The sequence below is a fragment of the Phodopus roborovskii genome, unplaced genomic scaffold (genome assembly GCF_943737965.1).
Source record: "Phodopus roborovskii unplaced genomic scaffold, PHOROB, whole genome shotgun sequence".
Taxonomy (NCBI): Eukaryota; Metazoa; Chordata; class Mammalia; order Rodentia; family Cricetidae; genus Phodopus; species Phodopus roborovskii.
Genome location: NW_026126418.1, coordinates 21,090,705 through 21,234,883, shown reverse-complemented (window position 1 = coordinate 21,234,883; position 144,179 = coordinate 21,090,705). Strand labels below are relative to the sequence as shown.

At 36.2% G+C, this 144,179-nt stretch overlaps 1 protein-coding gene, 1 non-coding gene and 2 pseudogenes across 3 annotated transcripts; 2 read left to right on the top strand and 2 right to left on the bottom strand.

The window, feature by feature from the left end:
- Positions 1–15,355: 15,355 nt before the first annotated feature.
- LOC127222350 (glyceraldehyde-3-phosphate dehydrogenase-like) lies at positions 15,356–16,213 on the top strand (annotated as a pseudogene).
- A 21,528-nt stretch (positions 16,214–37,741) lies between these two features.
- LOC127222351 (60S acidic ribosomal protein P1-like) lies at positions 37,742–38,038 on the top strand (annotated as a pseudogene).
- Positions 38,039–50,462: 12,424 nt separating this feature from the next.
- Positions 50,463–140,784, bottom strand: Calcrl (calcitonin receptor like receptor). Of its 2 annotated transcripts, XM_051184369.1 has the most exons (15): positions 140,618–140,783; positions 119,444–119,507; positions 92,957–93,047; positions 90,525–90,610; positions 88,465–88,600; positions 87,007–87,117; positions 86,474–86,586; positions 84,785–84,876; positions 68,400–68,526; positions 65,681–65,834; positions 64,378–64,438; positions 64,228–64,294; positions 57,985–58,203; positions 57,233–57,274; positions 50,463–50,852 (listed from the first exon to the last, which is right to left on the bottom strand). In XM_051184369.1, exons 4-15 carry the CDS (start codon positions 90,576–90,578, stop codon positions 50,628–50,630), a joined length of 1,401 nt encoding a protein of 466 aa, XP_051040326.1. In that variant the 5' UTR covers positions 90,579–90,610; positions 92,957–93,047; positions 119,444–119,507; positions 140,618–140,783; the 3' UTR covers positions 50,463–50,627. The 2 variants fall into 2 exon arrangements, with proteins under 2 accessions (XP_051040326.1, XP_051040325.1); XM_051184368.1 differs by lacking the exon at positions 119,444–119,507 and having other exon boundaries at positions 140,618–140,784.
- On the bottom strand, positions 106,019–106,220 carry LOC127222907 (small nucleolar RNA SNORA73 family). The gene has a single exon (XR_007834587.1). It is a non-coding gene; the product is annotated as a small nucleolar RNA SNORA73 family (small nucleolar RNA).
- Positions 140,785–144,179: the final 3,395 nt, after the last annotated feature.

Here is a 144,179-nt window from a genome sequence, read left to right as displayed (position 1 = left end):
TAAAATACAAATGAAAATAATTTTTAAAATATTTTTCTTTCTTTAGGAAAAAACAAGCTTAGAAAGAGTAGTAATGACAACACCTGAGATAACAACTTCCATTTTGAGGCCAGGAATGTAGCTCTGTAATATGGCACTCCTCTAAGCATTCAAGAAACTCCAGGTTTGATTCCTAGCATTGGAAAACAAACAGCCCCCAATGTATTTCACCTTAAATACCATGCAAGTAGTAGTAAGCTGCAATATTTTGCAGCATTTTATTAATATGTAGGCATTCATTTCATATTGACTACATATAATATATACTATTAATTAAAAGAGAATTAATTGGACTTTATATATATGTCTAGTTCAAGAATTGAGGATATTCAATGTTAATCACATTGATAACTGACATGTTCACTAAGAGCTAGACCATCTATCTCAGACCTTTCATAGTGTAAGTGATTTCATTGCTTCTATAAATTCAGAAACCTTGTCTTGATTAGCATGCATTTCTACAGGACCATACTCCTTAGTATATAGTAACTGAGATATGGCAGTGATGACCCATATACTTTTATCTGTTCTGTGGAAATTATGGTTTCTTCTAGTTAAGTGGGGCATATTCTGAAGTGACAGTGCTATTGAATGTATATCACAATATAAATGATAGGTATACAATCTCACGGTATACTTAGGCAGTCACTAATACAGGATACAGGTTTTGGTTAAAATTAGGAAAAATAAAAGTAACAGAAAGGAGTAAAATATAGAGGAGACAATAATGAGTTTTCAAGAAATTCTGGGCCAGCGGAAAATAAATCCAGAGATGTATTGTGGGGCAAAACAAAACAAAACAACAACAAAAAAAACAACAAGTTAGAGAATATTACCTTGGAAATCAAGGGGCTGGGAGTTCCAAATTAAGACATGGAGAGCAGTGAATAGACAGAAGGGATCAAACATGGACATAGTCATTTGAAGCATGGTAGTCATGGGTGATTTGTGTAAAAGTGATTTTTTTTTATAGGTAAAGATCAGACAGAAATGCATGAACATATAAGTAAGTACAAGGAAGGCTAGGCTATGAAGGCATTTTATTTCATTCACATTGATGCAATTCATGCAAGGTGATTAAAAAAACAGCAGCTCAAAGAGAAGTGGAAACTTTTGCAGCAGATGATTTCTGGAGGGTCTGAGATGATGTAGGAGGGGATATTTGAGCATGTACTGGAGAAGACAACAGGTGCCTTGTATACACTTGGCTGAATATGGGTTGAAAACAAATATTTTTAACAGAGGAAACCTCTCCAGCTCTTATGCATGCTGTGTGTCATAGTGTGAATGTTCAAGGGAAACTGTTTCTGGGATTTATTTCATTTTGGGTAACACTTTTCTGCAAGGTATAGTCTGAAAAGTGGTGTTCATAATGCTGGTTAACACTGAAGAGGGGGCAATGATGTTAAGAGACCATAAAGTTATCCATAACGTTGCTTCTGTTTTATATTTACTCTACAAATTTGGAAACCTTGATGGCCTCTAATTTGATTAATCACCTCTCAAGAGCTATGCCTGCTTCCTCCTAATAAGTATGTTTACTTAAGTGTTAGTCTGTTGCTTGGACTATTTTGCTTCTTCCTCCTTCTTCCCATTGAATTTTCTTATCTTTTTGACACATTTGTTTCCTTGTGATAGGGCAGGGCTGTTCCTCTCCGTGCTGCCACTAATGGGCTACATTGCACTTTTCTCACTGAAGCCATTCTTTTCTCTCTTAATGTGGGGGCATATTAGAGAAAAAGAAGGGTCATCCCTAACAACGGCACATGTGAATCCTGTCACTGGTCTTCTATGTCTCTGTGATTTCTTTCCCGAGGTTCAGTGATAATATTTCTAATAACAGTTGTAACACTTTAGTAGTCTTGTTGTTCCTGACTTTGAATATGTACTTTGGTAAAGAAATGGTTCAAATCTGCTATAAACTCAAGAAGTCAAATGCAAGGAAGCAATTTTCTCCTCAACCCTTAGAATATATGAGAGTTTAAACTCAATGCCAGACAAATGTTTGTTCCGTGAACTAGACACAAGCTGGTATGTGATATTTAAAATCAAACAAACAAAAATAAAAGTCATACAATAGGCTGAGAATGGGGCTCAGATAATAGAGTGTTTGCCTAGTGTACACAAAACTCTTGCTTCAGTCCCTAGCGGTGCATAAAACAAGACATGCTGTCACACACCAAAAACTCAGACCTTGGGAGACAGAGACAGGAGGATCAGAAATTCTCAGCTAAGTAGTGAATTCAAGGCCACATTGTAATAAACACTAGCCTGTCTCAAAAGCAAAACAAAACAAAATTATACAGACATGACTTCATAATAATATAAGCATTGTAAAAGAGATACTACAAAATCTTATCTTAATGAAGTCCATCCCAGAAAAAAATGTCATTGATAAATTTAATAAGAAAAAGAAAGGGAAAAAGGACATTAAAATGTTTTTTAATTGCTCTTATTAACCAAGAAAGAAATAAATTCATATGTTTCTTAGAGGAAATGTAACTAAAGTTAAAGCTAAAAGCAAATTTAAAATTTCATTCAACCTGGTTTAGGATATTGGAAATAGTAAGAAACATATAGGACATGGCAAATATGTTAACAATGCTTCAAATAAATTATATAAGAGACAAAGAAGTAAATATGACCTTATATTGAAGGGGGGGAAAATCACACTTACTATAGAGCAGTTGTCTAGAAGCCTTCTCTATTACATGGTTAGGACTCTAGACTCGCCAAACAGTAAGTAGCTCCTGTCCCTCCTGCCTCAGACCCTACTGACCAACATTTATCTTTGCTCTGTGAATGTGAATACTCTGGAAACTTTGTAACAGTGAAAGCGTGCAGAATCTGTGTTGTGATGGACTCCTGACTTCCACCCCAGAAAACCAGATGATTAAAATTAAGTTATAAGTTATGATGGAATAACCAGACCCAATTGTACATCTACAAAAGAATCCTACATCTAACATTGAAGGAACATAATGAAAGACAGGGCAGAAAGACTGTTGTAGCAAGAGTTCCAGAAATCCTGGTGGGACACAGTGTTTTCTAGACCTGAACGACAATATGACATTCATGAAATCTTGACAATATAACTACCTGAGCAAAGCCTCATAATGACTACACAATTTCATGTGCCAGTGTGAATAGGGGAATTTCACAAGTCCTCACACCTAGATGAGAGCTACAAGAAGTCAATGACTGCTGAAGAGGGGGTGAATCACTTTTCTCCAAGGTCAAAGCCTCTGCTAGATCAATTAATACAGAACAGTCTGGAGTTGGTGTTTTCTTTGGGCTGCCAACCAGCTTCCAAATAAAGACATGAAGACTTATTATTAATTATGAATGCTTAGCCTTAGCTTAAGCTTGGCCCACTATCTCTTTTAACTTAATTGAACCTGTTTCTATTCATCTACGTCTTTGCCTCAGGGCTTTTTACCTTTCTTTCATTCTGTATGCCCTACTTTCCTGCTTCCTCCATATCTGGCTATCTGGCCCTGTCATTTCCCTGTTGTCTGCTCCTCTTTATCCCTGAGCATAAAATCCTCCTCCTACTTACTCTTCCTGCCCAGAAGTCCCTCCAATACCTACCTTCTCACTCACTATCATCCATTCACCTTTTTTTTAGAGCTATCAGGTGCCTTATGCAGCCAAGGTAAAACATCAACACATCTTTACATAATTAAACAAGTGCAGCACATCTTTATATATTTAAACAAATGTCCCATAAATGCAACACATCCTTACAAAGATCTATGCATAGTTAAATAAATATTCTACAACAGCAGTCAACCCTTGGAAAATATAAGTAGTGGGAACACTAAATGTACACAATAGATAGCATATGTAAATAACAGTAATAGTTATAAAAGAGATCATGAGTTTGAGAAGGAATGGGGAGACACAGGAAGAGTTGGAAGGAGGAAAGAGGGAGTAGAAATGTTGTAAATAAAATACTCATGTATAAATTCTCAAAAAAATTAAACACACAAAAAACAAGAATCATTCTACTACAAGATATGCATGTACAGCAGTACTAAAATGTCACTTTGTACTGTTGAAATTAATATAATAACTTGTAACATGAATAATGAATGATCCAGAGACAGATATTGGGATTCAAGCTTCAAGCTGAAGATCAGAGAAGCAAAGCAGCCAGCCACTAGCTCTTACCTCTACCTCAGGATGAAATGACTGTCCTGTCCTCAGAGTGTCTGGAGAATAAATCTCTGATACTGACTACTAAATGTCCTATTCCTATCTTATATACCTCTCAATAGCTAGGGTTGAAGACATGTGATCCCAAATGTTCGGATCTTCTTTATGTGAGCTGTTTCTCTTTTAGACTGATTCACTCTAATGTAACCCTGGGTGACCTTGAACTCGCAAAGACCTACTGCCTTTTCTCCTGAGTCCTGGGATAAAAGGTGTCTACCATTACCACCTGGCCTCTATGGTTAGCTAGTGTGGCTGCTGGGATTAAAGGTGTGTATCACCACTGCCTGGATCTATGGCTATGGCTAGCTTTGCATTTTGATCCCCAGTGGCTTTTTTAAATCATAAATACTATCTCACCACAATAACTAACATTTGTCATTACATAATATTAATAAAATAGATTGATTGTTTCCTTTAAAAAAACAAAATAATGTAAAGTAGAACACTGTAAGACTTTAGTTACACAGGACACTAGTTCAGTAGTTTCAATTTATAAATTACACACACCTCTAGACATACAAAAGAACAAACACATATTTTAATGAGCTCAACTGGAAGAACAGGTAAGTATGTTTAGTCTTTTTATTATCACCATTAAAATTGAATCAGAGGCTGAAACTAGAGTAGAGTTCAATTATCACTTTTATTGTTTGAGGATTACATACACATAGGATGTCTTTTGTTCGTGTCAATTCTCCACTCTCTCCCATTCAGTTCCAATTCCTCTCTCTGCACCTCAACAGTTTTTGCTACCAATTCCACATGTTCCTCCAAGAATCAAAATGCCTTTGAGGTTCTTAACCTTCAAAAAAGCCATGTTATCTTTTAGCCATGCTAGAAAACACCATTGTGTGTAAATAACTCATCTTACTGAAATCTATTAATATATTGTCTACAATTAATTGTGCTTCCTACCATCTCACAGCTTACATACCATTTGATTTCAGCTTGTATTGCTTTCTACCATCTCACAACTAATATACCTCTTGATTTTGACTTTAATTACCACTTTTCTACTGAAAGCAATTTTTGAATGTTTAGTGCTTCTTCTTTAATTTTTACCCTCTTTGAGCTCTTAGGATCCATTATCCTTAGCTTTGGGATGTCAGCATGAAATATTTGCTGGGCTAGACTAGGCCCTTGTTATGCCTGACTCCTTTGCAATTCTATTCATCCCTAACATCACTTTTCTAAAGGAGGAAAGACCAAAGAATAATAGAGAACCTGAAATGATAATTATCTACATAGATAATTTCCGAATAAGGAGATTCCAGTGAATAATGGCAAATGTGAAAGTATAAACATAGAAATAAATTTAGGGTAATCTATTACAAAACAATAACATCAGTATATAAGCACTGATAGGAACAGAAAGTTTTCTTCCCTAGCCCCCAGATTTTACCATTCTAAAATAAAGAGCAAAGGTGAAAAAACTACAATATCACTGATTATTGTTTTTCGAAACAAAATTACTTTTCTCTGGATAGCATAAGATGGCACAGTAACTGAGTTCCATGCTCTCTTCTCCTTACCATCTTGCTGTGCTCAACTAAATAAATTTCACACAGATGTCTGGGTGGTCTGATTTTTTTTCAACAGTTTCAAACTGACCTACTTCTACAGGAATGGGTGTGACTATTTAAACACACCCAAATTTGACTCATTCAGTCCTCTTTCTTATGTCTTCCACTGTTTCCAAAATATTGATTAACTGAGTTAATGAACAAAACTACATATCTTATCAATTTAGGAAAGGATGACTGTTAACTAGAAATACATCTAAATTCAATTTCCATTTTAAACATAAAATAATAGAACCAGAATTCAATAAATGTGTTATTATCTTTTCTTGTTTTGTTAGATAAAGAGCAAGTTACAAGTTGAAATTACTTGAGATGAACAAGATACATAATGAATAGGAAGAAGAAAAAATCAGAAAGCTTTCTGTTCATTGGCTATATTAGTAAGTATATGCTATCTAAAAGTCATGACTTACAAATTTCAACCAAATTTAGAATTTTCTTTTAAAAACTTGATATCTTGTGTAAGCTCAAGATTTTATGCCACTTTGATAAGATATTACAAGCCTTGGAACAAAGAGAAATAAATGGAAAAACATTACCTCTTTTTAAAACCTTATTTCTTGCTTTTATTGTGGAGAGATGATACTCATGGGTTCATTTGTGTGACTATGGTGTACTTACCTGTATGCGTGTGTATATGTATAGAGACCACAGGTTGATTTTGAGTGTCTTCCTTCTTTGACATAGGGCCTCTCACTGAACATAGAACTTGCAATTTTGGCTAGACTGGTTGACCATCAAGACTCACGTCCCACCCCCAGCACTAGGGTTACAGATGTGCAGTCACACCAGACTTCTTATCTGAGTTTTGTTTGCAAGGAGTTGAGGATACATTCTTTCTCACTCCAGTTACAAGTAAAGGTACCTAATTACCTTATATAGAAAAAATAGCATTCCTCTAGACATATCTAAAGAAAAAAAAAAAGCATGTGACCATGTAAAGAAAACCAATGTTGGAGCAACCAACCTAGAGACTCCTATAAATTCATGGACATCACTTTGATATATTAGAAACAATGTTATGGCATTATTCTTTCTTTGTGAGCCTGGCACTCTCTTGCCTCTCTTGTATATCCTAGCCCATTACAATCACTGGGACCAAACAACATCCCTAGCTTACTCTTATGTCATACTAGTATGTGATTGATATTGGTTATAAATTGGAAGGAGGCAACAAGAACTACTTCATTTCAACTTTCACTATGGTGTCTGGAGGTTATGGAAGCATAAGAAGATGACTGAGAGTCTGAGGCCTTGGCACATAGGCAAATCTTTCCCAGTTTTCCCAGCATCAGTGAGAGTGGAGGCCAGATGTCTAGCTGAGAGTCATTAATTTGTTTAGAAGATGAAGACTGCTAATAGTTCTCTGAGAGAAGCACAGGAATCACAGCTCTCCAGCAACTCAGCTCTTACTTGGTAGGATCTTTTTATTTCTTAAATGGAAGCTATTTTCCGCTTTTGCTTTCCTGGTATAACATACCATTTGGATGCACTGACAGAAGGAAAGCTTGGTCTCTGGAAACAACGAACATCTACGTAGATTGCCACCTTGGATTTGTAATGTGACATAATTAAATTTAGATGTTATGAATTGGTGCATTGCTAGTAGAAAGCTGGAGATTGATAATCACACTTACACAGTGGACATGACAAGCATTCATTCAAGATACGTTGTATAATTAGTTGCCTAGTATGAAATGTGAAACAAACAAACCAGAAAACAAGAGGCCTGTTTCACTTAATCATAAGTGATTATAACACGGGTGAGTAGAAAGTTATGATGACTGCTTAGATATGAGAGATATTATTAAATAAAACATCCAAATAAGAACATTATGTTATTTTAATGATTGTCAGACAGTGCTATAGATGGAAAGTCATGAATCACATTCCTAGGACTGCCACTTTTATATGAAAGGTGAGTGGTAAAATGGCACCAGTTTCTGCAATAAAAGAATTCTTTGGCTTTTACTGGAATAAATATTGGAGATATTTGTGAGAATTTTTCTAAGGATATTAGACCAAAAAAGTAAAGCACAATGCTGGCATCAAATTTAACAAGTTCTAATAATTTCAAAATTGTTACTTTTTATATATTACATGTATACATAAAAGAAAGTACCTAACACCTTAGAAAGAGAGTGTTCAGGTGAATATGTCATTTTGGTAACACATTAAAAGATATTGAACGTTTTTGATAAATTTCTTTATAAAATTTGATTATAAAAGTCCTAGTTTAGATTGCCCAGACCTTGTAACTGAGACCCATGTTCAGGGGATCTGAGTCAGTCCAATGCTGGTTTCCCAACTATCTAAGGGACTTCCAACAGTAGAACCAGGATGTATCCCTGGTGCACAAAAGGACGTTGGGAGCACAGTCCCCATGGAGGGATACTCCCTTAACCTAGAGGCAGGAGGGAGAGCCTAGTTTCTACTCCAAATGACTTGACAGACTTTGTTGATCCCTCCTGGAAAGCATCAACCTCCCTGTGGAGTAACGGAGGGAGGGAAGGAGAGAGGGAGGGAGGGAGAAAGGGAGGAAGAGGGAACTTAAATATATATATATATATATATATATATATATATATATATTTAAAATAAGAAAAAAATAATTTAAAAAATCATGAAATAAAAGTCCTAGTTCAAAAATTATGGCTGTTGGTAGACATTGTGGTAGACACGATAAAGACTAAATGGTAGAAATGCTCTTCCTGGATAGTGAGATCAACAACTAACTTATCCATGGAGCCCTCATCTAAGGCCTGTTGGAAACAGGAGCAAACACCCATAACTAAACACTGAGTCAAAGTAGAACCCAGATGCAGAGGGAGAGGACAAGACCAGGCAGCAGAAACACATAGAGACAGCTTACCTGAACAAGGTGGAGCTAATGGGCGCCCCCCAGACTGATGGGACTGACTCAGGCCCCCCTGAATATGGGTCTCAGCCAGAAGGACTAAGCAGTCTAAGGGACCTCAGACAGTGGAACCAGGATGTATTCCTGGTGCACAAAAGGACCTTGCTAACACATCCCCCATGGAGGGATAACTGCTTTAACCTAGAGACAGGAGAGAAGCCCTAGCTCTTACTTCACATGACCTGTCAGATCTACATGACTCCAACTGGATGGCATTCCTCTTCATATGGAATTGGGCTGGGGGGATGGGAGGGGAGGGTGTTTAGAGTGCATGAGAGAGGGTAAAAGGGAGGGAGGGAGAGGGAACTGGGATTGACATGTAAAATAATAAGTTAAATTTAAAAAATGCTTTGACTCCAAAATTTAAGTTCAAGGACAAGTTACTGGGGAAAAGGATTTCTATTTTTGTTTCCACAGAAAATGAAAAGCTATGGATTCCTTCCAGACTAATGAGGTTTGATCAAGCCAGACCACCTGAAACAGAGTACAAGGTGATCCTACATTCAAAACAGCTGGACAAAGCAGCCTTGCAGACTACAGCCAGGATTTCTGCATCTTCTTAGAATCCCCCATGACAACGCCCCTTACCAGCAGGAAGTAGTTTGGAAAGAACGACACTCAACTTCCCAAATATTGTCTATAAATGTTTGTTTTCATTTAAATGGACTTGGTTATATAAAATAATAAAAAAACTAAAAAAAAAAAGACTAAATGCTAGTACTTAAGGTAGCACTTAAGTACTTTGTTCTGTTATGAAACAGTTGAGAATGACTGCTACAAGCACAGAAAAACTATTTTTTTCCCAGAGCATTGACTAATTGTTTGCTTTCTAGTATTAAAATACATGGTGGATAAACTGAAGTATTACTGATTTTTAAAATCTCATATCTAGACAGGATATGAGTTGAGTCATTAACTTAGATACAGTCTCTTACTCAATTTTAAGAACATAGCCATTTTATATTCATGTGTCCATTCAGAGACAAGATGCAAGTCAGCCTGGTCATCTTGAGATGAGTCCTGAGGCACAAGTAAGTTATATTCATATTCAATGGCCTTTTCTCAAAGAAAACAATGGTTAGATTTTAGAACTGCTGTGTGTTAGACCAGAGGTTCTCAACCTGTGGGTTGAGAGCCCTTTGGGGATCAAATGACCCCTTCAAGGTAGTCACCTAAGCCTATTGGAAAACATAGATGTTTACATTATTATTCATAACAGTAACAAATTACAGTTGTGAAGTAGCAACAAAAATAATCTTATGGTTGGGGGCCACCACAACATGAGGAATTGTATTAAAGTATCACAACATTAGGAAGGTTGAGAACAACTGACTTAGACCTTTACAGGGTTGACAGAATAATGGTTTTGACCTTTGTTGTTGGGGATCTAAACCATTATGGAGCTCAGTCAGAGAGAGTAGTGGTTAGTAACATGAGGGAAGTACTTGATTTGAGCTGGTTGGTATATGGCTGTGATGTGATATTTCCCCTTTGGAAATTGGCTATTGGGAGACACATAGCATCTGACACAATACCCACAGGACTACCTGATCATTGAGTGCAAGCTACTGTAGCTCAAGTAAAAAACAAACAGCAAAATAATTATCCTTGAGTGAAGAACAAATCAAAGATTACATGTTTTCCCTGATAGCAGTTCAGAAATCATGACCATCCCTAAGAACTTGAAAGATTATGTTGTTTCATGATCACTCAATTTGGCTTGTGGAAAAGGTGGGGGAGTCTTGAAATGAATTATTTATCACAAATAAAATGAAATTGTAAGTGATATTCTAAATACAGTGTCACTACTAGAGCAAATCCAATCCAGTTGATAAATGAACATTTTTCTTTTCTCATGATTCTGTCTCCTACCTTCCTGAATATCACTAGGAAGGAATTTAGTTTGATAAGCCATCTGTTTATAGTCTAGCGAAAGCTTGTCTGTTTCTTCACTTTTCAGCTTAATTATGATTGACTTCCTCAAATTTGAATGTTTTAGTACTCACAAAGTGTTTTCTCACATAGTCTTTAAAACTTATTTTGATGTAGAAACTTTCATACACACACACACAAACACACACACACGATTTCCTGTTTTGGCTTTTGTATTACATTCATATAATCCTCAGTGAATGACTATATGTAATTCTTAGTTGTTTTTCCATTTAACTACTTTCCCAAGGAGAAATGTCCATTTAACAGGAAAAGAGACTGTGTGCCAAATTTCTCAAGTGAATCCCAGGCCTTGTGTGTGTTCACTAAGGAAAGGTCAAAGAGCAAGTGGGAGTGTACTAAAGCATGTACACTGTTTTCAACAAAAACCATGTCTCTGTGGAATAGTGAACTATCAAGAACCAGATGACTTGATGACTCGGCCCACTCCTGTTATAGACAAAGGGACTGTTATGAACAGCCTGAAGCCATTACAAACTTACAGTGTAGGGGAAATAGTATTTGTCTGCTATAGTTAATAAAATACTTCCTATGACTTGGTTGGTATATGACTTGCCCTAATACAACCTTAGTATTTTTAAATAGCGTGTCATTTGAAGTGCTATTCCCTTAATGCCAGCCATTATTCCTACTTATACTGTATTGGATGACATTTTAACAATTTGCAAATAAAAGCATGTGAGTGGCACAAAAATAAAGCAATTCCAAGTGATTATTGTAGCTCGGTGCATTGGGTTGTTGATAACTCAAACACCCTTCCCTCTTAAACATCAAGTGTAATAGTTTAAAGCAAAAGAAAAAAAAGAATTTCAATGCTGTATAAAGTTAAAATAGATGGTGCTTATTAATTAGCAGGAGTCACTGGTCATATTAAAGTCAGTGTGGAGCTCTGGGTGGAGACATTTCTTTTCTTCTTTCCAGATGGCTTCTGTAGCTTAGCCAGCATTAAAAACCAATGATGGAAAATGCATGTGTGCATTGAATGATGAACTTGCCAAAGATCTTACAAAAGAAGAAGATGCTTCCTATGTTAGGGATAAAGTGCAAGGGGAATCTTGGAGGAGTCTATGGCAGGCAAGGGTGACCGAGGCAGGGTAATAAACATGCCAGGCAAGCAGATCTTAATTAAGAAGTTTTTTTGTTTGTTGTTTTGAGAGAGAGGACAGAAGAGAAGAGGGAGGCAGGAAAAGTCCTGTCTGCCCCAGGGGAACAGAAAGAAAGAGAGGGAGAAAGAGAGCCTAAGTGGGCAGGGATCTTCCTTTTAAAGGGGTCCTTTTTCACTTGCTTGCGGATTAGGAAATCATGGAACTCTGAGCTGACCAGGGTACTGCCTGAGTGCATTCTGCCAGGTGACAGGGTCAGGCCAGCATAATGCCTAAATCCTTATACCCTAACTCCTAGGCCCAATATGTTCTTCATCTCAAGAGCATTTACTGTCTTTTGGAAGAACATCATTGTGGTTATTTGAAATAAAATGGTCCCCAAAGAGAGTGGCACTCTTTGGAGTTGGTATGGCCTTGTTGGAGGAAGTGTGTCACTGTGGAGATGGGCTTTGAGGTCTCATATATGCTCAAGACATGCTCAGTGTGACATTCAAACCACTTCCTGTTGCCTGCAAGATATGGGACTCTCAGCTACTTCTCCTGTCTGCCTGCATGCTGCCGGGCTTCCCATCATGATGATAATGGACTGACTTCTGAACTATAAGCCGGACCCAATCAAATGTTTTCCTTTATAAGAGTTGCTGCGGTCATGGTGTCTCTTCACAGCAACAAAAAAGCTAACTAAAACAGTCATCACTAGCTCTCAAACACTTAGCTCCTATATAATCCAGTCTGTAAGATAGTGGCAATGGCAAGTAATTTAAATATTTTAAAGCCAAACATGCAAACCCATAGAAATAAGGCATATAAAAAATTTATCCAAGAATATAACATGCTATTAAATTACATGGCAAGTGATTTCCCCCACAAACTTCTGCTTAATAAACACTGCAGGCACATACTCACTGGATCCATACAGATAAGAATTTTCTGAACATTTCAAATCTCTAATGATTCCTGCTTCCAGAGATAACAAAATCACTAGCTGAATTGACATTGCACCATCCATAATATAAAATCTGGAAAAGGTACAACAACAGTTTTGACATTATTTTCAACAAAAAAAAAATTATTAAATGAAGAAACTATGCTATCTAAAATAAGTGAATGGTATATAGCCCAGAACCATGGCACTTTCTACATACAAACTTGAAAGATGGAGCCCAGCAAAACTGTGGATATCTTAGTGTTATATTGCTATGATGATACAACATTTACAAGAAATCATTTGACTGGAGGATTGCTTACAGTTTCAGAGGGTTAGTGCACAATACTCATGGCAGAAAGCAGACAGCAGACAGGCATAGCATTGAAGTAGTAAAGCTGAAAGTTTTCCTTTTTTTCCATTGAGTTTGAATGTGTTTTTTTTTGGGGGGGGGGGGTTGGTTGTTTTTTGTTTGTTTGTTTGTTTTGTTTTTGTTTTCATGCAGGCTGCAGTCTCCCCTTACTATTCTCCTTCCAGTCTTTCTACCCAACCCCCTGTCTCTTTTCCCATACCCAATATACTCCCCCCTCCATTTCTGTATTAAAAAAAAAAAAAGATAGGTCATGTCATATCAAGTTGCAGTAAGACTAAGCACCTCCCCATTTATTAAGACTGGGTAAGGCAACCCAGTAAGAGGAGTAGGGTCCAAAAATCCAGTAAAAGTCTGAGACACCCCAGTTCCTACCAGAGGGTCATGCTACACAACTGTAACACATATGCAAAGTGCCTAGGTCAGTTCCATGTAGGCTTTCTGGTTATCAGTTCAGTCTCTATGAGCCCCTGGGAGCCAAGATTAGTTAGTTGATTCTGTGAGGTTTGTTTGCTTGTTTGTTTGTTTTGTGTGCGGTATCCTTGACACCTCTGGCTCCTACATTCCTTTCCCTGCCCCTTTTGCAGGGCTCCCCAAGCTCTGCATAATGTTGACTGTGGGCCTGCATCTGTTTCCATCAGTTGCTGGATGATGAGTCTCTCTGATGACAACTGGGTGAGTCATCAGTCTGGTGCCAGGAGATGTCCAGTTCAGGCTGCAAATCTGCTATTGCTAAGAGTCTTAACTGGGGTCCTCCTTGTCGATTCCTGTGAGACTCCCTTGGGCCAGTTTTTTACCTGACCATGAAATGTTCCCCCTTTCCAGTAGTCTTTTTCAGTATTCTCCCATCCTGTCCCCCAAACGTGATGGCTCAGTTCCCATCCTCACCTGCCTTCAATCCACTCACGAAATCTCTTCTATTTCCCCTTTGCAGAGAGATCCAGGCATCCCCCACCCCCATGAATCCTCCTTGTTACCTCCTTGTTACTCTCCATATCTGTGGATTTGTAGTATAGTTACCCTTTATAGCTAATATTCACTTTTGACTGAGTACATACCATGTTTGTCTTTCTCACTCTGGGGTAATTTTTTCCTAGTTCCATTCATTTGTCTTCAAACTTTCTGAGACAGAACACATACTGACACTGCTCCAGTGGCTAAGAATTAGAAACCAGATAGGCCAGGCACCTTGGGGAAAACAAAAGCTGTACTGATGGGAGATGTCATTCTGTAAATATGTTTCTCATACTGGTTAATGAATAAAGCACTGTTGGACAATAGGAAAGCAAGATAGGAGGGACTAGGAGACAAGGAGGAAAGAGGAAGTAGTAGGGAGGAGTCAGCATGTAGAGATGGGAGAGAGAAGAATGCCGGCCCTACTCTCTGGTAAGATGAGACCACGTGGAAATACTTAGATTAATAGAAATGGGTTAATAATTAAGACAGAGCTAGCCAATAAGAAACAAGTAACTTGTTTTATATCAAATACAGAGTCTCTGTGTGTTAGTTGGGGCTGGTGCCACGATGGTTCCCGGCCGGCAGGAAAAAAAACCTTACTCATACACTGAATAATACTCCATTGTGTAAATGTACAACATTTTCTTTATCCATTCCTTGGTTGAGGAAGATCTAGGTTATTTCCAGGTTCTGGAGAACTTTACATTCTAATCTGCAGGCATGGCTACTAAAGTGTCTGGACTTGGTGGGATAACAGAGTAAAGAAACATTTTGTAAGAAAAACAAAACAAACAAAAAACCTGAAGCCCTGAAAGTAAGAAGTCCTACTGTCCTTTCTTTCACTGTCTCTGAATTCACAGCAAAAGAAAATTGATTTGAACATTCTTTTCTATGTAGGCATCATTATAATATTTCCAAAAGGAGGGATGGGGAATAGTTCATCAGTTCTTGATTCTTTTTAGGGGGCCCTATTCAGTTCCTAGCACCTACATAAGGAGCCTCCAGTTCAGGAAAATCCAATACCATCTTCTGGCCTCTGCAGGCACCTGACACATGTGGTATACATGCATGCAATCCAAAACACTCACATGAAAATTAACATGTAAATCTTTAAAATACGACTCTCTACTCCTCCCTGTTCTAGAGACAGCTTCATTTTTTCATGCAGTGCCAGCCTCATTTCTGAGACACAGTGGTAAAGGTTGGAGTGAACGGATTTGGCCTTATTGGACGCCTGGTTACCAGGGCTGCCATCAATTCTGGCAAAGTGAAAATTGTTGCCATCAATGACCCCTTCATTGACCTCAATGGTCTATATGTTGCAGTATGACTCTACCCACGGCAAGTTCAAGGGCACAGTCAAGGCTGAGAATGGGAAGCTTGTCATCAACGGGAAGGCTATCACCATCTTCCAGGAGCAAGATCCCGTGCTGGCGCCGAGTATGTTCTGGAGTCTACTAGCGTCTTCACCACCATGGAGAAGGCTGGGGCCCAAATGAAGGAAGGGGCCAAGAGGGTCATCCTCTCTGCCCCTTCTGCTGATGCCCCCATGTTTGTGATGGGTGTGAAACATGAGAAATATGACAACTCCCACAAGATTGTCAGCAACGCTTCCTGCACTACCACCTGCTTAGCCCCCCTGGCCAAGGTCATCCATGACAACTTTGGCATTGTGGAAGGACTCATGACCACAGACCACAGAAGACTGTGGATGGCTCCTCCGGGAAGCTGTGGTGTGATGGGCGTGGGGCTGCCCAGAACATCATCCCTGCATCCATTGGTGCTGCCAAGGCTGTGGGCAAGGTCATCCCAGAGCTGAACGGGAAGCTCACTGGCTTGGCTTTCCGTATTCCTAACCCCAATGTGTCTGTCGTGGATCTGACATGCCGCCTGGAGAAAGCTGCCAAGTATGATGACATCAAGAAGGGCCCACTGAAGGGCATCCTGGGCTACACCGAGGACCAGGTTGTCTCCTGCGACTTCAACAGTGACTCTCACTCTTCCACCTCTGACGCTGAGGCTGGCATTGCTCTCAATGACAACCTCGTAAAACTCATTTCCTGGTATGACAATGAATTTGGATACAGCAACAGAGTGGTGGATCTCATGGTCTACATGGCCTCCAAGGACTAAGAGCCCATCCTGGACCATCCACCCCCAGCAAGGACATGAACAAGAGAAAGGCCCTGGCTGCTGAGCAGTCCCTGTCCAACAACCCCCAACACTAATCTCCCTCATTTTCCATCACAGACCCCCAGAATTAAGGGGCTTAGGGAGCTCTGCTCTCTTGAGTATCATCAATAAAGTTCACTGCACCTGTAAAAAAAATCTTTCAAATACTTCAGAAAATATAGTCTTATGGATTTACAGAATATAAACATCACATTCTTCATTTGTATCTTTTCTTTGGGGGGGGAAGCAAACTACAAGGCATTGTAAAAACAGATGCACAGAATGAAAAATCCTGGAGTTGTTCAGGACCAAAAGATGACAATATAAATATTCAGTACCAGAACTCAAACATTTATGACAGTTACAAAGGAAGAAAAAAGAAAAAAAATTTCTTAGAAACACATCAAAGACATAGATAGTTATATATGTCTTATGTAAGTAGTTGTGAACCATTTGTTAAGCAGTGTTGAAGGAATGTCATTAAAATGTCCATTACCAAACTTTTGTAGAATGTATTCTCAAATCAACACTACTTTCTAAAGCTTCTATACTAAATAAATAAATAAATAAATAAATAATATTGAGCTTATCTGACATTTACATTCTGAGTCTCGGATTTTGTGTTTAAAAAAAAAAAAACTGCTTCTATTTTGTGAAACAGTTTGAGGAGTATTAGTGTTAGTTCTTCCTTGAATGTCTAGTAGAATTCTGCACTGAATCCATCTGGCCCTGGACTTTTTTTGGTTGGAAGGCTTTTGATGACTGCTTCTATTTAATTGCGGGTCTATTTGAGTTGTTTGTCTGTTCTTGATTTAATTTTGGTAAGTGATAGTTATCCAGAAATTTGTCCATTTTCTTTAAATTTTCAATTTTTGTGGAATACAGGTTTTCATAGTATGACCTGAAAATTATCTGGATTTCCTCTGTGTCCGTTGTTATGTTACCTTTTCATTTCTGATTTTTGTTAATTTGCATGTTCTCTCTCTGCTTTTTCATTAGTTTGAGTAAAGGTTTGTCTGTCTTGTTGATTTTCTCAAAAAAACAACTCTTTGTTGCATTGATTTTTTTTTTGTATTGTTGTCCTGGTTTCTATTTTGTTGATTTCAGCCCTCAAGTTGATTATTTCCTGGCATCTACTCCTATGGGGTGAGTTTGCTTCTCTCTGTTCTAAGGCTTTTAGTTGTGCTGTTAATTCTCTTATGTGACTGTCCTCTGTTTTCTTCATATGGGCACTTAGTGCAATGAACTTCCCCTTTAGCACTGCTTTCAACATGTCCCATAAGTTCGGGTATGTTGTGTCCTCATTCTCGTTGAATATTAGAAAATCCTTAATGTCTTTCTTTATTTCTTCTTTGACCCAGGAGTGGTACAATTGCACATTGTTCAGTTTCCACGAGTTTGCAGGTTTTCTGCTATTTGTGTTGTTGTTGAATTCCAATTTTAAAGCATGGTGGTCCAATAAGATACAGGGGACTATTCCTATTCTCTTGTATCTGTTGAGGTTTGTTATGTCACCTAGTATGTGGTCGATTTTAGACAAGGTTCCATGTGGAGAAGGAGGTATATTCTTTGTGTTTGGATGGAATATTCTATAGATGTCTGTTAACCCCAGTTGAGACATAACTTCTGTTATTCTTTTGTTTCTTTGTTGAGTTTCTGATTTGTGGTCCTGTCTAGTGGTGAGAGTGGTGTGTTGAAGTCTCCCACTATAAGTGTGTGAGGTTTTATATGAGCTTTGAGTTTTAGTAGCGTTTCTTTTACAAATGTGGGTGCCTTTGTATTAGGGGCATAGATGTTCAGAACTGAGATTTTGTGTTAATTGTGTTAATTTTGTTAATTTTGGTTGAGCACAGGAGAAGTGGGGGGCAGTGAATGGAGAGAGAAGTAAGAGAAAGTGAGGGGGAGGAAAGGAAAACACATGCAACTAGGGAGATTGAGTCCGGGTAGGAATAGAAGACAGGAGAAAGGGAGAGAACATAAAAGAGAGAGCCAATATTGGTTTGAAGAGAAAATTGAAACCAAAGAAAGGTCTAGAGAACTACAAGATTGCCGCCCACTAACAGTTTGAGCTTCCGTGGAAAGGCTACCATAAATGCCCTTCCCGGATAGTGAGATGAACAACTAACTTATCCATGGAGCCCTCATCTAATGCCTGTTGGAAACAGGAGCAAACACCCATAACTAAACAATGAGTCAAACTAGAACCCAGATGCAGATGGAGAGGACAAGACCAGGCAGCAGAAACACACACAGACAGCTTACCTGAACAAGGAGGAGCTAACGGGCCACCAGACTGATAGCTGGGAAGCCAGCAAGAGACTGACTCAGGCCCCCCTGAATATGGGTCTCAGCCAGAAGTACTGAGCAGTCCAAGGGACCTCAGACAGTGGAGCCAGGATGTATCCCTGGAGTACAAAAGGACTTTGCGGACACATCCCCCATGGAGGAATACCTGCCTTAATATAGAGACAGGAGAGAAGCCCTAGTCCCTACTTCACAGGACCTGTCAGATCTACATGACCCCAACTGGATGGCATTCCCCTACATATGGAATTGGGGTGGAGAGATGGGAGGGGAGGGTGGTTAGGGTGCATGTGAGAAGGCAGAGAGTGTAAAAGTGAGGGAGGGAGGAAAGAAGGGAGGGAGGAAGGAAGGCAGGAAAGGGGAGAGGAAGAAGGAACTGGGATCGACATATAAAATAATAATTTAAATAAAAAGAAACTGATAATCCAAAAAATAAAAAATAAAACTGCTACAAGCACTCAGAAAGGTAAAAGAAAAACAGAAATGAATTAATTAATGCAATGATTAAGAACAAGGCCTTGGGGACAAGAATGCTAGTGTGACTTGCAAGCCAATCAAACTTTGTTTGAAGCAGAGTCATTTGCCTTGAAACAGGCTATGTAGTGCAGGTTAGACTCAAATTACGGTTTCAGCCTCTAGAATGCTAAGATTTTAGTTATGACCTTCTATGCCTAGAGCATTTGCTAGGAAATTTAGGGTAACTTATTTTCCTACCAGTGTTTGTTATAAAAAGCAAAAAAGACTAATTGTTATTTTCCTCAAGAATATTAGAGTGATAGAAAAATATTTAAATGATATATGTGGTTTCCATAACAAGGTAATAAATTATGCTGCATAATATTTAGTGTTTTGAAGTATTTATGTTTACTGCTATTTACTTTCAAATATTGTTTACAATTTATTAAAGCTTGCCTGAGGATTCAAAAACCAAAGCTAACCCCAAGCTATAGAGATTGGGCAGTGGTAATACACACCATTAATCCCAGCAGCTGTAGAGCTAGGCAGTGATGGTACACACCTTTAATTCCAGGACTCGGGATTAAGAGGTAGACAGATCTCTATTAGTTCAAGGCCATGCTGACTACACAAAATTGATTTAGCCCTAAAAGAAACAGCTCACACAAAGGTGCTCTCAGCACTTGGGATCACATGCCTTTAAGCCTTTAATCCCAGCACTAGGGAGGTGGAGACAGGAGGATATGGCTGGGCAGAGAAAGGAATGTAAGGAGGAAGAGACAGGAATTAAGAGCCTTTTGCTTCTGAAGACTTGTGGAGACAGGATTGCATTTCAGCTGAGTAGAGGTAAAATTCACTGGCTTGGCTGCTTTGCTTCTCTGATCTTCATGTTACAAATTTGTGTCTAATTTTTAAGTGTTAAAGACAAATCTCTATCTCTTAATTTGTTTTTCTTTGTCCATTCCCATAGGTAATAAACAAATTTTGGATTTTCATTAATCACATGACTATTTTGACTGTTAATATTCATGAACTATAATTAATGTATGTGGTCACTAAAATCTCCATACTTGTTACTTATGTTTTATTTATTAGAATGCAAAAATTTCAAGCTAAATGTAATTTATTTATTCGGTGCTGGATGAACCCAGGCTTTTGTGCATACTAAGTTAATGCTCTGTCTCAGAAAGGCATTTGTAATACCTCAAACTGTGTGTTACTTAAATTCCTTTAATCACAAAAGAAGCACACAACTGCATTGGTTAGATTTTTGTAAACTCAACGCAAACTGGAGTTATCTGAGAAGAGGAAACCTTAACTGAGAAAATGCCTTCATGAAATTGGCCTGTAGGCAAGCCTGTGGGCATTATCTTGACTGACGACTGATTGATGTGGAAGTGGCCATCCCACTGTGAGCAGGGCATCTCTGGGATGATTGTCCTAGGATATAAAAGGCAGCAACCTGAACAGATCCTGAGATGTGACTCAGTAAGCAGCATCTCCCATGACTTCTGCATCAGTTCCTGCCTCTCAGATCATGACCCAACTGACTTCCCTTCCTGATATACTACAATTGTAACCTGAAATGAACCCTTTCCTCCCCAAGTGGGTTCTGGCCATGGTCTTTATCAGAGCAATAAAACTCTAACTAAGACAATGATCATGCTGAGTAAAAGTGCCAGAACTTGGGGCTGGACGTAACATAACAGATTAAATAAATTGGGCTGGAGGAATTCGCTCAAACAGAGTCATGCTTAGCAGACTCAAACCCTAGGTTCACTCCCAGCACCACACACACTGACAACACACAAAAAAGAGAAAATAGCTTTCTTTATTTTGCAGAAGTTATTGTGTCTTTTATCTGTTAAAACGTGTACCATAATTGTAAATCTATAAACAAAAAGATGATATCTTTTTTTTCTGGCTCTAAAAACAGAACCCAGAGCCTTGATCTTGCTAGATAAGTGTTCACCCTCTGAGCTAAATCCCTAACCCAAGCAAAATGGTACTGTGTAACACTCTAGTGACTAAAACTATCAAACATTTGCAAACTTCTTAAAATTGTGATGCTTTTGTAAGTCTTTACACCAACACAGTCAATTTCCACCCAGATGAAAAGGGGGCTTGACAAAACAAAACACAACAAAAATAAAGTATATAATACCCTTAAATATAATATATAATACCCTTAAATATAAGAGGAGAGTGGAGAAGAAAAGGCCATGGCTTCAGGTGGACTATGCAGAGACACGCCTTAGTACATGGAGCTTCTGTCTCTCGCACCACTCAAGGATGCTAGAGTGAGTATCACAGGAAGGAAAACATCAGCTGGATGGCACAACAATCCAACCTGATGGACCCCTAGGGCTTTCTCATTCCCTCGTGAGAATGTGCTTCTGTGTTCATTCATCAAAGGAGGTGTAATGGCATTTCACCAGGGCAGAAACATTGCAGTCTCAAATCGAGCTCTCATTGAATCTGTTATGAATAGTTGTTTTCATAAGGCACACATGATTTATGTTTCTGCTTCCAAGGTGATCTTACGTAACTCACATGAATTCCATTCTCTCTACTAAGGCAGCCAGATAAAATATGGATTCATATACACCAGACAATAGTTAGCTAATGAGGTCTTAGGAATAGAGAACAGAGCTTCCCTGCCAGCCAGCCAATAAAGGTGTATCTTTCTTAATCAAACCCTTTGTGCTATTTTGTAGAATTACAGAGTAACTTTGCCTCCTCCCATTTTTCTCTCTTCACTTTCTCATTTTGTTGTTGTTCTTGAGAACTATTTTGCACAGGAACATGCTATGAATTTCAAGGGGATAAAAAAAAATCAAAACACAGCAGGTCCTTTGATCCATGTCTTTGTATTATTAGTCTGAAGACAAAGGATTTGGGAAAGAAGAAAATGAATTATATGCACTGCTTATGGAAAAACAGCAAATACAGGCATAACTGGAGTTAAAGTAAAAGGTGAAATAGCTTACAAACTTCAATTATTGGAGACTTAAGAGGAAAAGTGGGACTATATGCTGATTTTAAGAGGAAATCAAACCACTTTGTCTGACATAGGCGATGTCAAGGACAACAAGAGAGTGACTTAGGAGGAAAGGAAGCCTGGGATCCCCAACCCTGCATCTTGGCAGGCAAAGGACAGTGAGGCTTTGAGACACTTGACAGTCATATTGTGTAGGTTTCAAATTTTTATTTGAATTTTTTAATATTCAAAAAGCTTTGATTTGAAAGAAAATTTGTGTGTTTCTTGGGAACATGGAAAATGTGGGTGTGTTTGAATGGGAGATATTTCCAAGAGATTTGAGTTGTTGGTTTGATATTTTGTTTTTACCTAATTGTGTTATGTTGTAGTCAAAATGTAGCCTTTCTTTCTTGTCTTTATATTGTTTTAACATTTTCTGTTTCTTTTTAAGTCTCTCAGTTCCTCTCCCTCTGTACTGCTCTCTCAGTTGCCATTGGCACATCCCTACTTCCGTTCATCAGTCCAGCAGGACTTGGAAAATTAAATGCAAAGTGTGCTTTTGAACACGATCTTACTCTACTGAAAATGACTTAGTGACTGCTGCCCATCAAGAGTGTTGCTCGTAGGTTTCCATACAAGACTGTCACCAAGAATGCCAATACCTTCATTATCTGTTTCATACTTTTTAACCTACTTCCCACCCTTGTCATTGTTTTTCCTGTGAAATAATCATGGAACTTGTTTCTATAATGTGTCCTCATGCATTTCAGCATACCATTCATTACCTCTCTTAAATGGTTGCTTCTATCTTTTTATTTATTTATTTCTATCCTCTACTCTTCTTTGCTGATGCATAACAAACTTAGGAAGTTTTTCTTATTCTGCCTCGCATGGGTGCATCCTCTAACATGTTTATATATACTCTTCTATCACTGAGTTTTGAAGTGCATATACCTGAGGGCACATGTATCTTCCACCAAACCATAAATTTGATGATTTGGCGCCTGCCCTAACCCAGTTAGGTATAGTAATCCATAAACATAAATAAATATGGATTATCCATTCTATTACTTATTAGAAGGTACTAATACACTAGACAAATGCTTTCTGAACTAATATATAAATATAATTGTAGTGTTCCAGATTTTGTGAACACATCAAAATAATAAATATAAGCATTTTTACAATTAGTATAATCATCTATTCTTTTATTCTGGATCTCCTTCTCTTGTGTGTGTGTGTGTGTATGTGTGTGTGTGTGTGTGTGTGTGTGTGTCCATATATATATATATATATATATATATATATATATATATGGATCTCTATCACATTTTGACTGAGCAAAACCTGATATATGAGTATAGAAGAATGTTATTGGGAGTCATTTTATGGTTATGATCCTTTAACAGAGCAGTAAGCATTTGTTTTCCCCTAGGTCCCTGGCCTACCTGGTTTCTAATTCTTGGACACTGAAACAGTGTCAGTATGTGTTCTGTCTCAGGGAGTAGGCTGAAATTCAATCATATATTAGTTGGTTACTCCCACAAGCTTTGTGCCACCATTGCAGTAGCACACCTTACATGCAGGTCATCACAATATAAAGAGTTTGTAGCTAGATTGGTGTTTACCATTCTCTGGTGGTAAAATACAAAGTACCTTCCAGTACTATGAACACTAGTCAAGAGAGGTGAAGGCTCTATCTAGGTAGGCACCAGCTCAACTTCTCCATGTTCAATATAACTCTACCTTCTTAAACATCACAAAATAACAATTATTATTTATAGGTAGGAATATAGATGATAGAAATAATAGAAAACCAAGAAGAGTTAATTCCATAGATATCCTGCAAATTGATTGGTTCATGCCAGATTAAAACCATAATAAAATAAATGTTAACATTTTTAAGGGCCATCTCTATGGCTCAGCCAGTAAAAATGCTTGCCACAAAAGCTAACATCTGGAGTCCTATCCTTGGGATTCACGTAGAGAGTATTGATGCACATAAGCTGTCCTCTGATTTCTACATTCAAGCACACACATGCACAAACACACTCAATAAATTTAATAAACCAAACCATAAGAGCTGTGGGTCAGAAGAGGGCAGCAAAGTGTAGCTCAGGCTGGAGAACTGGACTAAAAATGGCCTGCGAGGAGCGTGTCAGATAGACAGAGCCCTGCAGGGTGGGTGCAACACTTCATGATTGAGAGATGTAGGAGCTGGAAGATGCTCATCCATTTTCTTTGCACCTATGACAATAGTCAATATGTCAGATAAGAGAATATATAAATGCCGTTGTGTTCTCATTGTCTCATAACTAAATTCCACCTGAGGAGAATATCTATCCAAAGTCTATCCAAAGACTTACTAGGGAAAAAAAAAAACAGAGCTAAGATTTCTCTTAGATATCCTGGCCAAGAAAAACACAAGGAACTCAGATTGACAAGAGGCCAAGCCAAAGACTGCATCCTAGAAAATAAAGGCCAAGGACAAATCCAAGGTAGAAGAAGAACAGCAGGGGCCAGAACTAAATGACATATTGAGTCTAAATGTACCACAACTTTGAGGAGGGATTGTGAGATTAATTCTGATACATCCATACTCTTTCTCCTGGTTAGAGGTTAGAGGTGGCGGTGGGTGTTCCCATGAATGTGAGACCTCATGTGGCTAAAGAAATCTCTTGTTGGGAAACAACTTGTGACACCTCTCTACTGCTCAAGGTCATAAGTGTGGTTTTCTGTGATCTCTAGCCCTCATCTTTCTCCCCACTGGTGTGTTTCATTCTAAAATATACCCTTCTTTGTCTTCTTCAGAGTTTGCATTATACTTTTAGTTCATGTCTTCCCTTAACATACTTGAGCCACTTGAGTGTAAGTTTAGGACAGTCCAATAGGCTCTTGAGAAGTGTTTGTTGACTGCATCGTGAACTCTTACCCCACGTAGCTGCAGTGTGTGTTAGGTTCCACCATAAATAACAACTCTGCTATCAAATTGTGCTTCTGTCTACTGTAACCAAAGTGGTCATTATAGACAAATGAATACAAATCTTTCTCTCTTGAAGTGATAGAAGGTTTTTCTGAGCTGAGGCCTTATTTGTAGAGGAAGTAGGTGCTGAAGAGAGGTTTGGTCTATCCCCTGGCCTGTCAGAAAAACTAGCAGTGAATAGAACTAAACAGCACTGCTACCCACAAATATCTGTGTAAAGCCACAATATCTCAAGTCTTTCCCTCCCTCCCCTCTTAACTCCCTTATCCCTCCCTTCTTTTATTGTGATGCCCTATACATGGAAAACTTCTGCCAAGTGATTTTTTTTCTCTTTTACTTGTAAAAAATATTTCCCTCCCCTTAACCCACAAACTAATTATATTTCCCCAGGCCTGCAAACAAATTGGCTATTTACCTTATTAATTATCTGAGTCATAATCTATGTTGTCTAATTAAATGTTTATATTTTCCTGTCTTAAATTTTAACTGCTGTATATTATACCATAAAAAAACAACATGTCAACAACTTACTGGTACAAAGACAGAAAGTTAATATGGCTCAATTAGGATAATTAATTACTGAAGATAGGCTGTATGCAATCCTTGGTTCAATTGACTTGATCTAATAGAATTCATATGCGATGTCACAGTTGAAAGGCTTGTGAAATACTGTGTTAACTAATTAACTACCTAATGCAGACTTTCAAAATCAGTTGTCTGAATTCAGATCTATATTGCAAAAGTGAGTCTTAAAACAGGATGATACATCAGGTTCCTATGGAAATTCTGTCTTTTAGTGGGTGGGGAAGCTTTTATAAAAATAAGTTCTGTATACCAAATTTTGTGTCTGATATTTTCATTTTAAACAAATCTCTAGTCTGTTTATAAATTATCTCAAAAATGATCATGTACTTAAAGTTTTTGAACCAAAACAAAACTTTTCGTTTACTTCAGAGATTTTCAAATTTAATAAGAATTCACTTTTAAATTTCTACAATTTAATTAATAAATTAAGGGTATGTATGGATATGTGTGCATTAATGTATGCATGTCCCTATGCATATGTATACATGCCAATTCTATACAACATTTACAATTTCTAATTCAAGTAGCTAAACATTGAAAACAATGTAACTATGATGAAAATGTTTTAAACTTAATTCCTATGCTTTTCCACAACAAAAACATATTTTTAAATTGAAGACATATGTTTATCACTTCCAAATACATTTAAATGGAAGTAAATACATTAGTCCAGAGGAAAGCAAAATGTTCTTCCCATGAAACATATTCATAGTCCTTTTTAATTGTTTTTGTTAGCAACAAAGAGAAGAGAAAATCCTACAGACATTTAAAACAAACAAGTCATAAACTACAATCAGTACAATTTTCGAAGCTTTGATTTGGCAAAACTTCTTCATGTTTTTTTAAAGGGCAGTCCTTCAGAATATGCATCTGGACATCGCCACCCCACATAGAGAAAATACAAACAAATGGGGATCTCACTGTGTGTGCTCACTTCTGGGGCGAACTCAAACACAGCAGGGGTTTCCATCTGCCTGCAAGCTGCCCTGGACAATTTGATTCACAAAGTTGTTTTCCTTCTGTAAAGGCACACTTAGCTAACCTCTGAAGAGAAATTTCTATGGTGATCAGAAGAAAGAGTAACAATACTATAACCAATGTACTAATTCTCAAATTGGTAATATGATTTAATTTTGAGAAAAAATACAAACATGAATAGATTATTGAGCAAAGAACCCAGAAAAAGCAAATAAAAGTTAATAATTTTTAAATGTTTGAAAACAATTTAAAACTTAATTTAATAGGAAAGCAAAATATTCATGTGATAAAGCAAACAACAAACATTTAGTAAACTCACACAATCCTTGAGAGCTTTGTAGACAAATACTCAGTACACTGCAGCACACACACACACACACACACACACACACACACACACTTCCTGTTCACAGTGGAAATATCACCCTTGTATTGAGTACCCAGTTTTATCCCATTGTTTTTGAAGACCAGGATGTGATTCACTGTAAAAATAGCTCTGTCCAGTATAAAGTGTCTGAACAAAAATAGTTTGTTGTTGTAGTATTCAGGAAAGTCTAAAATGTGTGTGTGTGTGTGTGTGTGTGCATGTGTGTGTGTGTGTGCATGTGTGTGTGTGTGTGTGCATGCGCGCACGCTCTCTGCAGCCACATAGAGTCTAAACAACCACTGTATATGTGTGTACTTTGCTTTGAAGAAATGTGTTAAGAACATAAAAGAAAATATTGCTTCTTGGCTATAATGGCTTTCCAAATTAAACAATAATCATTTCTATTCATAGTTAAACATGTTTTCTCATGTATATAATCATTTCAGTATTAATAGTATGCTTATATTTTTAGTAAACCTAAAATTTCATGTTTCTTCTTTTACTATGTATTACATTTTGTGTATTTTAGGTGAAGCTACATTCTAAACAGAATTATTTAAATAAAATAAAATATAATAAGATCATAAAAAAAACTAACACATTGGGGTTTTACAAAACAGATAAACAGAAGGAAAAGAGCCCAAAAATCAGAGACCCTTTTGTTTGCACACTCAGCCATCCCATAAAATCATTAAACTGAAAATCCTAATATATATGCGAGATCAAGGACAGTCTTTCTGCCTCCTCTTCCACAAGGCTGGCTCCATGAGCCCTGGGGAGAGGGCTTGATGGAGACTTCCCATTTAGGAACAACTGTTCCACTGCCTAGAGAGAACTTTTTAAAAGGAAAACAAATAAGTTAAATGGCAAAAAAAGACAAAGAAACAAAATGCTTATGAGCACCTGATTTGGGTGGTTGTTTTCCTTATTTGCTTTGCTTTATATGACACTATGCCTAGTTTGAAATGACAGGAACAGTTTTTATTAAAAGCTTTTTCTTTTACTTTTTTTTTTTTCTGAATCCAACAATAGAGGCAACGGTAAGTTGCCTTCGCATCTCATACCAGTAGTCATAAATTACCAGAAGTAAATCCTCAGCAGAGCCAACAACAACATAATCATGGAGGTATTGAAAAAGAAACATCCCATTTCAAGAAGTGGATTGTGTGTCGACTATGGCAAAATTCCCTGGGTGAGAGGCACGGGTGTAAAGTTTTTATGTTAAATACTTAACTCCTTCAATAAGATAATCCTGGGCTCCTCCAATCCTGCTTGCCTCCACACACCCCCAGCCTCTTCCCTCCACCCCACTTTGCAGGGAATTTTTCTCTTTAGTTCCCTACTGATGTATCAAAGTCTAAAAACAAGAAAGCAGCTATTGGAAGTGGGACAGACACTGCTATTTATTAGAACTGAGAGTTTCCCTTGCCATCGTATCTTTTCAAATGGTGATGAATATTCATTAAGCTAGAAAATAACTGGCCAGCTGCAAATCTTTGCAAGGTGTCTTAGATCCGTAAACCCAAAGGAAACAAAATCAATCCTGTTTATGGGCATCATGAAGAATGAAGGAAGAAGCTAACAAACACATTCCCAGGAAGGAATGCTCTACAAGTTTTAAAGGAACACATGCATTTAAATATACCTAAGTTTTTCTGACTTTTTTTTTTCTTTTCTTTCTTTTTTTTTTTTTTTTTTTTTTTTTGTTTTTACAAAAACCTACCTTGGAGTGTCGAAAAAGAGAAGTATCTATTTATCATACTAATCTTTAATTTGATCTCCCTTTATTTGTAGATAGGAATCTAGATAAATGCTAAAAAAAAAAAAAAAAAAAAAAAAATGGGAAGGAACAGTAGTGTTTGAAAGGTAGACCTGAGGCATGATGTGTTTGGTTTATGGTGAATTAGTCAGTAAACTGTATGTAGGGAAATCCTCCATTTTTCCTGAGACATCTGAAAGCTTCCCCAGAGAAAAGCTGCTGTATCCTGGAAACGTTCCTCTCCTTCAGGGCCCTTCTCTCCATTTCTCCATTTCCTGAACCCTGGGCTTGCTCTCCTGACTCTGCTTCCCAGTCCTATTACCACATATGCAACAACAAACAAGCAAACAAAACACCAAACCAAAAGTCAAGATTTGGGGCATTTATTTTCCCAAAAATGTCAGTCTAAGACTGAGAAATCATGACATAAAATAAATGTAGTAAATATTTAAACACTCCACCTCACACATTTAAAGGAATATGTGCACTTAGAAATTCCTGATTTCAATTTGTCTAATGTTGTCTTAGAATGGTAAAAGGTGGAAATATGGAATTATCACACTAAGCCTTAATTTCATTTGCCTTCTGCCAACTATAAAGCTCTAGACAAAGGCTAAAAGATGGAGGGAACAGAGTTTGTAAAAGTGACATTTGTTCTTGGTCATGAAGACTTGGTTAATTAAATGAATTGCCTATAGGAAAATCTTAGATTTTTTTTTCTCCCATGATACTAAAGAAAATTATTAACCACTTAAATGATATGTCTTAGTAAATTATCAGTTTATCTCACAGACTATGAAATTTTTCACATAGGACCCTTGTAGCTACAAACTGTAAGTTTGCCGGAAAATGGGGGAAAGAAGTGTGCACACACCATACACACACACACACACACACACACACACACACACACACACACACAAATGGAGTTCATTCTGTGTTGGCCAACTGTTCTTGGAAAGGCCTTGAAGTTCAGCTGATGTATCCTGTGACATTCCATTAGAGGAAACTGACCACTTGCCATTTTCAGTGATGGATTCTCTCTGGTCTTATTGGTGTTTGTTTGTTTGTTTTGATTTTCATTTTTTCTTTGTTTTGTTTTTCACAGAAAGAGAGGGGAAACCTACTGAAGGAGGAGGACAGGATCTGGGAAGGGTTGGGAGAAAAGCAAAACATGATCAAAATATATTGAATGAGAAACAATTTGAATATTATTGTCCATAGAGAAATACTTTCCCTTAAGGTTCAGATGATAAAAATAACAACTCTGTACCTTCTGCCATTTAGGTTATGTGTTATGTGTCAAGGCTAGAATATGAAAAATTACTGTGTAAATTTTATTTGTTTTGCATTTTATGTGTATGGGTATTTTACCTGTGTGCCACCTGCATTCCTGGTGCCTCTGGATCCAGACAAGATCATCAATGGAATGGAAGTGCAGGTGGCTGTGAACAACCCTGTGGGTGCTGGGAATGGAATTTAGATCCTCTGGAAGAGCAGCCAGTGCTCTTAACCATTGAGCCATCTCTCCTGACCTAGCAGAACACTTCAGTGCACTTTAGTAACTGAAAAAAAATGGAAGAACTTTCATTTTGAGTCTATGAAGTAATGATAGGAACAGAACTTGCCAATAACACTGAACTTGGGAAAGTTGAACAGATTCTCATGTTGTGTTTTGTCTAATACTTATTTGTACTCTATTAACTATGGGGCAAAAATCCAAATTCTGTCTGTCATGATTTTATTCTACCAGTATCCATTTATGCAAGCAACTTTGTAAGAATTGCAAATTTTCTCTTTTTTTTTATTTATTTTAGAAACAACCATATTTACATATCAATCCCAGTTCTCTTTCCCTCCCATCATTCCATAACCCCCACTGGTTCCCCCCATGCCATACCCCATACAACCCCCAAGGAGGATGATGCCTTCCATAAGGGATCATCAAAGTCTGTCACATCATCTAGGGGAGGGCCTAGGCCCTCCTCTATGTATCCACAGCTAAGCACTGAGCCCTATTCCTGGAATCCAGTTGTAGAGAGGGAGGAATGATGAGCAAAGGGGTCAAGACCCTACTGGAGAAACCCACAGAAATAGCAGACCTGACCAAGTGAGAGCATATAAACCCTAGTCATAAAAGTGGGAACCAGCAAAATTTCTTAATGTGGTTACTTATGCATCCATAAAGTGATAAATTCAAAATTTTTAAGTTATTATAAGGAATAAACATCAATGAACTAAAACTTATAAAAACTGATTATAATGAAGTATAAACCACATATCTCATCACCTTTAGAATATTTTTAAAAATTCAAGAATGATTCATTTTATTCTAATTTTCTTGACATGATAACAGGGAAGTGAAGGTTGCCTTCTCTTCCTTTTGTATTTGTATGATATTCATACTTAGGTTGGGTCACACTTCAAATATCTAAAATTAGACATTCTTTCAGTTTTATAGGATTTCAGTGCTGGATGATAAAATATCCCTGGCTGTAATGGAATGTGTCTATATATAGTTCTACCTAGATAAGAATTCAGACTAGAGGATCTATTGAACTTGAAATTCTAGATCAACCTAAGCAACATGGCAGGCTGTCTTAGAAAAATAAAAGCATAATAAAACGACTCAAATCAAACTAAAAATCTAGAAAATATTGTTGTCTGTGTGTTTAATACAACTGCTCATTGTTTTCTAATGCCCTTACTTTCCTCTATTCCCCCAAAAATCATAAATTGTAAATATAATACTACAGTCACATTCAATCTAAGTATATAAATGCATGTCAAGTTTTGTAAAGTAAATGTGGCTTCTTATTTTTTTATAATTTCTGATTTGTTTTACATGTTGAACATTTTTCTAGCCTACATCTAGGTAAGCTACTAAAACCATGATGGGAGCAATAGGTCAAATTTTTAATTGCTCAATATCAGAAGGTCTAATTGCACAGGTTCCAGAGATGCAATACTGTCCTGTTGCATTCTGTATCATTTTTCTTAATGCAAACAACTTTGACAGCTGCCTAACTACACTATCTTAACTACTGATAAAATAATCATAATATCACACTCTTTTCATGATGTCATTGTGATTATGAGTAGAGTTAAAAAATACAAAGTACCTACATGGTCCTGGTATATAGATGTACCACTCATAATAGCAGCTATTATAATTATCATATTATTATATCTGAAAAGAAGATATATATGGAACTTGTATCTGACTCCAAATTCTGAAATTCTAGCAAATATAAACACAAGGCCTATAATGAATATATTCTCCGAGAAGCCACAATAAACTTGTTTAGGGAAGTACATGGTAGCTGTACACTAAACATTATCATTTTATTTATAGAATTTACTAATTGATTGTTTTCATAAATAATAATAAACTTATTTTAATTTTAACCCAGCATAGTACTAAGATATGAGTTGCCAAGAAATTCCAGTGTTTAGAATGTACTTAGAAACTGCCAGCCTTGTAAAGTAGTAGTAGTAAGTTCTTTTCTAAGACCCATGGCTTCACCAGCCCTGGGTAGTTGACTAGTACCAGGAATTATTTCACTACTGTTGAGTAGGATTTATATTAAATTAAACAATTTTGGGGCATCACCAGTGTGAGTACCACTATTGCATATTTTGGGGTATCTTGCCATGCTGGTGGCCATTGTGCGGTTCATAGGCATAACAGCTTTACAGAACTAATGACTGTTTTCCTCCCTTGGCAGCTTTGTCTACATCTTCTAGTACTATGGAAGCAAGAGCAAAAGAAGGAGACTATCTTGCTAAATACAGCTTGAATCTCCTGAGTCCTACATCCAAAGTGTGCAATGTCTTAAGCAATAGGAACTTACTTTCAACCTCTGAAAGGCAACCAAAGGCATCAGCAATTACCTATATTGTTTTGGGAGTCTATCATAATGGTAGTTTTTCATGCCAGCTACTGGGATTTTTGTTAAATAGTTTATAGATCTTTGGGGGAGAATTGTCAGCCCAAATGACATCACACACACACACACACACACACACACACACACACACACACACACGCACACGGGCTTGACATTAAATTTGAAGAAAAAGAGGCCATCAATTTGAAAGAAAGTGAGAGTATATGAGATGAGTTGGAAGGAGAGAAGGGCAGGATAAAGTGATGGAATATGATTTTAATTAAGATTATTTTAAGTGTAAATTAAAAATTCTAATTTTACCACTAGAGCAGAGCAGTCCATCAGCTTTTATTGAAGAGAGCATCTTAATGGCTCTACTGGGTCCCATCTGAGACAAGCACTAACTCTGCTTTTTCCTAGTGTCATGAACTTGGGTAAGTCGCAAAAGTTCTGTGAATCTCAGTTTTCTAATATGCAAGATGGAAGCATTATACTTATCTAAAACTGTGTTATGAAGAGCAGAAAATACACTTTTAGAACTTAATATTCTATTTAGACTATAAGTAACACTAATGGGGGCATTAAGATATCCATCTGTTTCTAACTGTTAAATAATATATTTGATATTGTTTTGACTTCATTTTCTCTTCTTGCTCTTAAATGGTCACTTCTTTTCCAAGTCAACTCAGATGCAGACATGTGATCATAGAAACATCGATGACACAGGTTCACTGTATATATATATATATATATATATATATATATATATATACATACATGTATTACTTTAAAGGAAGATTAATAAATCCTCTTTTGTGACTGTTATCGATATTCAAACTTCAACCATCTGTTTTCCTTTAAATGTTCTCTGACTGTCCCTTTCTTTGTATGACTTCAACCATCTTCTTTCCAGGCCCTTGGGCATGAAACTCTATTCTTTCTCATTGCCTCCCTTTCTCAGTCTTTTCATAATCAAAGTCTTGCAAAATATCTTCATGAAGGGAAATTGATTTCATTTGTCTTCTCTTATCTGTCCTATTGTAGCCGAGTCCCTAGTGAGAGCATTAGTCACATTATCCAAGTGGCTTTTTTTCCCACCCATCAACTGAAACAAAAACCTGCTCCACTCAATCTCCAGATTCTCTTGTATTTGAAATTTGAAATTTGTTGTTGAGAGTCTCAGATTTCTCAGCTTCTCCCTCATCTTTTTCTGCATCACTGCATTCCCCCTTTTGATGACAATCCTTATAAATTCAATAATTTGAAGAATTATTTAAATTGTTAGCCATTTGCACCAGCAATATCATATAATGTAGTTTAATTTATATACTTGAATTAATATTTTTTGAAGTAAGGTGACAAAAAAATAAATTTTATTTTTTTGGAAAATTCTAATTCAAAGCACAAAGCCATTATCACATTATTTAAACTTGTCTCAGAAACTGCTAAACTATCTTGTGTATGTAGATTTATAATGATACAAACATCATAGTGTTCACACACAACATCACACTATTTTAGTACACAAGAAATACCACATGTACACAAGGAAAGATATTTTCTAGCTACAGATGTGTTTGTTTAACTTGTTGGACAAACAGTGGCTGGGAAAGTGCAATTCATTCTGTGATTTCTTTAAAGTTTGGAAGAATTCCAATTTGATGAAACAAGAAACTAAGGGAGGGAAGGCGTAGGAAAATGTATTTGCTCTTGGCTCCATCTTCAATGCCGATCTTAATTTTTAATCTAACAAAACTACAAACTTGTGACGTTTAAAGTTGGACAAAGTTCACACACTTAGTAAAAGGTAATTATAACTGTTGTCACCAAGCCAATATAACAACATGCCAATTGTGACTAGCCAAGAAGCCTGGAAGTCAAAAACTGCCTTATATTTATTTATTCTTTCGTGTTGGCTGTTTATCAGGAAGTGACTTCAGTAGAAAGGAGCTGCAAATAATTTATTAAATAAACTCACAAAACCCTGGTACATGAGCTCCATTAAGAAGCTTCACCTTCAAAATATTTGCATGTAAGTGTTTATTGTATTTGATTTGACTATTAGTGTTTCCAGTGATTTGTGAAAATGAGACCATGACAAGGGCGAATTTGATCCATAATTTCTTCATGTTTTTGAAACACAATATTTCTCTCTGTCTAGTATCCTACAGGAAGTGATGAATATGTGAATGTGTTTATGTGTATGTGTGTTTGTGAATGTGTATCCATATATACATATTGTATAATTTTAAGTTTAATTTTCTTCCAGTAGTAATTGCAACATATAAACAGAACGCAAATTACAATTTTAGGCTATACCAAATTCATGTATACCAAAGATCATGTAAATAAAAAGTAGCCTGATTGAGATATGTTTGGTCAATGGGTCTAAGGTTGAAGCTAGCAAAAGTAATAAGGTCTGGTATTTTACTACCACACAGTAAGCGAAAATGCATTGTATATACCAAAACAGCTAGAAGAAAACATGTTGAATGTACTCACCAGAAAGAAATAAAGATTAAACTGATAATGTACTAATTGGTCTTAATTGATCATTGCCCAAGTTATATGTATGAATCAGAACCTATTGAATCAGAAAGTGTTTACAACTACCTTTCTCTACTGCCCATTCTGTATTTCCTCCACCTCAGCAAGAGTCTTGACTCTTTCCTGGAGGAGAGACCCATACTTTCATTCCTGACAGGCCCATGCCCTTTGTCATCCTGCTGGATTAGGTTTTAGTTTCCCATTGACTTTAATTGCAGGACATGGCAGCACCAAGAGATGCCCTAAAGGATCTTCTGCACTCTAGACATGACCTTCCTCGCCCCTATTATGGAGAAGCAATTCAGTTTCCCATCAGTAATCTGGATCAATCACCGCTCATAACACTGTTATTCCTTCCTTAGCCTGTTGATTTAATGTTATCAAAAGCCCATTAGCCAGGGGAATGTCTGAGTTGCAGTTCAATGGAATGGTTGCTGTGTCTCCTAGCTTGAGCTCCCACACCACCACCATCTCTGGAACCAAAACTTCTAGGCCAGCAGAACTTAAGGTCAAGGGAACAGGAAGCAAATTTTTTTTCCTAATGGATGTCTAGGGTTTATAATGAGTGGAACTATTCAATTTTCTACTCCTTAATTGCTGGACTCATGAATCCTGGCTATGGAAGAAACTACCATACACTGGATGCTGATTCAAAGCTTATACCACCTTCTGGAGAACCCTGCCCCAGCCCACCAGGCTGCTGCCACCTAATTGATACTGCAACTGTGCCAAAAGGCCATTCCATCTTTCTATCATATAGCTGCTTCAGCATGGTGAGAAACATGGTAAGACCAGTGGATTCCATAATCATGGACCCATTGTCGCACCTCTCTGGCTATGAAGTGAGTTCCTTGATCAGAAGCAATACTGTGTGGACTACCATGTCTATGGATAGGACACTCCGTAAGTCCATATATGGTGTTTTTGGCTGAAACATTACATACAAGAACAGCAAATCTATAACAGAATAAGTATCCACTCTAATAAGGACAAAGTGTTGTCCTTTCTGCAAGGGAAAGTCAACCTGCCACCAGGTCGCTAGCTGGTCACCCCAGGGAATGGTACCATATCTGAGGTTCAGTTTTGATCTCTGCTGTTGGCAGATCTGGCACTCAGCAGCAACTGTAGCCAAGTCATCCTTAGTGAGTGTAAATCCATGTTGTCAAACCCAAGAAAAGCCCCATCTTTGTCACCATGGCAACATTGTTCATGGAACCATTGTTCAATGACAAGAATGGCTGGAGAAAGAAGTTGACTGTGCACCGAGTGGGTCACTTTATGTACTTGATTATTAACTCCTTCTCAGCTGAAGTCACTTCATGAAAATTTGTGTGAGACACAGGTATCTTCACATCTTTACCCACCAGGAGAGGCCTATCCACATCCTTCTTCCACAGATGTCTCTCTCACCAATTTTCTAATCGTGTTCTTTCCAAGTCCCTGAACATCCAGGCAATCCATTGACGACAGTCTGTGAATCAATGAACAACTGCACTTCTGGCCATTTCTTCTTCCAAACAAAATGTACAATAATACCCAAAGTTCTGCCCACTTTGAATATTTCCCTTCACCTGTGTCTTTCAGCATTGTACCATAAAAGAATTGTAATGTTGCATCTTTCCACTTCCAGGTGGAACCTTCAAAATGTGCAGAAACCAGGTTATGATCTTATTTCTCAGTCAACTGATCATAGGGAATACCCCATGAGGCTATGGGTACATGCTTGGCAGTAGAGGGCATTGTAACACGAGTAGAACTCATAGGCATTTGGGAGACTTTTTCATGTAACTGGCTTGTGACTTCGGAACCTGCCCTGCCCTAATCATGTATACACCACTTCCATTTGATAATGAATTGATGCTGTGTGCATCCTACTTTATGACTTGGAGGGTCAGGGTTAGTGGTTAGCTCATGATGGGCAGCTCATGTCTCATGGTATGTTGGTGACCCATTTTCAAACATGCAGTTTCCATTAAGGCCCAGTAACAGGCCAAGAGTTATTTTTCAAAGAGAGAATAGTTGTCTGCAGATGATGATAGAGCCTTGCTCCAACATCCCAAAGTTTTTTTTTCTGTGATTCACCTATAAGGGTCTGCCAAAGGCTCTAAGAGGCATCCCCATCTGTCACTGACACCTCAAGTGTCACCAGAGACACCTGTTGGGTCTGTTGAATCATTTAAACCAAAAGGTAGAGCAGCCTGCAGAACAGCCTCCACCTGTTGAAGAGCCTTCTCCTCTTCCAGGCCCCACACAAAGTTATCAGCTTTCTAAGTCACTTGGTGTCTTACCTTGAGACAAAACTGAAAAGATATAATGCTAGTGTTGTCAAATGAAAACAAATTGATTCTGGTGGTCCTTATGGACATGTACCAAGAAAAAAGGCATTGGATAGACCAAGAGATGCATACCATGTACTAGATATGTTAATCTCCTCAAGTAAGGACACCACACCTGGTACAGCAGATGTAATCCGTGTCACTACTTGATTGAGCTTTTAATAGTGAACTCTCATTCTCCATTATCCACTTGTTAAAAGGAAATGTGGGCCCTTCCTCAGCTGCTGCCAAGGGGCTCAGTCCTTCCGAGGAAGATAAGGCCACAATGACGAAGCCCTCATTTCATCTGGCTAATAGGACCATGCCAGCAGTCCACAACATGGCCTCCATCTATGAGCTCACCTGCATCTGCCCTGTCCTCATCCAGCACAAAGATGAGGTGATCAAGAAGAACAAGATCTATGTTCTCATTAAAGCAGCTGGTGTCAATGTTGACCCTTTCTGGCCTTGTTTGAAAAGGCCCTGGCCAATGTCAACATTGAGATCCAGCAGCTGGAGCTACACCATCAGGGGATCCTACCCCCTCTACCACTGCTGCCCGAGCTGGGGAGAAGAAAGTAGATGCAAAGAAGACTCTGAGGAGTCTGATGACACAAGCTTTGGTCTTTTTGACTAAACCTCTTTTGTTAACTTGTCCAGTAAAAAAAATGACCCTGTTAAATAGTAATAATAATAAAGGAGATGTGGTAGGATTCACCGCCCATGTATCATTCAAGTCCTTGGTGGTGGCACTAATTTCTCCACTTCCTCCAGGGATGTGATACTGTTTTTAGTCACTATTTTCCTTGGTAAAGACAACTTTTGAGAGTTATCACTTAGCTTTTCCAACCATAATAGCCCTCACTACACAAGTCACAAAACTTATGTGAGAATTCTGCACACATATATGTGTGTGTGTGCATATATATTGCAGGATCTACTGTCCATCAGACTTCAGCCAAAACTCCATTAATCATCTGACTTCCATAGGTCCCTACTTTAACTGGAATTTGACAATGTTTCTCCTTCAGAGAAAATTCACTGCAGATTTAGCAGACAACAACAGATGAATTTCTTCAATCAAAAGTAGAAAAGGCAATATTACAAGGGATGGGGTGAATACATCTTCTGAGGGTGTAGAGACTGTTTCTTCAGGTGATATAAATCCCTGATAATCTGAGGTTTCAAAGCTCCAAGCTACAACAGGATCCTCCCACATATCCCCACCCTAAGTTACCAAATTCTACTCTCTACCCATCAGTGCCCTCACTTTAACCACTGATTCCCTCTGACGTTGGGACTTGAATTTTTGCTGTAATTCAGCTGGTCTTATAATGAGGGCTTTGGTTTGATTTTCCTCAGTTGAGCTCTGTAACTGTTGGAGAGAAGATTCTCTTCCAAGGCACACTTAGAAATCTTTAGACTGCCCCTGTACATTTGGAGCCACTCAATTTTATTACTGAGTTCATGTTTGCACAAATTGTCAAAGTTTTATATACAGAGTCACCAAATCCATTGCCCTCACAACTGATCAAAATTGATAGCTCAGGATAATCAAATGCATTTTGATTTTGCAAAATAGGTCACACCAGATTTTCAGTACAATCTGAATTTCCAGGTGAGGCTTCAAAAACTGTAGGTGTTGGCAAATTGGAAAGCCTATTCCAGACACTTAAAAAATCAGCCTCATACTTCTGTTGCTATAGAACCACTTCTGCTCTGGTACCAAAATCTTTATTAATCAGGAATCTCTCTCAAAGAACAAAACAGAGAGAGAGAGAGAGAGAGAGAGAGAGAGAGAGAGAGAGAGAGAGAGAATACACACACTTATAGACTTATAGGCTATGGTCCATCTAGTCCAACAATAGCTGTCTAACAGTGAAGGTACAATAGTTGTTCAGTCCATAAGGTTGGATGTCTCAGCTACTCTCAGTATATGCTGAAATCTTGAAGAACTAGCCTCTAATGTCAGTGAAGGAATGGGCCTGCTAGGGAGAGTGAGAGCAAGCAGGTAAATAGACCTCTTTCTTTCCAAATGGTACTCTCCATTCTGTTCCTCTCCTTTTTCAGTGTTTAGTAGGTATACCATTGATTGCAGTAAGGAAAAAAGTGTGAAAAACAGGGTTCCTAAAATCTGGCCTTAAATAAACCTCTGCTCTCAACTCATGTCTCAGTTTAACCTATCCCCTTTTCCACTGCCTCAGTTGATTCTGTCAAATTCATCATTTGGAACATTGCTTCTCCGTGTCCATGAGCCTGCTCAACGTTCCTACTCACAATCCTGCACAACTGGACACAGTATGATCCAGCCTTCATCTTCTGAAAACATCCATTCACTTCTTGTTGTCCTTTGTATTTTGTATTTCCTGTTGCTACCAGGCACCCAGGTAAGCAATTGATTCCCAAAACTCCTTCAGTATAGGCTTGCTTCCAGAACCCATTACTTTGAACCTGTGGCTTCATGCAGAGGTCTGCACCATGCAAACCTGTGATTCTTCCAGGTTTGTCCATGATTTTTATCAGCTTTGTTAAAACTTGGTATATCTACCACTTCAATGGATGGATGAAGTCTTTTCCCATTCCAGATGCATACGCTGAAATTTCTTTTATCCAAAACTGAAAGGACAGGAAATTGGGAGGAAATATTCGATAACTAAACAAGGCACTACTAATGTTGTTTTCAGAGCTATACTCTCCTTTTCTGGCCTTTCATGTGAAATAGAACAATATCAAAGGAATGAAATGATTATGTGTTATCATTTGCCATTTAGTACCTGATAACCTCCCATGGATTTATGAAAAAAGGTAGTTTCTTTTTTTTTTTTTTTTTTTTTTTTTTTTTTTTTTTTTTGACTGTACTAGAATAAATCTTGGAGTGTCTTTGGAGAGCTTGGATGTTAAAAAGGATTTTGTTTATTTTGACACAAGGAAAACTAAAACATCATTTTACAGTTTAGCATCAGGCCGAGCTGTGCTTCAGTCATTCCCTACTATGCTTTTATTGCCTAAGAAATGCATAAGCAAATCAAATAACGGACTTAACAATGAGATGCCTTAGGCACTATCCTTTGAGAAATCAAAGTGGTTTTATATTCAAGTTTCTCAAATCCTAAATGTCTGTAGTTAAATTTGGCAGAACTTACCATTTTTTCTAAGTCTGTTTTGATTGTTGCTTTTTCTATATATTTAGCAATATAGCTATCCCCTGACCTCTAGCACAGTGGTTCTCAACCTGTGGGTTGCGACCCCTTTGAGGATCAAACAACCTTTTCATAGGGGGGGTCACTTAAGACCATCAGAAAACACGGGTATTTACATTATGGTTAATAACAATAGTAAAATTACAGTTATGAAGTAGCAACAAAAATAATTTTATAATGGGAGGGGTCACCACAGCATGAGGAACAGTATTAAAGGGTTGCAGCATTAGGAAGGTTGAGAACCACTGCTCCAGCAACTGCCCAGTGTCTTGAGAATATTTTGAAGTATTCAAATTTCCTTTCATCTACTATATATTTATGCTTTCTCCTCATAATTTTCTTATTTTAGGGCTCTCTATATTCAGTCAAATATTCCCCTTTTAAGATGTGGTCTTACACTACCTTGATAGTGGACTTATGGACCTCCAGAGTGCTTGGGTTGTAGACCTGCACCACCACACTTGGCTTCTTTATTTATTATGTAGCTAAGCTTAAATGGCAAGGATATAGATATAGATATAGATATAGATATAGATAGATATAGATATATTCACAAGATTCACAAGAATGGAATGATGCTAGAATTCTCAGCAGGATATGAACTTCTAGAACTTAAGTAGAGAATATAATATATACTAATTTCCTATTGCACTAATTATTTTACTTTTATCTTCATATTTTGTTTTTCCTTTTTCCTAGGAAATATTGATAATTTTATAATTTAATCTATTAATATTCAGAACAATAATTCACAAGCTAATAATAATATAAAATCCAGTCACTGGAGAGAAGAAAGACTGTAAGACAAGAGTTTATCACCACATGATATTCTCATACACTTTGGGATGAGAAGAGATAGATATGCCCAAGAGACAAAGAAAAACTAATCTAATTTGAAGCAGAACTAACTGAATTATGAGTGGGAAAACAAACTTAGAATTTAAATTGAGTATAGATGTAAAGATAAGTTCATTGTTCATCAGAGTACACTAATATGTACTTAATGGAATTCAAGGTTTTTCTATCTTAGATTTCTAGTGTCCCAGATAATAACAAGAGGAATAGAATGGATCTCTGATGTCATAATGGATCACCCATCAATCAAGCACAGGTGAGACTTCACATGCACAGTACGCCAGAGACAATGACTGATTTACTCTGGATTGAATCCTTCAATGTGGTATCCTAACTCCTTCTATATCTCTCTCCTGGATTGATGTAAAATGCATTTATTCTTGAAATTTTGCTACTATCTCTATTTATACTGTTGTCAACATGAGAAGAGACCAGCCTTTCAAAGCATAGGCCTCTCTGCAAATATATTACCCTCTTTAGAAAATGTAAGCAATTTTAGCATTCTTGTATAGGTATGATCTCTAAATCTTGCCACATTAACCCTTGTTAACAGGACAATAACAACTAAACCACTCCAGGCCTTGATGGTAAGAATTGCTTATTCTTTTAAGCAATGCTGTTACAATAACATTCAAGATGTACCTGGATCACGTACACTAGCGGCACCTGAGAACTTTCTACTCCAAGATCTCAGGTTCACCTAGACCGACAAAATGAGTAGTTGGTTTCCTGAGGCTCTGCTAGCCATCCATTGCTCTTCTGAACTAGGCTCTTCATTGTTTCATTGTCTTGATCCCTCTTCTTTGGCAGTATGGTGAAGCCCAGGCACTTTCGTCAGGATCATATTTTTATATGACCAAAATAGGAAACAAGTTATATTGAAATATTAATAACAAATGTGTGATAGAGCACCACCCCTGCTCCTTTGTAACACAGTTGCTACGTGAACCACTTTAATGACTGCCATTGTTTTGAAATGTTGATGGTCAAAAGTTTTTCTAGATGGATGTCTGTGATGACTCTGAGAGCACCACATCTGTGATTTGTACAAATGATAAACTAACCAATACTGATACATCTGTAGTTTATTAGTTTGTGACTATATTCAGTGGGAAGAAATCTTACAATTTAACCAGTTAAGGAAAAAAATGGTGTAAATTTTCTTTACATCCAAGTTCGTGAACTATGGTTTCTATCAGTTCCTAAGGGGTAGGGGTACCATACATACATAGTTATCAATCCATGTAAAAGATGCTTCCCTTGCAATCTGGTAAATGTGGTTCGCTATGATGTAACAAAAGAGAAATGATGTCAATCAAGTGTTTCCTGGAAGGTGTGGAATCTTCCACCTACCTCCCTGTGGGGCAGCTACAATAGTTACATCACAGCTGATTAAGCATTTCATTGGAAATCACCAGCAGTCCTTCAGTTTCCTGCTTCTGCATTCAAAGTCTTATTCCCTCTAGTTCCAAATCTCTTTGTACGTGCTTTGCAAATCTTTGCTTGTTGATTTATGCATTCGTCAACACCTTTGAATTCCTTAGAACCTCTCAGAAATGGCATATTTCAGGGCATTCCTTTTTGTTATTGCAACCAACCCCCATTTGAGGAAATGGATAGTTGAAGATGACAAAAACAAGTCAAGGTCAGAGGGCAGTTCAGGGTCATCACTTCCACCCTGGTTCTATGCGCTGGCCTTGCTAGCTATGGCTCCAAAAGGCAAGGAGCCAAGCAGACCCGGCTGCCATGTGTGATAGCTGGATGATGGTATCAAATGAATGAATGGGTCAGAAAAGGGTTTCTTTCAAGTCAGCTACTGTGGACAGACTCTTCCAACAGGAAATAACAGAGTAGAAAGGGATGAACTACTTTCAATGTGAAAACAAAGAGACAATAGACCAAGGAAAAGGATGTGCCTATACTTGTGGCATTGTACAGTAGCAATCCCCCCTCCTCCCCCTTTTGTCAATTCCTTCTTCCAGAAGCTACTTTAAAACTACATTTTTATTCTTCCTGATCTTTTTGTTCTTCAGATACTTTTCCTCACACTCTAGTTATTAAGGGGCAGTAAGAACTCCTTTAGATTGCTTTATTATATTTTCTTCTATCTTGTTTCCTGTCTGTATGCACTGATTAGAACCTAAAGTGGGCACTAGCTAGTCTTAATGATTTGGCGACAGTGTAACATGAACTAAAACCTTCAAAAGCTCACTATTAGTTACCAATTAAGGACTACATTTCCTTTACAGATTTAGATAGAGTTTTGTTAGATGAGAAAAATAAAACAGCTGCGAATTAATGTATCTACCATGTGTGAAGCTCTCATTGCACGGAACAGGCTGTATAAGCCAAGAAAGAAGGTAATACAAGGGGCTGAATGGTGAGCATATGAGAAAAGAGAGCTAGGATTTGAAGATGACACAGCTGTAAAGGAGCCAGAAACCAACCATGATCAGGTGAACAGCAACCAGACTGTGCTTCAGGGGCACCTGTTGAGTTTCTGCAAAATCAGTTCTAGCAGGAATCAACTCTTTGTTTGTGTTGCATGGCATGCTGAGAGCTGCCCATCAGTGTTTGCTACAGGAGGCAGATATATGATGGACAAGTTTGAAACAAACCTAAGTACATCTTTATAGGAGAAAGAAGGAGAGGAATTGAATTTTACATCTGCTTTTGTAAGTTATATGTGATACCCACCTCTGGAGAGTAGGACAAAGGCAGAGAGAAGGTTTTGCCTAGTTACCAAATAGGAGAGTGAAGGATCACTACACTTTGGGTAAGGCAAATCTTCTTCTGGGTAATTAATAAAAGGGGGCAAATAAACTTTGACGTTTAATATAAAGCTTAAGAGTGAAACATGCATTTCCTGTTTTAATGTGAGGAAAGAGTCTGAAATGATCTTTGAAAGAGCAGCGCAGCTAGACTTTAAAATGCAACCATGGAAGAAGCACGTGATTTCTGCATGGACTCTCTTGCAATTTTACTTAACAAGTGACACATAATTAGCTATTTTAGAGACTTTGCTAAGATTCACAGGTGTAATAATTGAACAGTAGAATGATAAAATAGTAAAATAGTAGCTGCTAGGAATTATTATATTTGACCTATTGAAAGCAACATGTGTGAGGTTGATAATATGTAACATATTATTATAATGAATATATATAATGAAATATACATATTAGAGGCCTGAAAGACCTATGGATTAAATAAAAGAATATTTAAATATTTAATGTTCTTTTCAACCTGGGATAAGAAAGAATTAGTAGAACTAAGTATGGGAATAGATATGCTTTGTGAAACCAAGATACTATTAACTAACATATACATTCAGGCTCTTCCTTAGTACAAATATCTCAGGCAAGAGTCTAAATATATGCCTACATATTAGATAGATGTCAAGTATATAAATAAAGCTACTAGGTAATTCAGTAAGTTCATATTTTCCCCTTTGAATATCATTTTAACACCCTATTTGAATTCTTAGAAAGCTCAAAATCCTTGGAGACTTGTATATAATTATGCTAGTTTAGGAATAAGCTACCCTCTAGCCTTTGGAAAGTCTCTTTGTTCATTCTCGGGTCATTCATGAAAACTAAGAAGTCATAGAAGATGTACAACCCACCTCCAGAAAGGAAAATTCAGCTTAAAGTTCACATCGCATCTGTATAAGCAAAGGCCACTGGGTTGGAACATTTGGAGTCTGGTTGTCCAAGCTATGCTCACAAGTTCAGATGTAAGCTCTAAGGAGAACTGTTTCCTTGACTCTGATCACTTCTCATCATGGGAAGAAATACCAAGCCAAAGCAAGCCCAATGTTGAGAGCAGCAAGTGCAAAAACAAAAGCCAAGGTCACTCTCTATTTTTCTTCCCATGCATCTAATGGTAGAACTACAAATGCTGAACCAAGATTGATGCTTGGGCTGAAATGAAACACATATAAATTCTTAAACTAGAATATATTCAGTTCAGCCTGAATTTAGTGAGCATGTGTTAATCATAGAACAGAAACAATTGCAGTCTAAAAATGACCTGGGCATGTAGTCCTGGATCATCAGGAATTATATTGTGTAACAAAAATAAAATAATAACAATAATGATAATAATATGCATATAGAAAAATATGAAGCAAAGCAAAAAAAAAAAAAAGAAGAAGAAGGGAATCCCTAGATTACTGGGATGCAATTAATCCTTTATTCATTGAGCATATCTTCCTTTTGTAGCCTGGATATGTAGTCGGAAGCATGCAGCTTATGACGCTCTTGGCACTCGATAGATGGAGGCTCAGGACTACACAGGTACAAGTTGTGCACATGCTCCCCATAGGACAACACGAGTCACAAGTGGCTATGCCTTTGCTGTTTGTTCTGTTTTCATCCTTTCATGCTGAGAGCTGAGGTAAATGTTTACAAACTTTTGGAAACTAGCATATTAATTTTGATCCAAGGGATGGGTTGTTTCTGGGTCAACTGAGGGATATTTGAAATGGTCTCCAGTTGGAACACAAACTATTTCATTTTGTAATTATGAGAGATAAAACCAGATTTAATTCAACAACTTTTTTTAATTGCTGTAAACTGTGTTGTAAATTTATTCGTGTAGTTTGAATTGGAGTTTTCATAGGTTCAAAACAAAGTAGCATTGTGCAAAGTTTTTCATGTTTACAAGGAACTCTTACTCACTGTCCTGGCAGTGCACACTGTCATAGTAGCATTGTGAAAATCAGTATGGAGGATTCTCAAAACATTAAATGCAGGATGTCCATGTGTGCCAGCTGTACCACTCCTGATGCATGGACAAAAGGCTCTACATCTTATCACAGAGGTACTCATGCATCCACGTTTCTTAAGGTATTTTTAACAGTAAGGAAATGGAACCACCTAGATGTTCACCAACAGATAAATGAATAAAGAAAATATAGTATATGTATACAACTGAATTTTATTCTGTAATAAAGAAAAGCAAAATAATGAAAAGAGATTGATGAACACAGAAATAAGGGAGATTGATGGGACTAGAAAGTATTACATTGAGAGGGTAACCAAAATTCATAGACAAAACCATGTAATCCATTTTATGCACAAATCTCAGCTTTTAATGTCTATATATGTGTGCAAAAATAAGGGTGAGTGTGGATATAACCAAGAAACTAACAAGGAGGTTGGGAGAGGAAAAAAGAAGTATCCAGGAAGGGGGACAATAGCACATTTGTGACATGAAAACAGAAAAGAGGATAGGACACAAGGGTGGGGTGGGGCAGGAATGTATGTAAGAATATTGGGGTGGGTAATTAAAATTTTATTTTAAAATTAAACCTACCACTGTGTAATTAAAAAGTAAGCTGAAACATGTTAGATTGTCAGATAGCATATTATTGGTAAAAAAAAATCTGTCTAGAGGAATTCCATTTCATACTATAATATTCCCACTTCTGGACTAGTATATGCTTAAAACAGTTGGTAGACTTAAATGTGTTTCCTAATGTAATAAGGCAATCTCAGCTGTAACAATGTTAACTTCACTTTGTGTCTGTATTAGCATTTGTTATTTGGCATCACACTCAGAGATTTGTGTGTTACAAATGGTTAACTTCAGAGGTAATAGTTTCAAATTGGGTTGAGCAGTATGTGATCTGCCTAATTGGCTCTGTTATATTTTAACCTTTTGCCACTGAATAGTTCAAAATACAATGAGGAGTATTTTTGCTAAATGTAAGCATTTCTCCCTTATGTAAGCCTTATGTTATTTTTTACTCTATATCAATATTAGTATATTATTTTGATGCCTATATCTTCTAGGTGTGTAGTGTAATTGTATTTACTGTTTTGCTTATTTTTAATCAATAAATACATTGTAATTCACATTCTTAAACATAATATTTTGTATTTCACTTGTAGCTTTACATTCTCAAACATATATAGTATTTTAGACTCTCCTTCATATAATTATGATATATTACTGGTTCCATCATTAGTTATTGAGTTAAACAAAATCTTTGACACATTGAAGTTTTATTGTATGAGGTTATGATCATGTTTTTTTTCTAAAATACTTTTTTATTCTTATTATTTCTAGTATTTAGTACAAACCAACACATTGACATGGGTGCAGAAGGGGAAAAATTCTCTAAAAATGTTCTATATGACAGGAAATTTTCTTACAGTAGGAGAATCTGTGCATGTTATAGTTTTAGCATGGGAACCAAATTCATATCTTTTTAATTAATTTATTAAATTAACTTACCAGTTGATTGAAGTCTTTAAAGAGAGGACTAAAGACATCATTATTTATTTTGCAAAGTATTTCATCACTTGCTGCAAGAATTTTGTGAGTTCAATTACTCTGTACTCCAGTGAAGATAAGCGAAAATCAATGTTAACTTGCAACTTTAATATTCACATGAAAATCCAAATAGAGATTTTTAAGTAGCTATAACATAAGTTCTTTTAAGTAAATGGAACATCTTGAGTATGTTTTACAGATAATGTTTCTGTGAGCAAATTAAAACACAAAGGAAAAGGAAATTAAAATAGATTCACATTAAAATATCTAAGCAGTGAGAACAACACTGCGAGTACTACTAATCTCTACACAGTTTGTTATATTTGAACAACAACTAAACCCCAGAATGGATGATTTATCAATAAAAAAAAATACAAAGTCACTTCTAAAAACGTCCACCATGACTTAGCAAATAATTGTAGAAAAATGATACATCTAACTTTTAAAATGCTAGAAAGTCTCCAAATGAGTTTTTAGGCACCAGGGAAGTTTTCTTTCAAAACTGTCAGATTTTTTTTTCTACAAGCAATACAGAAAGTTTTAATTGGCACATCACTCTTAAAGAAGTCTAGCTTCAAACATATCATTACAAAACTAATACTGACGAATCTCAGACTGGTGTGGCTGAGGATTACACCGCAGTGATGTTAGCAATAAAGATATCTCAACTACACTCAACATGATAAAATAATAATAAATCTGGAAATAATAATACCTTTTAAGCATGGTCTCTGGTAACAGCATTCTCTGCTATCATTTATGATTAATACTTGACAGTTTGGAAGAATGCAGAACTACACGAACACTTTCAGCAAGCATATGAATCTAATAGCTAAAATCTGAGTGTCATAAAAGGAAGTTTTATACAGTTTTGGCAAATGAAAGTTCGGAACAATCAGCATTCCTTTTTAATGATGACTTGCTATAAATCCACAAAATTGAAACTACCTTAGTAACAATTTTGCCTGTATAGACAAATTACAAATATATCTATCAGATCACCTAATACGACCGTTCTTGATCATTTGAATTGTTTTCCTTGACAATTTAAACAACTATTGAAGCATAACACACTATTAGTAATGACTAAATCTTTACTTTCACCCATTGTAACCTGACTGACATACTTCAAAAAGCATATATGACTTTTCCCAAACTGACTTTTACTAATTGAAGGCAATTTTGTTCTGCAAAAAGTCCAAAACAAAGCAATATTAGAAAACCTGAATCCATTAATATGTTGCTTTACTCATGAACGACTTTCTTCTGTCTTAATTTAATTATTACTTAAATGCCTGACAGTTCCTCCTCAAGGCTCTCTCTGGCTTGTATTATCATCTGTGGTAGTCTACTGAAATACTGAAACAGTGCATATCGTATAGATAAAATTCCTCTATGGTTCATTAAAAAAATAACCTGGGTCTTTTTTCAAAACCATTTATCTTCATTTAGTAAAAGTAAGTAAACTTGTATTTTAGTAAATTAAAGTCCACACATGTAGCAGACTAGCTTTCCTTGCTGTAATTGTTAAAAAATTTCTGATTTCAGTAAATCATCATCAAAATCAAAGAAGAAATATGGCAGCACACCAAAGATAATATGTTTGTAAAATTATGGCTTTGAATTTTTAAATAAATATTTCATATCTTATCACTGATACTTCAGGGTTTGTTCTTAGTTCTCAAACTTCTGATGCTGGTATCTGGTTGTCCTTAAAATATTTACCAAATATAGAATTCAAGACTCTACCATAAAATCAGCCCAGATACAGTATCAGATAATAAACTGCAGATGATGCTACATTATCTATTTGCTTTCTAAGTTACCTAGGTTATGTTTTTAATTGAAACAATAAAATAAAATGACAGAGTATTTACAGGGTTTTTTTTGTTTGTTTGTTTGGTTGGTTGGTTGGTTGGTTGTTTTTTTTTTTTTTTTTTTTTTTTTTTTTTGCACCGCAATCCTCTCTCCTTATCTATCTATCTATCTCTGATTTAGAAGATAAAAAGAAATCCTTCATTGATTTCCTTCATGTAAAATGATTGCTCACTTGTCTACACAGTAGAAATGGAAAGGCCAAAGTTTCTATTTACAGATTCAGGAAAACCGATTTCCTCCTGTGCCTGCGGTAAGATTTCTCTTTAACTGGCAGTGTTTGCAGCTTCCACCAATATGTCTCTCTAGTGATTCAGAAAAGGATTTCAAATTGTAGGCTTTGCTCACCAAGTGTCAAAATGGTTACAGGATACAGGATACAACCGTATGTAGCAGCAACTGAGAAACCCATAGGAATTCTGTTCAGCTGCTTTTCTTAAAGAAAAGAACATGAAATTACAGAGATAATGATAATCTAGTCCATTAGAGAAGTTAAAAAAAGTGGGTTGGAGTCTTTTCTGGGCAAACCATTCACTGACACCAAATGACAATAGGACAGAGAGTTGCATAACAAACAAAAACCAAATTTCTTTTCATGTCTGTAAGACTGAGTGAGGTCTCCTCAGGTGAGAATAGCAGAGCTCTGGTCAGTATGGGTGTGAATGTGCACAGTCGTCATCCATTTGTGAGAGCATGCAGGGTTGTGCGGGTTCCAGCGTGTCAGCTTCCAAGAGCTGATTGTGCTTATCTTCTTTCCAGTTCCACATTCAGTGATATCAGGCTGGTAACTTGAAATCAGCTACAGTGGGAGTATTTACTGGCCAACATTATCAGTTGAGGCTTCCCCCCCCCCAACCCCCCGCCATAGAGAGGGTTGTTAAGCATTGAGCATCACACATCTCATTTCATTTGAGGGCTTCCTTCGTGGCATCCAAGAAATCCATTTGCTACTAAATCTTCTGATTATAACATTGTTTGTTCAAGTGGCACAAAACAGGTGAGCTCTCTCTATTTTCACATGACTAGATCATACATTTTCTCTGGCTTTAAGGTGACATTTTCAATATCCTGGATGCTTTTTCCATTTAAGTGTTCAGTGGGACAGTCGTGACTGTACCCTGGGATATCACTGATTGTTGACACTGTGTAGGATGCACTGCGGAGAGCATCAGAGTGGGAAAAGCCATTTCCAAACTGGATTTTATATTGGTTCCAGTTTCTTCTCAGAATTGCTTGAACCTATCAGTCAACAAGAAACAGAAACAGTAAGGACAACCCATTAGTTGAGATTCTACTTGAAGCACAGCAAAAATGTTTTGCAGAAAGGGTTTGTATTTTAAATTGGAAAGGAAGGCCAAGTGGCCCTGGTCTATACTTTTAACTGCTCGTGAAACCGAGGCAGGAAGATTTCAAGGTCAAAGCCCACCTGAATGCTAGTTCTGAATAAGCTCAGGCCAGCCTGAACATCTTACTGATACTTTGTGTCAAGTAAAAAGTAAAGAAGCAAGAGAGATTTAGCTCCTTGGTAAGTTGTTTGCTTAGCATGTGTGATGCCCTAAATTCGGTCCCCGGTACCACACATACACATACAACGCACGAATTTTAAGTAAAACATTTTCATATTAGAGAAATATTGCAATCAATATCTGTACTTTTTATTTAATTAAAACTTTAATTTTTTAAATAATAATCAAAATTTTAATAGTTTATTCTGTCTTCTCTTTAAAGCTGTAATAATCCAAATATAGTATATGTATTCTTGTCAAACACAATTCATCTATACCTTTCATATTCAACATAATATGTATATATGATTTTATATCAATACCTAACTGAAATGAGAGTGTAAGTGTTGAGAGTATATAGGAACTGAGGAAATAAGCAAACAAAAAGAATATAGCGACAGGAGGAATCGTGCTATCATCATCATTAACAGTAGCTTTTATTGAATGATTATTGCATCCTAAAATTGTGCTGCTTTTTGAAAATAATAGTTCACAGACCTTACTTCTGAAAATAATGTAATGCATTAGATTGGACAAAAGTTATTGCAAAAAATGCTAAGGAATATTACTACTCCACTTCTGCATATTTTATCTCTCTTTGCTTTTTAAAGTATTTTCAAGGATTTATTGTTTTTACTTTATGTGCATGATTACTTTGTCTGAATGTTTTTGAGTGCATCATGTGCATGCATGCCTGGTACTGAACAAGGCCAGAAGAGTGTATTAGGTGCCCAGAATTGTAGTCACAATGTTTTGAGCCATCATGTGGATACTGGGACATGAACCTGGTCCTCTGCATGTGCAGCATATTCTCTTAACTCCATCTCCTTCCCCTATATCTTTCTTTCTTAAAACAAACGTGAAGTTTAATGACTTTCTTTCCTGGCTGAAATTTGAGATTATGACTAGTTGTGTCAGATATAAGGACACTGATTCTGATTGAACTTAGAACACTAGAAAGTCTTTTTTATACTGAATCATTAAACACAAATAAAAATATTCAGCTCCATCTCAGAAACTATCACTTTTATACTATCAGGTCTGAAAAGTGTGTGTGGCTAGAGATTGGCCATTTTTAGGTCATGAAATATTTGCCCTATCCCAGTGGCATAATATATGTTTGCCTAAGTGATCATTGTATGATTAGGTTTTACCAAGATGTTATCTAATTTTTGACCAATTTTTATGCCCCTCCATAAGGATCTAAAAATTTCCCAGCTATTCATGTACTCTTAACATCCTTGGATGTTAAGGATATATAGTTAGCTTTCTACTCTCGTATTAAATATTAAATATTATTATTATTAAATATAAAATATTAAATATTTTATAAAGTCTGTCTTGTTTCTTTTCTTCTTCCCTCTCCAAACTCCAAACATTCTGCAACCAGTACTGATTTATAGGAGACTATGGCTTTGTGGGTACAGCTTTGGGGATGCAGCTTTGGCATGCTGGGAAGTGTCTTATATGCTATGACTTAAGAAGAAAATAAATTTTTCCTGTCTTCTTTCATGTTTTAGTATTAAAAGAAGAGGAATGGTCAAATATGTAGCCATCCATCTCTTAAATATAATTCAATATTTACTATTGACATGTCCATTTCTCAGTAATGCAAATTTTATGTAAGTAAAATTCTACATTCTCAGTTAAATGATATATTATTAAGAAATTCAGCAACTTGTGGGCTTTCAGGACCACTCCCTTGTATTTGGTAACAAAAACTAATGTATATTCCTGTAAGTACTGTGGAAATAAAAGAATTATAGGATAATGCATATATTTATCTTGAACTAAATTGCATTTGTTTCTCTTGTGGCTTAGTAATTCTAAATCAACAAAATATTTAAATTAAATAACTTAGTAATATTTATGTATACAATATTTTCAAAAATGTAATCAAGCCGAGCGTTGGTGGCACACATCTTTAATCCCATCACTATAGAGGCAGAAGCAGGTGGATGGCTCTCTGTGAGTTTGAGACCAGCCTGATCTACAAGAGCTAATTCCAGAAAAGCCTCCAAAGCTACATTGAAACCCTGTCTCGAAAACACAAAAAAAAAAAAAGAAAGAAAGAAAGAAAGGAAAGAAAAGAAAGAAAGGAAAAAGAAAAAGAAGACACCCATCTTGAGCCATCTTGAGGTCCTAAGACTGATAGTTCTAAAAGAAAAGCTAACCAAACCCCAGCAGTCAAAATGCATTTGATCTATTAGATGTTTGTCCTTGAAGAATTTATGATAATGATCATCAACTTCTTTCTTCTCAGTGTCTAAATCACCAGGAAAAAAAAACATGAAAAGACAACATCCTGAAATGTGGGTTATGATTTACCAAAGTTTTTAAAAATGAATTTAATAAAGAACCAGGATCTTTGCAAAGTTGTGTGTTAAGAATGTTACATTTTGGAGTGGATGGGGATGGGAGGGGGAAGTAGGTGTGAATGAGGGGGAAATGGTAGGAGAGGAGGGAGGGGAAACTGTAGTCGGTATGTAAAATAAAATTTTACAATGTTAATTAAATAAAATAAAATTTTAAAAAGCATGTTACATTTTTAACTGCTTTCTCTAATACAAGATCGTGCTTATTTAACAGGTGTTAAATTATAGACATTCAGTGCATTTAAATGGGAAGAAATGAAAACTATGTGGCTGGGTGCTATTAAAGATATGGATATGGTTTCAGCAGTTTGTGTATGAGTTTTATATACTTAGCACAGTATATGCTCTATGCAATGAGACAGGTCAATAATACTCCTTAATCAATTTTTAATAATATGGTAGATGTTATAAAGAAAATATCCAGTTTTCTTAACAGATATTAAGACTTCTCAACAATTTTTGTTGTTGTTCAGTTGACAAAAATATATATATAACGCATTGTTGTTTCATATGCCCTTCCGAAGAACATAGTCCCTTGTTTATGTAACCAGGACATATTTTTATTTGAGTGGAATGGTGTTGAAAGTGGCCCGGCCACTTGTCAAACTACACTTAACTAGCAAGAAATGCTAAATGGAAGATAGATGTTTGCTAAAAATCAGCAGTGAGAGTCAAGTACAAGTGCAGATATTAGGCCACTTGACCTAACGTGAAGGGCAACTAAAACCAAGCAACTGATTTTAACAAAAACATGACATACTTGGAACCACACAAACTGAATCTGGCGGCTATTTCTTCATGTAACAAGAGTGGGAAAGAATCAAGAAGAGACAAAAAAAAAAAAGGGAGGGATTGAGGCATTTCTTAAGATGAGGGATGAATCATGCTCCAACAGGCATTGTGTCTCCCAAGCAGAGAGAAAGAAGACAGTTGCTGCAGATGTTGTGATGAACAGAGGGATCTGGCAACAGCCTAGTTCAAAGATTTTCTTATTATTAAAGTTTTCCAATGCCAAATTTTTCTCAATTTAAGGCATGGCAGAAGAACAAGGTACTGTGTCTCTTTTGTTTATACAGATAAAGGACAACAGGAGTACAAGTCATTAACTTCAATATTCCCTGGACACTGTTTCAGAGGGAGAGCGCCAATTCGAAATTTAGATTGCAGCATGACTAATGTTCCCATTTCTACATGGTTTTTCATTGAAACAATGAGTTATTTGACCAACATAGCAATGAAGCTATACTAATCTAAGGATGTGGTGAGGCTGGGCATTGTATGAAAATTTTACATTCCTCAGTTTACATTCACCTTTTCAACACTGGCATAAATAACTTGCTTTTATTTTCATTTAATAAGGACAAATATACTTTCTTGGTTCCAAATCTTTCCTAAAATATAACTGCTAGGAAGAAAGAGGCATCTTCAGAGTTTAAAGGCTACTGCCATGTACATTCTCCATCTCCTCCTACCCTATTCCACTACTGACTTACCTACTTTACAAGTGACTATAAATTAAATATTTTAAACCACACTATTCTGTGTCCATAGATAAAAAGCACATCTTCCATATTTCATACATGCTCTTGGGCATGTGTTCATATAGTGCTTGTGAATATTTAATTGTTATAGCCAACATCAGCAACTTATAGGATTGCCTGAGTCAGTGCATAGCCATAGATATATACATAATAAGGGCTGTATGAGTTTTCCTGTCAAAATGAAAGATTTTTTCAGTCCTTTCTTCTTGCATTCTCTGTCTACAAGTGTCACTGACTAGAGAAAAATGGTCAATCTCATGGATAACATAGAAGAATCACAGAACTAATTACAACTCAATAGCTACATTTGGCAGTTCACTGTTCTATCTCACTGTTATACACGGTGTTATAAATAAATATAATGGCCAGGTGGTGGTGGTTCATGCCTTTAATATCAGAAGGAGGCAGAGGCAGGCAGATCTATGTGAGTTCTAGGCCAGCCTGGTCTACAGAGCTAGTTCCAGGAGAGCCAGGGCTACACAAAGAAACCCTGTCTCATAAAAACGAAAATAAATAAGTAAATAAAATTTAATGGCTATAGGTTCAATTGCATATATGTTAATTGAACAATTTGTTTGATTACATCCAAAGGGAAAAAAGTAACAGTTTGCTTAGACAAGGAAAAAGTACTTTATAGTTTCTCATAAGAAATATGTAATTTCCAATAATTTATTTTATAGGAAATATCCTCATAAATTATGCCAACTAGGCCATGTGTTCCCCATCTGAGGTTTCCTAATGAGTTTCTCAGTTATCCAGCGCCCATTTCTCACAGAGTTGCTGTCTGGATTTCTGTGCTGTGCTCAACTTTGCTAGCATGCTCCAAATGAAAACTGGCCAAGAAGACCAGAAATAAATAAAAAGCAAAGTCAATAATGCTCAAACAACTGAGCTGTAACAGTATCCATATGTATACAAATATGCACCCGGTGTCAATCAGGAAGCCGGCTGTCTGTGGGGCCTCTGACAGTGGAACCAATGTTTATCCCTAGTACGCAAACGGACTTGGGGAGCCCATTCCCTATGAAGGGATACTATTTCAGCCCAGATACATAGAGGATGGCCTAGGCCCTCCCCCAAATGATGTGACAGACTTTGATGATCCCCATGGAAGACCTCACTATCCTTGGGGAGTGGGTGGGAGGTGGGATGGGGGGGTCGGTGGGAGACATGGGAAGATAGGAGGGAGAGGGAATGGGAGAGGGGATTGATACATAAAATAAGATTGCTTCTAAATTAAAAAAAAAAATATGCACCCACCCAATTAAGTTACTGAAGCCTCTCAAGTAGGAAGTCTGATGGGAGATGTCATTCTGTATATGTTTCTCATACAGGTTAATGAATAAGGCACTGTTGGCCAATAGGAAAGGAAGATAGGAGGGACGAGGAGACAAGGAGGAAATAGGAAGTAGGAAGGAGGGGTCAAGATGGAGCGTCTGGAGAAAGCAAAATGCTGGCCGGCTCCCCGGTAAGAGAAATACATAGATCAGCAGAAATGAGTTAATACTTAAGACAGAGCTAGCCGATAAGAAACTAGTACCTGGCCAACAGAATTATATCTAATACAGAGTCTCTATGCATTGTTTGGGGCTGGCGCGGCAGCGGGACCAGACCAGGCAGCAGGCGAAATAACCATACTCCTTACAGAAACCCTATAAATCTGCAATGTTAATTCGCTTTAATCATTTTATATCTATGGGAATAAAACTTTCAAAAGATTACAAAGTTGAGCCTGTTTCTTGGTACAATGTATGCTCTGTGAAGTTAAAGATAGTCCAGCATCCAGACTTAGTACTTTATAACGGAAGATCAAGGGACTGATTAGCTAGTCATTGGAATTTTTCCCTATTTTTCATCTCTAATATTACTTGTGTTTTGAGATGAAAGTTTGTACCTACAAAAAGTAATTTTACATTATTTTTTTCTGTGATAAAATTGTTATTTGAAATAGTAGTTTTGGACTTGGGTGGTGGTGGCACATGCCTTTAATCCCAGCGCCCAGGAGATAAAGACAGGCAGATCTCTGAGTGTGAGACCAGCCTAGTCTACAGAGCAAGTTCAAGGACAGCCAAAGCTACACAGAAAAACCCTGTCTTGAAGGAAAAAAAAATAGTTGTTACAGAACGAGTTCATAATCCCATCTTGTTTTAAAAAAAAAAAAGTATAAATTATAAAAGTAGTAAAATCAATAAGCTTACCTCTCCATTAAAAAAGCAGAAAATTGTAGACACCAAAAGGCCCTGTTTAGGAAAAAAAAAAAAAAGACAGAATTATCTGGTTCTATTTTTTATTATGTTCTTTATTTTTTAAAACAATTTTTACATTTAAAACATTTTGATCATATTCTTCCCCTCTCCCAAAGTCATTCCAGATCCTCTCCCCTTCCCAACTTTAAGTTCTTTCTCAAAAAACAAATGCCCAATACAAAAACAAAACCAAGAAAACAAAATAAAACCACACCCAAAAAGGAAAAACAAGCAAAAAAAAAACAACCACCAAACTGTAACCAAATAAAAGTGCACACACACACACACACACACACACACACACACACATTATATGTTGGTCACCTATTCCTGAACATGAGGCCTGTCCTGGAGTGGTTGATGTAGCCAGCGTCACTCCATGAAAGAAAACTGGTTTTTCCCACTCCCAGCACATAGGTGTGAGTGACAGGTCGATTGTGAATCTTTATCCTCAAGGCTAGGTTTTCACTCATTCATTTATTTATTTGTTTAAAATGTAACAAAACTAAATACAATAAGATAAAACAACACTATCACACCAAAGTTGGGAAGGAAAAGAGCCCAAGAGGAGGCACACAAATCAAATAGGCTTTGTGTATTTATAATCCACTTGGTACATAAGCCACGAAGAGTAAAACCAAACCTACATGCAAACTCAGTACAAAACTTGTCAAGGGCCCTCTTGATTAGCAGAAGCGTCTTACCTGATAGTGCATCAGGATGTGCATGACATAGTCATACACCTCCTCAGCAACCCTTCCTTCAGGCCGCCATGGGAAAAGCACAAACTCAATGCCAAGGAGCGGTACCAAGATGAGGGTAGCTCTCACAGCTTTCATGTAAAGATTGGACTCTGCTTGGTGAGTAACTTTCAGCTTGGTGATCAGAACACGAACAATATTTAATAGGAAAAAGAGATTTACCTAAAAAGAAAATAAAAGGCCAGTTCACGTTTGATACTAAAAAGCCTTATACAAACTCCAGTTTTATAAAGCTTCTACTATTTTATGTACAAGGACGGGGGCACATTTTGTATCGTAATACACATATTAATTAGTATGTATTTATAGAGTGATGCTATTCAGTTTACAGGTACATGAATTTTGGTGAAATTAACTTTTAGAAAAATAAAATTGTGGTAGGATTATTAGGGAGTACATTTATTCAGTAAACATTTGTCATTTTCTTAGTTCATTTTCTATTACTTAGTAAAAGTAATTATTCTTAAGAAATGTTAAGCTTTAAGAATTTACCCATGCGTGTGTGTGTGTGTGTGTGTGTGTGTGTGTGTGTGTGCGTGCACAACGCGCGTGCACCCATGGATGTCAGAGAAAAACATCAGATCCCTGGAGCTGGAAACATAGGCACTTGTGTGCTGCCCAACATGCAGCTGAGAAGTGAACACAGGTCTTCTGGAAGAGCAGCAAGTGTTCTTCACTGCTGAGCCAACTCTCTAGCCTCAACAAATGTTAATTTTTAAAAAATAACCTTTTTTCTCAATGCCCATATTGTAGATTCTTCAAGCATATATTGTTCCATAAATACTGTTCTTATGTATTTGGTTTCTCCTCCTTTTTGTAATCATCTTCACAACATCTTTTTATACAAACATTTCTTACAAAAAGTACCTGATATAGGACTGTAATTTTCTTTATGCTTGTGAAGAGCTAGTCACACAACTGAACTAGCTGATATTCAACTAGATGATATAGTAAGAACTCTTGGCTTTCCACAACTTCCATAAATAACTTTCTATAACTACAATTTTGTACTTATTGTACTGTAGCAACTTTCCCCAAGAGATTACATTGTCTTTGAAGAGATTTATAGAACTCTGAAAATAGAATTTGACTCAGTAATTAAGAATCTGTCTTATGATACAGTAATTTCAATTCATTTCTCATCCCTTTCATCCACTTTCTCCAAACTCTACTTTCTCTCCTTTCATATTGACTGCTTTAGTTCCCTTCCTGTTCTGTGATAAAATACTCTGACAAAGTAGTGTAAGGGTCTATTTTAGCACACAGTTCAAGGGGTAGCCTGTTATAAAGGGAAGTGAACGCAGCAGGAAGCTGAAGCAGTTGGTCACATTCTATACTCAGTCAAGAATCAGGAGCGAGGAATGCACACTAGCGCTCCTCTCACTTGCTCCATTTCATAACGCCCAGGATTACCTGGCTATGAAATGGTCCTGGCCTTGATTAAAATGCATCTTCCCACATCCACTACAAGTAAATCACCTACAAACATGCCAAGAGGACTATAGGTGATTCTAAAGCCTGTCAAGTTGACAGTTAAGACTGACCACTATATTGACCAAAATACAAACTAAATTTTGTTCATTTCCCGTGGACAATTCCTCATGCTTTTAAGGGGATTATGTACAAAAATGTCATATTGGGCAAATTTGTTAATTTCTTTCTTTTTTCTCTCATCTTGACTTCTATGGCATCTGTCCCCTGTTTAGTAACCTAATCATAATATTTTAAATAAACAAATATGTACTTTACATCTATAAACCTTAATAAAGTCAAAGCCAGGAGGTGGTGGCACATTCCTTTAATTCCAGCATTCAGGAAGCTGAGACAATCAGATCTGTGAGTTTGAGGACAGCCTGGTCTACAAAGCAAGTTTCAGGATAGCGAGAGCTATTACTCAGAGAATCCCAATCTCAAAATAAATAAAGATAGGTAGGTAAATAAACAAATAGAAATTCAAGCAATGGTAGCCCATCTCTTGAGGCAAAAAAATGAATAATTTATTAGTTTTCAACATGTGCAGTGAAAATGATTAAGCATAAAATTGTGCCACTGTTACTTTAAAAATATGCAGCTAACCAGACTCCTAATGAGAGTTCATCTGTGAAAAGAACGTGTTTATAGACACTGGAATGCAATGAAGACAAAGAGATTGCCACTTGACAGGTGGGGAATGAAAGACGATACGAGTCAGCATGCCGGCTGTACTTTTACCCCCTCGAAATAGATTTCCCTCTTAAATACATACGGAGATTTTTTTTAAATAAATAAAAAATAACTACCACTTCCTGGGGAAAAGTTGGGTAATAACTTTTTATCCACTTATAAATGAACTTTTATCCATTTATAGTTATAGGTATAAATTATAAAGCAGTTTAAAATCCTAATGTGCATAAAGACATTTAAAAATGGTAGAAATGTGGTAGTTTAGATCTACCCTCAGTGAAAGAATAGTTCGATACAAAGGGATTCTTTAAAGCCATCATGCTTATTTAAAACATGAAACTGGAAATGATGAGGAAGCTAATGTTTATATAAGCTTCTCTATATATAGCAGGGGCAGGGTGAACTGGATGCCATGCTGTATGCAGTTTCCCACATCAGTAAGTATTTTAAGCAAAAGTAGAAGAATTTCAAATTTTAGATGAACTGTATTTGAATTTCATCTAACTCAGGACAGACCTGGTTTAAAGATTCCTGGTGTTTTCATTTATTCATGGTTTTTGAGAATTTTGTACTAGAGTACTTCAATTTCATCATTATCCACACTCCTCTTCCTTCCTGAAACCCCGCTCAGGTACACCCCCATCCCTACACCCTCTCAAATGCAGGGCCTCTTTTCCTTTATTATTCCTGTTGGGGTGTGTGTGTGTGTGTGTGTGTGTGTGTGTGTGTGTGTGTGTGTGTGTGTCTTTAGGCACGAGTATAAATATGTAAGCATATCTGTAAGTGTTGCTTGTGTGAGCTCTTGGTTAGCCGATTATGATGCCCATCCCTGGGGAAGATGAAAAGGTACAAGTATTAATGGCTGCTGAGAAACCTGTTTTTACTAGGACATCCATAATGTTCAATAGCCTGTAGATGCCACAAGATATCTTCATATCACCACAGTGTCCAGGGTCACAGAAGCAAAGTGTATCAGCTGCAGGAATAGTGTGAGAAGACTTTCACACTAGGATGACCACGCATTCCTTACCTACACCCTCAAGTGACCTAAACATCTCCAAGATCTCAAATCTCAGCAGTATATAAAAGTGTTGTAGTTGAACCCATGCCTGTTCATGGTGGAAGAGTGTGAAGGAAGACGTCTGAGTGGGAAAGATGGATGGTGGTTAAATGACTTATTTAATTAAATTGTACAAAAACACATGAACTAGAGCCCCACCCATCCTCCTGGAATTTAAAGGGCCCTGGAGTTAAAAACAAGGACAGAACAACTTAAATCAGTTAAGAAATAGTCTCTTAGTTTTGTCTTAGGTCACTTTGTAAGAGTCAAATGTTTTATGAAGATAAACTACATATTTACTTTCTTTTACTGAGCAGTGTGATGAGCTATCTGTCATTTTTACTGAGGCTGTATCTCTGGTCTTCTCTCCAAAAACTGGTGTAGACAGGCTTTTCTGGAGACTGAGTTCACTGTGGTTACATTTTCCATTTGGTAGGTGCTTTAGCTTCATCAGCATCTCTGGTTTTAAGAATTTCAATCACAAATAGCTCTGCACACTGTGATTATATGCAATAAAATATTGACTTAGGTTTATTTATGGGTGTCCCACACAATGTTAATTTCTTTGAGTTCTGTTCCAACTGAGTCATGGTATCATGCAGAAATTACAAGTAAAGAATTGTTTAAAGAATTCTTTTGAGCATTTTATCATATTCTGGCATTCTGTTAATCACACACCAGGACATGTCATTTACTCCTGAAAAGCCTTTTTGAGGAATTCCTACTATTCCGTTGTTACAGAAGAGAAAACAAAGTCATAAAGAGGTTAAAAGTAAAACAAACTGAAGCTGGAGAGATGGCTCAGCTGTAAAGACCACTGTTTGTTCTTCCAGAGGACTCTAGTTCAATTCTCAGCATCCACATGGCATCTCACAACTGTCTGTAATTCCAGTTCCATGGAACCTGACACCCTCACACTGACTTTTAAGAATAGCTTGACAATGATATTTGTGAACTACATCAACAGTGTTCTAAGGCAACTATATAAACTAAATTGAAGCCAGAATCATGGTATGTTCTTAGACTTATGGTTAGGAATGCCAGAAAGGAACTCTGGGTTCTTTATTGTTGTTATTATTATTATTATTACTATTATCATTAATTGTTTATTTATTATATGGTGGTGTGCCTGCATCCAGAAAAGGGCACCAGATCTTATTATAGATAGTTGTGAGCCACTATGTGGTTGCTAGGAATTGAACTCAGTACCTCTGGAAAAATAGTCAGTGCTCTTAACCTCTGAGCCATTTCTCTATCCCCAAGCTCTGGGTTCCTCTTTCAAAATTAGCAACCCTGCCTCAAGACTATACATGACCATGTGAACCAAAATCCAGTCCAGGCACGAATCCCTTTTAATGAACAGCTTTGGAATTGGAACTCTATATTTTCATGGTGAAATAGTTTGTATCTATTCTTCAATTTCAGCCTGTTTCCTAAATGACTTTAGGAACTCTTTACTTGGGAATATTATAGTAGTCTTGGAAGCCATTGAGGGTGAGTGTTAGGAATCTCTTAAGGCTTATTAAGGAGAGTATCTCCTCCAGGACAGAAGAATTGAGTCTGCCTAGTTTAACAGTTGATCTAGCTGGATCTGTCAATCACCTGGGCATGATACAGCCCCTCAGGAAAACTGATCCATCTAAAGCCATACTAAGGAGGTAGGAGGAATAATTATCCCCTTAATGAGATAATCTACTTGATCTTAAAGAAAGAAAAAAAAAACTTCACAAACACTTGTGGAGTTTCCTCATGTAAGACTTCTGAGAAAGCCTACTTTTCTGAGTTACTCAGAGGAGTGTAAATTTTTCTTGGACTTTCTCTTTTTCTAAAACTTAGTATGCTTTCCCTGAGGCCCTGGGATTGCTCACTCTTTCTCTGACGTCTGACGCTCCCTGTCTTCCGCCTTGTGGCTACTTACAAATGGCATGTCTTTCTCTCTTCCTCCTCAATCTTCCTCCAGTTGGGAAGATTTGTAGCTTGTCTGCTCTGTTGTTTTCCTCTTAAACTGTAATAACATAGTTCTTCAGGTTTTTTGTTTGTTTTGTGTAATAATCCATAAAAAGAAACACAACCACATTCAAAAATGTCCAATTGCTGTCGACATATTAAGTGATGAATATTGTAATTACAGAATAAGTCAAGTGATACTCTTTCTAAATATTTATTTTTGTTTGTTTGGTTGGTTGGTTGGTTGGTTGTTTGGTTTTGGGGTGTGTTTTTGTTTGTTTGTTTGGTTGGTTTTTTTGTTGTTTTTTATTTTGGTTTGGGGGGGTTGTTTGTTTTTTGCTTTGTTGTGTTGTGTTTTGTTTTGAGACAGGGTTTCTCTGTGAAACTGTCCTGGAACTAGCTCATGTAGACCAAGCTGGCCTCAAACTCACAGAGATCTACCTGCTCTGCCTCCCGAGTGCTGGAATTAAAGGTGTACACCACCATCGCCCAGCATAAAGTTGTTTCTTCATTGGCCCATTACTCTTGAATAGGTGTGTTGTAGTTTCTTGTCAGAGTAATTCCCTGTTCTACAACTTGCCTCAGAAGGCAGAACTTAGGTTATCATCAGTCAGGCTCTCTGATGCTCTGACATTTACTATATTTGGCTAGCAAGAGGAACCAAGAAATCAGAGACAGGAAGAGAGTACTTGTTTCTGCTTCTTCTTTCCTGCCTGGCTGTTGTTTCGACACCAGCTGTTTTTCACTAGCCAAAGCCAGAGTGCTTGCTGCATCACTCTTAGCATTTGTCTAGTTACTTGGCAACAGCTTTGACCTCACTTCGAGTTCAGTTGCAAAAGCAACTTGGTTTCTGTTGCTTCTCCATCACTTGCAAATCAGCAATTTACCTTTCCTGCTCATAACATAAATATAACAACTTCATTCAATTAAGCAGTGCATCGACTCTTACTAATAATGTTGGAGAGGAGATTCAAGAAATATGAGCAACAGTGAGAAACAGAATTTCAGTTACATACCAGTAAAGCAGCACAAATTGGACCGTGGATGATGTAGAGGAGATGGGTATCTGAACTGATCCAGCAACTGGGGAATAAAGTGGAGATATTATATAGAAGGTTTTCTTTTCATTCAGCTCTAATAGAAGTCACAAATGGAAGGTATCTTACTTGTCATTGTAATACAAGCTTCTGGCAATGGCATGGATGCAGGCAGGAAGCAGCGGGAACCCTACAAATAAAGCAAAAGCAAATGAATGGGTTGGGTACCTTTCCTTACAGATGAGGCTTCTCAAAGAAGTCATGAATATAAAATTCCAAGACACTTTAGTAACAAAAAATAACTAGCCACCTAGCTGCATATGTATAGCCAAGCAATAATTGTGACAAGCATCAGGTTTGAATATCATTTTGAAATAGTAAGATTCCAGATTTAAAGCCATAATATGCTGCTTAGTCACAATTCTTGAAAGGATTTCTGTATTTACATAACTTCTGTGAAATGAACTTGGCTAACATTTAATAGCAAATGTTGGAAAAATTTGAGACTGATAACTATTTCTTCTGTAAAACAGATTCACAGTAAGCCATGTTGTGCAGCAAAAGAGAAAAATATGTTTCTTATACCAAGATTTGTGCATGTTTTGAAGCTTCTAAATAAGATCTTGAAAAAAATGAAGTAAAGAATTGTTTTATAGAAACAATCAGGATGTACTGACAATTTGATATGGGAACATGCACACTTCTAAATCTACCTCAATATCTACATCTCTAGGTAGATAATTTAAAAACTAAAATGTCTCTTTTATCTCTGGAAACTAGTTTTACTAAATCCATTTCCTATGTATTATGCTCATATACATTATCCCAATGACCTTAAGAAACACAGCAGTATATTTTGCTGTTAGATTTTTGTAACACAATGTCAAGAGATTATGTGAAAGAAGTAGATATTTTGCATACTTTAATTTAATTATTGACACATCTAATTTAAATATAAAGTAACAATTTAAGTAAATATAGGGCTGGATGTGATGAGTGATGACACACATCTTTAATCCCAGCACTCAGAAGGCAGAAGCAGGTGAATCTCTGTGAATCCAAACCCTTCCTGATCTACATAGAAAATTCTAAATAAAAAAGATCCGGTCTCAAAAACAAAGGAAATTCAGAAGAGTGCAGAGACTAGATCTTTAATTCATAATTTTAATTTTATTGTTTTAGTCACTATGTATTCAGCTAGCATAAGTTTGTCATTGGAATATCAAATGTTTAGAAAACGTATCATATTATTAGTCAAAATGAGACAAGAGAAACCATGAGTTTGTGACACTTTGCGTTACATATTTCAATTTACCACAATGAGGAAAACCTCAATTTACATGTTAAGAATGATTGTAGCTAAGCGACATTGCCCAAAAGCTAAAAGCCTCCTTAATCAGATGATTATGAAGGTGATGACAGTGGCACCTACCCCAGCCAAGAAAGTAATACCACATCAAGTGTTGCTTCTCTGCAAACACAGCCACCACGATGAGTGTGTGTAGGTAAATGCCTTCACAGAGCATCCAAAAGTAGTTACAGCCCATCAGGTAAAGATGAATGAACTGAGACACTTTACAGCTCACCTGTGGTGGGGAAAGAGTGCTTTCTTAGTCTATGAAATCCACACATGAAGTGACTGTCCAGTTGATTTCAGAAACCATGGTACGTTTCTTCCCCTCACACAAATGTGCACACTAGGGAATCTTGCTTGTACAATGCTCTTTTGAACACTCATTCCATGATGGTTCTAAAGGTACTAACCATGAAGTCTATCAATTCATAAGAATCATGTGATAGTCCAAACCAATCTTTTGCTTAGAGGTGTCTGTTTTTCTGATGTGTTCTGATTATTGTAAATTATGAATATAAACAGCCCACACATACACAACCGCACATCTGTTTGATTGTGGTGTTGCTTTCAGTTAGAAAAACTTTGATAATCTTATCTGACTTAATTAAACATGTCCAAATACTTGGCAATTTTTGTATCCTTCATTCCACAGGCATAAATAAAACTTACTAAGTCATTCTATAATGAATCTACAAATTATCCAAATATAAAATATGAGATTTTTCATATCAGAATAAAGGTAAAGAACTGTAGTTTAGCTTGCTCTTTTCCTTGGGTTTCCACTTTCTCTTCTCTTAGAGAAGGAAGAAGAGTTTCAGATATCAGATAAATGAAACGCAAAGGAGCTGAGAGATAGAAATCCTTCTCATCAAAGTGAGTGAGTGTGTGGCAATATGTGACAATCTTCAACTTCCAGTCGGAATTCAGTACACACTTAGTGGTTATTATAATTTTTGAAATAAATATTATGTTTGAAACCCAAAGCACTAGGAAATAAGTTTAAAGTTATCATGGGTTAGAACAAATAGCATTTGCCTAAATGTCAACCTAAAGCCTTTGTACAGTTATCATTTTTACATATTTATCAAATTCTTCAATATTTCTGTGAGGCATGCATTGTAACTGGTCACGCACCATACAGGTAAAGAACTAGTAGTAGAAAAGTGAAATTATTTGCAAATATTCATATAATATTAATGGGAGCTGCATCCTAAACAAAAGTCTACAATTTTATTTTCATTATTAGAGGTAATAACACCTTCCTAAAGGATATTTGTAATGTCATTTCTTCATTTAGTATATGTGAAAAATTCATTTACAAAATTTTAAGTAATGCAGATGATCTTAAATATAACAAGATGATATTCAAGTTTCTCAAAGATAAAATAATTTTAACTACATGGTTTGAGTATGTTTATGATGTATTTAACCTTTGATATTTATATAAGTATTACATTCTTTTCTAATTCAATTTAATCTGGCAGGTGGATCTCTGAGTTTGAGACCATCCTGGTCTACAGAGAGAGTTTCAGGACACCCAGAGCTGCACAGAGAGACCTATCTCAAAAAAATTTTAATTAAAAAATTAATATAAATTATTATGAGGGAGATACTTCAGAAAAATATTTCTGTGGAGGCACTGCTAGTGTAACCAGAAAATACTTTTTTTCCAAATAAAATATTCACTGTACATTAACTCATACTTTGTCTGTTAAACATATATCCTTATGCACAAATGTAAGATTCAGAAACTCTTGCTATATTAAAAAATGGACCCTCTCATACCTAGAGAAATTCATTCTGAAATGGCAGAATGCCAGCCAGAGTTTTTATATTGCTAATAATATCCTGGTCTGTTTCCTACCCCAGTAACTTTAGAAAGAAACACAAGAAAGATTAAATCAACCGGATACACATGTGCAAACAATGGGAGAAAATTTGGGAATTTGCAAATTACCCTAAAAACATATACAAGAGTGTTATTTATTGGCCCATTTGTTGGACATTCCTTCCCTTCTCTGATTTCAGTAACTAGATAATATAACCCAGAAAACACAACTTAATGTTCCCAAGAGCACACACACACACACACACACACACTACATATTGACACACACTACACACACACACATACATACCACATACACACCCAACATACATGCACACACCATCACACATACATCACACACATGGACACCATATATTCACACACAATACACATAATCACACAACACATCTACACACATTCCACATACACACACACCACACATATGATGTATACTCACACCCATACATACACACACAGTTACCACACACAGACACACACACACATCCATATCCAAAATTAGAGTTTTGCCACAGTGTTAAAGTAGGTGATTCTAAAAGTGTGAAAATTTCTGCTATATATGCATGTATTTGACTCCAAGTATATTTACATACATATCTTAATAATTTATATACATATAAAGTTTAACATATATTTTTAAAATATAGCTTATAAGAAGAAAATTTTACCAGTGTATGTATTAAGACAATAATGATAGAGCTTTCTAACACTTTATTTTAATGAGTTTAACATTACACAAAGTATGTAAATCCTTATGACCTAAAGCCGTGGAAATACTGAAGGAAATTTACCTTCCTAGACTGTAATATTGCTAAAGTATATTTTCTGTATGTCAAATCCCAAAGTTTACATATGTATTTACTTAATGACATATATATTCCATACCAGAAAGCACTTCTACCCCATGTCTCTTCCCACTGGTTTTCAAAGGTGCAACCATGCAATACTTACAGGATTTGTGGCCACTAAAGCCTGGTTATTGGCCACCGCAGTGAGGTGAATGATTGTCACAATCGAATTACAAACAAATGAAAAGAACAGGTTCTTATGCAAGGTGATCCGTTGACAACTTAGGCTCCTACAAGGCAAAAGAAATACACTGTGTTGATATCATAAAATGTTTCTGCATTTTTAATTAGATGTAATTTAAATAAAGTATACTTTCAACTAAAAGGGGTTGCTCTAATTTTGAAAAAATTATTTTGTTTATCCATAATTTTCACTTGACAAAAATTTTAATTGAGGAGAAACCCAGGTGGAAATGAGTTGCTTTAGTAGAAGTGCCCATATGTAGGGGTGGGGAACATGCCTGTTCAACACCTCTTCATTAATTTCTCCTGTTTAATTCAAACACAATATTTTAACTTTTCATCAAAAGCAGAGAATGGGATTCAATGAAGTCACATAATCAAGAACATGTTGATAATGAACTTGAATATTTCAATTTATCTGAGACTCTCACACATACAAAATGCCTCTAGTTACACTACATGGTTTGCTTTGTACATAGGCAGATATATTTTATTGGGTTGGTAATGACCATATTTATTTGACCACCCATGGGAAATGTAACTGTTTTTAAACTAGCTGCATTGATGAAAATTAGAAATTATTGAGGATTGTTCAGTTTTGTTGATTATTTTTCTGAGGGTCCAGATGTCATCAAGATATAAAAAGAATTTGACCTTTTATCATTTGTATAAAACAAAGGAGAATTATCATTTGTATAAAACAAAGGAGAGTAGATTTCAGAAAAGGTATCAATACAGTTTAGTGAAGCAACTTTCCAGATGTACTTCACAGTCAGTCTTAGATTTTTTTTTTTTCATACGTGAATACTTTGACCACATTCAAAGGAAAATTCCAGCACAAATTCAATTCATGAAGCAATTGAATAGTTTCATTTGAGGTTCCAGGTAATGATAACAAAATGAAACCTACATGACACTAACTGCTGACTGGCAAAGGTAAGCTCATGTGTAGGAATCCATGATGCATCATTTCATTGCAGAAAATAAAACCTCATATGTTTTACTAAAACTAAACCAGGTAGTCTTTCTTGAGAAACTACCCTACACAATTCCAAGACCTCTAATTTGAAAAATAAAGATTTATTATAATATTGTCACTTCCCTTTATATTGAAAACCAGAATTGTCAAAATTTGGAATTAGAATGAATATCAGTGCTTTCCATGTTTAAAAATACAGTTTAGATTATTTTTCTTCTGGAATGTTTGCAGCTATGTGAATAAATATATATAAATATATATATATATATTTACACACACACACACACACACACACATTTCCCTAAGGACAAGGAAATCAACATAACCCAAACTAATGTTTACAGGTTGCCGATACATACTGGATGCTATTGGTGAAGATTTATAAAAGCTTACTGATGGGGTAGTTCTTAAAATAACCATTGAGTGTAGTTGAGACAGTCATTTAACAGCAGGTGTTTGCAATACATTAAAATAGAAAGAATGTTGACTCCTGGTTTCATGCTAGAGTCAGTAAACTTGGCTTGATGTCACAGTGCATAGAAGCAATGAGATAAACTTTGATCTAAGAGTAGAATGATTCTTGTAATATAAAGAAATTCAACACTGAAATACAAGCCTATTTTTGAAAAAATAGCAGCAATGACATGATTTTGTTTATTAACAATGATGACAACAGAGAGTGAGATCAACAATTAACTTATCCATGGAGCCCTCAACTAATGCCTGTTGAAAATAGGAGCCAACACCCATACATAAACACTGAGTCGAACTAGAACCCAGAAGCAGATGGAGAGGACAAGACCATGCGGCAGAAACATATACAGACAGCTTACCTGAACAAGGAGGAGCTAAGGGCCACTAGACTGATAGCTGGGAAGCCAGCAGGGGACTGACTCGGCCCCCCTGAATATGGGTCTCAGCCAGAAGGTCTGAGCAGTCTAAGAGACCTCAGACAGTGGAGCCAGGATGTATCCCTGGTGCACAAAAGGACTTTGCAAACATATCCCCCATGGAGGGATAACTGCCTTATTCTAGAGACAGGAGAGAAGCCCTAGTCCCTACTTCACAGGACCTGTCAGATCTACATGACCCCAACTGGATGGCATTCCCCTACATATGGAATTGGGGTGGGGAGATGGGAGGGGAGGGTGGTTAGAGTGCCTGTGAGAGGGCAGAGAGGGTAAAAGGGAGGGAGGGAGAGGGAACTGGGATAGACATGTAAAATAATAAATTAAAAAAAAAATGCTTTGACTCCAAAATTTAACTTGAAGAACAAGTTACTGGGGAAAAGGATTTCAAATGAAAAGATGTGGATTCCTTTCAGACTAATGTGGTTTGATCACGCCAGACCGCCTGAAACAGAGTACAAGCTGATCCTACATTCCAAACAGCTGGACAAAACAGCCCTACAGACTACAGCTAGGATATCTGAATCTTCTTCGAATCCCCCCAAGACAGCGCCCCTTACCAGCAGGAAGTAGTTTGGAAAGAACAACACCCAAATTCCCAAATATTGTGTATAAATGTTTGTTTTCATTTAATTGGACTTTGTTATATAAAATTAAATAAAAAAAAGATACAATAGTCTCCTAATATGGATAGTAGCTTCATATCAGAATTGAAGATCAGTACTCATTAACTGTGCTACCACACAAATGGAATGGGTTTTTTTGTTTGTTTGTTTGTTTGTTTGTTTCTTTAATGTAGAAAGATAAAACTGCCAAATGTGACCTCGACATGATTGAATTTTTTAGTAGCTATAATATAAGAAATATGGGTTAGGGTAAAAAAAAAAAACAATGATGACAACAGATGAATAGGATGGGACTCCTTAAAGATGCTCTTATTACAGTAACTAGTATTATGCGTAGTTTATTTCCATAATGTATCACTCTCCTGTGATGGAAGTCATGAACATACAACAGTCTGCTGGGAACTTCCACTGTTTCTACGAAGTACCAAGGACTGTTTAGGAAGGAACTACTTAGCAATGCACATATTTGCTTCTTTGAGTTACACAATTTAAATAAACAAGATACCAGCAAAGAAAATATTTCCCTTAATGGGATTAGTTTGCCTTTTTCTGCTGAATATGTCTCTAATCTAAATCAATGGATAAGATATATACCCCCTCTTTAAAAAACAAACAAACATAATTTTCAAATTGTGGTTAATTGCCATCCTAGAGCCTTTACTCAGTAGCTGATGGAAGCAGATGCAGACACCCACAGCTAAGCACTGAACTATATTCCTGGAATCCAGTTGTTGAGAGGGAGGGGGTATATCCTCCCCCTCCCAGCAATCAAAACCATGCTGGAGAAACCTACAGAAATAGCTGACCTGACATAGTGAGAGCACATAGACCCCAGTTGTAAAGCTGGGGAACTAGTATTGGATCAAAACAATCCCTCTGATTGTAGGTGCCAGTTAGGAGGCCTGGGCAGTCTATGAGACTTCTAACAGTGGAACCAATATTTATCCCTAGTGCACAAATGGACTTTGGGAGCCCATTTCCTATGAAGGTATATTATTTCAGCCTAGATATGTGGAGGAGGGCCTAGGCCCTACCCCAAATGATGTGACAGACTTTGATGATCCCCTGTGAAAGGCCTCACTTAAAGAAGATTAGAAAACTTGCTTAAAGGGCAAATTTGAAGCATTTTAAAATAATTGATTACAAGCATTAAAGACGTCTTTTTTATAGTAACAGCAATACATGCCAGACCTGGGGACAGAAGCCTGAAATCTTAATTATTTGGGAGGTCAAGGCAAGAAGACAAAATGTTCAAGGCTAGCCTGGGCCACAGAGGAAGTTCCAGACCAGGTTTAAAAGTTTAACTAAATTTTTTTTAAAAAATCACTATGCTAGGAAAATATTTCAGTAGTAGAGCACCCACCTAGCATACATAGAGCCACAGCTTCAGTCTCCAATGCTGCAAACTGATTAGCTAATTAATATTAAAACTAGGACTGGAGAGATGGCTCAGGCGTTAAAGGCTAGGATCACAACCAAATAAAATTAAAGCTAAAAGTGGTAATATTTGAATGCAGTAGTAAATGAAAGTTGAAAAATAGGACCTGGGGAATATAGTAGCAACATTTATAATGATAACAGTTAGTACATGGTATCCATGTATGAAACTCAAAAAATAAATAAAAATATAATATTAAGAGATAATTATAACCATTGATATTAATGACATGCTCATTGAAAAGATTGGAAGAAGTTAAAGGGTTAACCATAGTTGAAAACTTTTAGGTTGCTCTCTGTACATGTGAACATCTGCACTCTCCTAGCCTACATGTCTGTTCCCCTCAGAAATTTCTTTTCTATGTGATTGTCCCTTCCCCGATCTGTCTTAAATGGTGAAAACTTAGGAATGAGCAGCTGGTATAGATTGTCCTCTGAAGATGTAACTGAGTGTCAGCCTACATAGCAAGCCACAGAGCTCTGCTTTAACAGTCCCGATATTCAGCTGAGCTGTCAAGACTGTTAGAATAAACTAGATCACTGCCAAACCAGTTCACTCTGTATTGAGAAAACATACCCCACTGCCTAAAATGTTGGCCTATTGCTTTAGTGTCCTCCATTTCTGCCTTTAGGCACTGCACAGAATAAACAAATGCAGACAGATGCTATCTAACATATGGCTTCCATCAAGGTCTAGGGACAAAAAGGTCTCAGATTCAGTGATTCCTATTGTTTCTTTCTAAACATACTCATTAACACATGTAAGTAGATTGGTGTAGATAAAAACTTGTAAGTAAAATTTTTAAATCTAATTATTAAGCAAATTATTTACATAAAGAAACATGCTAAAATTTTGAGATAAAATTTGTCCTAGGGACTGCAGGGCATTTTGTAATGTGCTGGGAAAATCCTCTTTCACAGCTAATGACCTTTTTTTTTTTTTTTTTTTTTTTTAAGACAAGGTCTCCTTATGTAGTCCTAGCTGGCTTCAATCTTGTTATGCAGCTTAGGATGGCCTCAAACTCACAGATACTCAAATGCTTTTATCTCTGCCTCTAAATTAATTATCTTATTGAAAGGAAATGGAGAAACAGTAGATCTGGGGGAGAGGAGAGGAAGGAGGGGAGGAAGAAGAGGCTGTGGTAGGGATGTATTTTATGAGAGAAGAGTAAAGGGAAAGAGAGAGAGAGAGAGGCACCACCATGCCTGGTTGGGGGTATTTTTCAATTATTAATCTATGTGCAATTTTTTTACCTTCTCTAAATTACTACTTTACTCAGATATTAAAAGCAATGAATTATAATCCTTGGAATTACATTGCAAAAAAAAATCTTGCTGATTTCTTTAAATAACTACCCTTTCTATTTTAGCATAACCACAGAATAAAAACTGAGGTTTAATGAGTTTGTATTGTTTCCATTTGATATTCTTTCCTGATAAGTATTTTAGAAAATCATTTCAACATGCAGTTTTTGGTAAGCAGAGTTATACAGGCAATTGGTAGAAGTATGCCAACCACACCATTCCTATGTGGGCCATTCCAGCTCTCTTTTGGAACAATTTTACAACAGATGGCAGCAAGTCGGCACACATGGTCCTGACTGGGCTTCTGAAGCCTGAACCTGCCTTATAGCATTTGTTTGAACAAGTTTTTAACACTCTAATCCTTAGACTTCTTATCTATTCTACAGGAATCATCATATGATTGCCTTGAGGGGTATGACACATGTTCTCAGTACAACCTATGGGGAACACTTATTAACGCTAATTGAAGTAAGTAACACATACTTCAATTCTGCAGTCAATAGTTTCCTGACACAATAATAAGATGGCATCAACTTCTCCCTCAGTGATTTTAAACTGCCTCAATAGTGAAACAAACATGTCTTATGTAGCTCAACAAAGTTATTAAAAACCTATCATGTCTTTGTTACTGGCACAGAAATTTAACATTCAGAAGATTATTCCAATATGATAAAATCTCAATTGATCAAACAACCTAAATTATTCTCCCAAGTAATTCCATTTTGTCTACATATATCTCTGAACGTTTACTGCATATATCTCTGGCGTTACTGCCATGGTGACCCCAATTCTGCTGTTGAATCTTCAAATTTGGCTGATAATGTGGTCAAGGATCTTGTCTTAATTTTCCATATGGGTTTGCTGTATAAAAAGAAATTTTAAGCTATTCTTCTCAATATTAATGATGAGAAACATAAAGTATAGAAGAATGGAGCACAGTGATACAACTGTAGCCCTGCCTATAAAGCATTACTTTCCTATTTTTTTCCAATAAAGCTCTTTTCTTGTTTTACTTATTTATTATGTATACAGTGTTCTGTCTGCATGCAGGCCAGAAGAAGACACCAGACCTCATTACAGATGGTCATGAACCACCATGTGGGTGCTGGGAATTGAACTCACGACCTCAAGAAGAGCAGTCAGTGCTCTTACCCTCTGAGCCATCTTTCCAGCCCCCATCTTATTCTGGTTTATCTAATTTGATTACTGAGTGCTCAGTCACCTCCCATTAAATCACTGGCCATGTATTTGAAAGGGCAGCTCATGTCAATCTGAGTACTAGCAGAAATAATAGGCAGAAAACAGCTAACACACCAAAAGAAAGGTCTACATTTTGATCATTGTCTATTGAAATGACAAGTACTGATTAGAATATCTGATTACTGGTGACAGGAATATACATAATCTCTAATGACATTCTTTTTGAGGCTACTTATGATCATCTAGACATCTAGATTAAAAGACGTGTGTTTATTTTCATAGAATGCTTAATAAAAATCCCTGCCTGGAGTTGGCCCTTTTCCATCACTCTCCTTCCTTCTCCATCCTTGCCCTTCAGGGCTACCTCTTCAGTGTCACAGATGAATCAGGGCTGTACAGGGAGCAGCCATGTTTTCACATGGCCAGCTGAACTCTTCCTATGTGTGAACTATGTCGTACAAGTGCTTTCCCTAGTCTCCTAATGGGCAGGAAATCATCAGCAGAGAAAACAATCTTTGAATGTTTGCATTTCTTGCACTCTGGAAACAAACAAAACCCTTTTAGAGGTAAAATCAGTCAGTAATGACAGTAGCCACCATTTATTGAGTCTTTAATATATCCCTGACACTAACATAAGCAAGCTAGTCATTACCTTAACAATCCCTTAAGATACCAGGATCTTTTAATAAAACTGAAAGTTGTTCAAGGTCATGCATCTAACAGATGACCTATTGAGACAAAAGGCCTTGAGGAAGCAATGAGGGTTTTGTTTACTTTACTATTCAATTAGTTACTATTTGTTTATAGTTATCTGCTGGCCACTGTTTCTAGATTCTGGGGAAACAGTTGTGAACTGCTCAGAACAAGACCCTAATAAGTTATTTTTTTATCACAGAGGGAAGTAAACAGACATGAATTGATGCCCTTCTTAATACTTGTGCTAATTTTCAAAAAATTCAAAGGCTATCATCAGAGTAAAAGGCATTCTCAGGACAGACCCAGTCAGGAGAGGATAGTGGGGACATGGATTTTGGGTAGAGAAGATACCCTTAGTTAAAGTGATTAACTTGGTGTTTTAAGGAGGAAGAAGACCAGAGGGTGACAGCATAAGGTAAACTGCACCTTTCTACAGGTGTAGAAAACTAATTAAAGAGATTAGCTTACAAAGTATTTTCTTAATCTACAGGATTGCAGTCAATTGTTATGTTTATTTTCCTACTTTCTAATGGATATACATATATCTGGTGTGTGTGTGGGTGTGTATGGGTGTGTGTGTGTGTGTGTGTGTATGTGTGTGTGTTGATTTTCTAATTATCCTCATCTTAAGATCTCAGTTTTTAACATCTGAATACACCACCAGCAAGTGCAGTAGTACAGTTTCTATCCTCTCAATGGCTTTGTACTTCCTTACTACTAAAATTATGCTACAATTCTGAAGGGGTTTATTTGGAATTTCTTATATATAGTCACATCTGTGCGTGTGTATTAGGAAATGAAATTACTTATGTCTGCAAGACTACAAGACAAGATTACAAAATGCATTCACTTTTGGAAGAAAATTACTCTTACTATATGTTCTCTTTGTACAACAGATTTTGATGCATTTAAGTAACCATATAGTTTTATGACAAGCAATGGTTTGCCAAGTTAGTTAAGATAATTTTGAGTCATTCTATACCATTCTAATTTAGACACATTTAAATAGCACTTTTGGTTTGAATTTTTCAAGAAATTACATAAAATATACTTATGAAGAAGTTAATATTTATAAATATTTAATTTAAATATAAATATAATATTTATAAAACATCTATAAAAATTTAACTTTAACAATATATGTAGATTCGAACTACACATTTACTTCTTAAAAGAATCCCAATTCTGCAATGGGTTATTTACTTTTATTTCCCTTTATGAAACTCTACTCAATTAGCTCCTAACAATAGTTATCTTAGAGTAGAAGTGGGTTTTGCTGAGAAAATTCCATTACTTCTTGCCCTACCCTGCCCTTATCCAAATCTAATACTCTAATGTGGAAAGGCAAATTTATTACATAATTCAGTATATTTTTTTTTAAAAATTTTCCAACTACAATTCATATTATGTAATAGAAATGGTTTTAACTCACACAACTTTCAGTATGAGAAACACAGTTTTCAACACACTGATTAAACTGCAACTTGGAGACAGACTGAGTATGATTTGATAAACAATAATAAGAAAAGCATATTTAGGTAAACAATATACAGTGTTAAACTAGAAGGAGCCTAGGACGAATATGTATGACATACTATACATCAGAGCCTAAGGACATAAAACTTAAAAAAAAAAAATGGACCATAAGAGTGTGAAAAGCCATCCAGTTGGGGTCATGTAGATCTGACAGGTCCTGTGAAGTAGGGACTAGGGCTTCTCTCCTGTCTCTAGATTAAGGCAGTTATCCCTCCATGGGGGATGTGTTTGCAAGGTCCTTTCGTGCACCAGGGATACATCCTGGCTCCACTGTCTGAGGTCCCTTAGACTGCTCAGTACTTCTGGCTGAGACCCATATTCAGGGGGTCCTGAGTCAATCCCATGCTGGCTTCCCAGCTATCAGTCTGGTGGCCCCTTAGCTCCTCCTTGTTCAGGTCAGCTGTCTCTATGTGTTTCTGCTGCCTGGTCTTGTCCTCTCCATCTGCATCTGGGTTCTACTTCGACTCAGTGGTTATGTATGGGTGTTTACTCCTGTTTCCATCAGGCATTAGTTGAGGGCTCCATGGATAAGTTAGTTGTTGATCTCAACTGGATCGCATTCCCCTACATATGGAATTGGGGTGGGGGGATGGGAGGGGAGGGTGGTTAGAGTGCATGTGAGAGGGCAGAGAGGGTAAAAGGGAGGGAAGGAGGGAGGGAGGAAAAGAAGGAGGAAGGAATGGAGGAGGGAGGGAGAGAAGAGGGAACTGGGATCAACATGTAAAATAATAAATTAAAAAAAAAATGCTTTGACTCCAAAATTTAAGTTGAAGGACAAGTTACTGGGGAAAAGGAGTTCTATTTTTGTTTCCACAGAAAATGAAAAGATGTGGATTCCTTCCAGACTAATGTGGTTTGATCAAGCCAGACCACCTGAAACAGAGTACCAGGTGATCCTACATTCAAAACAGCTGGACAAAGCAGCCTTACAGACTACAGCCAGGATTTCTGCATCTTCTTCGAATCCCCCATGACAGCGCCCCTTACCAGCAGGAAGTAGTTTGGAAAGAACGACGCCCACATTCCCAAATATTGTCTATAAATGTTTGTTTTCATTTAAATGGACTTGGTTGTATAAAATAAATTAAAAAAAAAAAAAGAGTGTGAAAAGCAAGGATGTGTTGGGGGGATAGGGTTGACAGACATTCTATCAGACAACTCCAGATGATTGTGAATTGAACCCTTGTCAAACTACCCACAGGTCAAAAGTAAAGTTTTAAACCAGCCACTTTTAAGTGACTGTTCTAGTTTTCCAGACAAGTTTATTAGACAGATCTATAGACCAAGATTCAATGTAGGATTCCTGTCATTCTCAGCTACCAAAGGACAGTTATATATAATGTCAAGTACAGCTATAAGGAAAAACCATACCTGCTCTAATTCAAGAGAAATGTGAAGACAAATAAAACAGATGGTTTAAAATATTCAGATTTGATCTGGGAACAAGGTGAGAGTTTGGGCCATTTGTGTTGAAATGTATAAGTGCAAAGTTTATGCATAAGCACTACAAGGCTAGCTCACTAAATTGAGAAGGCTTGACTCACCAATGGGAGCTTTGTCTTGCTGCATTTTATTTGAGATTTATGACAATAACCTAGAAAGATAATTTCTACATGCTCAAAATTATGTGACTTGCTTTAAAAGAATTTGGAATTAGCATATAAAATTTTAGCAAAGATGCCCTTTCAAGAAATCAAAACAAATTGAAAAAAATAGAAAAGGAAATGAGCCATGTTTTCCTGACAAGTCAGATAGATGCTGCATGCTCTCTTTTATGTGCAAGTAGATGAACCCTTTTATCTGAGTTGAAAGTAACATGCCCATTTGCTATGCTTTCAGTTTTGTATGGTAATTAAAACATAATTTGTAACTAATCCAAGTAAAGTTTATTTATTTTTTATCTAAAGGGTTCTGCTTTGTTTTTCCAAGGATTATTATGAGTAAGTCATTGCCTCTGAGGGCTTGGCAAACCCCAAAGTTATGTCTCTATCTCTCCCCCTCCCCTTCTGTTCTCTTTCTTCTAATCTCCTGCTCTGATTCTTTACTTTAATTGGGTTTAATATAAAACAAATCTATCTAGTGAGCAGCATTTCATGTTCTCTGTTTCTAATTTAAAGCATGGATGAGTAGTAGACCGTTGTCTTCCCTTTCTAAGCAAAAAATAACAAACAGTACCCTAAATCAACATTCTGTATAGTTCTTGGTTCTTATGAGGGTGGACCAATTAACCTTGATTAACAAAGTGGAGAAAGGAATTTCCTCTACCGAAGACTAACTGAAGAAGACTGCAATATGAGGAGCAGGGGTAAAAGACAAAAGGAGCATGTGAATGGATTTTTCACCCACACACAGATTTTATCTGAAGCATCAGCTCCTCTAGAAATGGTTTCCAGGTTACTTGGCATGAAGTTAATAGTTCCTATCGTCCCTGACAGTCTATGAATATTCTTCATGCAGCATTTAAATCTAGGAATTTCTGAGGTGCTCAGATTTTCTTTGATTGGTCTGTAGTCTGCCATCTTATTTTACTTGGACATGTCTGTGGATCAGAATTCAAAGTCCCAATCTAATGGCTTTCTGTTTTGATAGAGGCAGCGAAGCCTGGAAAACCTCAAGAAATTTGTTGGAGGGTAGAGATAAGATATGGACAAGCCAGTCCTGGATGGGAACTTACAAAACCTTTATATCTTCATTCTCAAGTTTATTGAGTGCAAGATACTGTTCCAAGGTCTAAGTTGTGTGAGGAAACAAAACAGAAATGGCTTCTGCTCACCTGAATTTAATTTTGTAGTGTTTTTATATTATTTGTATTAGACAGTATTTAGTTCACCGAACTATTCATTCCATATTTGCTTTCATTTACGTGGATATTATAACTTCCTTCTAAATATGGTACATATAAAACTTTTAAATTTTTATTCTAAAGACATTATAGTATATTTACTAGGAGAAAGTAGCTAAACTGAGAACTTTTAAGGAACTTTTAATGGAAATACTTGTAGCAATGTCCATAACTTGAGAACACTGGATTTTAATAAAATACTGTCCATCATTGTATCTCATTGACAATATTGATATTATAACAGCCCTAAGCAAAAAATAGTCATGTAGGTGGTAATGTCATCTGCATGGCAAGCAGGTGAAACAGCACCAGAGAAACATGCCCTGGCCTGGTAATGAAGCTGTCTAGGAGTCTTTGCTGCTCCAGTCAATTTCTCCTCACCCATTTTCATGTAAATAACTCCAATAAAAACTCATTGGTTTGCCAACTTGAACTTCAGTGGTATCTGTACTTCAGTCTGTCAAGGGCTCCCTATCCAGGATGAGTAAATGAGTATGTGGTGTCTTCCTAGGAAAAGTGTTGTTATACAGCAGTCTACTTAAAACATGGTGGCTCGCTTTAAAAAAAGAAAAAACTGAGCTTACTTAAAACCAGAATCGGGCAAAACACACACTATTAATAAGTGTCAATATCAAGATTAAAATATATCCCATGCTTTTAAACATTGTATTTCCCCATTTGTTAAAGTTCAGATTCAAATGTGTGCCTATCACACTAAGTCACAAAAAAGCTTGATGCTTTCTTTTATAAAGTTCAGTAAAATAAATAGCTAGTTCATTGTAATTTAATATAAACATTAGTTAAGTGCAAGATAATTATTTGCAGTATATTAATATTTTTTGTACCAGCAAAGAACGAAATTTCTTAAATAGGTAAGTAACTTATTTGATTTAAGAAGGTTTCAATTGTGTGGCACTATACAATTATTTTTAAGAGCAAAAATGTTAGCAGATAACAAATACTTGCATTTATTATATATTGATCTTTAATTTCTTTTTCCTATAATTTTTTATTTAAGCCATATAATTCCTTTTTTCTTCCTTTTTTTCTGCATCAAGGTTTCCTCTGTGTAGTCCCAGCTGTCCTAGAACTCTCTCAGTAGACCAGGCTTGCCTTGAACTCAGAGATCCACCTGTCTCTGCCTCCCAGGTACTGGGGAAAAAGGTGTGCACCACCACTACTGGCTTCTCTCCTTTCTTATTATTCAAAGTCTATTCGTAATTATTTGGACTCCAGAGGTCATATTTCTAACACTGTATATCGTAACCTTTTATGACATAACTCAATAGGCTATTTATCTAGAAAGCATGAGGACAGTATCTGGGTCAACATGAAATATCTGGCCTTCTTGGAAATGAGGTTTGTATCTGTCTATTGTGTCTTTGAAAGTAATGTATTTCAGATAAATATATGAGTTCATATTTTTAAAAACTATTTCCATAGATAGTTTGGAGGCTTTAAGTCTTAAACTTTAAATATTGGTTGAGTGGCTTTTGTTTCTAGAATAAAAAGTGTGTGTGTGTGTGTGTACCAGTTTCTTTGATGTTACATATTTTAACTTAAAGATAATTCATTTTAATTCAAATTCCTTCTCCATTCATAGATTCTTAGGCTTTGAAAGAAAATTATAAGTCTTCAGGCCCAGATATGAACCCAAAATAGGAACAACTGACTATATAATATCCTTTTGTGTGTATGAATGTGTTCAGGATATTGTAGGAGTGTGGGAACATGCACAAGTGTACGTATGTATGCATGTGGAGGTCACCAGTTGACCTCCAGATATCTTCCTCAACCCTCTTTCAATTACTTTTTAAGAATATGTTCCATTGAACTTGGAGTGTACTGATTTGGCTAGATTGGCTGGCCAACAGGCCATGGAGTCTTTTCTCTACCTCCCCAGCACTGGGATTACAGGCACCAGTTTCCTGCTCCTGGCTAAAGATTCAAGTTCAAGTCCTCCTCTTATGTAGAGAGCACTTTCTCTGACCAACCACGTCAATAATCTTGGTAGATTATTATATGATTTCTCTTTGAAAACTCTGAGTGACAATGAGGTCTACTGATAACTAGATATTCACTACATTTTGTTTAGCTATTAAGAGGTTTTTAATCCAAGCCATATATTTTCTCCTCTTTGTTACTGTACAAACTCTATTCCTAACTATAGTTATTTGTATTCATGATGGTATTATGCTTCTATCACTGTACATCTTACTCCTTTATGACTTAACGTTCTTTGTACTTTTATGATATAATCAACACAGATATTGTTTGCTCTAATATCTCAACCTCCTTGATAATCCATTTATTATGAAAGTGTTTTCTCCTTTGAGAACTGAATGAATGAATGGTCTTATTGGAGATTTAGACTGATGCTATACTTTTCCTGGTCCAGTTTGGCTTCAATATTGTTTGCCTTGGCAGCCTAGTTTGCCTCATAAGCCCAGTGAGTATTTCTTTTATTAACTCAGATTTTTTTTTTTCACATGAGAAAGTAGTATCAACTTTGCTTTTCACTTGATGGGTATTTTACTGACATCTTTGCAAAATCAGAATTACATGAAGGCATATGACCTAGAATTCCAGAAGACCATTGTTTTCTTTCTTACTACTGGTTTTGGAACACAATGTAATTGCTATTAACTTTATCAACTTCAGAAATTTAATGTCTTGGGATGTTTTGGCTTATTACATGAAAAATAGAGACAGTTAAACTGAAGAGTCTCAGCTGGAATGGTTTTTAATTTAAAGAGATTATTATCTCTCAAATATTTTCAAATTTTTACACCATGTCCACTGTAATTACTTTCAGCTTCAGTAAGGAACTCAGGAAGAGTCCACTGAGGATATGATCAAGTATAATTACCAGATATGAAACATTTAATCAAGCTAGAGAGGTAGAAAAGATGATAGGTAGGACTCATTAATAGTTTTGTGTAGATATGAGATATAATAAAAAAGCAACCTAATATTTTTAAGCAGAGAATGACAAGTGAGATCTGTATTTGATACAATTTCTTTTAAGATTACAGGTGAATTAAGAAAGCTGATTTAAAAACTACTAGAAAAACATATGGGAATGGTAGAGCATACCTTTAATGCCAACATTTGGGAGGCAGAGATAGGCAGATCTCTATGAGTTTGAAACTAGCCTAGTCTACATTCAAGCTAGCAGTGGCTACATAGTGAGTCCCATCTGAAAAAAGATAATGCAAACTGGATTTGGAAAGGATAGAAAAGGAACTATGAGAAGTAATAAAAAGAAAATGAACTCTGAAATTACTGCTAAATTCCCGATTAATGCAACTGAGATTTTAGTGATACCATTAGTGAAGCTCACTCTGCAAGAAACCTGTCTTAAGTTTGGAAGAGTTGGATGTTATAGATTTGTTCCAAAAATGTTGCTTTTAGAAGACTTGGATGGATACAATTCAAGAAGCACAAAAACTTGTATCTTTGATCAAGAAATGTCAAGACTTTGAAAAATATAAGATATTTGCACAATAAAACAAAAAATATATTGTAAAATGGGCTAGAGAGATAGATAAGTAGCAAAGAGCATTGGCTACTCTTGCAGAAGACCCAGGTGAAATTGCCAGATCTACATACTGGCTCACAGATGTCTGTAACTCCAGTTTGTGGGGATCCAATGCTTCTACTGACCCCTGTGCATACCAGACATGCCCATGGTTCACAGCACCCATATACATACATACATACATACATACATACATACATACACACACACACACACACACACACACACACACACACACACACACACACATATATATATATATATATATATATATATATATATATATATATATTTCAGCTACTGTGGAAACCAGTGTGGTTTCTCAGGAAAATAGATATCGGTACACCTCAAGATCCAGTTATACCACTCTTGTACATAAACCCAAAGTGTGCTTCATTTTACTACAGAGATGCTTATTCAACCACGTTCATTGCTACTGAATTGATAATAGCCAGAAATTGGAAACAGCCCAGTTGTCCTCTCAACAGAATAGATTTAAAAAAAAAAAAAAAATGTGGTACATCTACACAATGGAGTACTATTCAGTCATTGAAAAACAATGAAATTTGCAGGTAAATGGATGGAACCAAAAAAAAAAAAAAAAAAATCCTGAGTGAGATATCCCAGTCTCAGAAAGACAAATACAGATTGTCCATACAACCACAGAGATTAGGTGTAGAGTAAAGGACTGGTGGGGAGATAAGTCTCATTAAAATGACTCCTATTAATATTCTTCTGTACTCATAGACCACGCCTTGCTCAGCCATCATCAGCGAAGCTTCTGCCTGCAGCACATGGAAATAAATATAGAGACCCACAGCCAGACATTATGCAGAGAATGAGATACTATAGAACACTCAGCCCTAAATAAGATGTCTTCATTAAATCCTTTCCCTCAGAGCTCAGGAAACCCTAGGGAAGAAGAGGCAGAAAGCATGTAGGAGTCAGAGAGCATGGAGGACACCAAGAAAACAATGTCCACCTTCTAAACCAACATGATCAAAGCACATATTTTATTTTTATATACCTAATAACTTTATGAAAAAATTAGAATTAAGATATTTTATTAATAATTTGCTTATTTCATGAAACTAACATAAAAATTTTGTACTTTACATGTTAAACTTAATAGTATTACATATATTTTGTGTATTTTGTTAGCACATGAGTTCAATATATACATAACCTGAATTTACCACAGTTTTCAAATTTAAAAAAAATTTTAATATACTTACTTGAAATAAAAAAATATGATGAGAGAGATGAGCAGTGATGCAATAGATAATCCATGTCCAATTATAGTTAGGTAGAACAAATTCAGTGCGGTCTATAATTGTGATTAAAAAATAGAATGAATTCTGTATCTAAAATCTACTTATATATTAGATAAGATGCAAATTAATCAATTTTATTTTAAAAACATGTTGACAGATTTATAATCACTTGTTTAAAAACCAATAAATATTTAGAAACATGTAAATGAAGTACATCTATTCAAATTTACTAAGTGAGTATTCAAATACTTATAAGTCATGTTTCTTTCTAAGAAATCAGAAGTCACATTTTAAATCTTTGAGGTAATGCATTTCTTGATCTAGTTTTCACTGTATATAAAATCAGTTTTTATATTTAAAATCAAATGATACTCAAGATTTGGCTTATTCAGAATTAAATACCTGATAAGGCTTCCTTTATCTATTTAGGTTTTTTTATTTCTTTTCCTAAATCTGAGGCTCAGAGACAGATCTTAATATGGCAAGTTAATAAAACCTTTGATCTATATAAATATATTTTAACATTCTCTTTTTAGTTTTTCTTTTCTTTCTTTTTCTATTTGCATTCCATATTTATAGAGGGTAGGTGGGTGGGTGAGTTGCTTGGTGGGTTGCTTGGTTGTTTGGTTGATTGGTTTGTTGGTTGGTTGCATGATGGGTTGGTGGGTGGGTAGGTGGGTGGGTGGGTTGCTTGTTTGGTTGATTGGTTAGTTGGTGGGTTGGTTGGTTGGTTGGATTGTTGGATAGTGAGTTTGTTGTTTGGTGCGTTGGTTGGTTAGGGTAGGTGGGTTTGTTGGTTGGTTGACATTTTAGTTGGTAGGTTGGTTGGTTGCTTGCTTGGTTGGTTGAATGTGGATTTGGTTGGTTGGTTGGTGAATTGGTTGATTGCTTGGTTGGTGGGTGGGTGAGTGGGTTGGTTGGTTGGTTGGTTTGGGTTTGGGGTTTGGGTTTGTAATGTAAACACCTCTGAATAAGCAAAGCACACATGATACACAAATACAATAATACCTTGCAATTATTGAGTGTTTACACTACACTTGTCTTTTAAGAGCCACTGAAAGAAAACTACAGTTATCCTTTTGAGTACACAAAAGATTTTTTGTCTGTGGCTATGGGGTAGATAAAGTGCTAAAACAGGAAGCATGTAGCACTTTTAATTATACACATACAAACTGTAACACATAGAAGTATTTTGAAGCTTCATTCTGTGAGTATTGTCCTTAACTGTCCTTTTAATTCTAAGTTTCAAGGCAAGAACATGACTGAAACGGTCCTGCACAGTCACTTAGGATGGGTGCCTTCTCCTAAGGAACCTATCCTGTTGCCTACAAGCAATTTTTTAGGTAATTCTAGAATTCCACTAGAAATGAAAGTTTTCCTTTATAGTATGCTTTTAAGTTATATTTTCTTTGAAAAATATGAAAGCCCAATTCCAAGGCTCTGACTTGTAAAAACACTGTTACCTAACAAGATTACTTCCCCAGTGCAATGACAGAATCAGTAGCAGCTTTTCCACAGATTTTTCTCATTGCTCTCAAATGATATTAGGAAATGGCTTTAGTGTGGAATAGAGCATTGCTTTCTTGTTCCCCATTCTTATTGAACTGTTTAAAAGTGTAAACCAAATTTCAACTCACACTTGTAACATACCTTCACTTTTTCATGTGTGCTATTATTACACAGAGTATAATTTGTCCATGTTCTGTTACTATCTGGATGTCTAAACCAGTTTCCATCTTGGTCACAGATCTTTGTAACCTTTTCTGTAAAAAGAAAAAAAAATTAAAAGAGGCAGGAGGGAGGGCCCAGACCCTACACCAAATAACTTGACAGATTTTGATGATCCCACCTAGAAGACATCACCCTCCCTGTGGAGTTGGAGGGGATGGGATGGAAAGGGAGGTTAGGGGACATGGAAGGGAGGGAAAATGAACTGGGATCAATATATAAAATAAAAAAATAATAAATATACATTTTAAAAAATTAGTTCAATAAACCTACAGTTTAAACAATAAAAATTTTTATTGTTTAAATGAATTTAGAAATAGAAAATTAAAATCAAGATAGTTATATACTGCAACTCTTTCTAGACTACTTTTGTAATACGTTCCAAATGCATTTAATAAACACAATGTTCACTAATCAGATTTCAATAAGATCTATAACTAAATTCTACCATATACCTGAAGGATCAAAATCCTGAAAATAATCAGGGCAATACTGCATTGATTCAGTTCCTGCTGCAACATCATTCCAACACAGCCATCCATCCCATGTTCTGTTGCAGTAAAGGCCTTAGAGAGGAGATAAAAATGAGGGATCACTAAGTCTCTGTAACTACTCAGGAAAACAAACTCTTAAGAAAGCTTTCTCAATGCCTTAATGCAATAGAAGTCTCCTGGAAATGAAGATAGTTCTGATGCCCAACATTAACTTTTGGTACTTAAACCTTTATCTAGATCATCTGTAAAGAGTTAATTCAATATGGAATAAAATTATGTCAGTTGACACAGAATTGCTATACAAATGTTTAATTACTTTATACTTCAATCTTATTGATGTCCTAAATCAGATAATTGTTTTTGCAAATATCAAAACATACTTTTCTGCCTGCTACAATAAAAATACTGGTGCAGCTCCAGTAAATAAATAGTTCTGAAATATTAGTAGATTAAATTAATCTTGAAGGTGCTAAATGTGAAAAAGGGTTTTGCTATTTCTAAAAGCAGAGCCCTTTTTTGTGTTTGTTTGTTTGTTTGTTTTTGGTTGTGGAGACAGGGTTTCTCTGTATTGCTTTGGAACCTGTCCTGGAACTAGCTCTTGTAGACCAGGCTAGTCTCAAACTCATAGAGATCTGCACACCTCTGCCTCCCGAGTGCTGGAACTAAAGGCGTGCGCCACCAATGCCCGGCAAGCAGAGCCATTTTTAACTGTAAATATATTGTACTTTCTTATTTGACTACATACAAGTGTATTATTAATGTTTTTTTTTCTAAATGTTTTGAAATCTTTCTTTTCTCTGATAGGAAAAAAAAAAACAGAATTATCTAAAGGGTCCACTTTGTATCCTATATTTGAAACTAACTCTCCGTTGGGCTTCCCAGATTAAAACAGGAAGTTCTTTTGGGTTTGGATACCTATGGAAACTCTACTTTGGTTATTCATCTTTTATGTCCTGAATCAAGGCATATGTCTGGTACTTGGCATTAATGACACAGGCTTTTCTTAAGGAAAATAGAAACACTTAGACTTTGATAGCTTTGCTACCAAATTTGCTATGAACATATGTGTGTTATTAAAAAAAACTGCATACAAGTTTTATCAAGCAAGGTGTTTTTTAAAATAATAAATTAACAAATTACATAGACTGAAGGTCAATGATTATTGACTTGTCTTGTTTTAATATTAGCATATATTAGTATTTTTATACCTTTTAAAGGATAATTCTGGAAAATTCAGTGTATGGAGTGTTTTGTTAAATTTTACTAAAAAGAATGAGTTGAATCATGTCATAAAATACACTTCACAAATACATAATGAAAAGAAACAACTAATTAATTTTTAATTAATGGATGTGAAGAACCCACATAGATAGTTCTTTTAAATATTTGTAAAGTATCTGTAGAATTAGTAGTAGCTACCTTCTGCCTGTTGAACAGGATCTTGCATAATCTTTTGGTAACATTCATATTGAGCAGTCATGATCTTGTTTCTAGTGACTCCCAGTTCTGTTTGGTTAAAGCCTTCTTCTTCTTCTGGCTCTGCTGTGACAAGAGTCTAAGGGGGTAAAACAACAATGGCTTTAGAATGGTGGAAATTAGTGAGCAAACTGGTGGAAAACAGCAAGAACAGTGAGGTGCTTGATCACTAGGTGACTCTCATGAGGAAAATCCCCAGAGTGTGGTATTCACCAATTTCTGTAGTCTAAACTCTTACTGTGTCCAGTTTCAAACAGCCTTCAGGGTGCTGCCAATGACAGCACTGAGAACCACCGGTGACTCTCCGAAGACTCTGGTAGTTGGCTGACTACAGCACAGCCTAAAGCACTGTTCTGAAATGCAAATAGCCATATTTACAGCCCCCCCCCAATGTTTTCACTTGCTCTGTGAATGTTAGCAAGGTATCCATCACTACTACGAAGACTCTATTTCATAGTAAAACAGTAGAAAATAGCATCTGGATATCAGGGAGTAGCCATCCCATGGAAAATAACCAAACTTTGTACATTTGTAATAACAAAATAATAATTTCCTCACTGCATGGCATCATCAGGTAATAACCTGATTAGCACTAATATTGACTGTTAATTTCTGGTAGGTTTGAAGTAATAAATGAAATCCTAGACCATCATGACTATTTTTAAGGCATTTGATTTTATTTTTCAATGTTGGGGGTTGAACCCAGTGGCTATGTAAGTTAAGCAAGCACTGTAGATTCTGAGCTTCATCCTATCCCAAGACAATATTAGAAAATCAAAATAGATAAAACAAAAGCCATTTCTCTGAAAAGGTTTGTAGAAATTAAGCAAAGTAGTAATAATTTCTAACACACTGTCCATGGATGAATTCAAGAGAAAGGGCCACAGTACCTTATATTACACTAAGCTGATTGGCAAAATGCTACAGTGTTGCCTTCAGGAAACTGGTGCTGGCCCATGTAGCTTGCTGGCACACTTAACTGAGGGTGGTAGCTGAAGAAACAGTTCTGTCCTTTGAAGTCTAGTCACTTACCCAAGATAATATCTCCGAAGTGCAGACACTAGACTACTTCTAGGCTTGAGGATGTTTTCCAATGTATGTACTTACAGAAATGTAATATTGTTTTTTTTTTCTCATGTAAGCTTTCAGTACTGGTTTTTAATTCCTTTGTTTGAACCTTTTTGAGGGCTTTGCTTAGAAACACCACAGGAAAGTTCTTTGCTAGCACAAAATTAGATGAGATTATGTCTCTGGGTTTCCCGCTCACATAAAGAAAGAAGAGCATCATTGGCTGCTTTAGTTCAATGCAAAGAACAAGATAAAGAGAAACATGACTACAGATAGGAAGTGAGACCAGGAAGCATGTAGCTCTTTGGGGTTTGGTAACCCTCTGACTTTACTTCTAGCTTCATATCAATGACACACACATGTAGAGATGCACATGGATGTACACATACACATGGAGGCACACTTGACTTGCCCCAAATTCAGCATCAAGATCTATTTGAATGAGTGAATTAACGAATAAATGAGTAAACAAATACAAAATACATTACATATCTCCTAGATTTTTTTTCAATCGATACGTGACAATCAATTGGTGAAACAAAACACATTTGAAAGACTAGAATATGGGGTTTTTTCTTACAAATAAGTGAATAGGTATCTCTCTAAAAATATATTATGTGCTGTGTGCAAACCACACTATTACAAAGTATCACCCCAATGTTCTTCTAACTCTACCACTTTAACACGAGATTTGCTCATTTGAATCCATTGATTTTTCCAACCTCCTTCAAGGACCCAACAGTCCATACTAGTTATAGAAATTCAAAGCAGAAAAAACTACTGAAAAGAAGTGGATTGTTGCTGTGTTACTTGGATATAAAAATGAAATCAACTTATTTATCTAATAACTACTTTAATTTATATTTATTAACTTTTATCAATTTGGTATATAAATAAGTAAAGCATAGCCATAACTAATAAGATCGGATACTTACCATATTAAAGGGAAGGAGAAACATAAAATAGAATATATGTTTTTTCTCCATCATTAGAGTCCAAATGAACTTGTAGTATGTTCAAACTGTAATAAAAATGAAATAAATAAAATTCATTACTCATGAAATCAATATAAGCTTCAAAAGAAAATATCTGTTATAATGCTACAGTAATTCTAAAAATTTGATTAGTAGTCCTACAAATATTGAGAACATTGTGGCTTAAAGTAAAACAGAGTTTAGTGAAATATATTCTAGTTTAATTTGACTTACAAATAAGAAAACACTGCATATGTATTTTTGTGAGTAATTAGAATGTATTTTGCTTTCTTTACCTTTACCAAAATTGAAATAAAACTACTTAACTACAAACATAATCAGCTTTTTGTGACTATCTTTTACATTTTATTATATATATATAGTTATCTTTATTAAGTTTTATGTAGTATTATCATTAAGTATTGTGTATTATTAAGCATTATGTAAGTATTAAACTTATCTGTAACTTTCTGACTTAAATTTAATGAAGGAAATTTATTCTCAGGCCAATTTCTTGATAATTAACATACAAACAACATAAATATGAAGTTTCAAGCTGCTGGTTTACTAGGGAGGCAAAGGCAGGAATATCTCTGTGAGTTTGAGGCCAGGATGGTCTACAAAGTGAGATCTAGGACAGCCAGGACTGTTACACAAAGAAACCCTTCAGAAAGAAAGAAAGGGAGGGAGAGAGAGAGAGAGGAAAAAAGAAAGGAAGGAAGGAAGGAAGGAAGAAACAACGAGAAGGGGGGAGGGAAGGAAGGAATTTTGATTCTTCAAGGTAGAAAATGGTAATTTATGTTAGTACAGATTATCATTGGATGGGTTTTAAATCTCCTAGAAGACAAGCTTGCAGGCACATCTGTGAGGCATTATCCACATTAAATTAGCTTCTGGGGACTGAAAAGACAACCAGGGAGCCTGCATGGGACTGATCTAGCCCCTCTGCACATATGTTAAGTTGTGTAGCTTGGTCCTCCTGTGGGACTCCTAACTGTGGGAAGAGGGGCTGTCTCTGACTCTTTTACAGGCTTTTGGGACCTTAATCCTCATACTGGGTCTCCTTGTCTAGCCTTAATACATGAGGTGTTTAGTCTTACTGCAACTGGATATGCCATGTTTTGTCGATATTCAGAGAAGACCTGGTCTTTCCTTACACAGAAATGGTGGAGGAGTGGATTGGGGGTTGGGAACCCAGGAGGGATTTGGGGAAGGGACTGGGAGGAGAAGAGGGAGGGGAAACTGTGGCAAGGATGTAAATACAGAAATAAATAAATTTGTTATTTTTAATGTTAGCCTCTGAGTATGACTGTGAGGAGATATCTGGATGGGTTCGTTGATGTGGGAAGCTCTAAGTTAACTGTGGGGAGCAGCATTCTGTGGCCTGGGATCATGACTAAATAAACAAAGACAAAGCAGGTTAATTGGGAGCATCCATTGATGTCTGCTCCTTGACTGTAGGAGCAAAGTGACTAAATTACTCAAATCCCTGTCATTACTTCTTTGACAAAACAGACTCTATCCTCAAACTGTGAGCAAAAATAAACCCTCTTCAAGATTGTTTCCTGATGGGTATTTTTTGTTAAAACAATAAGAAAAGTAGTGAAGACAGAGACTAATTCTTATAAATCAGGAAATAAAAATATTCTCAAAGTCATCTATACTATTGAAATAAGGCTATGGGGATGAGCACTATTAAATTCTATTGTATTTCTAATGTGAGATTGCATCCTATTCTGGTGAAAATGGCCTCTCACACATCATCTACTAGCTGAATACTGAGACCGACTCCACTGGGCTGAACCCCTAAAGCTTACTTCCTAATGGTATACTATAACATACTAGCTTTAAATGTCTGGGTTTTCATGATATGGGCACTAAACACAATACATGCTTAAAATGTAACAATGGTTTTTCACAGGAAATAAAAAAGTCTTCAATAGGTATCTGCCATTAAACAATGAACTTGGATTAAATTCTGTTAGAAAACAAGGCATGACATTCATTATATAACTATTTTCAGAATAAAATTAGAAGGCCCTTTTCCACATGACCCCATGTTTTGCATTTTCTATGACATGCATTGAGACTTGATCAGTTGTTAGATTTTATCAGCTCCATTATCCATCCCCATTGACTCACCTAACTAGCTGTTACTGTTATTTTCAAGCATAAGCAATCTTCTAGTTTATTGGTCAGCTACCCTGGACTTGCTTTTTAGATCTTAAGAAAAGAATACCTGAAAATCAGGAAGGGCTGGATTATTCTCACATTTTAAAAAAATAGTGTGGCTAGATTGAAAAGTAAAGCTTCTGTATTTAGCAATTAACAAGTTGTTGTTTTAGTTGTTAGTTATGTTTTACTCCCAGAAAATATAATTTCCAAATACTTACACGCACAGTTGTCTCCAGACTCAAATCACATTTTCTCCTGGATCATATTCGACATTGTCTTCAAGAATTTCTTAATTACAAGGTTCATGACCTAAAATATGGATTGATTTAAAATAATTTAATATGATATTAACAATACAAAATATTTCCATAATAAGTTGAAATTTTCTAGGTAATACTCATACTAAAATTATACATTCTTGAGCTATTCTAATTTTTAACAAACTACAGAAATGATACTGGAAAGAATAGTCTTTTTCCTGACTTTTGGTATCTTTGTTTATAATATGTTTGAGTTACTATAAAACAGTTTAGTCACTGAATGTAATTTTTCAATATAAATCATAGATTATATAATAACAACACAGATGACCTAGAAATGTATGTATTTCCTATAAGTAAAAAGTTTTCAAAGTGGTTATATTTTCAAAGAAAATCCTGGCAGGCCTGGAGGTATACAATTTTAATCCCAGGACTCTGGAGGCAGAGGCAGGTGGATTTCTGTGAGTTCCAGACCAGCCTGGTAACCTGGGGAGTTTGAAGCCAGGCAGAGTTATGCAATGAGACCCTCATAAAACAAATAAACAAAAATGATTTTGACTATTAGCATTTACATCTTTTCTTTCTTCATTGGTTTATTAATATATTTTCCTAAAGTATTTGTAACTTTAGTAGATTTTTCTACAGTTATTTGTATTTTTATGTGATTTACAAGTACTTTCAATCATTCTACCTTAAAACAATGAGTATGGTTTTCTGAAACTTCAATTATCATTCAGAGTCAATTGAAAAAAAGAGAGAGAGAAGCAGTTTTCTGAGGATGAGAGGGATACATGCATTTGTATTGAAGAGGGGTAAGGGTCCATGTAGTTTTCTAAGCTCTTATTAGCATAGCAATCATAACTTATTAAGATGCCTGGTTAAGGAATATAAAATTATAGCAATTTGAAATTCATCACTAAATAACACATTTCATCTGGAGCTGGGGGCAGTACAGAGTACTCTAGGTTTCCTGGGATTGTTAGTGAGTTAATGAGTCATGGAACCCTGGGAGCTCTGACCTATGACCTGCTTCCAACCATGCTGCTATTGCAAAGAAGCAAAGATGTCAATATTGATTTGTTCAGATCAGCATGAACATAACTTTACAGATTCTATTCATAAAATCACTATCTCTCTATACATGGGTGGATGTATCTCCCTTTTAGCTTTTTTTAAGTATCATGCTGTTAATCATGATTAATTTTGAAACATTTTGTTATTCAAACAATGAGAAAAATAATTCATTTTTGTGTTAAATATCCAAAACAAAAATTATATTTGCAAACTCTATTTTTGGTGGTTACATATCATCTGATGTAACTAAATATTAAAGAATCTTTTCTGAAAGCCAGAAACATGGCTCAGAAGGAAAAGATGCTTGCCACCAAGCCTGCCGACCTGAGTACCCAAATGACCTGATGACCCACAGGTAGAAAAGCAAGAATAAACATTCCTAATAATCCTAATAATATTCTGACCTCCACACATACACCATGCAAGTGCGTGCCCCCTCCACAAAAGCACAAAACTTAATTAATGAATACAAAACACTAAATAAAAGGTTACAAAGCTAAACACATGATCAGTTGGTTTAAGATTTTGCCTCTAATAAACTAATATTTTGTGATTGGCTACTCTAATTTTTTCAGTTCATTCTCTGATAGCTCCAGTTTGTCTTTTAGTATAGAGTCAGATTATAGCAAATTTGTCTGGAAGGCTTGCAAGTTTTATCCCTACTTGTGCACACACATGCACACATGTATAATACACACAAGCAACTCTAGTCACATCAACACAAATATCTAGATACTGGCCTCAAGTGTCTACAGTTATATATCATTTATATTTGAATTTGAATTGATTATCTGTAATATCAGAAAGTTGAAAATAAATTCTAGTGAAGCATATAATAATATTGTTTTAGATGTTATTTGCTTCATATTTGTTTATATTTTGTTTTCAAACACAATATTAATTTTCATTTATCTAGGATAGTTGGAACATTGAATAATCCAACTGACTTTTTGATTTATATAATTGTATTTAAATTACAATAGATTTGCAAAAATTCCTCTGAGATACAGCTTAATCTTCTTTTTAATTATCTCTTATTGCAATGTATTATTCCTTTAAGTTTTCTATTTCCTTTCATTTGATAGCATGGTTTTTCAAAGACAGAAGCGAAATTTGAGTCATCAGTGCAATTTCCTGATTAGAAGTACATGAGTATCTACTGAATACATAGATAAATAAATGAATTAACTGACAGAGTACTTTATAATACCAAAGTTAGTATCAAGAATATTGAGCATAAATAGCAATTGTCATTTCTTATTTTAGAAGATTTTTTTGTTGTGAATCTATACCAGCAGTTTTCATCCTGTAGGCCACAACCTTTTGGATCATATATTATATATTTATATTACAATAATAACAGTAGAAAAATTACAGTTATGAAATAAAATAATTTTATGGCTGGAGAGTCACTACAACATGAGACACTGTATTAAAAGTTCACAGTTTTAGAAATGTTGAAAACCACTGCTCTAAACTGACAATGAAATTCTGATGTAAAATACTTATAGTAGCATCTCTACTTTCTTACAAGATTACATCATGAAAGCTATATAGTCTTTAAAACTGCAGATGCCAGGATGTCAAATAAAAAATAGTCCACTAACTCTGGAAAGTATTAAAATTAAACAAAATTTAAAGCACTGAAAGCTATGTTTAAAAGATGATGAGTTCATATTCTTCTGTATGTATGTACAAATATATGCAAATCAAATATAAATAAATATAATTCTGTTTATAAAACAGATTGGTTTAGCAAAACAATTCTTTGATGACTTAGACACATGTCAAGATTAAATTTCCTTTATTATTCACAGGAACTAAAATCAAGGCAAAGTGCTTCAAAATCATGTTTGGAGGTTTCCCAAATATAACATATTGAGATATATTTTCCCAACACTACTCTTATTTTGGCCGTTATCTACCAGATTTCAAAACCAGAGTTCTAAAACTGCATCTTAGTGATATCTATCTTAGTTATCATCAAGTCGTGTTGGCCACAATAACTGGAGAAATATTCTCAATGCAAACAGCTTCACTTTTACAGCTTTCTACCATCACTCCATTCCTTAGTGATCTAGTACACTTGCTCCTGGGAACAAGGTGCACTTCACACTGAGTACAGCATTCCCAATCAGCCTATGTTTGTTAAGATTATAGCAGCAAATTTGTGTGGCAATCATCAGTCATACACAAGACTCAAAATATCCAATCTATGGTGATTCAGTTTGCTGTTGTCATCTGCTGTTACAAGGTTTAGCCCAAGTCTCTCTGATAACAGCCACAGGCGATGAGTGAGAGCAGTGAAGGAACCAACCCTTTCACCATAGGATCTTTAGATGAGTCATAGATAGACCATGGTGGGCAAGTGGATGGCACCATTGCAAATGTAACTGAAAATCAACTTAAATTGTGTCTCATACTGGTAAGTGCAAATTTTAAATTGTTTCTTATAAAGTTCATGAACTTATTGGAGCATAACTATAAATATTGCTCATTTAAAAACTATAAATCAGTATAAGTTAATCAATATTAATTTGTCAGGGCACAACGATGCAAATTCTCCTTGGGTCTCCAATTTACTATTAGTCCAAGAGACTATGCTTGAATCTGACAATGAAAATGGAGCATTTGGCTGACTAATAGTGAGCCTGAAGAAACTGAAGTTCTAGGGAAAGTTTTGTATACAGTGTATTCAAATAGTGGCATCATAAAAAACGGTAGCATTCTAAGTTTAAAAAAGAGATGGATATATGAAGCTTGCTAATTTGACTTCAAGGCAGGTTGGAATAGCCTTCCCTAACACTGAGCTAGTATGCAAGCCAAGGAGCTCAGAGGCTCTGTGCTGACTTGCTTATCTGATGAGCATTCCAGGCTGGATGGCTGAATAACTATTAAGGCAGATTCTTTTGTGATCAGGTTTGGGATTTCATTTTACACTCTAGAGCATTTACTCATGGGAATAATTTTCCCATTGTGGGCATAATTAGCCACTTTCCGGTAATTTTAGCCACACTCTTTTTATTTGAAAAGGCAAGTGGCCAATATCAGCCCAATTAGCAAAAGGTGGAAGGGAGCCTTTAAGAAAAAAAAAAAAAAAAAATACAGCTCTGCAGCTCTGTACTTGATGGAACACTCTCCACATCTAATGTGGAAAGAATTCATTGAAGTAAGATGTGACTAAACTCTGATCAGGCTAGCAAAACCTCTGATTTAGGCTGGATGAGCCATGGATAGATGATAGATAGATATAGATAGGTAGGTAGATAGATATATAGATAGATAGTTAGTCAGAGCCCTCCCTTCTTGTAGGGTCATCAGAAGAGCACATCTTTCAACTGTAACTGCACAGCAGGCAGGGCAAAGTATCAGGATGCTCTTATGCATCTTTTTACCATATGTAAAATATGGAGCCAAGTACTGACAGTCAGCTAAGAACTGCACACTATAAAGACGCCTATGACATTATCAGAGCTTCTGAATCTGGCCCTGTTTAAAGTTAATTACAATTCTGAAATTCCTCTTCAGTGTGAATACGAAATTTTGATTTTAAGGTTTGCTTTGTTTTGTAAACATTTTGAGAAATTCTGTTGTAGTAGAAAATTCACTAATTTTAGAATAAGATTCACTTCGCACTCTATGAAAGAATAGCATGAAATACCTACAAAATGAGACAACTGTGTTCCTTTCCATTATATAATCTAAATACTTCAGGATTTTTTAACCAAAGTAAAAGTTAAAATTTTTTACCAAAAAAAGTTTTTAAAATGTTATCATTCCTTGTCTAATATATTCTTTCTCTCTCCACCTTCCTATCTCTGTCTCTATCTTTCTTGCCTTTTGTTAGAAACATTATAAAAATGTTGTAAAAGAAAACAAAGTCAAACAGACAAAAACTAAGCTTGCTTCACTTACATACATACTATCCCAGATTGCTATATGGAAAAACTAAATCTTTCCTTCAATTTAGCACAATATTTTGTGTTCAACAACAACAAAAAAAAATCCAGTGTTTTACATAGATTGAACTATTTTGCTTTGTAAAGAAAAATACAGTATCCTCAATATTAGGTTTCAGAACTTGAATTTCAATTTACATACAAAATATTCTATTTTATTTCACAAATATATGTTAAGGAAAAATAACCAATTACATTGAGTTGATGGAACAGATCTCAGGATATAGTAGGAAATTTCACTTCAGTTTAGATAGGATCTATGATTGCTTACCCTATTCTTCAGATTGCAAATATATTTCAAATACAACACCAAAACCAAAAACAGTTATGACATAATTAGAACTAGGAAAACATTTAGCTTTCTATTCTTTCATAACTCCTGTCCATTACTGCATCAGTCCTTCCCATCCCCCTGTAATTTGCCCTTCCTGTTTTCTTTCCTTCACATTGTGCTGTTCCCATATGTGTATTTATTAGCATATATACATATGCTGTTAGCTACAAACTGCATATAAGAAGGAATATATAGATTTTTTTTCTTCCTGAGATTATGTGACCTCACTTAATCTTTTATATTTGAGGTCCATTCATTTTCCCACAAATTTTGTAACTTCATTTTTCTTTTAGCAGAGACTTTCATACAAATATCCATCCACTCTGCTTTGGTGATGGAGGCAACCAGACTGCTCTGTACAACACTAAGTTACTGCAGTTGTGGCAAATCCCAAGAGCAAGGATGTCTAATGAGAAAACTAACATGTATTTCATATGTGTTCCAACCCTTTTGCAGAAAGTAACAGTAGTAAAAATATTAAACACTAGAATAATATGTCAAAATTTCATACTATCTTTTGTCCCCTTTTTCTATGATTTTCCCTGAGTACTAGGTGTAGCCGTTGCACTATATAGATATATTCACTAAGAAATTTCATAAGGCCCAGCCCTAAATAAAGAGCTATCGGCAATCAATGATGAGAGAGAATCAATAAGTTTTCTCCAAGGAAGAGCCTTCTGCTGGGTTACCTAGCCCCAAGTGGTCAGTCTTAAAAACATACAAATAAGCAACACTGTGTGTGTGTGTGTGTGTGTGTGTGTGTGTACTTTTAGCAATAAGAAAAGAGGGGTAGTTGTCAGGAAGTGTTGGTGGGATAAAAAGAGGGACTAGAAATGATATGGATACATTATTTACATATGAAATTCTCAAAAAAATTAAAAACACATGCCTAAAGCTTTCTTCTGGAAATTAGAAGGATTAACTCAAAGACAGAGACAAAAGTAGGTTGCTGAGAGACTTCTAATTTATATTAGAAATCTAGAGTACACCACTCTAAGCAAGTGAGTTGAATAAATTGTCATGTGAGCTGACAAGGCAGTGTCTAGATTGGACAAGGCTTCGGGTAAAAGGTGTATGTCTCTCAATCCCAGTGTATGCGTTAATACTCATTTTCTATGTGGTAGTTTTTGGAAGTGGGGCATTTGAAGGTGGTAAGTTTAGATGGAGACGTGAGAGTAGAATCTTACCATGGGATTAATGACTTACACAAGAGGAAAAGTAGGAGGGTGTGTTTGTATTGTGTGTACATGTATGTGTTCATCCATGCACATCATATGAAAATAACCAGAAGGGAATCTTCATTAATAACACAGTCGGGAAGCCAGGTTTCCATTTTGTGACTTCTAGAACTCAGGCCATGTTGATTTGTTAGAACAGCTCACATTAACTAAGACACAGAAACATATTTAAATGTTCATGATGTTAGAAAACTTTCATTTTTAGTGACCTGGGAACTTAGTAACTTAAAAGTATAGGTAATTCTCAGAATTGGATATTGGGTATCAGAATAGGAATCAATGACTGATTCAAAGACTACAACTGAATAGAGGTTGCAGGGATCCTAAACCCAGATCAGATATTTTATGATTCCAGGAGTGTTGTCTTCATAGTTGTAGGGGTCAGCAAAAGAGAGTCTTAAAACGTGACATTTTCACCCATCATCATGTACGAGACATTTGGTCTGGAGTGAGCTGTCTTTAGTATGAAGGGAGAAGACTACATTATAATAAATGTGTATGCACATTCACTTTGCAAATATTCATGTCTAATGAATTCAATATTGGCAGGGATATGTATGAGCAGAGAATAAACAGTCCAGCTTTCTAGGGATGAAGATCTACAAACACAAACTCAGGAGTGAGCCAGGCAATGTGACTGGAGACATAGGAGACGGTTAGGAACTTGAAATGTTCTGGGGAACAACCAGTGGACACCTGGATGGGAAGCTCAGGCATCATCGGGCCAGGCTTTCATGATACTCTGTGAGCGGCTGTAATTTTGCACATCCCAAACATTGCTTAATTTAATTATCAACTCCTGGGACTATGTCTGGGTTGTGATTTAAAAATAGATTTTCCACGGTAAAAGAAGTCTGCAGGAAGGGGCTCCTTGCTGAATTAAGCTATGCTTAAGTGAGAATGCCACTGAAGAACAACACGTTCCCTGTGAAAAAGATGGCAAACCCATTCCAGGGGCTCTAACCTTTACGAGCTGCTATTATCAACCCAATTGTATGTTTTTTCCTGTTGCACAAACATGTTCCCAAAAGACTTTTAAAATAGCTTTCTTTCCTGCTAAATCGTTGCACCAAGCACTTTTTCTGACTCTGGGCTCTAAGAGGACCAGGATGTGTTAAAGGAAAAAAAAAAAAAAATGCCCTGTCACGCTTGACAGGGTTTAATAGGCCTTAACAACAGTGAAATGTTTCCTAATCTCACAGCCTCCCACCCCCGCTCTGGGAATCTTCCCATAATGTGTTCTAACCAATATAAAAACTATCCCAAAGAGACAGACGCACCTTCTCCAACAGTCACGCTTTCAGTCAAGTCATCTAGTGAAAAGTCTGCACACCCTGATAGTTTTCCAGGTTGAAAAAAAAAATCAAAACAGAAAATAAAACCTGCTTTTAAATATCCTAAAAGAGAAAGAAAATGGTGTCCCATTTATAAACTCAGCACCTTGAAGCTGAGTGGGACTGAGCGCTTGGGAGGTAAAGAGCAGTCCGAACTAATTGCGTTTACAAACAAACACAAATGTATAGAATTGGTTTTTAGCTACTGAGTATTTCTGGATATACCTGGTAAGTCTCTTCTTCGCTTTATCCTTTTTAAATGCCTTTTGTTGTTCTAAAAAGCAAGTAAACATATACTGAATCTGTCTTAGCGTTTCAAAACGACTGCGGCTTCAGTCGATACATTTCTCTAGCTGCAACTGTAGCTCACGTTACCAGCTACGTGTCTGTCTTCCCCGCAAAGTTTCCTTGACACAAAGTCTGTCTGAGCTACAAAACAACGGCAATCTCAAAAGGAAATAGATGAAAACAAGCAAGAGATAAACACTATCTAAGCGATATTTTAACAGTGACTGTGACTGTAAAACGCTATGAGATGTTTAGGGGCAGGAGCCAAAATGATTATCCAAACAGTATGGCGATTTGGCACTAAAAACCAATTAAAAATAACTCTAGAAGTCTTGCGGGCTGGAGTGGGGGCGTTAGCAGGCAACCACCAGAAGTGAACAGCACGGCAGAAGGTAGGGATTCCACATAGAAGGCCTCATGTTCTGGACACCTGCAGTGATGTTTGCTAGCAGTCAGGCCTGCAGCCTTTCTCCATACTTCTCAGTTGTAAGATGGGAAGAGCATAGGCATCCTAAGTCCCATGTGGGATCCCAGGTGCTAACCTCCATAAGCACCAACTGAACATAGGGCCTGGGAAACGGTACCTGCGCAGTGGTGGTCTCTCCCCAAAGCAGAAACAGTACATCTTGGTTACTTTGTAATGGGTCACACTTAACAAGACTTGTAATGTTGAATGAAATTATATATGAATGTTTAACAATGTCAACTCTCTCGGCTTTTTGTTAAGCAAACCTTATAGGCAGTCTGTGATAGTGGGATTTAAGACATTCAAAACGAATGCGGATGAGAGTTGTGTCTCAGTCATTTGTTTCTAATCAAATGACTTTACTGCGTGTACATAACCCAGCTGCTTTTTCTGTTGGTGCTGTTATAAATACATATTAGGCCTCTCCTTTAAGATCAGTAATAAGCCAGGCTTTGGTGGTGCACACCTTTACTCCCAGCACTCAGCAGGCAGAGGCAGGCTGATCTCTGTGAGTCGAGGCCAGCCTAATCTACAGAGGTGCCAGGACAGGCTTCAAAGCTACAGAGAAACCCTGTCTAGAACCCCCACCCCCCCAAAAAAATGAGTAATAAATAGTAATGCCCACGGGTCACGGGTCTCTGTCTTGTTCTCTGTCTCATTGTCTGTTCTCTCTCTCTCTCTCTCTCTCTCTCTCTCTCTCTCTCTCTCTCTCTCTCTCTCCCTCTCTCCCTACCTCCCTCCCTCCCTCCCTCCCTGAGGATAGCAGTACTATTAAGGAGAGGAAGTCTTCCACACTTTGTCGCCTGAGTCTGCACTATCACCCTTGTTTTTGTTAGCTTCATCCATTCCTAGATAAAGAGGGACACCAGTGATATTGGAGGTGTTAGATAATGTAGTGTGCAAATAATAGGAGGTTATTAGTTCCAGAGAAATTGGTGTAAAGACATGAAAGGTAAATGGTTCAAGGGGGGGGGGCTGCAACTCTTATTGTTTAAGGGAATGTCTATTGAGTTCCTTTGAGGTTTAGAACTGAGGAATAACTTTATATTTTGTTTTTATGTTCTTACTTGTGCTTTTTAAGATCTGTAAGTTCTATATGTATCTGTATGCAGAGGTGTGTGTATGTATATAGTACGATGTGTGTGTGTGGTATAGAATGGTGTGTGTATGTGTATAGTGTGTGTGGTGTCTATGGTGTGGCGTGTGGTATGGTATGGTGTGTGGTGTGTGTATATGTATGTGCTTTCATCATCTTAGACATTCTAATGCTGTTTGTATTCCTATAAAATAGTGACAATGAGTGGCTATAAAGCATGGAGGATTTGGCACCTTGTAGAACGGCTTGTCAAAACTTATCATCGATTCAGGGGCAGAGGACACCTGATAAGAGTAAAACTCATCACTTTATCTGTCATCTTAAATGACTTTTTTAAGATCTGGAATATTTCAGATAATTTCTTGTTCTATAATATTGTATATACTGTATGTTTGATTAATTTGTGAAAATTATTTGTAGAAAAACATAATAAAGCAAATAATTCATATTTTAAACACACTTTTTGTAGAAAAGTCTTGTCAAAAAAAATCTTGGAGGATTCTGGTTTTGCAAGATGTAAGGAAGAAGAGGGTAGAGACAGAGCTCAGAAACATGTATTGGGAATCAAAGCTTTATCACAATTATTTTGTCAGTTTTTATCTACTGTTTTCAAAGTTAGTATTGCTGTGCTATTATTAGTACTGAAAATATAACTGTTTGAAAAAGGATGTTGTTTGCTGACTTTTATGGTGTATTTTCTGTGTGTGTATTTATGTTTATACATATGCATGACTTACTAAAATGTTTCACTTTAAATTTTTTCATTTTGTTTTGTTTGGGAGAGGGCAGATTCAACACAGGATTTCTCTGTATTGCTTTGGAGCCTGTCCTGGAACTCACTCTGTAGACCAGACTGGCCTCAAACTCACAGATATCCACCTGCCTTTGCCTCCCAAGTACACTTTAAGTTTTTAAATAAAGAAAAGCAATAAACTTCCTAAAGAAATTATTTTCTCATACCTTCGAAGAACATAAAAACTTAGTAGACACAATAAATCACAGCAACATGTTTGTTTTCTAATGAGAGACTGAAAGGGGGTGGATGCAAATGGGAGGGGAGGTGGGGAGAAACTGGGAGAAGTAGAGGGAGTGGAAACCATAGGCAGGGTATAGGACGTGAGGGGAAAAGTCTATTTTCAATAAAAGGAAAAACAAACAAACAAATAAATAAATCATGGCAATCAATAGGAAGAGAATGAAAATTGTAATGGATTATTTCTATTAATTCATCTGTACTGTACATTCAAATTTTAGTAGTATATTTTTGCAATTATACTAATGTCAACTTTCATATTATAGTAGAAAAATCTCATTTTAATTAAAAATTTAAAAAGTTAATCATTGGGCATAAAGTAAGGACTGAGATCTGAGGTAAAGGCTAGTATAAATGTGTGGAGCTTTGACATTATACCTATCTTTAGCATAAACACTCATCTAAATAACAAGTTGTGTTTAAAAAGAAAATTAAACTGAGTATGAAGAAACCCAGGTTCTAATTTTAACCAAACCCAGGGATTACAGTGGAGACAGAATGGCGTCTAGAACAGATGACAGCGAGGTGGTCCTAAGGCTTTTTGAGCATGGTACAAATGATTTCCTAATGATCATACTTTCATGTGTTGTCCTAGTTTATGTTACTAGACAACTGTGTAGTCAGTTTGGTATATAACTCCATCTTTCATTTGGTGGGCTACATTTTCTCCTCTTTAATTCCAATAATGATATGGTACCAGATTTTTAATATTCATTAACTCTTTTCAATTCTATCATTCTAAGTAAAAATCTACTAAAAGTCATATTATTATAAACATATATGTAAATATATGCAAATGCATTGCATATTAAAGTCCAAACTAAAACAAAGAACATTTTTAATCATTAAGTTATATCAGTGCTGTATCCTATTATTATTGTGTCCTGACCTGTTTTGTCTTTGTACATTTTAGTGATTGTTTTATGAAAGTTATATAGGTGTTATTCCCCATGGAGGGATACTCCCTCAACCTAGGAAGGAGGGAGGGCCTAGTCCCTCCTCCAAATGACTTGACAGATTTTGTTGATCCCTCCTAGAAGGCATCACTGTCCCTGTGGAGTAAGGGGGGATGGGATGGGAGGGGGTGCAGAGGAAGGAGGGAGGGAGGGAGAGGGAACTGGAATTTATATATTTTGCTATGTTAAGCTTAAAACCCTTCTTTTTATTTTAGACAAAAAAGAAGAGATGATGAAAAAAAAAGAAAAATAAATAACTAAAATGTTTTAAAAAAATAAAGTTATATAGGTGTTTACAGGCAATAACAATTACAATTTCATACACAACATACTTTTCTCTTTGATATACACAGAGAAATAATTTCTGGATATGGATATTGTTTTATAGCTAGTATGAGTTTTATCTTCCCAATGCCTTAATAAATGCTCTGAAAAAGATTGAGATTATATTTTACAGGTTACTTAGAGCATTATTAAAAATAGAGCCTAGCAATAAAACTCAAAGATGTTCAATACAGTGTTCATGACAGTTTTATTTTTATTTCTTCTTAGTGTTTGGGATTAAGTTCAGCACTTTGTGTGTATTGGGTGAGCACTCTGGCACTGAACTACAGCCTCATACCAAACTGTAGTTTCTACTGTGTGAGCATATTTTTTTTTCTTTTAAAAACTAAAGATGAGCATGATGACTCCTAGTGATGTGCCCCCTGTCCTTCAGAGACCAAGGCAGGAGGCTGGCCTCAAGTTTGAGGTGAGCTTGGGCAACACAGTAATTCTATACCAGAATGGTTTACTGTGAAAGGCCATGTATCAAAAAAACAACTGGGGGGGGGGGAGGGAGGGAAGGACGGAGGGAGAGGAAACACACACCACCCTCTCCAAAAATCCCCACTGAAGACAATATTTCCACTGCAGTGATGAATATGCGAAATGAATATACCTTGAACTACAATCCTCTTCTGTACAGAGGAAAAGAAACAAACTGCTTTCTGCAAAGCTTTTGTTTTAACTCTTGGGCTAATCCAGATTTTCTATTATCTTATTGATACGCATATATAAATTTTCACAGTTTAGAAGGCAACCAGTAAACTTTTAGCAAAAGAAACATAGTAATTTAATCATCACACAGTTGAAGGAGGTAATTATATTCCTGTAATAATGAAGACTCCAAAGACCAAGGAAAATAGCATATTTTTTTTCTCATCATTTTGTTGTTGTTTTGTTTTATTTTGTTCCTCAACTTTTTGTTTCCTGCATGGTTTGTCTCCCCAGTATGGTCCACCGGACTCTGAGAAGTTGTAGGAATATGCAGGCACAGACTTGAAGCCCAGCTTCATCTCCAACGTTGTAGAAAGGGACTATACATCACCAGTAGGGCCCTATGCTCCCCTAGGACACTAGGACAGAGCCCAGGGAGAGTGACCTCCCAGGGTGTCCATGTTGGCTCTCTTATCGTTTTTTATCCCATCTTCTCTTCTCTACAATCTAGAAAGTAATTAAAGCCATTTGTGGAAGTATTACCTTTATTTGTGATAAAGAAGCAGTAGTCTTGTTTATAGAGCTTATAAGAAAGTCACTTGAGAACACAGAAAGTGCCAGCAACTGTTCTTGCTCAAGGGTCTAAAGTCTTTTCTCTCCCAAGGCTGTCAAGAGGCTGAGAGCGGGTTTTGTGAAGGGATATTTTACATGTGAATGCCTTTAATTGACCCTGTTTGCCAAATAATGATGGATAATTGCCTTGATCTCCTGGGAAAGTGTTTACAAAACAAGTACTCTTTCCTCCCTCATTTGAGTCAGCTTCCAAGGCTTGCTTGTTTTAACTCAGGGAATAACCTTGGTGGAGGATAAGGATGTCTCTCTGGGGCAATCAAGGAGCCACTGGGATCTAGCATCTGTAATAAAATACACATTTTCTGATGCTTTCCTTCTCTGATACTAGGAAGCTTAAGTAACTTTAAGCAAAGAAGACTGGGCAGCAATATTTGACTTTAAAGTCGCACAGTCTGAGTGATGCTCTACACACTGAGGACAGCCACACAGCAATGTTCCAAAGCAGAACCCACACATTACTGAAGGATGCTCTATATTCTACTGAAGCTGGATGTACTCACTCAACAATTATTTGTTGAGTAGGCACTTGACAGAGGACTGGGTATGAATAATGTAATAAGAAGAGATGAGGTAAAACGTTCATTTATAAATTATTCTGCAGAGACAGAAGTTAAACATTTGTACAAATTTAAAGTTACAAATAAAGATAAGTCCTGAGAAGGAAGGAGATGACCTCATATGGTGGCTCAAGGGATGATTTCCCAGAGGAAGTGGTATTTCACTAGACGTCTGCAATTGGAGGATGGTCGAGAAACTCAAAAGCAAATGGCTTCAATCAGAAGGGTCCTGGGGACAGAAGGCAAAGGAGAGGGGCTATGAGATGGCCTGTGAAGGCAGGTAAAATCCTAAAGAACACATTGAGCTTAGAGTTAGATAACTTGCCAAAGTCTGGTCTGTGTCCTGTAACACCTGCAAACATCTGTTTCCAGTAAGGAGAAAGGATTTGGTTTAGTGTGGCTCATCAAAATTCAGACCCAGCTGGATTGTGTGTGAGGGAAGAAAACAGTAAGAATGAAGAATCCTTCTGAAGAGTTTGGCTTTTGAAAAGGAGAAGAAAGAGGTTTAGTGGTAGGTGTGGGAGGACCTATGGAGTGCAGTTTTATTTTTAGATAAGGTTAACATTAACATTTTACAACAGGGCTTTTGTGAATGAGAGGTTTTGCCTATACAAGAGACATTTAGATTTCTCCAAAGACTGGGGGATAAATGGGATGCCAAGGAACACTGGGAAGGACGAGCTGACCAGCTTTTAAAACTGGGATAGAGCAAAGCAGGACAGCAGTTCTGCTGAGCTTGGATGGACAGAAACAAGGCAATATCACTGTCTACCCCCTCCTTTTCTAACACTGGTTGTTGAAAATTAAAAACCGAAGGAGCTGATGGGATTCATGGAAAGCATGGAGATGTTGGAAGACTTGGAGACAATGGGATAAAGGATTGACTAAACCAAGTAGGACCCTTGCAGAGGCAAGTACCAAGACTTAACTATGATTAAAGCTTGTTGACTGAGGGAAGGAAATATCCCAGAGCTCACAGGAAAAGAGTTTTATAGGCAGAGAGTAGGGGTTTCCACCAAATCATGCTAAGGTCCCCATGGCCCCTGTGGGCATCAGCAGTCTATGGATTTTCACTTTGGGGATGACAGCACATAGATATGGGACTTCAAGCTTTGTGACTGCATAACTTTTGTGTGATAGTTAAATGGTATCTTCTTTTTCCTTGATGTAGCATCTTGGAGATTTTTAGAAAAAAACAGTAAATAAATAACATTGATTTTTCTTCTGGTATTTGATAAGAGAAAGGATGTTGTGAAATAATAATCAACTTTAATTACTAATAAAATTATAAAGATCAAAAGATCCTTTATAGATCAAACTTGGCAATTATTTTTTTCTCCTTTTGGAAATCATGCCTTTCAGTTCTCGCACTTGGATGGATAGCCCTACAAGTACTGAGAGTGTTGTACCAGCAGGACATTAGGAAAATTATTTTCAAGGTAATGTTCTTGTGTATATGATATATGTGCATTGCACACTCCATCATTGTGTTTGCCTTATTCCTTTGACACTTGATCTTTCACTAACCTGGTGATCCCCTTGTCTCCACTCCTCATCATCCTGGGATTCTAGATCTGTGCAGCCATAGCTAGCTTTTTACATGGGTGCTAGGGATCAGAGTGCAGGTCTTTTGCTTGGACATCAAGTACTCCTACTCAGTGGGAGCTATCTCCCCAGACTCCAGCACAGGTATTCTTAATACAATTGAGACACACTCCGCTACAATAGTTTGGTATTATGTAATATCCATACAAAGCTAAATAAAGCATGTATACAAAGGGATGTGGATAAGTTGGTGGAACATAGGCTCAGCATGCAAATGGGATTGCAACCCTAATACTGCTATGTTTTCTCAGATACACACAGAGAAGGAAGAAAGAAGAAAATGAGGAAGGGGAAAAAGGAGGAAGAGAGGGAGGGATGAAGAAAAACACAATTATTGTTATTACTATTAAGTTGACCCTCACTCATATATGTTAGAGTAGCAATAAAGGCCCATACACCTTTAATACCAGGACTCAGAAGACAGAGGCAGGGGGAACTCTGTGAGTTCAAGGCCAGCCGGTCTATAGAGCATTCCAGGACAGCCATACAGCCAGGGATATACAGAGAAACACTGTCTCAAAAAAACTTTAAAAAAAAAAAAGGGGGGGGGGCTCAGTAGAAACCTAATATCCTACTTGGGGTGGGCCAATCACCTGGCCAAGGAACCACCCTAGGGAGTTGGGATCCTCTTAAACCATGCTAAAGAGATAGGTGAGATGGTTTTTTCCTCCAATGAGAAACTGTACTTTTCTTACTAGAGCTCCTCACCCCAGCACAGTAGATTATTATAGCCATGCAACTGGCTATACTTTTCTAAACTATTTAGAAAGGGTAACTTCTCTCCCGCTGTTTTCTAAGTGTGCTTTCTCTTAATAATTTAGGCATCCAAAGATAAAGATTTGTTTGATCAAGCCTCAATACCCTCTGGCTTCATGTAAAATAAAGTGGGTAGATTAAATATTGAGAGTAGCTTTTGGTTTTCAAAGTCTGTGACTCCTCAAAGTATCTGTTACTTGCTAAGTTTCAGTAAGTAATTCAACATACAACTATGCTTATTATTTTCTATCAGTTAGTATGACTATAACTAGTATATGTGATATATGTACTTTGATCTCTGAGAATTTGTAATCTAGTAGAAAAGGCAAAGTAAACACACTAAATATTTAATTGCAATTGTTCTCCTATCTGCCTGGAGTGCATTTCAACACTGCCAGTGGATTTTCCTCATACATTTACACAACTTCAATAAAGTTTAATTCATGATTAATGTATAATAGGATCAAAGTAATTAATAACAGAACATGAAGCAATTATAACGAAATAGTGCAATAAAATGGGTTGACAGCATTGCTACTCTTTTGTGCCATGGGGATCATGCAAAATAATGTAAACTCAAGCACAAGCAATGACTGCTGACTGCTGCCCAGAAAAGCCAGGCAGCTCCTACCAGATTAATGGGCCCCAGAGGGCCAGCCACGTATTATGTAGCATGATATGCTGGACAAAGGAGTGGTTAGCATCCTGAATTGTATGGATCAGGTCAATGCAAGATTCTATCATGCTACTCAGAAGAGCTGAATGAGTTAAGAATGTTAATATTTTTCATTTATCTTGGATGTAGATAATGGAAAATGAAAGCAATGGCAAAAAGGAACTACTATTTCTTAGTTTGTGATAAAAATATAGACTATTATAAGGTTTTAGGTTTAGAGACATCTCAGATGACTGGAACAGCTTGGCCATGAGGAAGAAGGGGAGGATGGGAAAAAGAGGAGAGAGAATAGATTCTAAATAGGAGAAATAAAATGAGCAAAGACAAAAGACAAGAGCAAGGTATGTCATTATACCGTGATTATACCGTGGTGTGTTTTCAGCTCGCAAGTGAAGTGCAATGCTTATCTGAGCCCTGCTCTGCTGTGGTGGTGATCCTTTTCACCAGCTAGATTGATTGCACTTGCCCATCCTCATATAGGAGGAAAGCCAGAGAATGTTACTAGACTCTAATAAAATGTAAATTATTCTTATTAACGTAGTAAAAAGGCAACACTCCAGATAATAACAAAGTATTATACCATTACCATTTCTTAATTGTTAATGGCCTGATCTTTCAAGACTTCTTTTATTTGGGCTCTAACTTTGTGTGTTGACGGTGAAAGAATGTACACACACAAAGGAAACTGTGATTTGTATTTGAGTAGCTATGCAATACCAGTGGCAGTAATTTAGAGATGCTTTGCCAACACCTAGACCTGGAGGAAGTTGGCGTCAGCTATTTGTAAAGGCCAAATATAATATAAATAATAATGACTGGGGCTGAATTGTGTTAATTAATCATATAAACAAATGTACATGTCTTGTAACTTGGGAAAGGTATTTAGCTCTTCTAAATTCAATGCTTACATAAATAAAACATGATGCTAAGCTCTGTATAGTATTTATGTGATCACAAAATGAAAGATCAACATGTAGTGAGCTAAAAATGTTTTCTAGCAAAGTATAAGCAGTCAGTGAATGTTAGCTATTACTGCAATGAAAAATTAATATTGGATATAATTAGTTGCTTCAATCCAGCAGGAAAAATGGAAAGTGTTATATCTAAATTGAGAGAATAGTGTTTTAAGGGCTTATTTATATGACTTATATGTACATTTTGTTGCAGTCTATATTTTTTTCACAAACTAAGAAACAGTAGTCCCTTCTTAACATTGCTTTCAGTTTCCATGGTTTCCATTATCTACAGCCAAGATAAGTGGAACAACACAAAGAAAAGTTATTAACATTTTTAATTTGTTCAGCTGTTCTGAGTAGCCTGATGGAATCTTGCATGGCCCTGCTCCACAGAATTTGGGATGCTAACCACCTCTTTGTCCAGCATATCATGCTACATACATATGTGGCTGGCCCTCTGGGGCCCATTAGGAAGAAAATTTTCTCACCATGTAAGTATGGCAAAGCTGTATAACTATAGTTTCTTACTAAAGTCAATTAATATATTTTTACTTACAAAGTTGTCTGGATTTCTCAATATTAGTCAACTGTTTTACATAATAGTAACTTTAAATTGTAAATATGGTCACATTTTAAGCTTACTACTAATTTCTTTACATAGACCACAGCCAAGTCAAAAGGGGCCATTTGGAATCTGTTCTGTATTAAATTTTCAGCCACCTATTTTATAAGAGACTGAGAAAACTATCGTTTTAATCAATATAAAATATCCTAGGCAAAAAATAAAAAATAAATGTCATCTGCCTGTAGCTAACAAGGCACACTATTCCTTTTATACTTTTATCCCCATTCATTTAGGAATTGAACCTCCTAGAAAACATGGAATACCAAGTGTTCAGTTTTGTATTGATTAACTGGTTGATTTAGTTAGAAACAGAAAATGATGCTGTTGAAATATTCCTTGGTTAATGCCACAAATCACAGGCCTAGGGCAATGAATGAAGTTGCAAAAGTCCTAATGGCAACATATCAAGAAGAGGCTTGTATGCATTGCATCATAAGAGTATGAACTCATTAACTGATGGAAAAATGGGATACAGGAGAGGAGAGAATTCCACTCCAGACAAAAACAGATGAATATCTTCCAAACATTGGGACATTGACTAGGCACTTAGTCTAATATGTCTGTCATTGGACTTTTCACACAAAAAAGGAATTTCAATAGTACTGTGGAGAACAGAGAGCATGCCCCCAAGTCAATTCTTAAAAAGTGTTCCCATGGGTAAGTAAATGTAACAGTAGACTATAAGTATCAGACAAAATAAAACTGCAACAACAAAAGCAGCATGCCTTGAAAATGTTGAAAAACAAAGGGAAAACAAATCCTTCTGGACAAACTGAAGTGCATAAGAGACACCTTGCACGCTGTTTCAGCCTCTACTGGTACCTATAGCAGCATCTAATGGTGTCTACGGCAGGAAACTTGCTGTGTCTTTGACATTATTTTATTTAGCCACAAAGGGATTTTAAACTGTGATTTTTTTTAAATAAAATATTGGATGAATTTTGTTTTGAATGGTTGTTATGTCAAGAAAATATATCATCAACTACAGTCCCCATACTGTAACAATGCCCTAGCTACACATAATTTTTTATTCCTTAATCAGTGTCTTTCTAACCCTGCTCCCATGATATTACCTCCCACTTGTTAGCATAGTTGTGATGAAATCCATAAAAGATGACAAATAATGCATCAGCATGGAAAAAAAAGAAACACTTTCCAATTGTGGTAGAAATATAACTAACATGGACATTATACAAAATAAATAAATTTTCTTTAAAACAATAAAAATAGAACTCTTCTATAATCCAGCTATAGCACTACTGCATGCATCTTATGAACATGAAGCCTGCAACAGTATTTATAACCAAGATATGGAACCAAATTAAGTATATTCAACTGCAAACGGCTGAAGAAATGTGCTACACACACATGGTGCATCATTCAGCCATAAAAGAAGGAGGAAGTCATTGTTTTGGAAAAACATTGGTGAACTCAAAGGACATTAAACTGAGAGAAATAAGCCAGGCACAGGATGAGAAACACCACACAGCCGCAGTCTTGTGAAACTTAAAATAGTTGACCTTACACACCTGAACAGTACATTGTGGTCCCCAAAGGCTCTATGGAGTTGATGGAGTTGGTGATTGTGGAGATATTGGTCAAAGGGCACAAAATTAGTTATAGTCAAGGAAGAAGTTCAAAAGATGCATGGATGGTGATCATGGTTAATGGCAATATAAGGAATCCTTGAGAAATGTGAGTACCAAAAAAATAAATAAAATGGCAAATATGCAAAGGGATTCATATGTTAATTGGATTTAACAGTCCTATGCCATGCAAATGGGCTGCCAGATACCACACTGTAGATGCCAAATACATACAATTATATCTGTCAATTTATAAAACAGCAATGATATAAAAGTTGATGAGTAGTTAGCTTATAAATAATGGCTATGTGAAATATTTCCATCCTAATCATTTCTGATTATAAATAGCTACAAAATTTGAATTGTAGAGCTTCTATGCCATATAAAAGCCAGAGAATATCTCTTCTTTTCTAATATTTTTTATGGCTTTACTAAGGTTAAACCTAATGTTTTGTGTGTACTGGGCAAGAGTCCTGCCACAGAATTCTATCTCCAGTTTTTCTTCCTTATTTTATTCTGAGATGAAGTCATAAGTCTCCTGCCTCGTCTTCCCAAATAGAATAGCTAAGATTATAGGCCTGGGCCACCAGACCTGATTCTGTACTCATTTGCATATCATCTTAGTAATAAACTCAATTAAATTTATGATTAAATCTCGTTAACACCATTGTAATAACACATATTAAAAGGAGGCGAACAGAAACTAAAGAGTTGAAGTACAAAGAGGAACTGTGAGTGAAGCTGGAAGGTCAGATATGTTATAAGTGAAACTCTTTTGGGCTGATCTAACATTTTGATTCTGATTTTTTTCTCTGTATCATTTCAATTTTAGTATACGTGCTGTGGAAGCAAGCACTGAATCTGATTTTTCTAGCAGGCCGAGTTTCCCAATGTCCATCCATAGGATGATAACTGATCAGCTACCAGGGGTGAAGTGCTAACATTCTCCAAGGAATCTAAAAGAACATTTTATACTGTACCAATGTTATATTAAATTCCATTTACTCATTGATAAAGAGCTGCTATTGACCATAACAAAGTCCCCATATAAAGAGGTTATGACCTGTCCTTCAGTCTGCTAACTTGACTTGATAAATTTTGATATACTTAAATATATTTTGAGTAATGATGAATATCTATTCTGTCTCTTAAATAAGACCCATTTGGGGACTAGGAGATAACTCAGGTACACATATAAAGTGCTGTCTTCAAAGCATAATAACCTGAATTTGATCCCCAGAGCCTACATGGGGAAAAAAAAAAAAAACAGGCATGGTGCTACAATGCTAGGAAGTGGGGCTCATCACACATGTAAGGTAAGCTAATGAGAGATCCTGTGTCATTAAAAAAGATAGAGGCCTCTTAAGGAACAACACTCAGCTGGCACATGACTTTAATCCAAGCACTCGGGAGGCAGAGGTAGGCAGACATCTGTGAGTTCCAGGCCAACCTGATCTACAGATGAATTCCCGAACAGCCATTGTTACATGCAGAGAAACTTTTTCTCAAAAAAAAAAAAGGAACAACACTCAATGTTGTCCTCTGTCGTACAAACCAACATATGCATCTATATATACATACATAAGAGTGGGAAACAGACTGGTTTGTCTTGTGTGATTGGTTGGTTGATTGATTGATTGTAACAAGTTCTCATTATGTAGCCCAGACTGTGAGTTTCCGTTCACCTGAACCTGCTACCCAAGTGCTGGGATAACATTTATATGCTACCAAGCACAGCTTTAAGAAAGATTTTAAATTAATATGTATGTCACACAAGACTCTTGACAAATATTGAAGTAAAAATGATTTTTGGGGTGAAGTTAAATTTTTATGTCTGAAATGAAGTGCATTTATTTTATAGTCTTGAAGACTCATATATACATAAAGTAAAACAGCCACATTACAATAATCTACTCAAAGGAACATGGCAGAAATAAAGAGTAAAACAACAACAACGAAAATAACACCAGAACCCAGAGACGCTGTCTTTCAGAATCCCTCCTAGAATAAATGAAATGTGAAATTTTGACCTGGATAATTTTTGTGTTGTACTAGAAACTTAAACAAGACTAGAAAAGCTTCATAAAACGTCTTCCTATTTTAGAGTGAATTGATGCCACTTATTTTATGTATTTCAAGATTCAAATAACTGTATATAAATGAATTTGACCATCTCAAAGATAGAGTACTAGGAAGCTAGACAGATGGCCTGATGGTTAAGATCACTTGCTGCTTCTTTAGGGGACCTGTGCTCAGTTCCCAGAACCCACATGATGGGTCATAATTATCTGCAATTCAAGTTTCAGTGGATTCAGTACTCTCTTTCAAGTTTGCTAGGCACCAGGCATACACATGGTGTGCATGCATGCAGGCAAAACACTCTTACCCATAAGAACAAGGGGTAGAGGACCAGATAACAATAATAGAACATAAAAATGTTCTGATTGCAAAGAAATAGACATTTCCAAACAACCACTATGAAAGTGAAGCAGGACCTAGGGTTGGCAGTTCCAGCAGCAGGCTGATTGGATCATAGCTTTACTGTCTTTACATCAAAGGTCTATTTTTCACTGGCAAGAAGGTTTTAGAGCCAGCACATAAAAAGCTGCAAATATTTGTGCTTGGTTTTCCTTTGTGAGATATCTATAGTAGTCTGAGAAAGTAAAGAACATTTAGCCACAGCAGGAACTTCCTGTAAAAACTTCAGTGAACAACTCTGCCTCCTTTATAAATACACCCTTTGTCTCTTCATAGGTTCTAGACATTTCTCAAATGTTTAAAGTAGAAACTTGCTCATCTGAACAGAAACACAGCCTGTAAATGAGTTGCATCTTTCTTTACTGGCCAGTAAATAAGCAATATTTCTAAACATATTAGTAGGACTTTACACATTAATGTAACATGCCAAAAAAGGAGCCTACAACTGAAGAGGTAAAGTAGGCAAAAATTTTAAAATCTTTGAAAGATACAAAGATGGCACACAGAGTAAGCTGAGTCAATGTGAAAAATAGCTGATAGAAATCTAACTCTCACAGATCCCCTGGATTGTAGACAGGCAGGTGTGTAGCTCTTGTATAGCCTGTTCCTAGCATGTCTGAGGTTCTCAATTCAACACCCAGTGTGAATATAAGCAAATAGAGAAAAATTATATTTTACTGTATTCATTCTAGTATAGCAATTTTAAGTCAAAATTTGATCAAAATTAATATAACTGGTAGGAGATATCTACCTGATTTGACAACAAGGTTAATTAAGTCAAGACAGAAAATAAAACAATAATAAAGTATTTACTATGAACCAATATTTATATCCATATGTCTAAGACCAAGATTGATTTAAAATGCTATATTTATCTTCAAAATAACATTAAGTATAATGGAATTAACAAATAAAGTCTAGTCTTCAAGTTAAAAAAAAAGATCAAATAGAACCTAGAATCAAAACAATTTGGTTACTTAGTTTAGTAACAATTATTGAACTGAATCGTTAGCCAGTATGGTCAGAATAAACCAACAAAAGGTGTGTGAAGCAATTGTCTTTAATTTGGAGGGAAATATCTTAGGTTCAATTCACACTAGATAAAGATTGAAATGTGAAATGGTCCTGGGAATGTTTAGAAACATATTAGAAATTAATATCTTTACTATCTCGGAGTCAGAAAGTTTTGAGCAAGTGATAGAATTAGATCCTTCTCAGAATGCAATCAAGTCAGAGAAGCTGTGTCCTTCTTTCTCTCCTACAGGCAAGTTCTGGAGTGTCAAGTGACTGTGCAAATTAACCCTACCAAAATGCTTAAAGTTAGAAGACCTAAACTGTTATAGTCTTATTAGACAGAAAGATATGCAGATGGTGGGTTGTTTTGTTTTTGGTTTTTGTTTTTTCAGCTCCTCATTAGGTCAAAGTATTTTAATCAAATATTCCAGACTATCAGAGCTGGAGTGGACTTGAAAATCTTGCAGTAAAATCTGCTCACTTTACAAGACTTAGAACACAGGAGCCAGGAGGAGTTAGTGAGTTGTGATATGTTCCTTAACATATCACACTGAGCTACGAACAGGCATCATTTCTGATCTGTCTCAGCTCTAAGTTATTTTATTAAACCAAAACTAAACCACTATTGATTCAAACAGATGTAATTGAAGGCTGTTGCTACTTCTAGTTACATGTTTCATCTCCATGGGAATGATTTTATGAACCTATTTCTCGATAGAATTTAAATGTATTGGTACTTGTACTTTAAATTTAATTGTTAGAAATAAAAATAATTACACATACACACACACACACACACATACACACAAGAGAGTCTGACCCACACTCAGTAAATCATATGAGATGACGCAACTAAAGAAACAGCCGTTTAAATCCAAACCTTTCATTGCAGCTCTTCCAAACTGCTAAATACACACTACAGTTTGCACATTGGAATGATATTCTAAAATATTATATTATCCTCTTCAACATGAAATTATGATGGATACGCACAATGGGACGCCAAAGCCAGTTGGCTTTGCCAGGCAGTAGTAGTGCAGACCTTTAATCCCAACACTTGGGAGGCAGATCTCTCTGGGAGTGTGAGGCCAGCCTGGTCTATAGAGAGCATTAACAGCTAGGATTGTTACACTGAGAAACCCTGTCTTGGAAAACCAGAAAAGAAAAAAAATCTTTTGTTATAGATTCTTCACTCTCATCTATATGAAGCAACTTGAAGTGTTATGAGAAGTGATTTGGCAGAACATCACTTGGAAAATGTCAGGAAGAAAAGGCAGCTGTCACTTATATGTACGCAATTGGAGCACTCCAACCTTGCTGTGAGTCATCTGAAATGTAATGTGCAGAGGAAGGTGACACATAAAAGGACTGAACAATGATGAGTTCCCAAAGACAGCCAGTGGGACAAAGAACTATTACAAAAGGTCTATTTTGAGGGCTAGCAGCATAACTTGGGAATTCTTTTTAAAAAGCCACAGCTTTTACAGGAGGGGTCATCTAAATCTGTCAAGTCATTTGAAGTAGGGACTAGGACTTCTCTCCTGTCTCTAGGTTAAGGGAGTATCCTTCCATGGGCATCACCCTACATGTGGACTGGGGGGGGGAGGGTGGTCGGTACATGTGGGGGGGGAGGGAAAGAGGGAGGAAGGAACGGAGGGAGAGGGAACTGGGATCGATATGTAAAAAAAAAAAAAAAAAAAAAAAAAAAAAAAAACCCACAGCTTAAAAACAGACAAGGAACCATCTCATGGAGCTTTGAATTTAAGCTAACACAATTTAGTACAGTTTAGTATAATTATACCATGATAGGAAAATCATTATTGAATTATTAAAAACCTTTCAGTCCAAAAATGAGTTAGGGTAAAGAAATATAATCAAATACTGTGGGAAGGGGACTATCAATAGACACAGTTATTTTAGTTGCCATAGCTCTATAATGCTGAACACATCTGTCTTTTTAGAAGCACTCTTGCTATGCTTTGACAGAATAAAATTCACACACTTTTCTAGGGATCTCTAAAAATAATATCTGGAATACAGCAAAATATTGAAACTCCTTCCCCTATATTCTTGTTCTCTTATTTATAAATAAGATATCTTCTGCTCTCCAAATATAGGAAAACTTGAGCTCACCACTTATAGGTGTATAAAGTAACAATGACTATGTGGTTAAGAAAATGAAGAACTCGCTACCATTACGCAACCCAATAAGTTCACCACCTCGCGGTTCCTAGGAGTCTGCGGTTCCTCAGGGTCTTTCTCGCGCCATCCGCTGTGATGAACGGAAGAAAGGCCCGAGTTAATGCAGTTAGCTCCTTAAACAACAATAAAAGACTCTTTGCTTTTGAAAAAAGAAAAAAGAATTGTCTTAGAAGACAATTCATATCAATAACCTAGTCATATTATAATATTTAAAAACCTCTCTAGAGTAATGTGACGTATATGTATGAGTATGGCTAACCTCATTGAATCACTAGAATTAAAAAAAACTGATAGGACATATTCAAAATTAACTTACTATTCCTAGTCATCTGGACAAAGAAATACAATTATAGGGTTAATTCTACTCCCCAATATCTTAAGAAAATAATTTTGAATTGAAAGGTGTGCGTAATTCTACCTTTATCAGTGGGTTATTAGTTTATTAGTGGGTTCCTACTTAAAAGTTTCTTTGTATTTTAAAGTCATCTATACACTATTCTGTGAAGTTCTTGTTCCTATAATTAATGCATTCTTAATATCCTTGACTTTATTAGCAATCCAAGATATTACTTTGAATATTTCTTTGAAATATATGCAATACCTGCGTGTTAGACAGTCCAAATTTTGAAGGTTGGTAGCACAAGTTGGTGTATCATCACAAGGCCCTGGATGACAAAAGAACATTCCTGTGAATTTGGTAACATTATGAGTAGAAAATGGGATTTTACAGAACTTAGTTTAAGAGTATGTTCTAGTGTGTTTCTCTGTTAAAATTACAGTTTTATGTGGTATGCTTGAAAGGGAAGTTTAGAGGAGATATATCTGTCACATTTAGGTTACCATTAAGCTAGCCTGGAAGTTAAAAAAAAAAAAAGAGCTTTGCTTTGTAGCATGGTGACGTATCCTTATAATGGGTCATTGAGGGACAAAACATGAAGGCAGATGTTTCCTATTGCTTGAGATCTTAGCACTAGAAGGAGGTGGAGTCTGCCTAAGTGTACCTTTGCTCTGCTTTGCTCTGTAACTGAAGGATACTATAGTCCCTGGCCTTCTGAAGCCATTAAGGAGAAAGCTTACCAATAATTAGATATGTAGTAAGTGTGATAAAGAAAAATAAAGCAGATAAAGGAAATAAAAAGAGAAGATGACTGTGGCAGTCGTGAAAAGCCTTTGAGGAGGTGGCACTGAAAAAGTGACTTTGGTAAGAAGGACGCTGCTGTGATTGCCCTAGGGAAATGTTAGTCCTAGAGTGATGGTTTGGTCAAGGGTCAGGGACTGGAATGAGTTGGCTGATTCAAGGTATGGGCAGAGAGTTAGCACTATCAGAGTAGAAATATTAAAAGCAATGGGAAGTCATAGACCTAGTCAAAGAAGAATACAGAGGCTTGCAGGGTCAAAAACAAACCTGAACTCTTTATAACAGTGCTAGTAATAAATGAATCTATTACCACTAAATAAGCTAAATACACATGTTGGCTTGCATACATCTTTCCAGGTTGAGTGCATGCTGAAAGTAGAATGAAATCATAATATATTTTTCATTCATTTACATTCACACTTTATTAAAATTAGTTGAACTTCAAAGATGTCAAATTTGTGTTTGTGATGTTTTTAATTTCCATTGTGATCTGAGAAACATTTGTTGATTTTTGTCTTCATGATCTGATAATCCACTGTTATGCTTTAGTAATCATCTAAGTCATTGTCAAGGATTTGTATAATGTCAAGACAAAGGTTTATGTGACCAGCAAAACATATCAAAAAAGAATATTTTTAAAAGCAATAAAGTATTTTATAAACCAAAACTTTTTTAATACTGAGTAATATTACTCTATAATTCAGAAAATCTTATCATGTTTCCATAATTTCTATATATAATTGTAATCTAATATTGCTATTATTAGGATAAATAGGTTTATTTAGATGTGAACCAAAATTGTCTAATTCTAGAATAGGGACTTTTCTAAAAATGCTTTTGAAAAAAATAAAAACTCTTCAGCCTCAGGCTTTATTGGCACCCATATGGAATTCAGCAAGTTCAAAGTTGAAGTTTACTTTAAATATTTTCCCAACTTGTTAGAAAATGCCACTAGAAATAGAAACAGCTGAGGGACATCAGTGTTCTTTCTCAGTATAATTCAAAGTTTTTCATTTTTTTTATCCCAGTCAAAATAACCATGGAAGAATATTTTAAACCCTTGGATTTTAAACCCTAATGGTCATGAAACCAATTACACTGGTTAACATAAAATTAAATATGGAGTTAATTTTGGTTGATAAACATCTTGCATATATTAGCAAAATTATAGTGTATGAGTTACCATGTACTTTCATTTTATAAGATAGACATTAATACATACAGTATCAAATAATGTGGTAAAAATAGATAAATATCCAATGTGAAACATAAAAAAATATTACTACACAAACCTCATGGAAGTATAAGATATCTAGATAAAAGCAAAAGAAATAACTAATTTTGTTCAGTTAGCAGAACGTTTAAATTAACTGGACAATGGAATTAAAATGAACTAAATCTTGAGAATATTGAAAAGAATTAGAATATATATACATAAGCAAATAAACTTTCTTCATGAAATAATGCCATAGTCAACAATTAAGCTAAAGAGAAGTAAACCTACACTTAACTATATTAAGTGAAAATCAAAGCCTCGAAGAAATAAAGGAGATAAATCAACTGATGCCTATAAAGACAATTATGTATTTGCCAAATTATGACTTATGAGAAAGATGCAAACTTCAATGCCTTCTATAATGTTTTAATGTATAAGAAGCTAATATTACAACAGTGGGGAAAGAAATATGTCATATTCAGGTAGTTTGTAAACTCCATAACTTACTTATACACACACAAAGAGGAAAGATGATATACAGGCCAATGATTGACAAATAATACAATAATAGATTGTAGAAATACGATTGATAGATGATGGACAGACAGGAAATAGATAGACGGTAGATAGATAATCGACAAAAAAGTGGATTAGTCACAGTTCCTCTAAATCAACTACTTCAATTACCTAATTGGAAGAAAATGTTTGAAAGGAAAATTTTTATTCTTTTTACATGCAAATTCCCCATGATTCATGACCAGAGAGATGTAAATCAAAACCACAATGTGATATTGTGTTACACCCTCCAGACTGGCAAAATTAGAAAGTTTGACAATTCACAGTTTTGGGAAGTCTGTGGTGCAATAAATATCTCATTTACTGTTGGTGAGAATTTAAATTGGTTCAGCACTATGGATTGCCAAGAAATACATCTTTTTTATTATTATTATTATTATTATTATTATAAACTGTTGTCCAATGGCTAGGGCTTCTTATTGGCTACCTCTGTCTTAATTATTAACACACAATTACTAATCTATGTATTTCTACATGTCCTTATCTTACCAGAGAATGCCAGGCACATCCTATCCTCCCAGTCCCTCCACGGCCTCTCTTTCTGGCCTTCTCTGCCTACCTTTCTCAGAATTCTCCTCACCCTGCCCATCTTCCTGCTTCTATGCATCAACCAGCAAAAGAAATATATATGTACAGAAGGACATCCCCCATCAACCACCTGATGAAAGGAATCATGTCAGATAAATGGTTTTGCCCCTTAACCTCACAACATTTGCCTTCTGGCTTCCCATAAAACTCAGGTCAGAGTATGTACAATATCATTGGACAAGTCACATGTTCATATAGTCATATACTGAAGCAATGCTTTAAGAAATGGCTGCAAGGAAAGGCCATGCTATGGCTCATCAGGACAGAACTTCAAGACATGATAGAGCAGTCTCATGCAGACCCAAGACTAAACAAAGGCTAATCTTCATGGGAAAGAGAAGTTCTGGGAAGGACAAAAGTATTTAGCAATTGCTGGTAGCATTATGCATAAGCTGTGTGACTGCATCTAATTTCAGTATCACTTGGGAGATTGAGGCAGGAGGTTGCTAGGATTATGAGGCTGGGCTTGGAGCTATATAGTGAATTTGAAGTCATCTGAGGGTACAGAGTGAGAACCTACCAGAAGCAAAGAAACAATAACAAAAAAGTTTAGAAAAATAACTCACTGCCAACACAACAACCACAAAAAGCAAAAAAGAAAAAAAAAAGAAAAGAAAGAAAAGAAAAGAAACTTAAAACAAATCATCATATTTTTTTTTCTGATGGGAGAGTTTATTTTGACTTAGAACTCCAGAGGGGTAAGCTAATCATCGCAGGGAGGTATAGCAGCAGGAATGGGAAGCAGAGAGGTCACATCTCAACAAATACTAAGCAGAGAGAGCGAGTCACAAATGGGATGAGATTATGAAATCACAAAGCCTGCCCCTAGTGACATCTTCCAGAAAGGCCACATATCCTAAAGTTTAGGAACTTTAGGAAATACATCTTATAAATATTTTGTCTAAAGAAATGCATTCAGGTGCATAGGGAGATACATAGGGGAACTATTTGACTTCCTTGCTTGTAAAGGTCAAATGCTGGAAGCAATTCTAACATTCCTCAGAAGGAGAAGGGGCAAATGCTTTCTGATATATTCATGCAAAGGAATGCTACAGTAGTATTAAATAATATGTCACACAACACACTCCAAGAGTGATGCACCTCAAAAAGTACAATGATATGTGAAAGAAGTAATTGACACAGAAAATGTGATTGCACTTTCTTAAAGTAAAAATCAAAATGCTAAAGCTAAATAATATATTACTTAGAAAGTCATACCAGGGGTAAGTGATCTCCAGATACCTAGAACCTAGTGTAGGGTAACAGTTTACTGGTGGGGTTGTATGTGTGAATAGTTAGGAAAGAACTTGATGCCCAGACAAAACAGGTTCTAGTAAAGGGGTGTTCACTTAAACAGGATACTTATAATAGATAATCATCAAGTGAGATACAAAGTTTAGAGAGTAGACTTTGCAGAACATTAGCACAGTATGACTGTCTACAATTGTGCATTTTGAATCTTTAAGTCAAAACACAGAAGTACAATGTGTGATGAGAATATAGGGGAATAGCTTTGACTTGAAATTTAATGAGTATGATTTATTTGTCTGAATTCTAGCCATCTGGCTTTGTTTTTAAAAATCTACAGCATACTTTTTTCTGAGTCTTCTAGGAAACTAATGATGGGATCTGGGAAACTAATGATAGGTAACCAATGATGAAAAATCCTTGAATATATTATAGGTTTAAAGAGAAATCTGGCACTAGGGAAATGTCCAGAGATCTACAAGAATGATCCCAACTAAGAATCTAAGCAATAGTGGAGAGGCTATCTTAAATGCCATTTCCCTCTAATGAGATTGATGGCTACATTATATGCCATCCTAGAGCCTTCGTCCAGTAACTGATGGAAGCAGAAGCAGAGACACAAAGTTAAGCACTGAGACAAATTCCTGGAATCCAGTTGTGAAAAGGGAGGAGTGATGACCAAAGGGGTCAAGACCAGGCTGAGGAAACCTACAGAAACAGCTGACCTGATGAAGGGGGAGCTCATGGCCCAGACTGACAGCTGGAAAACCAGCATAGGACTGACTCAGAGCCCCTGAATGTGGGTGTCAGTTAGGAGGCTTGGGCAGTAAATGGGCCTCTGGTAATGGAAAAGTATGTATCCCTAGTGTACAAATGGATTTTGGGAGCCCATTCCCCATAGAGGGATACTCTCAGCTTATATACATGGGGAAGGGCCTAGGCCCTGCCCCAAAAGATGTGACAAACTTTGATGATCCCCCATGGAAGGCCTCACCCTTTCTATGGAGCAGAAGAGGGATGGGATGGGGGTCAGGTGGAGGCATGGGAGGATGGGAGGGGGAGGGAACTGGGATTGATAATAAAATAAGATTGTTTCTAATTTAAATTTTTAAAAAATCCTTGAATCTAACCAACCATTGTCTGATTATCCCTATTTGACTTAAGACCCACCATGAGATGGAATCCATACCCAACACTTCTTGGGTGACAAAGAACCAAAGACTAAATATCCCAGAGACCTAGGGTAAAACAATATTAATGGTCTAAAAAGAAGTAATAATAAAGTAACTCCTATTAATATTCTTCTTTACTCATAGATCAGTGAGTGCCTTACTCAGCCATCATCAGAGAAGCTTCCTCCTGCAGCAGTGGAACAGGCACCCACATCCAGAGAGAGAGAGAGAGAGAGAGAGAGAGAGAGAGAGAGAGAGAGAGAGAGAGAGACCTTGGAACACCCTATTCTAAATGGGATGTCTCCATAAAATCCCACCCCTCAGAGCTCAGGGAACCCTGTGGAAGTGGAAACAGAATGAATGTAAGAACCAACAGAGATGGAAGACATCAGGAGAACAAGACCCACTAAATCAACTAAGCAAGGCTCATGTCAACTCACAGCACCTGAAAAAGCAATCACATGGCCAACACAGATCTGCACAGGTCCTCTGTGTGTGTGTGTGTGTGTGTGTGTGTGTGTGTGTGTGTGTGTGTATATATATATATATATATATATATATATATCTTTCAGTTTAGTATTTTTATGGGACTCCTGAGTGTGTGAATGAGTGGGTCTTGATTCTTGTGCCTTCTCTTGAGGCTCATTTCCTTCAGTTAATTTGCTTTATCCAGTCTTGATGTGATTGTTTTGTTTTAACTAATATTTTATTTTAGTATTTTTTTGAAATGCAAAAAAATAAAAGGAAAAAGAAAACCCCTTGAGTTAATGTATGCTTTCAAGTGTGTTTAAGTGTGCATGCATATATATGGGCATGTGTGAATATGTGCATGCATGCATGTGTGTCCTATTATGTGCATGTCTATCCTTGTGTGCACATGTGTATGTGTGCATGAGTGTTTACTCCTGAGTCCAGTGAAAGTAAAAAAAAAAAGTTGTAATTTGAATTAATAGCAAGTTTCTGACACTTGTAAGTTACAGTGATTCATAGAGGGGGGAAAAAATGCCTCTGAATGGAATTGCTACCAGTACTACCGATTCAGAGCCAAGTCTTAAAAAGAAAGTCTTGCATATATCTTTTGTTTGTTTTGTATTTCAGTGTGAATGCTTAGAGTTTGGTAGTTTTAGAAAAAGATGACCACTTAAACATGTGACTTGTTTACCCACCTGTGCTGTTATTATGTGTTTAAACCTAGCATGTCTGCAGAGCATATTCTTATGATCTGCAGGTAAAGAGACAACTTTCAGAACACTCTGGGAAACTTATGCATTACTTTCAGCTGTGTTGAACCACCTCACACTGTCTGATAGGCTTGGTGAAAAGGATTTAAATTTTTCCTAATAGCCCTGATCCTTCCAGTGTGATGACTGTCTTTTCAGAAACTATCCTGAGAAACTGGAATGTATCAACTGTTTAGACTTCAAGACACCACCACTTAGAGGTGGAGCCACTATCTTGACAAACTGAGTTCAATCTTAAGAACAAGAAGACAGTAAATCTATTTGCTTTTCATAACTTAATAGACACTTCTTGGAGCTTATCTCAGGTAGTAACTCTTAGGCTTAACCATTAACCCCAAGTACCCAAAAACATGAGATAAAGTTTTTTTTCTCAACAAGATTTTAGGTTTACTTATTAACTTAAAAAGTACATTCTACTCTGTAGTGTCCATCACCCATGGTCGTGTACATAGTCCCTCCACATCTTAAGTGAAATGCTTTGAGATTGGGTTTGGTTTGTTGTTGTTGTTGTTGTTGTTTAATTGGGGCAAATAAAATGTCTTACTGAGCCAGCCTATCTTCTGGTCTAGTCTCTTATTATATCCTGTTATTTTGCTCATTTAATTCAATTTTCCTTTTTGTTAATGAATCATTTTGTTTTTTTGAGATTTCCATATATGTGTTCTATATTTACACCATTCCCCCTCTCTTTTATCCCTACAACTCCTTCCACACTTCCCTCCATTCATTCTCAAATTCTCAGCTTCTTATTCTTTGATTAGTATTGTTACACACACACACACACACACACACACACACACACACATCATACATATACATTTAAGTGTATAAATTCAACCTACTGAGTTTTAGTGTTTCTCTTGTCTTTTATAGTTCCTTTTACTTTCAAATTCCATTCCTGGCTTGATTTTATATCAGATTTTTCACTTAGTTATTAATAATTACTGTTAATAAAGGTGAATTGTTCTGATTTTGTTCCTTTGATTTCCAATTTCATCAACTTCTAAACATGTCTCCAAGCTTTTCTTCCAAACTGCTACTTGTAGCAAGTGTGATGCTCTGGATTTCCTCAAAAGTGAAACACTTTAGGTAGTGTTAAATGTTTATGGGTTTTTAAATATTTGACCAAACTATGGTACATACAAATGTTTTTCTAATCCTGGTAATGGTGTTGCAAACCTTTAATCCCAGCACTCGGAGGCAGAGACAGGTGGATCTCTAGGAGTTTGAGGCCAGTGTGGTCTATAGAGTGAATTCCCTGACAGCCAGGGTTATACAGAGAAACCCTGTCTCAAAAAAACAAAACAAACAAACAAAAGAAAGAAATGTTTTTCTAGAACTTTCTGAAGCTGGTAATTCTCAACAGGAGTTAACTAAAATGACTCTTATCAAATACTATGAATAACATCTGTTTGTAGGTAACATCATGAATTACAAAATTGATTCAGGAACTATTTCACTTTGTAGGCAGTGGTTTAATCACTGGTGCCAATCACTTGCAGGGAGATGTTTCACAGAGTAAAGGGAGACCAGCATATACAAGAGTCAAACATGCTATACCATATGATTTACCATCTATCCTATGTAGTTCCAAAATTTCTCTATGCAATAGAGAGCTAATTGCAGTAATTATAAAAATACTCAGCAAATTTCACAGGTGTAATTTAGTATTAAATATTTTGACATACCGTACTCAACTTATAAGTAGTATTTGGTTAAAGGCTCTCAAATGTATTTGTTGCCAAAGCTGAATCTAGATGGAAAAGAGGAATTATTTTGGCACTGTTTTTCTGAACAAGTATAAATGGGAAACTCATTTGTTGCTCTAGAGATTGATGCTAGCTTGATAAAGTAAAGTAGCTCTGAAAATTGAGAAATTAATCATTTTTGCCCTCAAAAGTGCTTGACTTGAAATTTCAATGAAGTATATATTTTCCTATGGATAATTTATTTTTAAGTGCCTTTTTCATAGCTTAATCAAATCCACCTGTTAGAAATTATTGCCATTTTGTCTTTTTTGAATGTTATTTATGTCACATTCCTGTATTATTTCCTGGTATGTACTACCTGGAATGAAGAAAATACGCTGCACAGTATTGCATTGTCTTATCAGATGTTTCAGCACTTACGTTATCAGGATACATTATTTATGAAAAATACAAAATAAAAGCAATCAGAAATGTTTGCATTAGAAGAGAAAGTAGGAGGTACCCTTGAACAAATTGGTATAGGAGACCGCTTCTTGAACATAACTCCAGGGGCACAGACACTGAAAGAAACAATTAATAAATGGGACCTCTTCAAACTTAGAAGCTTCTGTAAGGCAAAGGACACAGTTGACAAGACCAAACGGCAGCCCACTGACTGGGAAAAGATTTTCACTAATCCTATATCCGACAAAGGGCTGATCTCCAAAATATACAAAGAACTCAAGAAACTAGTCAACAAAACACCAAATAACCCTATTAAAAAATGGGGTACAGAACTGAAGAAAGAATTCTCAATGGAGGAAATCAAAAAGGCTGAAAGACACTTAAGAAAATGCTCCACATCCTTAGCTATCAGGGAAATGCAAATCAAAACAACTTTGAGATACCATCTTACCCCTGCCAGAATGGCTAAAATTAGAAACACCAGTGATGACTTATGTTGGAGAGGATGTGGAGAAAGTGGAACACTCCTCCACTGCTGGTGGGAGTGCAAACTCATACAGCCACTTTGGAGATCAGTATGGCGGTTCCTCAGGAAAATGGGAATTAGTTTACCACAGGACCCGGCAATCCCCCTCTTAGGCATATACCCAAAGGATTCACATCAATGCAACAAAGACATCTGTTCAACTATGTTCATAGCAGCACTATTTGTAATAGCAAGAACCTGGAAGCAACCTAGATGCCCTTCAATTGAAGAATGGTTAATGAAGATGTGGCACATCTACACAATGGAATACTACTCTGCAGAAAAAAATAATGGTATCTTGAAATTCGCAGGCAAGTGGATGGCACTTGAAGAAACCATCCTGAATGAGGTAACCCAGTCACAAAAAGAGGAACACAGTATGTACTCACTCATATATGGATTTTAGACCTAGATCAAATGATCACCAGCCTATAATTCACATCACCAGAGGAACTAGGATACAAGTTGTATTCTAAGAGATTCATATAAAGTCCCTCACAGAACTGGGAAGGGACAAGTCCCCCAGACCTCAGGTATAGTGGGGGAGGACAGCTAATGGAGAGAGAAGTAGGAGAAAATGAGAGGGAGGAGAGGAAGGCATGTGCGACCAGGAGGATTGAGCCTGGTTAGGAATGGAAAATAGGAAAGAGAGAGAGAGACAGAGACAGAAAGAGAGAACATAAAAGAGGGAGCCAATATTGGTTTGAAGATAAAGTTGAACACAAAGAAAGGTCGAGGGAACTACAAGACTGCTCCCAACCAACAATCTCAGCTTCCGTGGAAAGGCTATCATAAATGCCCTTCCCGGAGAGTGAGATCAACAACTAACTTCTCCATGGAGTCCTCAACTAATGCCTGTTGAAAACAGGAGCAAACACCCATACATAAACACTGAGTCAAACTAGAACCCAGAAGCAGATGGAGAGGACAAGACCATGCGGTAGAAGTACATAGAGACAGCTTACCTGAACAAGGAGGAGCTAAGGGCCACTAGACTGATAGCTGGGAAGCCAACAGGGGTCTGACTCGGACCCCCCTGAATATGGGTCTCAGCCAGAAGGTCTGAGCAGTCTAAGAGACCTCAGACAGTGGAGCCAGGATATATCCCTGGTGCACAAAAGGACTTTGCAAACATATCCCCCATGGAGGGATAACTGCCTTATTCTAGAGATAGGAGAGAAGCCCTAGTCCCTACTTCACAGGACCTGTCAGATCTACATGACCCCAACTGGATGGCATTCCCCTACATATTGTATTGTGGTGGGGGGTTGGGAGGGGAGGGTGTTTAGAGTGCATGGGAGAGGGTAGAGGGGGCAAAAGGGAGGGAAGGAGGGAGGGAGGGCTTGGGGGGAGGGAGGGAGGGAGGGAAAGGGAACTGGGATCGACATGTAAAATAATAAAAAAAAAAAAAAACGCTTTGACTCCAAAATTTAAGTTGAAGAACAAGTTACTGGGGAAAAGTATTTCTATTTTTGTTTCCACAGAAAATGAAAAGATGTGGATTCCTTCCAGACTAATATGGTTTGATCACACCAGACCGCCTGAAACAGAGTACAAGCTGATCCTACATTCCAAACAGCTGGACAAAATAGCCCTACAGACTACAGCTAGGATATCTGAATCTTCTTCGAATCCCCCAAGACAGCGCCCCTTACCAGCAGGAAGTAGTTTGGAAAGAACGACGCCCAAATTCCCAAATATTGTGTATAAATGTTTGTTTTCATTTAATTGAACTTTGTTATAAAAAATTAAATAAAAAATACTCTATATGCAAAAAAAAAAAAGAAATGTTTGCATTCTAGAAACACATTAAATTAAGACTAAATTTTAAAAGTTAGGCCATGATTCTAAGCTGTATGATAACAATTTAATCATAAATACACTACTTAAGAGTGAACACTTCAAATGAAGCCAGAAAGTTTGAGAATTAAATGATAGAATAGAACGGCAACAAGAAGTTGTTTTAATTCTGATGTTTAGCAGTACTTCAGCAGTGCAGAGCATAATGAGTATGATGCAGTTCATTGTTTATGGCTTAAAAATGTAGTCATTGTTGCTACTAGAGATTAAGGGTAAAATAGAAAATGGTTATAATGAGTCGCACAACGGAAAAGTGAGGAACTTTGGTTGCTGATGTGGTCATTAAAAAACATACAAAAAGTTAGTTGGCATATTTAATTTGTGTTGATTTATATTAGAAGTGTCAGCATCAAGCCAATATGATACATATTTCATTCACTATGCTCTGAATATACATTGTATGTATCCAAATATAATAGACGTCACTCTTTATTCTCCAGAAGCTATTGTATTTCTGACTTACATAATATCTAGGCTCAGAGTGAATGTCTATGTGATGTTTCTTCATGAATGAATGGTTAGTTCTATGACTCTCAAGCAAACAGGGAATCTAACTTAAAAAAGACTGGATGTTATTTTTACAACTTGCAAATTATATCAGCTCAAAAGATACATTTGGTGAAAGTCAAAAATGGAGCATGGTGACAGATCAAGATTTTATTTAATCATGACTGTGTATGTGTGTGTGTGTGTGTCAGAATCCGTTTCTATGCATATAAATGCATATTCTGAGTTCATAAAATAGTGCTTAGGTTTTAAGTTTAATAAACCTACAAAACTGTACACATGTGAAGGATATTGAGAGCATTCCTTTGAGAATTTTTATTAAATACGGGTTGATTAGCATTAAAAGTCTTAATGACTTACAGAGGACAAGGATGTAACTTGATGCCTACTAAACTTTTTTTCTGCTTTTAAACCAAATTTGCATTCTCCCACATGTGTTCTTTTTAAATGCTTGATTTACTTTCTTTCATCTCCACTGCTAAGCCTTTTGCTTTTTAGATGACCTAGCTCCATTGTCCAGAAAGGCAGTAAGTAATGGAGTAAGGCTTTGTCAGGAGCCAACAGTTGGCAAGTTTGCCAGTTTCAACAATAATTCTGCCAGTTTCAGCCATTGTTGGGCCTCTTGTGGAAAGGCTTCAATACTTTGTGTCAAAATTCTGGGCTCTATTCTTATTTATACTAGTTAGAAGGCTCATTGCTTAGAATTCAGTGAAACCTGAACACCAAGCTCATCACAGAAAGCATCCTTTTGTTTATTTCCCTCATGAAGACAGTGTAGGGCTAAATGTTAGACGAACTGAGGATAATACAATAGTCATTAATTTCTAGATGTTTCCTTTCTGGACATGTGCAGAGACCTAATACATTCAGAATTGAAGCTCCAACATCTAAAACCATGAGGTCAATGTGCAGTTTTCTGTGGCATAGAGACAAACATATAAAATCCATTCATTCAACCATTTATTGAGCAATTTAAAGCACCAATGACATTCAGACATTTCTAGAAAAGTTTAGGAAATTAGTGAAATGCCTTTGTACATGGAAAATGAACATGTTAAAAGAATAGACAAAGTTCAAACAAATATAACAATTGTGTAAATTATGGTAGATGATTGTTGTAAGATGCTTAATATTATAGGAAAAGTCCAACATACTACGTAGTTGAAAAGCATGAGAGGACAGTAGTGGGGTAGGCACAACCTGGTTTTAAGCAGTAACTTGGGCAGAGCTCACATCAAATGGTTATAATGAGTCACACAACAGAAAAGTGAGAAACTTTGGTTGCTGGTGTGGTCATTAAAAAACATACAAAAAGTTAGTTGGCATATTTATCTCCCTTTAATTTGTGTTGATTTATATTAGAAGTGTCAGCATCAAGCCAATTTTCTAGAGCTGAGGAGCTCCACAAAGGGAAGAAGGAACTTTGAGGTCTGTATGCTAAGAATACTGAGCCCATGAGTAATGAGGAGTTGGGTTAGTTTTCACAGCCGGAGGCTACAATGATGCATCTGTCTGTGGCCAACAGTAAAAGTGTTTTACTCCATTTTACTCCAGTAAGACGTCCCTCACTGAGCTGTCATAAACTTCTAAGTATAATGCTTACAAAATGATTTTTGGTGTTTATACAAATTTAATTTTACTTCAAATGGTTTTTCACTTTGGAATGGATACATGTGACATATGTCCAGATAGAAAAGCTCCCTTTTTAGATTGAGATGCTTTTAGATTTTTGGAAAATATCAATTCAGATATGGAACAGTATTTGAAGTTAAACCAGATAGAAATGACTACTGTCTGAGTGCACAAACCTACCTTCTCTTCATAGCACAAACTATCTCTAGACGTAACAAAATCCTCCGAGGGCACACAGGTTTAGACAGCTGTTTAATATCTCTGAATTAGAAAGAGTCCATTAGAGTAGGTTTTTTAAATGTATTCAGGTCTGCCACTTCAGAAGTTACATGTAATATGAAAGGGTTGAAAAACGTGGTCCTTAAATCCTGAAGTTCAGAACTTAGTGAATACACCTCAGTGGATGTATAGTGAATGCACTATACATTTAGGGGGTGTTCTTGAAAATTTGCCAAACTCAGACATAAACCCTGTTAGTTTTATTATATTCATTGTGAACTAACACATATAGCTGTAGAACAAGGTTGAATAAAAACATGAGTTATTATATATAGGCACGCTTGTATTGTTTTTAAAAACAATTTTCTTAAGAAGAAAACTTTTGACTCTGGTAATTTGGAGAGGAGGGCTTTCAAGTGAGATCTGATCTAATAGTAAGATCTCAACAACACAGTTGACAGCGCTGAAACCTTAATTGTCTTAACACTTGTCACATTTTTAGTTAACTCAATTTCTCATATTATTTTCCTTATTTACACTCTTTACAAATGATTTTGCTATGCCATAGTCCATGTTTTAAGTCTTAAAATGATCATTATACAGTGATGCATTGTTTAATCATAGTATGTGTCAATATTTAAAGAACAAAACTCCATCCAATTAAAATATATAAAAGTTAACAAAGAGTTGTCAACATGGTTTTCAACTTAACAAGCCCTTGTCACGTGGAAGACCCTTTATTGGGTTTTTATTTAAATTTGAAACAAGCTTTTTTTACATATCAATCCCAATTCCTGAACTCTCCCACCCTCCCCTGTTCCCCCATCCCATCCTCTTTCTGCTCCCCAGGGAGAGTTAGGCCTTCCATGAGGAGTCTTCAAAGTCTGTCATATCATTTGGAGCAGACCCAGGCTCTCCCCCATGTGTCTAGACTGAGAGAGTATCCCTCTATGTGGAATGGGCTCCCAAAGTCCATTCATATACTAGGGCTAAAACTGATCCAATGGACTGCCTAGTCCTCACTTAAGAGGTCTTTTTTTATTATATAATTTATTTAATTTTATTTTATGTGCATTAGTGTGAGGGTGTTGTCAGATCCCCCTGGAACTGGAGTTACAGACAGTTGTGAGCTGCCATGCAGGTACTGGGAATTGAACCTAGGTGCTCTGGAAAAGCAGCCAGTGCTCTAAACCCCTGAGCTATCTCTTCAGCCCCCTATGACACATAGAACAGGGCCTGTGTTTTGGGCAACAGTCCAGTGATTCCGTTGGAGTTATGAACTCAATATATGTTGCTATCAGTAGTCTACTTTTCTCCTTTTGTCACAAGATTGGTGGTCAGTTGTTTAAGTATGGTCTTGTCTAACATATCAAAGCTGTGTATGTACATTAGTTTCTACATGTACTAATTGGACAGCTCTGGATTGTAGATGAAACATGAGGAGGTAATCACACTGAAATAGAATCAATCTAATGAAGTCTACACCACTCACATTATATGTCTTTCTTGGGGTATTCTAAAACAGCTTTAACCTTTCATACTTTAGCAGTGAAAATTCCTTTTCTTTAATTCTTCTGTCCATGCCGCACAGTTTAATCCTAGTATTTTCTTAATAGAAATAACCACACAGTCAAATGAGTTATAACAGAGGTGTCCCCTGTGGGGTTAAACCATGATGTGAAGAACAAGAAGGCTTTCTTCCTCAAAGTGCACCACCAAGACAGCAGACTGCAATCTTGACAGAAAAGCAAATGAGAAAGCCCCTCTATAGATGACAGTCAGGAAAGCAAGCTCCCTCAAACAGGAAATCCTGTGAATCCCATACAGTCATATTAAAAAAAAATGTGTCTCTGTGAATGAAGTTTATCTGCATGTTTACTGTCTCTTCAGAAAGGGTTTTCAGTTTTTACCACATTCTCAAGAAGGTCATAACCCACAAATACTCCAAATCAAACTCTTACAATAAATTACCTCAGTCCTTTCATAACCTAAATGTCTTGCACAGGTATTCTTGAGAGATTTTAATATATAAGAAAACGTGTTTACCATTAAAAAGTAATTAGAAATATCTACTACAAGACAGTCTAAAACCCCAAATAACCAAAAAGACTTTTAATTACATAAATTGAGTTTGTTGGATCTCAATATTCTTTTTGTTTTAAGCTTCTGTGGATGTTGTAGTACTCACAACTAAAATTTTTTTGACACTCTTAACAGTAATTTATTTATTTATTTACTTGAGACAGCATCTCACTCTGCAGCCCATGCTGTACTAGAGCTTATTAATATCCCAAGCTGACCTCTAAACTGGGGTAATCCTTCTGCCTCTGCTTTGTAAGTGCAGGATTTACACATAAAAACCCTCATGCCATGCTAAATTCTAAGTTTATGTAGAAATAGTAATCAAGATTTTTGCTCTGCTACATATTACATGAGGACAAAAGGATAATCGTTTTGAATACTACAGTTGTAAATTACACTTGTTCATGTCCTGTCATATGAGTAGACTGTATTTTCATTGTCTAAATGTTGGATTTTTTTGTACAGATACACATTATGGCTTCAGTTGTATTTCAGAAAGACCTGATGATCTGTGAAATAAACTGTGCATCTACTTACACCCAAACATTCTGCTAAACACAATCCACATATTTTCTCACATACTTCATTCTAATCCTTGTAAAGCATGGCTATCACTCACAGTTTATAGATGATGAAGGAAAACTAACAAGTGATAAACTTGATATTCACATTTGGATATTGTAGGGCTAGAGTCTACTGGGCTCATGTGTGGACATAACATCTGAATTTCTAAAGCAATTGTATAACTTGTTTTTCCTTAGCCAGGAAAGAATATTGGAATATTCTTTCAAAGGTCTTTAAAATATAAACTTTATTGAAAGTAAGTTCTTGAAGGAGTGCACATAGGCAACCTGTTTTATAAAATACTAAGCCTGTTATTCTAATATTAGGTTTCCATTTATTAAACTAAGCAGATCTCTCTTTTGCCTCTCATATTAAAAAATAGCTGCAGGATTATTAATAAGTTTTGTACTATGAAATTATTTTTCTCAACTTTATCATTTTCTATTAAAAATGCAATGCATTCATTCCTCCCTCAAACTTTGACCAAAGACTCAACTTCCCCTTCAAATTATACTTAGAAAGTAGGCTAGATTGAGTTAAATATACACAAAATCACTGCATAACTATTGATCTCCAGTTAGTGTTTGAATATAAGACAAGTTTACACTAGTTTTCATTGTTAAAGTAAGCCTTATGTATCCAAGAGCACGGGAAGGACCTTCCAAGAAACTGAGGTGTAATAAGAACACTCTCACAAACCAACCTGCTGTTTACTTAATAGTTTAAATGTAGTTTGACGATTTACTACAGGTTTTCTGAGAAACACAACTGGACTCAGGTTAAACTCAATTAACTTGGGTTAAGCCTGAATAGAGCCATAATGGTAAGGTGTTTTATGGTAGTGTGTGCTCTGTGAAGGTAGTTTCTTCTAGTTAAAAAAAAAAATGGTATAGTGCTAAGGAGAGCAAGGGTTCTCTTAAAAATAAGTCCTACCCAAAGACTGCAATAAAACTGAGTTACAACCATTCCAAACAGCTGGACAAAACAGCCCTACAGACTACAGCTAGGATATCTGAATCTTCTTCGAATCCCCCAAGACAGCGCCCCTTACCAGCAGGAAGTAGTTTGGAAAGAACGACGCCCAAATTCCCAAATATTGTGTATAAATGTTTGTTTTCATTTAATTGGACTTTGTTATATAAAATTAAATAAAAAATACTCTATATGCATAAAAAAAACTGAGTTACAACTCCAGTACCATAGGATTAAGTAATTGATTAATTCATTATTCTGTTACTTTAGCTCATGTTGCATTAGATATTTTGTCTTTTTAATTGACTAGAAGGCAGAAAAATGTAACATCATTTTTTTAAACCATGTATGGATTAAACTCCTTTCCTTTTAAAATCCTTTATACACTATTTTGACCACATTTGCATGCAGTATATTAATGTGTTTGTTACATAATATAGTGTTACATAAAGAAGCTAACTGAAGAGAAAAAGTGAAAGAAATATGTTCTTTAAAAATAAAACCTATCATGTAATAATATTTCTAGCAAGCTAGCGGACCCTAATTTGGTTCATGGCTAATGATAAATTTATTTATTTAATAATACTAGAGAGTAAAATGGTTGTTTTGGGAGTCTGTTATTGTTGATTGGGATTGGGGGGAGCTGTTTTGTTTGTTGATTTGGGGGTTTTTTGGTTTTTTGTTTGTTTGTTTGTTTGTTTGTTTGTTTTTGGTTCTCTAGGTTTCTCTGTATACCTCTGTCTGTCCTGGAACTCACTATGTAGACCAGGCTGACCTCAAACTGATAGATCGGCTGCCTGCCTCTGCCTCCTGAATGCTGGTATTAAAGGAGTATACAACCACTGCCTGGCTAAGAGTAAAATGTTTTATGTGCTCTTCAAAATTAAATTTTTTTCTAAAATAATTCATTAATTTAAAAACTGAAATAATTTAAAAAGTGTTGAGATTATTTGTCTTTAATACACTGACAAATATTGTAACACTAAATTACACATGAAAAAATAATCACCTGGATTTATTGAGAAATTTCTGCTTTCCTGAAAATTGTAACAGAACATAAAAATATATTTCTTTTTGTCAAATGAATATTATAATGTGATTATGATATATAGCTTATGTTTTTCACTTTTCCTTAAGCATGATAACTTCATTTTTATTCACCAAATTTTGCAATTAATTATATGCTATCCATTGTTGCACTTAATATTCAATTATGATCATCTATATTCAAAGTTACACATGACTTTAAAAGTAATAAAAAAAACATTGAGTTATTTAATGTGTTGTTTCCACTTCTTTCTCAAGTTACCTAAAAATTTTTAAATGAGTAAACTGCAGATACTTGGAGATTGTGCAACTGCCATTAATCAAAGATTTTGTGCAGGAAGAGAATTTCCATACAAGTAAATGAGGAAAAGGCTGACACACCTAGTCAGGATGATGCAGCTCTTATTTGTAATTTTGTAAAGTTGTAAATTGTCTCTACACAATTGCATTGGAATACTTTTACATATTAAACGAGATTTTTTAAAATAATTTAATATTGCACTATGGTTCTTTGTAGAAAAATATTACATTAAAAAAAATACATGTTTAGAGTTCATCCACAGACTGGTCTACAAAACTGGGCCCAGAGAAATGTTTGTTGTCTCATCAGTTGTGTACTAGTCACTCACCTTTATTGTGAGTTAATTCTGAATGAGTCAGGAGGTAAGCTGTACTATAGACTCGACCCCTCCACTAACATAAGCTATGACTTATATTAATGCTTTAGAAGCTTTCCTAAATCCCAAACAAAACAAGGAATTAGGCTTTTGGACCTCTAAAAGCAGAATTAGTTTTACTAGATTAATCAAAGTCACGTATAAAGCATGAAATAATTTTGTTTCATGAATACCTATTTTGATTTTTTTAAAGGTAATTGTATTAATTTATCTGCAAAATTAAAAAACAATTCTGAATAAATAGTTACTATCAAAATGCAAGCAGAGATAAAACCGATAACATGTTATTGTTGTACAGGCTGCAAATAGCCATCTAAATATATCACTTTACAAATAGAACATTTTAGGTAAAACATATTTCAGATCACATGAGACATGGCACTTTTGAATTCTGTATTTTTATTTGACATATTTAGGACTTTTCTAAGACCATATGCATTGGTTTTATGACACTATAAGGAATATCTCCTATAAAGTAAAACTAACATAGATATAAACAATTTGATTTTCAGACATTTGTTTACACATTTTAAAAGCCACATTCTAGAATGATGTGAATCCTTATTTTATTTCCCAGTTATTAACTCAGATAATGTCTATGCCTAATGACCATCAATATTCATTGCCTGGCATTTTTCTGTTATGGTTTTTGGTTAAAAAAGATTGTTTTAACCAATGCTGTTAATATAGATGAGGATATTTAAATAAATTATACAAGATGATTATGCATTTGGAACATTATTTCAACAAAAATCGGAAGAGTTTGTATAGTTACTAGTTAACAATAATTAATATAATACCTAATTTCAGAAAATAATCTGGCTTAGAATAGTGCTTCTCAGTTTCTGTTACTATATGACATTCAGTTATTTAATGTATTCATTCTACTTCTTTCTCCAGTTACCGAGTATTTGTAAAAAGCCATGTCTTTAAAACACCTTATGAATTTCTACACATCTGAGAATGAAATGGTATAATAATTATAAAAAACTGAAAATATAAATTAGCTACAATGCCTTTAAAAATTGCAAGTGCACAAATTAATGTTTCTATTACATTGAAAAATGTATAGAAACAGAGCCAAAAATCATTAAGGACTTAACTCAGGATGAGTTTGTATATACTATGTGTTTGCCAGACAATGGGTGACTGTGGTCAGACTGCTAGATAGTATTGAAAGGCATCTAAGCACTGTATAATTTCACATAAGTGAGAAAACATAGAATTTAATAATTAGGCTAATAGACACAATTTGAATCCAAATCTGATGATTTACATCCCCTCGAGATAACTTGAGATGCCTCTGTAACAACCACTTGTTAACTAGACACTAGTTTCTTAAATTCTCAGGACAGTCTGTACTGTGGGACACAGCATTACAGATGTTTCATCTCAGCTTTGCTCCACAAATGCTTCTTGGAATACCTAATGTAATTCCTCTGTTTCATGAGTTAATACACTTGCTGGTCATATCACCGTTTTTGTATCTATAGACAGCTCCTAGCATATTCTGCAAATTTGCAGAAGGACAGTTGAAATTACATCACTCTTAAGCTCAAAAGTTAAAAAAAAATGAATACAGAATTCACTACGTTTTCTTAACAACACTGAGCAGTTCAATTTTTTGTTTTGTTTTGTTGGATTTTGTTTTTGTTTGTTTTTGTTTTTGTTTGTTTTTTGTTTTTGTTTTCCTTTCCTAACTTGTAAAACACTCGTGATCTAAATACAGTGGAAACAGCTCAAGAACACCCCCTCCAGAAAACAAACAACAAAAAAGAACAAAACAAAAACAAAGGTATTTACACATATCTGGCAACAAAGAACAGTGAATATGCCATCTGTTTGGTAGTTGGGGATGAAGTGTAGATAGGAGTGAAAGGCAAACAAAAGTCCAAGCTGGTGGCTTTTCTTTTAACCCTGCTTTGTGTTCAGCCACACAGGAAGACTCTTGGACTTTTGAGTCTTCGGCCACCCCTTCCTTAGAATACTGATTACGTGGAAAATTTAAAGACCCTTTCTGAGGGGCAGATGTTTGCCAGCTGTCAGGACTGAATTTAGCTAATAGTAGAACTAGTTTTAAACGGCATTGTTTCCGGATTAAAATATTTGTTCAGAAATTTGCCTTCCAGTCCATTACACTGTTAATTAGCTGCTAATTTTATTTTATTAAATACCTTTATACACTAGTAACAGATTTTGTATGCACTGTGGAGTAAGGCTCGCTAGTTTTCCTATGTAGAATTTTAAAAAGGCGGTTTCAACATTATTTCAATGCCACTTGTTAAATTCTTGCTAGAAACATTGTCAAACTACCTGAGAATTTTACTGAGAATAAAAATTGTAAATAATACACTTACCCAGCACCGCTCCTAAGGAAATTCTGTGTGAAATGGTCTCAGTAAGGAATTTGATTTTCTCAGATTTCGCAGGACAGCGTTTCCAATCAGACGAGGTGTGGGAGAGTCTAAGCCTTGCACTATGGTCCTGCTGGCAGGATGAGTGAGCTCCAGGCAGGGAGCCTGAGACTAAGACAGGACTGCACCGCTGGAGAGAGAGGGCTTACTCTGAGTAGATGGGGAGTGTTGTCAGATTGTAAGTGATCAGCCACAGAAGGGAAACATCACTGCTTCCTGTTACATCACCCCGCCCCGCCTGCAGTTAGTGTTAGGTTACTTTCTTTCTCAAATAGCTTACCCCAGGAAAGGAGCTGCAACTCCCTTCTCACTCTGACAAGATCAAGAAGCAGCCTGAACAGACAGAGATCCTTTGCTGTATGAACACATTGTTACCAGCAATCCTGGCTTTCCCCTAGACTGAGTTGTTAGAACTTGCTGACTGTGATGGGAAGGCAATCTCAGTGTAAAAGAATCAAAGGACTTAGGGGTGTGTGACTCTGTGTGTGTGTGTGTGTGTGTGTGTGTGTGTGTGTGTGTGTGTGCCAGAACAAACAGGAACAGTGTTATCTGTCACATCTTTGTTAAATGTGCATGGAATTACAAGAGTCACAATTACTTTAGACTCAATAGTTTGAAGCACTGATATGTGATCCAATTCCACAATCAATTTTGAGTGAGAAGATGAAGAAGCTTTGGCCTGCCCTTTCTAAAAATTTCTTTTACTCATTCATGACATTAAGTATATGTGTATATATCATGAAGCCAGTTTATGTCTAGAGTGTAAAATTACTGCACATACTTTTAAACACTTGATGTAATTATGCCATTGTGATTTTTTTCTAAATTAATTTTTTTCTAAGAATTTTACCCCTAAACATAATTATATCATAAATATTTTAAGAAATCATTGAATGTGGGCAGGGGAAAAACTGTAAACCTGAAATATATTTGTTAGTTTTATGTAAAGTGATGAATTATGAGATTTGTTAATAATCATAACTCCTGAACCCAAACAGTACCAAAAGTCACATGATCTTTGCAGATTAGTAACAGAAGTAAGGACACAAGCTACAGAATCTAAGAATACCGTGTTTCTGAAAGACTGGTCTTTTTTCAACTTTTACTATCTTCATCTGTGGAAGAAACTTACTACAGAATCTTTAATTTTATGTACGTGTGTGTGTGTGTGTGTGTGTGTGTGCACGCGCGTGCGTGCGTGCGCTGCGCGTGTGCGCATGTGTGTGTAATAGGATATATATGTATAAAAATAAGAGACATAATTGACTATCTCAATCAATCACAGATAAAGGAGAAGCTATGTAACAAACTGAAATGACACAATGTAGCCTTAGGAGATGGAGAATATGCAGATGAGGTAAATTGGGAAGTCACTTTTTATAGAATTTTAGTTTTGCTTTCTTTAGGGAACTGTTGAATTATATTTTTGTTGTGCTGTTTCCTCCAGCTCTTGGGAAGAAAAGCCAATGCTGTAAATCACCACTGCCACCTTAAATAATAACTCATTAATCAGAAAATCAACAGAGACATGCTTGGGTGAAAACTGTGGAGTTCTTATGTAGAGTCACACGATGCACAGTGAACAAGAAGGAAAGAAGGAGAGTAACTTCATCCCAGTACAAATACTCACACTTGCTGGGATGATTGTAACAGAACTTTAGGTATGATGTTCACAGCTTAAAGTCCAAGGTTAAACAAATACTAGATTTTAACTTCTAAATTATCACAGTACAGGTCCACATACCCAGTTCTAAGAATGTTTGACCCCTGAGACAGAGAGTGATGTGTGGGAAGCTATGCACAAATCCAGTAAACATTAAAGCATTAACCTTTTTTGATTATTCATTGGATTTGCTCAAACATAATAGAGATTTAGTAAGTAAAGGAATTCTTTCTTTGAGATGTGATTAGCCTGGCTAATCACAACCCAATGATCATTCTCCTGCATGACAGATATACAGGGTGCTATTGTAAATGGAGAATTCAATACAACTTGTAATATTTAGAATAAATTATTGGTTGGGCACATAGGCTAATGCTGTGGTCCATAGAGATTCTGGATAATTCTTGTTAGTATCAAATGTGTGTCTTCCTTACAGTAGTAAACATACATTCTAATAACCAGATGAATACATGTTATATTAATACATGCTATATTGATAGCTGTTATAAGGACTTCTGGGAAGCTAGAATATGCCAACACATGTAGGGACAAGTAAAAAGACTGAGGGAAACTTCACAAATGTAAGCTTGAGTATGACAAGAAACATTTCCAGAAATTAATTAGGTAATTCTGAGCCAACAGAATATTGTTAGTACACTTATTCAGTCTTACCTATTCCATGTGTGTTTTATAATGTGATCTTTTCCCAGAGCATACTGATGCTACTAAGAATTACTTGATAAGCAGTGATCAAGTTTGTATTTTCAGATAAACACTCAAAATAACTCTGTTTTAGGAAACAAAAGACAAATAAGAAGTGTCCAGTTTTGGCCATGTAAAAGACAATTGAAAGCATGTAAGAAATCCCATTATCTGTAATTAGCAACTAATGCAGCCAGTATATCCACATAGAGCATTAGCCATGCAGAGTTCTCCCAGTCCACTTTTCTGTGAAGAGAGGGATGATGCACAGATGAAAGGCATTTGGAGAAACAGTCACATTTGTCCACTTCAAAATTTTACTGCAGGACTTATGCCCTGAATTTTGGTCCTTTATGGGGAGCTAAAGTGCCAATGTCTCTAAATAAGGCTATGGCCTCCCCTACAAAATGGCCCTTGCCTCACAAGGCAATTAATCAGAAAGATGCTAAATCCAAGTCTTACATCCACAAGTTAGACAAATTAGATGAAAATCATGTGTGACAAATTTAGGGTTCTGCTGTGTAAACTGACCTCTTGAGTTTCTGTAGCTACTGCCTTGAAACATGGTTGTTTAAGAACAACCAAAACAGAACACTTTCGCATGGAACATGTTATAGATAGACCATTCCCAGGGCAAGTGCAAGGGTGATCAAAGACAGCATTTAAAAATAAGCTTGTGAATACTTTCAGCTTCCATATTCTAAACTAGCAATTTTTGTGTTTTAGTATATGTGCTGCCGAAGCAAGCACAATTTTTCTGTTTTTATAACATAAAATATCTTTAAATCATTGATGTAATTAAAAGTCTAATGCATTCCATCGCTTATAAGAATTCAACACATAAGTCTTACACACTTACATCAAAATTTTTTTTATTATTATTAAGGACACAAGTTGACTTCATAGTGTACTACTTTACCTAGCAACTGATGTTAGGGCTTTTTCCAAACAACAAATAATTAAATGCATTTGGTAAAACAATTTCAACCCAACAACATGTCTACTGAGAGTGAATACGCTATTTCTAAAACTAAAGGACCAATTTTTATAATACTTGTACAAATTATTTATTGAAGGTAAGTAATATTTTAATAAGATTTAGTATGCATAAGATTTATACAAATACAAAAATGGAATTCG

Bases quoted from the DNA above. Each gene is read 5' to 3' on its own strand.
- Calcrl (XM_051184368.1), bottom strand. From the start codon at position 90,578: ATGATGGAGAAAAAACATATATTCTATTTTATGTTTCTCCTTCCCTTT. The intron at 68,527-84,784 runs GTAAGTATATTA...TTTGCCTTGTAG, and splicing joins ATCATATTTTTTTATTTCAA to GAGCCTAAGTTGTCAACGGA. The intron at 64,295-64,377 runs GTAAGATACCTT...TTTATTCCCCAG, and splicing joins AGCTTGTATTACAATGACAA to TTGCTGGATCAGTTCAGATA.